Source organism: Lagenorhynchus albirostris, chromosome 17, assembly GCF_949774975.1.
Source record: "Lagenorhynchus albirostris chromosome 17, mLagAlb1.1, whole genome shotgun sequence".
In the NCBI taxonomy this organism is placed as follows: Eukaryota; Metazoa; Chordata; class Mammalia; order Artiodactyla; family Delphinidae; genus Lagenorhynchus; species Lagenorhynchus albirostris.
The window spans coordinates 70,999,455-71,143,633 of record NC_083111.1 but is presented as its reverse complement, the minus strand read 5'-3'; the positions used below and the strand labels follow the sequence as shown (position 1 = coordinate 71,143,633).

The 144,179-nt window shown below is 39.4% G+C and overlaps 2 long non-coding RNA genes across 2 annotated transcripts in view; both read left to right on the top strand.

Annotated features, from left to right (window-relative positions):
- LOC132508351 (uncharacterized) overlaps positions 1 to 29,565 on the top strand; it is a 66,826-nt gene extending 37,261 nt beyond the window's left edge. Inside the window, exon 3 of the long non-coding RNA XR_009536545.1 lies at positions 29,443 to 29,565. This is a non-coding gene — a long non-coding RNA (uncharacterized LOC132508351). The remainder of the gene's footprint in view (positions 1 to 29,442) is intronic.
- A 4,129-nt stretch (positions 29,566 to 33,694) lies between these two features.
- On the top strand, positions 33,695 to 139,981 carry LOC132508352 (uncharacterized). Its single transcript, XR_009536546.1, has 3 exons — positions 33,695 to 33,875; positions 139,187 to 139,351; positions 139,898 to 139,981. It is a non-coding gene; the product is annotated as an uncharacterized LOC132508352 (long non-coding RNA).
- The last annotated feature ends 4,198 nt before the right edge of the window (positions 139,982 to 144,179 follow it).

The window sequence follows — 144,179 nt, the reverse complement described above, 5'->3', positions numbered from 1 at the left end:
ATGAATTGATAAAGAATATATATATATTCTTATATATATATATATACACACACATATATAAGGATATATGTGTATATATATAAGAATATATATATGTATATATAGACACATATACATACAATGGAATATTAGCCATAAAAAAGGATGAAATTCTGCCATTTGTAGCAGTTTGAATGGATCTAGAGAAGATTATGTTTAGTGAAATAAGACAGAGAAAGACAAATACTGTATGATATCACCTATTTGTGGAATCTAAAAAAAAGATCTTGTTTATTTTTTAAGGTGTGAAATATTTCACATGGCACCATGGGCCCATTACTTGATTTTTATCAAGTTTAACATTATGCTATATTTGTTCCTCATATGTTAAAATAAATTTAAAATTTAGGTGTATCTTTCTATAATTTGTTTCACTCAGTGTTTTTGATAGTTATCTATGGTGACAGATATTCCTCCATTTCATTGATTTTATCTGCTGTATAGTGATCCATTTGTATCACAATTTATGTATTCATTCTTCTATTGATGAACATTGAGTTTTTACTTTTTTATCTCATTCCTATTCCTTTTGCAAATATATAAGGTTTTCCCTTGAGTATATATCTAGAAATGGAATTGTTGGGCTATAAGGTATAAATATCCTCAATTTACTTGATGGTACATTTTCCTTCTGTCTGTATCAGTGAGAAAATATGAACTGCAGTAATGACCTCAGAAATGCAGTGATTTAACACATAACGTGCTTCTCCTCCTTTTGCTGATCATCTTCTTCTGTATCTCAGTTCTCAAAGGAGAAGATAGCTGTCCCTCAGCACTTTATGTCAAATGAAAGAAGCCACCCACAAAGGACCACATATTGCATGTTCTCATTTATGTGAAATAGCAAGAACAAGTCTATAAAGACAGAAAGTAGATTAGTTGTTTCCTAGTGATAGGGACCAGGGTTCTTGGCCTTCCCCAATCAATAGAAATAGGCTAGAGGCCAGACAAAAATTCAGGTAAGGCTTTACTGGGGCCCCTGCTACCCCAGGAGGGAATGAAAAGAAGTAACAAGTTCCCCTCCTCGCTCCCTGAAGTGGGGCGAGCTTGTTCCTTGTGTGAGGTGAGGGTAGGGCTATGTCCAGGGGTTGGGCCAGAGCGGGTGGCTTGGGTGTTCTGCCCACCCCTTTGTGGTATTGAATGCAGGGGGCATGCTCAGTACCCTACTTTTGCTTCTGACACCGGTTTTTGCTCCTGGCTCTTCAGAAGTGGCAGTTGGAGTTTTTGGTCTTTGTGTATCTTTTTTGCTCATAATTTGCCCCAATTGTGTTATTTTTGGCCCCATATAGCTTCTTTGTATTTTGTTGCTGGAGGAGACGTGTGTCCAGGTGCCGGCAGTGCAGCAAAGGGTCCCAAGTCCCCGCTTGTCTCACTAGGGCTGAGAGGAGGAATGACTACTGATGATCATAGTGTTTCTTGTTGGGGTGACAGAATGTTATAAAATTAGTTTGTAGTGATGGCTGCACAACTTGGTGAATATACTAAGAACTCATTGCATTTTACACTTTAAATGAATTTAATGTATGGTGTGTAAATTATATCTCAACAAAGCTTCTAAAAATCAACACTGAGGAAGAGATTATTCTTCATATCATTTTACAGATAAGGAAAGCAAGTCCACATAAAGTTCAGTTTCTTGAGCCAGGATTCCAATCAGCCCCTAGCTGATTTCAGATCCCATGTTTGCCACCATACATCCCATCTCAGGTGATGGATCTCATGCATAGCCCATCGCTTAACGTTGACAGGGAAGCACGGCAGAATCCAGAATGGTGAGCGCTGGCCTGCAAACAGCCACAGTGTATGTCTCGGCGCACTGAACCTTCAGCACTTTCATGAGAGACGACGGAATGGAAGAAGGAAGTTCAGAAAGGGAATAATAACGTTTATAGTCTTCTTCTTAAGGAGGTGTGAGGATAATGAGCCTGCATTATATCCCCAGCTGAGAAATAAGGAACCAGAATCTCAGAGAGGTTTTCTTCCAGTCGCAGAGTTAGCAAGCGGATGGACATCATCCATTGAAAACTATAGTTTGGGGGTTTTCTCATTTTCTCTCTGCAACAAATTATATGGAAAAGCATGCTTTTTACCGTGGCAAGGTTTACTCATATTTCTTACGATTAACTGCTTAACTGAAAAAATAACTCTCAGCCTTTTTGCATCTAGTTGTTTCTTGGACTAAGACACGATACATCATGTTTTGTTTTCTTAGAGAAGGTCGGCCTTCAAATGTTGCAAGTGACTATCTAAATACGTGAATATTATAAGGACAGTAAACACAGGTGCAGTGTTTCATGACACAGACCCTGTAACAACTCTCTTCATCAGGAATGTGTTCCACATTCACAGTCTTACTGTCCTTTAGTTTTGAGTATGTGTGTTTCAAAATAGATCCTCGTTAAGTCTGTAAAGACTCGCCCTTCAAGTATTCAGGTCTCAGATGTTCTTGGCACACACTGTCCTGGTGATGTAGGCAAGAGAGTTATGTGTTGCAGGCAGGGCAGCCAGTGGACGGTTCTGGCAGGCTGGTTGCCCCCAGTCAATGACCTGAGAGAAGGGGATTGGTGTCAGGAGCCTGCAGATAGGATTTATGATTTTAGGGCAATTGCTGTGCTTGCTGAAGAGGAGCCAGTGCTTAGAGAGGTCGCTTTCGCTTCTCAGGCTCACTTGAGCCTGGTAAATGTGGAGAGGCATATTGCTATCTTCGCTTTAAAGACAAATAAACTGAAAGCCGGTGAGGTTCCACAGCCTGGGCAATCTCACAGAGATATCAGCGGCAGAACTGGCATTTGAACCCAAGTCTGTCTAAAGCTGAAGACAGTGTCCTTAACGGCTCCAACCCAGGGCCTCCCCACTGCTGTGACCTCAGCTGTGTCCTGGGTACTAACATTCTGAACAGCATCACCAGTTTGAAATGGAAAAAACTGTGTATCAGTATCTAGACATCTTTCATCTTGATGTCTCAGACAACATGTCTTCAAAAGGAAACAGCCTTGAGAAGGAAGGAAACAGATGAGGTCCCGTCACTGCCGCTAACCTTATGTGACCTTGGGAAAGAAAGTCACTCCAGATCTCTGAGCTTTGATCATTCCGTCTTCTGATGTGGGTCTACTAGTCTTCCCATGCTAATGTCACAGGGTTATTGTGAGTACTAAATAGCCTCAGATCTGGAAGGATGGTAAAAACACGGGATATCCTTGATTCATTCAGGACCGTGACTCGGCAGTGACTCAGAAAAATCTAGGGGGTGGTGAAGATCATCTCTCTGATCCCCTCTCTGTGCTTTATTTCCACTCTGTGATCACACTTCTGCCCTATGACCACCACATGGCAAGTGCTTTCAACCGTATCCCCAGTTGCTACATCAGGGTACAGATATCCAACTAGCAGCGTCAGAAGCTGACAGATAAATTCTAGGACATTAGTAATTGACAATCCAAACCTTACCGGTGCTTTTGCATTTAAATGTCTTTTATAAAACAGTAGAACTACCATATGACCCAGCAATCCCACTACTGGGCATATACCCTGAGAAAACCATAATTCAAAAAGAGTCATGTACCAAAATGTTCATTGCAGCACTATTTACCATAGCCCGGAGATGGAAACAACCTAAGTGTCCATCATTGGATGAATGGATAAAGAAGATGTGGCACATATATACAATGGAATATCACTCAGCCATAAAAAGAAATGAGCTGGGCTTCCCTGGTGGCGCAGTGGTTGAGAGTCCGCCTGCCGATGCAGGGGACGTGGGTTCGTGCCCAGGTCTGGGAAGATCCCACATGCCGCGGAGCGGCTGGGCCCGTGAGCCATGGCTGCTGAGCCTGCGTGTCCGGAGCCTGTGCTCCACAACGGGAGAGGCCACAACAGTGAGAGGCCCGCGTAACACACACAAAAAATACATTATGTAGCAGGGCTTTTATTTATTTATTTAATTTTTATTTTATGTTGGAGTGTAGTTGATTTACAATGTTGTGTTAGTTTCAGGTGTACAGCAAAGTGACTCATTTATACATATACATATATCTATTCTTTTACAGGTTCTTTTCCCATATAGGTTATTACAGAGTATGGAGTAGAAAAAAAAAAAAGTAGAAAAAAAAAAGTAGGAAAAAAAAAAGAAATGAGCTATTTGTAATGAGGTGGATGGACCTAGAGTCTGTCATACAGAGTGAAGTAAGTCAGAAAGAGAAAGACAAATACCATATGCTAACACATATATATGGCATTTAAGAAAAAAAAATGTCATGAAGAACCTAGGGGTAAGACAGGAATAAAGACACAGATCTACTAGAGAATGGACTTGAGGATACGGGGAGTGGGAAGGGTAAGCTGTGACAAAGTGAGCGAGAGGCATGGACATATAAACACTACCAAACGTAAGGTAGATAGCCTAGTGGGAAGCAGCCGCATAGCACAGGGAGATCAGCTTAGTGCTTTGTGACCACCTAGAGGGGTGGGATAGGGAGGGTGGGAGGCAGGGAGACACAAGAGGGAAGAGATATGGGAACATATGTATATGTATAACTGATTCACTTTGTTATAAAGCAGAAACTAACACACCATTGTAAAGCAATTATACTCCAATAAAGATGTAAAAAAAAAAACCCAAAAACCAGGGGTTCGTAATCTGGAGTGCCATTCATCTGTAGGCTTCGGGGAGCTCGTAAAGCTTCTGAATTGTAGAAACAATTGTATATGTCCATCTGTGACTTTTTCTGAGTAGAGGCTTAAGTTTCTGACAGATTCTTAAAAGATGCAGTGAATCTCAATAGTTAAGCATTTGTTCTAGGAGATACAGTTTCATGACCACGTGGCAGCCACCTAAATTAGAATCTCCATCACCTTCAGCTGTTGCTGTTCTGTCATAACCAATATCCAATGTATCATTGAGTCCTACCTTCTGATATGTCCTAAAGTCTAATTTTCCTTCAAGCCTGCTTTCATCGTTGAGACTTTCATCGTCTATTGTCAGGAGTATTGAATTCTTTGAAATGGTCTTCTTGTCTCTACTCTTGCTACCTCTGAGCTATCTTCTTCAGTCCTGTCACAGGGACCTTTCCAAAACACCCACATAACCTGTTGCTACCCTGCTTTAGCTGACTTCCTAGCATCTTCAGTGCAAAGCCCAACCTCCTTACGCTTCATCATGGCCTTCAAGACCCTTGACTGCCTCGCTCCATTCCTGCTTTTTAGCCATATCTCTCCCCAGCTCCCTTCTGTGAGCCCTTTGCACTCTGTGCCAGGTGATCACACACTGTTGTGCTTTGATTTTGCTCCTTCCTCTGTCTGGAATACCCTTTACCTTATACAGCTAATAAACTCATTCTCAAGCTTCAGGGCCCAACATCACAATGTCATGTCCATCATGAAGCCTTCTCCTTATCCCCATAACTTCCCCCCTAGAAGAGCGAGTCACTCCTTCCTTTACATTCCAAATCTTACCTCTTACATGATTGTTTCTGCCAAGTTGTGTTTTCTTAATTCTGTGGATATCTCCTTCCCCTACAGTACTCTGACCTTCATATTGTCCGAGGTGACCAGTCATTGGCAATAAAAAGCTCACAGTGTAATAGTTTATAAATGAAAGTTTGTCAACTAAAAAGATCAATAGTTTAATAAATAATGCTGAAGAAGTAGGCAACACTGCAGACAACAGGGTGTGGGGCCTGGGGTCAGTGTGAAGTTTTCACCATGCTTGACAAATCACACCTCACGTTGGTGTCAACTGAAAAATTATTCACAACCTAAAAGTTGAGAGTTATGTTTTACTCGGTGGATATTTTTAGGCCTTCAGGCCCAGGAGGCAGCATCTCAAGTAACCCTGCGAGAACTCAGAGGAGGCTAGGGAGGGAGCCAGCATATACAGGAGTTTTGCAACAAAGGGCAGGTAGTCTGAACATCAAAAGATTACTGTTAATTAGAGAAAATCAGATATCTCAAGTTAAGAAATGTAGTGCTATTCTGTGTATGAGAAGATGCAAGAGTCTGGGCTCACTGAAATCATTCCTTTGATATGCACCTTAGCTATCTGGCGCCAGTATCCTGTGTTTTCACAGCCTGAGTTTCTTCAGGGCTCACCTAGGAAATGGCTGCAGTCTGATGGCTGCTAGGTGGCAGGTATTCTCTTTCCTTCCTGAGTTCCCTCAGGGTTCACCAGCTCACCAGTGGCTGAAGTAGGCAGGTGGCTGCCATCACTGATGACTGTGACATCTTTTGTTTACTGATATGACAGGCAATATTCCATTTCTCATTGCTTGCTGCTTTGATCTATAAAATGGGAGCAGAAGGTCAATAATTGTATATTGGAAATGATTGGGTCAATGGATACAGGCTAGCGTATTGGAAAGAGCATTGAATTAGGAGTTAGGAACCCTAGATCTTAATATTAGCCCTGCTGTCAATTCCTTAGATGGCATTGGCCAAATTGGTTCTTTCTAAGGGTCTGTGTTCTTAGCAAGATAATATTGACCCAGAATATGTCTCAGATCGCTTCTAGCACTAACATTTTATGAGTCTAAGAAAACAAACTATAACCCCACATTCTGGGCTGGTTTCCTGACCCTGTTTGTCAAAGAGAAATGGAGATATGAAAACTACCACAACTCAATAAAAAATCTATCTTTTAATTCTAGGGCCTTTAGTCAGGAGGCAGTGGGGAAGTAACATTTTGGTGGTATTGATCTGGGATTCTGTAAAGATACCTCAATTGTGTAAAACTCTGGCATTACTGTCTAATTTCCCAGAAGAGCCTTTATGAGGCTGTCCTGAGTCAAAGATCTCCTGGAAGACCATCCAGAATTATGACTCAAGCTTGGTAAGTTAATAGGAGGGTCAAGAAGCTCAAAGGCCATGGCAAGAGTCAAGATCTTAAATCTAGACCACACTCCAAATCTGGCTGGGGCCCTTGGAACATATAAGCATGAATCAAATGTCCTCTTAAAAAGAATGGGCAGAGTGAAATATTTACCTATGTGTGCTGGAATATTTCTTTCACGATGATAAAACGTTTTAATACTAATGGTTTAGTAAGAGGATACTAGACCTGTTTCAACTAGCTGTGTCAGTTCTCTTTGGATAGTCATGTCATCTCCCTGGGCCTTAGTTTCCCCATCTGTGTAATGGGAACAGCTTTCCTTCTTTATGTTGTTGGGAGAAACAGTTGAGGCTTTGTACGTGAAAGCACTTTGTAGATTGTGAGATGAGAGTACCTTTGGAAGGGCTGGTGAGAGTAGGATAAACATGAAAGAAAATCCTATCCTTTCCCTAACTCATGGTTTACTATATCCCGAAACGGAACTGGCTTTTTTCCTGGAGGTGACCAATTTAGAACTTACACTTGAGTTGTTTGGTCTCCGAAGAAGGAGGCACAGAGTGCTAGAACCCAGAATTTTTGGACCCGCAGTTATAGTGACTACTAAACATCAACACATAACAGGAGGAAGGAGAAGTGGTAAAGTCGATTAGCCAGTACATTTTACTTTCCATCAGACACTGACTCCAGAAGAATGTAAAAATAAATATTTCTCCACCTTTGGTTTGAGTTGTATGTTTCAATCCATCTCAAGTCACCAGTCAAAGGGACTTGGGACTGGCCCCTCTAGTCACTTCAGCTTCCGTCCCAAATCCTCACCTGGCATTACTACTTTTCTTCTAGTATGTGCCTGTATTAGTTTTCTAGGGCTGCTGTAAAAACGTTACACAGACTAAGGACTTAAACAACAGAACTTTCTTATCTCACAGTTCTGGAGGCCAGAAGTCCAAGATCAGGTGTTGGCAAGGCCAGACTCCCTCTGAAGGTTCTAGGGAATCGTATGCACAGGCCTGTCTCCTGGCTTTTGGTAGTTCCTTGGTTTGTGGCAGCATAACTCGAATCTTCATGTGGTGTTCTTCTCCCAAGATGCGTGTCTACGTTCAGATTTCCTCTTTGGTAAGGACGCTAGTCTTTTTGGGGTAGAGGCCCATCCTACTTCAATATGTCCTCATCTTAACTAATTACATCTATAATAACCCTATTACCAAGTAAGGTTACACTCTGAAGTGCTGGGGATTAGGACTTTAACATATGAAATGTTTTTTGGAGTGGGGGACACAATTCAACCCATAATGCCACCCTTCTCTGTCAAAAGAGAAACATTTTTTCTTTGGACTGTCTCATCTCTACCTCCCACCAACTTGGTTGTGTGGTCCCTTTTACCCATTTGATCTCTCTCCTGCTTTCCCTTCTCCTCTCTGGCTTTGGGCTTGGAGTATTAGTTCATTGGAGTTTATGTTAAATAGCATGGGCAATGTGTCATGGATCCTATAAATGGAGAGATGAAGAGAATGAAGAGTTATTTGAGGTGGACAGGCATCAGGATGGAGGACATGCAGTTGCAGTATTGACTTTCTACCAGGGCATTTCCAGTGATTTAATATGATAAAGTGTCTTTATTCTTTCTCTTTCTTGATTTACATGGCTCCCTTCTATAAATCTCCTTTGGGCAGGGGGAGAGGGGCAGACAACTTTTCTTACAACATTCCCACCGTACCTTGGTACTTCTCCAACTTCATCATGGGGCTGACCTGCCTTTGGATGAAGCTGGACCCACAGAGATGAGAACAGTGCATACGCACATGCATGCACAGACACGTAGATAAACATACAACACAAACAAGTCCTTGGTGATATTGTTAAATCTCTCAATCAAACCCACCCCGAATCTACCTTCTTTCCGGACTTCTAACTATGTAAGTAAAATACGATTTCCTGTATCTTATAAGATTTGGGTTTTCTCTTTTTTGAAACAAAATGAGTCCAGCACAATACAATTAGAAAGTTGGAAGCACAAAACACAGGCCAAGAAACAAGCCTCACTTTAGGTGTTTTATAAATGAACCCCACCTCTACAATATTGTTAATGCTATCATTTCCAGAATACCACATTGAGACAGTATCTAAGTTGGTAACCTGGATATTCAGTAAGATGAAATAATAGTCCTGACCTTGACACAAAGTCCACTTTCAATATCTTGTTTCCATTTTTCTGCCTTCTCTATAATTTGAAATATTTGAGAGATAGACCTAGTTGAGTAAAGGCAGGAGAGAGAATAATTCTTAGGCATCTACGTGTCCATAAAAGGTACTTTAATCCCATCTTATTTTATTCTACAATAATCCTCTATAGTGGTGATTAAAACCTCTGTTTCATAAATATGAAAACAGTGGCTCAAATAAATTATATAATTTGTTCAAAATCCAAGATTGGACTCGAGTTCCTCCTTGTACCATAATCAGCGTTTCCTTGTTTCTCATATTGTTTCAATTAAGAGGGAAACATTTAAAGTATCAGTAGCGTTCCGAGAAAGTAATTATATTCCTTTTGTGTTTGTATATTATCCAGAATATGACTGCAAGAAGGATGCTAGGAATATCAAGTGAATCTACCTGCGTAATTAGCCTGAAGTAATTTCTAATCCCTGTATAATTTGCTCCTCTTTAAATTTTTACTTTTGGTATTTTTAAAGCAGTTTGGTCTTTTAAACAGAATATAAACACTTAAAATGAACTCATGTAGACCTGTATTATAATTCCAGCTCTGCCACTTACTAGCTGATTATTTTAGCCAAGTCACCTACCCTCACTGGGTTTCCAATTTCCCTACATTGTAAAAGTCAGAATAATAATACGAACCTTATTGTGAAAGGTAATAAAAATCATCTGAATGTACCTAGCACAGGGCTTGACATATGGAAAGTTATCAGTGCATATGTAAATGAGCTATAAAAATAGTAGTGGAGAATAAAATAATGAATTTTGATTGTGTAAAAGAGGTGAGCCTCAGTCTCCTCATCGTATATTTTAATCTAACTACTTTACATGATCATTATTGCACGAGGTAATTTGAGATCCTGTAGGAAACAAAGGTTCCACGGAAACTTCCAGTGTCCTAATAACTTCATAATATTGCAACTTAAAATATGAAACCCGTTGGAATGGATGGAAAGTTCCTTGGAAATCTAGTGTCTTTTTTTCATTTTTGAGTTCATTTGCTTTAAACAAAGCAGGAACCGTATGCCTGAAATACTATTTCTGTCTCCCTCTATTTATCTGAAGCATGATATTCTTTAGAAACTTTTTGAATTTTAGTAGCTTTTTGAATGTATAATTTCTTTCTTTGATCTATTGTTTGTGGTGTCTAAAATGCTCATTTAATCATGCCTGCCATGTATTATTATATAAATGTCTCATGCTTTTATCCAATCACTTTGCTATCTAAGAGATATTAATTGAATACTCAATTCTGCAGAGTACTCTGAAGGGAAAAAAAAAAAGGTGAACCACGAATGATACCTGCTTGTATGGATGTTATTTTTGCTTACTCCATTTGAGATATCTGCAGCCACTCTGTAACCACAACAGATATTAGCCTGAAGCCAGCACACGGGGGATTCCAAGCCAAGAGAATTGTTGAGAAGTGCAATCAAAGCCATTGTATTACACCAACTCTGAAACCTACCTTATCTCTGGATTTCTATTCCCGAGAGCTTTATGAACTATTTCCATGTTATGTAGGCTAAGCTCAGTTTGACTTTCTGTTGTTTACAGCCTATGATATTTTAGTTCGTATACCTACTCTTTTATCTCTTGTGTTAGACCCTAAGTTCCTGAAGAGTGGGGAATGGTTTATGAGTTCCTTCGTTGATTGACACAGTTTTGAACCTAGGATGGGTACCCAGAATTTGAATTCAGATATTTATGATTCCATAGACCATGATAACATATTAAAAATAATGATTCTTAGTGTTTTTAGGGTCATGTTCCTTTCAACAGCTGATAAAAAAGTATTGACTATATCCACGAGAAATATAAATATATACACTTCTGTGTGCAACAAACAAAATATTTACATGCAATTTCAGGGTTTTAGAAGCCTCTAAAGCCATTCATGCACTCAAGGACCACTGCTAAGAATTCCATTCTAAGTGATGACTTTTGTCTAGAAATTTACATTTCCCCATCCTCCACACTCTTCTTCGAAACCCACCTAAAATGAAATGTGACCTTCCAAACCTATGTAGAAAGGGCACTTGTTTTTTTATTTACCAGTTAATGTCAACGTTATCTACACACATTCTCTGCTATTAATCTGAGAGACATTAATTTAGTGCCCGATACTAATGGAATAATTTCTGTAGTAAAGGAAGGAAATCTTGAAAATTTGAAATGACCATGATTTTAAAGTACTTTATTTTTTCATAAATCCTGATATTAATAACAGCAGTAATGAGTATTTGTATAGCAGGTTTCAGTCTTCACAGTTTTTGTCTGTAATTTATTCCACTCTCAACAACCTTGTGAGGTGGTAAGAGTGGACATTTGTTGATTTATGACTGTCCAGCATCCATTAACTTGAGGGACCTAGGTGGCCCCCACTTTGTACAATCTCAGTGGGACTATAAATCAATGTCCACTGCCCTCCTAATAGAGGACTAGAGGCCCCTGGAGGCGGTGCGTACCTTTCCCTCCAGACTTTCACTCACTGCTTCAAAGAAGCCGATGGGTTTGTAATCTACACTTAGTTGATTAGACTCTTTTCCCCACTACTTTGTATGTTGTGTCAAGTGACTCACAGCGGGGAAAAAAATGGCCCAAATCCTTCATTCCAGGCGTGGCACTCTGCTGAGATGGTAGGATGCTCTTGTTCCCTTGATCTTATTCTGATTTTTCATTCTGGTTTTTGCCTTATTTCTCAGCCTGGACACTAGCCTATCAATTTACTTTGTGACATCTTTGACAACATTCCAATACATTCCCTTTTCAAGTTAACTAGATTTAGACTGAGCTGCTGCCAGGAAAGAACTTTAACGATGAAGAAAACATAGTAGACGTTTAAATCTCGGTATTACGTATGAGAATGTAGAGTTGCAATTAGACAGTAAGAAGTGAAGCCAGACCTTTAAGACTCAGAGGGTTCTGCTCTTTCTGCTGCTCTTTTAGGTACCTCCTTGTTTGTTTGTTTATATATATATATATATATATATATATATAAAATCATTTGGGTGTGTGTATATAAGGTATATATATAATATATATAGTCATTTCTGTGTTCTTTGTGTGGAAGCGAGGACTGAACAGAATTCCACCTTGAACTTTGTATGAGTTAAAATGAACTTCAGCTGAATTAACAAAAAAAATCCAAAATAAGAATGTTTTAAACAAGACCATTTCCCCCCCACCCCTCTTTCTCAGGTAAACTAAATCTAGAGGAAAGGACTAGTTGAGCAGTTGTGAAAAGTTGTCAGGCAGAGTCAAAGCTTCGTCTAGCTAATCTCTCAAATATCCCTAGGATGTGGCTCTTGTCCTCATGATCAAAGATAGCCTATACATCATCTGTGTTCCCAGGTCTAGGGTTGAAGAGGGGGGGGAACATGTCCATATCCCTTTAAGAGACTTATTGGCAATATCTCTCCACATATGTGTTTATACTTCATTGGCCAGAACTCAGTCATATCACTCCCTAGCTGCACAGGAGTCCTAGAACATATTTTTTAGCTGGACAAAAATAGGCCCAGATAAATGAAGATTTTTAAAGTTTAATTTTTGTTGATGATTTTATATATATAATATGTATTTCATATATATATATATTTATGATAAATATATCATAAACATATACCCTGATAAATTTTCTCAAACTAAACATATTTCTGTAAGCAACATCCAAATAATTAAACAGAACATTATCAGCACCTAAAATGAGAATTCTTTTCATAAAGAAAAGGAGGGAATAGGTACTTCGGGGCAACTGGTAGTCTCTGGCATAAACCCCAAACCACACTGAACCACAGTAATTTGCTGGATATTTGATGTAAGCAACCATTTCTTCTTCTAACTGAATCACCATCCAATCAGTATTTTCATCACAGCATCCCCAGTAGCAAGCCCGGTGACCAGCACAGAAAAGTTGCTCAGTAAGTTAAACGTATGTGGAATCACCAATTGAGCAAATGAACGTCTCAGAGTCTCAGACTCCCCCCAAAGCTGAATTATTGAATTAACTAATTTGTACCTGAATTTACAGAGAATGTTTCCTAAAATGTTTGAACTTGTACAGGAAGGGAAGGTTGAAAGTTACATCAAATTTGCTAATGGCTATTTCCTTGTGATTACTGCTGAGTAGTTAGTTACTAAGTTTCAGGCACTAGGCATCTTACATGAATTGTCTTGTTTAATTTGCACAGCAAGTTAGGTAGCATTATCCATGTTAAAAACTAAGGCTCGGAGGGATTAAGTCGTTGGTGCAAAGTTACCTGATTAGTAACATTTTCCTAAAATTCCTGTTCCTGTGTCACTTTTCTATGTAAAAAAATGAAATCTCTTTCCTTTGCCTTCTTCCTATAAGGACTCTCTCTCCAGGTCCATTTCATTTTTCTCTGATCCCCCAAATACTCTCTATGTTCTGGGTCTTCTAATCAACTCTTTCTAATCTCATTTTACCTTTCCACACAGGCACACAGTATTTCAATTTGCTAACTTACTTGGCCTTCGGGCCTTAGTTTAGATGTTACTTCCTCTAGGAATTCTGGCCTATCCCTCTGTGTCAATTTTCTCCCTTTTGTAGTCCCACCTGATGTCACCTCTCATCAGAGCACGTCTCAGCCTTATTGTGATGCTAGCTTTCTTGTTCCATGACCCCTGGGTGATAAGCTTGAGAAGAGGACCATATCGCGTCCACTGCTTTATACTCAAGCACACAGTAGTCACTTAGAAGTAACTGTTGGATGATTGAACGAATCAATGAATGAATGAAGTAGTGGAGCCATGGTTCAAAGCCATTTCTAGGCAATATCACATCTTGTGTGTCTATCTAACCCTATGATGTGCAGCATCACTTTAGAGTTCCTTGTCAGCAAGAGAAAGACCTGTCATCGCATATAGAATCCAAGATGGGCTTTATCTTCTCCAGAACAGCACTCACCCATAGAACGTGGCTTTCCTCTGTGCTATAAAACACTTTCCTGCACACTGCGTCTCTCATCTTGACACGAACGGCCATAAAACGTTTCTTTGTGTAACTTTTACCGTGATGCTGGCTTTCCATTGCATTCCACTTACAAGTGTTCCTTTTTGAGGCACCAGAACTCTAATTGGCGAGACCCAATCAGCCCTAGTGGGGTATGTCACCGTAGAACACCGATTGCCTCATCACTCCACGTGTTGGAGATCTGGACATTGATGCCTGTGCTGTGGGGGAAGGTCCAGGACTAGCTCCCGGGAGAGGATCACTCGTCCACGGAAGCATCTCCATCTTTAGCTCTTTGGATTCTGTGAGCTGCATTGGTTGGGGTTTGATTTGCCGTTAAGGGTAGGTGAACTCAACAAATAAGGACGATTTTCCACTCTTACTGTCTCATTTCCAGCGCAGCCCCGGTCCAGACATGCCAGAAGCCATTTATTGTGGACGCAGAGCTGTGGCTAGGGCAGCCTGAACCGCCTGATACACATGCTCTGTCTGGGCTTTTATAGGGCAGCTGTTTCTCTGAGGATCAAACTCAGGTATCAGGAGTGTGAATTATGAGTCCTAATCAACTTGGTCATGCTTTGTGGCCTGGGAAAAGCCAGAGTGTTTCCCTTTTATGATTTGAGGGTGCACTTTTTTGCAGCCTGTGGAGCAATTAGCCAATCTTTGAAATGGATACCCTGTAAATGCGGTATGTCCTTGGAGAGCCACCATGACAGGTTACTCTGGGAGGGGAAGCCGTGTGGTGGTCCCACAACTGCTTTAGTGCTCGCTAAATGGCCTGCAAGTCAGGGGAAACACTGACTGTAAGAGAAAGAAGATAAAACTTCCAGACAGACAGGAACGTCAGCACATCCATGGCTATTCCTCCCCCACAGGATCATCAAAGTGTTGAAGAGTTTCCACTGAAGGTTCAGAAGGATCGTGCTATTTCCTTTATTGTGAAAGTTCACCTATTTCTCTGATTGTAACATTGATTTTGTCAGGGCCCAACATCACGTTTGTGTAAAGGAAGAGAGGATCTCCTGAAACGGTTGAGAAAGAGCAGGAATCAAATATCCCCCAAGTTTAAGTGAGAATCTGAACCAAGGTGAAGTGGGACCTCTGTCCTTGGTGTGATTATTTCTCCCCTGTACATTTTATAAAAAGTTATTGAGATGAAACTCATTTAACATAAAATTAACCATTGTAAAGTGAACAATTCATTGCTATTTAGTACATTCACATTGTTGTGCAAGCACCACCTCTACCTAGTTGCAAAATGTTTTCATCACTTCCAAGTAAAACTCTAAAGCCATCAGGCAGTTCCTCCCCGTCTTCCCCTCCCCCCAGCTCCTGGCAACCAACGATCCGCTTTCTGTTTTTTTATGGACTTACCTATTCTGAATATTTCATATATAAATGGAATCACACAATGTGACCTTTTGTGTCTGACTTCCTCCCTTGTACATATTTAAGGAACCAGTATTAAATTAGATGACTTCACGTCAGGCATAAAGATAACTTAGTTCCAGAGCTGTGGTTCTAGTAAGCTGCAAATTATCATTTATTTGATATGGGTACTGAAAATACGAAAAAACAAAAATCATGAAAAATGAATTTTTACTGTCCTCAATAAATAGGACCATTATCTACCCAATTTCCAAGCTTCCAACTTAAATATCAGCCTTGATTCCTCCCTTTCCTTACGCATCAACCTTAAATCAACTAGCGATTCTTCTTTCCAAGTACTCAGAGATTCTTTAATGTACTAATGTTTCTCTAATACACTGCCATTTTTTAAAAAAATTCAAGCCTCTTATCATTTCCTTTCTGGACTACCAAAAGAGCTTTCTAGTTGGTTTCTAACTTCAGTCTTCACTCCCTCTAACCCATTTTCCAAGCAGTAGCTTTTGGGGTACCCTTTATTATTATTTTTACCCTATTAAAAACCTTCAGAGTTTTTGCTGCCTTCAAAATAAATCTGAACCGTGTAACGTAGCCAGCATATAACTAGATTTAGCCTCTCTGTTCTCAATCTTCCGTCTTCCCTGCTATGTTCCATCTATTCTGAACTCCCTTAAGGTCCTGACTGCACCCCTTTTTTTGGTCCTCCATAGGCCTTTGTTTTTACTACTTCCTTTCCTGGAATGCCCCCTTCCTTCACTTCTTCGCCTGCATATCCCCTGCGTTTCATTTCAGGACCTAGCTTAGATGCTTCTTCTAGGAAGTATTCCCTCCACCGCCCACCTCCCCAGCACCTGCAATTTGTCACCGTCCTCAGCTCACATCAGTCCCCTGGAATCAGACTTTTAATTGCTTAGTTTGGTACTTTTCTCTTCCCTAAACTGTACAACGTTTGAAGACAAGGATCATGGCTCATTTATTATTGATTCCCCAGTGCCTAATGTAAGACCTGGTACTAATTTATTGATGGATCATGGAATATTGGGAAAGCTTAACTGACTGGTCCCGAGAGACCAGAGACCAAAGGTTCACTATATAAGGCCATGTCATATTATATTATTTTTGATGAGTTGGATGAAATGATGCCCATCTAGAGTTAAAAGACTAAATGTCCGAAATCCCTTGCTCAGCTGCAAGGGAAGAAGCAGTCTGAGTAGTAAAGTTTCTGTCATTGTCTCCCTGAACCCTGAAATCTGGCCCTATATACAAACAATGATCTTTCCTCCTTGTGAAGAATTTGTAAGTCTTAAGAGTTGACTTAGTCACATTCTGGACTTGCTTCCTGACCTCAGTTTATGAAATGGAGGAAGAAAACTGAATGCAATAGCCCTGAAGGAAACTTACCCAGTGAAACCAAGCTTGAGCCAGAACGGGCCGGCAGTTAAATATGTCTGTGTCTGTGTGGTCACTGAATCAACCACTGGTCATTGAGCCGGGGTTTGGAAGACCATCTTACAGGACTGAGGCTGATTGATTTTACTGACCATCCAAGCAGCCTCAAACGTTTGCTGGGTTTGTTTTCACAATTTTTGCCCCCCATGCAGAACTGGTCACTCCCACATTTGTTCTAACATAGCATATAGTGCAGGCAACCGCTATGGCGTTACCAAGGTCTGTAATTATTTAGGGACATATCTGTCTCTCTTTGAGGATAGGGATTGCTTCTCAAATTCTTCTTTCTATCTCTTTTTTTTTTTTTTTTTTTTTGCGGTACGCGGGCCTCTCACTGTTGTGGCCTCTCCCGTTGCGGAGCACAGGCTCCAGACGCGCAGGCTCAGCGGCCATGGCTCACGGGCCCAGCTGCTCCGCGGCATGTGGGATCTTCCCGGACCGAGGCACGAACCCGTGTCCCCTGCATCGACAGGCAGACTCTCAACCACTGTGCCACAAGGGAAGCCCCTTTCTATCTCTTGTATGTATCACAGAACCCGTACAGATGAAGTACTTAAATTGATAAATTTAATAGCTCTGAATAGTCAGTTATTTCATAAGAGTGAAATTGTGTCTGATTCTTTTCTCTAGTACTACTATAGTTTCATAAAACCCTCTCAATTATTCTTGGTATTATTGATATTATATAAATTAATAAATTCACCTTAATCGAGAAGTATAATAGTATAACTGATTATACACTGTCTTCCAGACTCTGAGAGTTTAATGGTGCTCCTGTATCAGAGATGGTCCTGGGACCAACGGGCACGGTTCTACTTGTTAGTATTCTGTGTTCTCAAAACCACACTAGGGAATATATGTTATTAGGAACAACTCAATATAAAACACAAATTTATTGTGAAATTATATGTGTCTCATATATCAAATTTTAGTTGAGGCTGATAAAAATGGTTTGAAGTGAAATTAAAGGCTGTCTACCCTAGTAATGACCAGAATGCAATGTGTCTGGTCTACTTGACCACAGCCAGACCTGGAATCTGTGGGCCTCCTTTGCAGGGGACATTGTCTTGACTCAGTCGTGCCTGTCGGTAAAGAACGCTTTTTGGTTTTGGTGATTACATTTTCTTGGAAAAGATAAAGATGCCTCCCAGCTCAGAGTTCAATAGTTGAGACACAAGGAGCTTTATTCTCCTTGTGGGAATCTGAGAATGTCAATCAGAGAACCGCCCAGTCAGTTCGGAGGAAGGGGAAGATCTTCCCACATTCTTTTCTCTGACTCAGTTTCCCAGAGGATGTGTCCAGTTATTTTAGTGAGTCATGAAAAATCCCTAGAGGTGTCATACTTTTCTGAGTTTTGTGCTTTTTTGTTCCCCTCCGGAGAAAATTAAGGTGGAGGGTGGAGAAATAGTGATGATGATTTAAAAAGAGGAGAGGGTTCTAAGGCAAAGGTGGCAAAAGACTTAGTCATGCAGTCATGAAACTTTGTGTAACTCTGTGGCCTTGGGCAAATCATCTAACCTCTACCCGCCTTAGTTTCTTCAGTAAACTCAGAAAAATAGTGTGCGATTTTTTTCTCCTGAAGCCTCAATGAGAAATAGGGATGCTGTTTACTAAAAGATGCATTATTAATAATGTATTTTGTATTTATTTTAAATGATACAATTTTGTAAGATCGCTTGCACAGAAACTAGTTCACCTCTGCAGTGTACTTATCTTAATGGGACCATTGAACCTGTGCAGACAGGGAGAACTTTTTAGGGGCTATCAGTTTAGCTGAGCTTCTTCGTTCTGATTTTGATGGGTGGTCTTACTAAAGAAGTGCTTGAGGAGGAGTGTGATGGACTGAATGCTTGGGTCTCCCCCAAATTCATACATTGAGGTCCTAACTCCCAATGTGATGGTATCAGGGGGTAGATTAGGTCATGAGGGTGGGGCCTCTGTGAATGGATTCGTACCCTTATGAAAAAGACCTCAGAGAGCTCCCAATCTCTTCTGCCATGTGAGGACATAGCAAAAAGAAGGCTATCTGTGAACGAGGAAGCAGGGGCCTTCACCAGATATGAGATCTGCCAGAAACTGCTGGTACGTTGATCTTGGATGTTCTCCCCTCCAGAACTATGGGGAAAAATTTCCGTTGTTAATAAGCTACTCAGTCTATGATGTTTTGTTATACCAGCCTGAATGGGCGAAAACAAGGAGCTAGTCCTGCTATCTTCTACCTCCTTCTCGATTCCAGATGGGCAATTACAAAACAATACCCATGCCATTTTAATGGGTTTCATCATATATCTTGTTGTCAATTTTATACAGGCCATGACTTCACTTTTATATTAGTGAGAGAACTCTTTAATTTTGGAAGATAGAGACTCTACGTGTGTCTCTGTGCCTTAGTTTCTTTACTTATCAGATTGGGCCCAAAATTCTCATCCTCCTTACCTTAAAGGGAAGTTGTGATGTCACATAGTAAAGATGCTTTGAGAAATGGGAAGCAGTAATTCAATGTGAACTGTTTCTCTTAACTTCTCTTTTGGCATATAGCACTGTGCTGGGCAACTATGAGACATGCAGTAAGTAATCATTGAATGATTTAAATGATTCAGATTTCAAATGTTAGATTTGAATGGCCATTGTGACTCTCTACAGATAAACAGTGCTGATTGGTTTATTTATTGCAAAGTTTAGAGAAGGAAAGCCACATAAGTGCATATGTCTTACCCTTGGATGAGACCAGTGCTTTCTCTTAAATTAGTAACAGTCTTCTGGATTACACAGGCTAATGGCCACCATTTTAGTTTCAATAGATGTATAGCAGGTTATTCACCCTGGCACTACTGACATTTTGGGCTATATACATCTTTGCTGCGGGGCTGTCTTGTAGGTTGCTTAGCAACGTCTCTGGCCTCCACCCACTAGATGCCAGTAGCAATTTGCCCAAGTTTTAAAAACCAAAAATGTCTCTGGACATTGGCAAATCTCTGCTAGGGACAAAATTGTTCTTGCTAGCCAATCTTACGTAGTTCTTTAATTGGAAGAGTGAGTAAATGAATGAATGGATAAATGAATGAATGAGTGTAAAGAAAGGAAACAGAAAACAGACTTAGAAGGGTTGTTATACTTCATCAAACTAACAGTCCCTTATAGTCTCTGTTTTTCTCATACTCTAACAATAGAAATAGAGAAAATACAGATATGTATGTGTACGTCTATGTGCATTCCTCACCCAGACACAGCATACTTAGTAGAGCTGTAATTTTTAGCATCCCTAATTTCAGGCCTGGGAATATAGGTTGAGATGCTAAAGTAGTAGAGAAATCAACTGTTGGCTATTTGTTGGTTGATTGAGTCACTCATGTAACAACTATCTATGGATCACGTACTAGGTATCAAGGTCCGTATTAGGCATAGTCTAGTGGATTGAAACACATGAACAGCTATCTATAATATCAGGTAATGCAATACACACTGCTATAGTAGAATTAAGAACATATTGCTGTGAGAACACAGACTATCTCTATCTCAGGGTGTGGGTAGTTTCGGAAGGGTTCTCTGAGGAACATGGGAAATATCCTACGATTAATAATTTGCACAAGTTTTCCCAGCTGTGTGTACCCCTAAACAATCAATCAGTTGTTTATGTTATTCTATACATTTTTAAGTGCTGAGCCTTTTCCATTTAGGTAGCTCTCTTTGTGGATAGGAATGAGCTTGGTGTGTTTGAGAAGTGGCAGGAAGGCTGTTGGAAAGGCGTTGTGCTTGGTGTGCCATATGCTACGACAATGAACAAAACACACACTTGTGGCCTTCCACAACCTAGTAAAGCAAAATTCTACGCTTTTGTCCTTCACTCACTTCATGTACATCCTTAGGTAAGTAACCTTATCTCTCTAAACCTCTGTTTCCCAAGGTATAAAATTAGGAGGTAGGATGAGGTGATTTCAGCGTGTCACTGTTTGACCTTCTAGTATTCCACATTATTATATCTCTCACAGCCATTAAGTTCTCAACAAAAGTCAATTGCTGTTTGGTTTAAGGAAATAAAATGGATGGAAAATGCATCTTGTTAAAGATTCAGGGTTTTTTTTTCCCACTTTTTTTTTTCACGTCTTTATTGGAGTATAATTGCTTTACAAAGGTGTGTTAGTTTCTGCTTTATAACAAAGTGAATCAGTTATACATATACATATGTCCCCATATCTCTTCCCTCTTGCGTCTCCCCCCCTCCCACCCTCCCTATCCCACCCCTCTAGGTGGTCGCAAAGCACCGAGCTGATCTCCCTGTGCTATGCGGCTGCTTCCCACTAGCTATCTATTTTACGTTTGGTAGTGTCTATATGTCCATGCCACTGTCTCACTTTGTCACAGCTTACCCTTCCCCCTCCCCATATCCTCAAGTCCATTCTCTCGTAGGTCTGCGTCTTTATTCCCGTCTTGCCCCTAGGTTCTTCCTGACCATTTTTTTTGGTTTGTTTTTTAGATTCCATATATGTGTGTTAGCATATGGTATTTATTTTTCTCTTTCTGACTTACTTCACTCTGTATGACAGACTCTAGGTCCATCCACCTCACTACAAATAACTCAATTTTGTTCCTTTTTATGGCTGAGTAATATTCCATTGTATATATGTGCCACATCTTCTGTATCCATTCATCCGATGATGGACACTTAGGTTGCTTCCATGTCCTGGCTATTGTAAATAGAGCTGCAATGAACACTGTGGTACACGACCCTGAGGCTCAGGTTTTTGAGAAGTGGCACCACCTTCTTGGGGAAGACATCTTTGCCTCACTGGATATATTCACTAGAAAAGCAAGGGAACTGAGAGGAAATGAGAAATAAGGAATGTCAACGTCAAGTTCTGAAAATACCTGTATGAGTGCGGAGGCTCACATCTGGGAACATTATTTCGGTCTTACAAGACTTCCTTTTTTTTGTAGGATGTGTAACTAAAAGTTCTTTATCTCACGGATATGAACTAAAGATATCACGCTCATAGGTGATTTATTCCTAACCTGTTTTTCTACCCAGCATATATTACACTTATATAAGTTATCTATAATAGTTATAAACCATAGTTACAATTCTTCACCTGGATACTGTATGAATTCTCAAGCTTCTGCCTATGTAGTATCTAATTTGTTCCTCCCAACAACAATATGATATAGGTTGGGTGAGGGTCATTCTTCCCATTTTATAGATAGGGAATTCACGTTCAGAGAGCTTATTAACTCGCCTGAATTCTCACAGGTAAGAAACTGCGGAGGCATGATTCCACTTCATTTGTTTCCAGAGCAATATTCAGAAATGAATAAGACTCAAACCAAAGGCAAGCTGCAGAGCAAGAGAAGATATTTGCGCCACATATGCTAACCAAAGGACTCTGCAAAATATATAAAGAACTTCACAAGTCAATAAGTAAAAGATAGACAATTCAACAGTAAACCATGGGCAAAAAACTTGAACAGGAATTTCATTAAAAGAGTATATCCAAGTGACAAATAAACTTATGAAAGGCTGTTCACCTTTATTAGTCATCAGGGAAGTGAAAATTACAATCACTAAGCAATATCACTGTACATTAACCAGAATGGTTCAAATGTAAAAGATGGAACATGTCAAAACATGTTGAACGATAGGTACATTAGTTAATAGGAACCAACCGATAGGGAACAATGATAATAATTAATAGCAAGAATAGCTAGTGAATGTATTGAGTAACAGGAACTCTATACCCTGTTGGTGGGAGTATACATTGTTGCAGCCACTTTGGAAAAGTGGCCATATTGACTTGGATAAAGTTGGATATTTTCATACTCTGTGACCCAGTAATTCTAGTCCTAGGTATCCAAAAGTGTACCTCTGTTGACAAAAAATCATGTGCAAGAATGTTTATAGCAGCACTCTTTGTCAATGTCCAGAACTGAAGTAATCTAAGTATTCATCCACAGAGAGATGAATAAACAATTGTGATATATTCACACAGTGGAATAGTATACAGCAATGACAAGTAACACTGAAGCTAACAACATTAATTTATCCTATAAACATGGAGTTTAATGAAAGAAGCCCTAAGCAAAAGAGTCCCTACAATGCTCTTATTGGTATTAGAAATAAGGATAGTAGTTAGCTTTTGGTTGTGGAAGAGGATGCAGGGGATTTTGGGATGTGGAAGGTGTTCAGTTTCATGATATAAGTATTGGTTACACAGGGCTCTCAGTTCGTGAAGATCCATTAAGCTATCCATTTATGATGTTATTCCTCAATAACATTTTACTAAGTCAAACAAATAAAGAACTGGAGTTATTAGGACACAGTGAGTATCTCTGTATGCCAAGAAGAAAGATGACTCCATGGAAAAATTAACAACAAATCTGGAGGTAGGTTATTTAAGAAAGTATAAGTGAGGAAATGAAGAAGAATGAAAATTAGAATATTAGTGTGTGAATAGACCACTGGCCACCTGCTCAGATGAAGAAAAACAGCTTCATGTGCATTAAGTAAATTGCTGAAGGTCCAACAGGTCGTGCGTGGTTCAGCTGGAATTCTAATCAAAGTCTTTTTACTCCATAGCTCATGCTCCTTCAACTGTACCATCTCAGCAGGCAATATTTTACTTCAACCCTGAAACAATAAAGAATAGGAAAAACAGAAGGAGGTAAAAGCGTAGACGTCATCAAGAAACAATTTAAAATATTGCTTTAAAGTCTGCCTTTCACCATAAGCTCTAGATCCTTATCTACCCTGTTAGCTACTCTTTATCCGAAAAAAGTTCTTTAATTGAAAGAATGAGTGAATGAATGAATGGAGAGGAAAAAGAAAACAGCCTTGGGATGGATGCCACACTCCATCAAACTAATACAGTCTCTAATGGCCTTTGGTTTTCGTATTCTAAGTGAAGAAGCAAATAGAAAAAATACACACAGACACACACACACAGACAACACACTTACTTGGCCTACAGCATCAGGGATCTCAATATCCTTAATTACAGCTTATATTGCAGGCTACACAGAAGCACTGCTGATTCCAGTCCTGGCATGACTCCTGTTCAAACATACTTCCCAGAAATCTTAGGCAGCTTGCCATGGTAAGGAAACAATTTACGTCAGATTTTGAGCAGGGGACTCCGTCGAGGGTGGGGAGGAAGGCGGGGGCGAGTCGTTAAAGGTGGTAAGAGTAAGGCTTTTCATGGAGGCTACAGCTGATCAGTATTTCCCTGGTCCAGGATGAGGACAAAGCCCTCATTATTCCTCTTTGGCTCACCATTGCCCCAGCAGCTCCGTTCTGAAAGTCAATGGCTGCCTGAAGATTCCTTTGGGGATACAGAATGAGTCTGGCTATGATGCTAAAGAATTTTCCTCTCTTTTGCTGGCTCTCTTGATGTTTTGCCATAGTTACAAGATTTCTTTTTATTAATTATAGACAGTCTTTAATGTTCCCTTTAGTTCATGGACTGGTATTGAAATGACCTCAGAAATTATTTTGTCAAACTTCTTCCCATTGTAGGAATTATTTGTGTAGCAAAAAATCATTCTCCATTCGATAACTATTTATTCATTGTGACAGTTATTTTTAATATTCTACCTAGTGTTCAACTACTCTTCCCTGCTTGCTAACAGCACTCTCATGGAGTTTTTTTTTTTTTTTTTTTTGAGTGGAAGCATTATGTCCACACCCAAGCAATAAATTTTTTTGGTGTAAGTCAATCATGATAATCTCATTCTCATTCTTTCAGCATTCTTGGAAGCCTTCGTATACCTTAGTTTTGTCCAAAGAGACCTAGGAAAATGAAGTTTTCCTGCAGAATTCTGAAAGAGGTTTTGATTTTCTGATAAAAAGGGACAGACACACTGCCATGTCCTTTCTCATTCTGGCCTTGACTGTGAATATGACAGTTGCTACCTTGTGACCATGAGGGTAATGGCAAGCAAACCACAGACTTTATTGATCTATTGAACCCACATAAGTTACTCTTCTTATATACCTGTTGGTAGGAATGTAAACTGGTACAGTCACTGTGGAAAACAGCATGGAGGTTCCTCATAAAATTAAAATAGAACTAACATATGATCCAGCAATTCCACATTCCACTCCTTGGTGTTTATCCAAAGAAAATGAAAACAGCAATCTGAAAGGATATATTACCTTCAATGTTCATAGCAGCATTATTTATAACAGCCAAGATATGGAAGCAACCTAAGTGTCTAGGGACAGGTGAATGGATAAAGAAGCTCTCTATCTATCTGTCTATCTATCTGTCTATCTATCTGTCTCACAAACACTGTATGTTTTCATTTGTATATAGAATCTAAAAAAACAAGGCAAACAAACAAATATAACAAAACAGATACAGATTCACAGATACAGAGAACAAACTAGTGGATATCAGAAAGGATGTGGGGTGAGGGATGGGTGGAATACGTGAAAAGGATTAAGAGTTACCAACTACCAGTTATAAATCACAGGGATGTAATGTTCAGCATAGGCAATATAGTCAATAGCAGTAATAACGTTGTGTGGTGTGCATAATCTATAAAAATATCAAATTGCTATATTGGAAACCTGAAACAAATATAATATTATAAGTCAACTATACTTCAATTAAAATTTAAAAAAAAACAATGTCACTAAGGTCAGGTTTTCTGTTGCTTGCAAATACATGTATATATATACTATATTCGAGGCACTGTGTGTGTGACAGCCTTCAGCCATCGGATCCATTAGATTTCAGTGTCGACCTCAGCTACCCAGAACTACCTAACTTGGGGTCTCACCCTTCCTTGGAAGCCTATATCTTGTGCCTAAGTGAGATGGGGGTGTAAAGACTCAGTCATTTGGGGCCAATGTGGGATGCTCTGACAGGCAATACTTAGTCCAGAGCTCCCCACTAGGTTGACTGAGGGTTTGTTGAGCTAGCATTGCATTAATGCCCTTGAAAGGCAGTAGCAAGGAAAAATACTCTTAATGGGTAGAGTTTTGGGCATTGCATCTGGTTATCCATTTTGTGTGAAAAGATAATTGGCCAAGGAAGAGAGAAGGGGTGATATAGGGGTAGAGGACTAAGAAGTACAAACTATGTATAAAATAAGCTACAAGGATATCTTGTACACCATGGGGAATATAGCCAATATTTTATAATAACTATAAATGGAGTATAACCTTTAAAATTTATGAATCACTATATTGTACACCTGTAACTTACATAATATTGTACATCAGCTATACTTCAATAAAAAAATTCACCATGATAAAAAGATAAGGGTCAAAAAGGGAGGGACAATAAAGAGATGAATGTGAGAAAGAATGAAGCAGAAGAAAAATGGGGCAAGACAGAGAGAGAGTGGGGACGAGAGAGAGATACGAGTAAAAGAGAAAATACTTCTCTATGGTAAAAAAAGAAATTACACATTTTAAGGTGCAAATGAAAGATGAAGTAAATACTGGCAGCACACATTAAAAAGTTTCAAAATCCATAACACAGAGAGTTCCAACACATAAATAAAGGAAATAGATTGGGTTGACCTTTTTATTTCTTATGAAAGTAGTAGGTAAGTTGTTTGATTAATGATTTAAAAGAAGACATCAAGGAGAGAGAGGCATTCTGGATGTGCTGTTCATGCTGGCAGAACGGCACATCGAGGGGCCAGGTCTGGGCCTTTGGGTGCCCTGTCTTTCCGGTCAGTCCTTCAAGAAGCAATTCCAATCTTGGTGAGTAACCAGTATCATCAGGTACTGATTATTAGTCCAGACTCCATTTTATGAATGAAATATAGAGAATATAGCTCTAATGAGGACTAAGGAGTTCTTGTTTGTCATCACATTTTTCCCCAGTGGGGAAGTTCCCAAGGAAAGTGAAGTCAGTATCAGTAGCTTATTGAACAAAGGCAGTAGACCCCGCAGCATCTTTTAAAAGCTGTTTTCGGAACCCGTAGAGAACAGTTGAAAGAGCCCAGGTTTGGGGGGATAGAAAGATCAGGATCTGATTCTCAGTTCTAGCAGTAATTAGAGCAATTTTCTTATTCTCTCTGGACCTCAGTGTTTTATCTCATTTCAAAGACGTAATGATTTTAAAGGATTGTTGTGGGAGATTAAGTGGGAATTCCTGGCACTCTAAATGCAGGCGTCCCCATTTCCAGGACATCAAAGCCTGAGACTGGCTAATCAGAGCTGCTGCTTCTTCCTTGTACTGTGCCACTGACCTTGACCCGATTTCCATCACCATGCAAACCACGTGGATCTATTAACTTATCTTCCCTCAGAATGTCCAGTTGTAGTTCAGTAGATGAACTAACAACTGTTCTGGGTCACATCTGAGATCTGAGGATGTACACAGTTACTCTGGTTGAATTTGGGTGATTTCCAAGTTTCCTGCGGACCACATTTACAATGTCATGTCTTAGGAAGGGCTACTCTGGAAAGTACTGTTTATTACTCACAGATTGTTTTTAGTCTCTGCCAGCGGCCTTTTCTCACCTTTTTCCAATTTTTATTTATTCAACACATTCTTTTAGAATATCTATGACGTGCCAAGCACTGTGTGGAGCGTTGGGATACACATCTTAGTAAGATCTGGTTCTGGAGATGAAGTGTGAGGAATATAGACATTTCACTAAAATAAAAATGTGATCAGTGCTAAGACAGAATTATATCTAACATTTTTATGTCATTCTCTGAATCATAGTATCTTCTTGAGATACTGTTAGGGGAAAGTCCAATTTCCTAGTAGCATGTTTCCAGGAAGAAACTTCCACTCCCAGGAGAGCAATGAATTAGGACAGGAACAGTTTTGCCTTTTTGAGCCACTGAACTGACAAGACTAGTGCCAGATCTGGGTGTGAAGTTTGTACACAGGTTTAGCTTTCTTTTCTTCCTCCTTGTTGGAACAGGCCTAAAATTGTCTGGTTTCTACAGGGAGAAAAGTTTAATATGACGAAAGCAGTGGTGGTGGAAGGAGTAGTTGGAAGCCTTATTCTGACAAAGGTTAAAGCACATCCTCTAATTCACCTTCAGCAGTCGTGGAACTTTGTTTTGTATTCATTCTTCTGATCCTCCTGTTGGTCATTCTGTTCTGCAGTTAATGTGTGCATTGTTCTCTATGTGTCAGGTTGTGTTTGTTTTTCATGTTAGTGAAATATCCTATATCCTTGCTCATTTTGTATCTGCTTATTTGATCAGAACTTGAGCGAGGGATGCATGAATTTCTGCCAAACGACTGTGACTTTATTTCTCTTTTTAGTCCTATTAGTACTTGCTTAATGTACTTTAAAGCTATGTTATTAGATGTAAATTTAGATTTGGTACATTTTCTCATAGGTTGATCCTTTTATTATAAAAAAAATTGCACCTTTTAATCTGTAGTAATGTTTCTTGCTTTAAAATAACTGTCAAATATTAGTATATATCAAACTTCTTTTATTAATGTTTGCATTGTATAAATATTTCCAACCTTTTTTTTTTTTTTTTTTTTTTGGCCGAACGCGGGCCTCTCACTGTTGTGGCCTCTCCCATTGTGGAGCACAGGCTCCGGATGCGCAGGCTCAGCGACCATGGCTCACGGGCCCAGCCACTCCGCGGCATGTGGGATCTTCCCGGACCGGGGCACGAACCCGCGTCCCCCACATCGGCAGGCGGACTCTCAACCACTGAGCCACCAGGGAAGCCCTTCACTTTTATTTTTGAAGGATATTTTCACCGAGTATAGAAGTCTAGGGTGGTCATTATTTTCTTCAACACTTTGAATATGTCATTTCAGTTTTTTCTGGCTCCTGTCTTTTCTCTTATGTAGTCAACGATCACTACTGCTGGTGCTGATGTCCATTTGAAATATCTGTCTCCCCACCTATCTATTTATCTGTCTATCCTTCTCCCACTGCACTTGGGCTGAGGGACAAACACATGCCTCCCACCCTAGGGTAGGCGAAGGGTGATGGCTCAACACCCTATGACTGTGCAATTAAACTCTCATTCTGCCATTTTCACCTCAACCCTTTCACATCCTCAAGTGAGACCTCCCGCCCTCTTTAGTTGGTCTCTCCTGACTATATGTAGATTTACAATATGCCAACAAAAGAAATTTTGGAGAAACTACATAATTAATGTTAAGAGACAGCCTATGGGTTTAGACTTACTGAGTAATTGTTATTTAATTTTCTGTAGTTTTCTCTTTTTTCCCAAAAGTTGTACGATGAACATTTGTTACGTTTACAACAGAATTTTGAGTTTTTTTTTAAAGTGGAGTTAAAGTTATTACCTTGAAATGTATCCTGAAAGACTGTTTAATGATGGAGTGCCTGAATTGTAGTTAAATACCAAAATTATTTTGTTTTAAAAAAAATAACTAATCAGTCCTCTTCCTCGTCACTTCTTAGTTTTCTGAAGCATCTCAATTGAAATGTTATGGTTTCTATGTATTTAAATCAGATGTGAAGTCTTTTAAGGACCCACTGAATTAATCACAAAATGTATCACTTTAGGCATCCTTAGGATATACAGAACTTGTTTATTTTAAGTGAGGTCACTGAATAATGCCCATCTGTTTTTGCCTTTCTTCTCCTCCTTCAGGTTGATGGAGCGCCATGGAAATTCACCGAAGGCTGCTAGCCAGGAGGCTCAAGAAGGAATTGTCAAAAAGGAGAACTATCCAGACATTGTCTTTGCAGCCTAAACAGGAAAGAAAACTCATAGGTAAGTAATAATAGGTGCTCTGTGTGCTCGAGCACTCTAAGAAGGGTATTGTCTGGACTGGGGAGCTGAGGCTTTGGCTACACATTCAATGAACCAAGGTCTATGAGGTTCAAGTTCAGAGAAATGGATTTCTGCCACTGCAGACTCATTAGGGCTGATGCTATCACAGTGCTAAAAGGAAAACCTTATGTTCACCTCAGGGCTGCCAACTGTCCAGCTGCCATCTGCATCAGCAATGGCAAGGAATGCTCTGAATTTGGACTAGAGAAAACATAGCCAGAGCCAGGCTAGTCAATGAGCCTAATTATAATAATGCTAATAATAGCAAACCTTTATTGAGCCCTTACTGTGAGCCAGCACTGCTGAGAGCAGTCTGTGTGCGTTACCCCGTGTAATCCTCACTACTCCAGTCATGAAGCTGGAGCTCTTACGAGGACAGTTTCGCATCTAAGAAATGAGGCTCAGACAGGTTAAGTAATTTGTCTGTGATCACTCAGCTGGAGCGGAGTAGAGCTGGGTTTTGCACTCTGGTCTGTCTAATGCTGTTGCCCAGAATCCCACCACTTGGTTTTTCTAACTCTGAAGTCCAGTCTCTCGGCAGGGCACTCTGGTCCTCCAGGATGTGACTCAGAGCATCCTGCCCCTTTCCCCACCCCCAGACCCCAGGGTCTCCCCTGCCTACCACCCAGTGCCTCTTTTCTCTGGCCCAGTCGTAGACTCCACGCCCTGCGCACATCTCGCATTTCTAAGGTCCTTTGCTTTTGCTCATTACTTGTGCCTTAAAGGTACATTCCCTTTTCCCTGCCAGACCAGCTCTATCATCCATTAATTCTCTGTGCAAAGGTCACTTCCTCTGTGAATCCTGTCTCAGCATACGCCTCCCAACTCTTGGCCTCCTTAACTGCTCCTTTGGTACCAAGTTCATATTTAAGCACAGAGGTCAGCAAACTATGGCCTGAGGGCCAAATCTGGCCTGCTGCCTGGTTTTGTATGGCCCACGAGCTAAAGATAGTATTGTGTTTTTATATATTCGGAGGAAGAAATCAAAAGAAAGATATATTGTGGCACATGAAAATTATATGGAGTACAAATTTCAGTGGACACGAAGCAAGTTTTATTGGTACATAGCCATACTCACTTGTGGACATATCGTCTGTAGCTGCTTGTGTCCTACAATGGAAGACTTGAGTAGTTGCAACAAATACATAGGGCCCAGTGTCTAAAATATTGGTTGTTTGGCTCTTTCTACAGAAACAATTTGCTAACTCCTGCATTGGAGTGCTATCAAGTGGTGTTTTGGAATAATGAGCACCCATGTGTTACTGATTATTATATTGCCTGTGCCCAGCACGGGGCCTTTCTCTTAGTAGACAATAATTTAATGAGCATATGATTGAAAGTTAAGTGAGTATGAAGGACAGATTCTACACCAAGAACCAGCAGTCTTGGACTCCAGTATCATTTCTGTCACTTACCGTTATCTGGCAGAACACTCAAAGTAGGATAATTTGATAAACATTTTTCACAAAGGGACAGTGCAGTAATTCAGAGCTGGTAGCAGCAAACACGTTACCATCTGTCAACTGGAAGGGTCCAGAGGTGGGAGCAGTTTCAGGATTCCGGAAAGATAAAGTCACGTAGAGTTAGCCTACGTGAGCACCTATAGCTTCTGTAGAGATACACAGCAGCTGAGAGGGTCCTCTCGGGGAAGAAGCCGAGAAAAGAAATGCCCTGACCCCATTCTCCTCTCCCTTCCCACCTTCTGCTGGGTCTCCCTATTGGGGAACTCATGCAGGCACGGGAACCTAGTCAGTGTCGTGCATGAAGATTGGCTCCCGGAAAGCAGAGGAGGATGGAGAAGATAGCAATCTGGAAGGGCAAGGGAAGACATCCCACACACAAACTTAGTGACAATCACATCTATTCCTCAGGCTTTAATTTCTTTACCTATAAAATGGGCGAGTTGGATTATCAGATATTTACAGTAATAATAACTGAAACAACAACACTGATAGAGGTTATTTGTTGAGACCTTATTCTGAACCATACATTCATTTTGTCAAATAGCCTTCAGAATAAATATTATCCCCATCATACAAGTGAGAAAACTGAGGCTCAGAGAGATAATGCAGGATACTCATTCACATCGTTGTTAAATTGACCCCTCCCCCTTGAAAATATACTTTCCTGAAGTCCCTCCCTCACTTTCACTTACCCTAACCCTAACCCTAACCCTAACCCCAATCCGGTTGCACTGTTTGGGGCAGTAGCTGTTTGGGGTTTCTGCTGTCTTTGTTTTATTTATGATTCTTATTATTTTTTAACATCTTTATTGGAGTATAACTGCTCTACAATGGTGTGTTAGTTTCTGCTTTATAACAAAGTATCCCCGTATCTCCTCCCTCTTGTGTCTCCCTCCCTCCCACCCTCCCTATCCCACCCCTCTAGGTGGTCACAAAGCACCGAGCTGATCTCCCTGTGCTGTGCGGCTGCTTCCCACTAGCTATCTATTTTACATTTGGTAGTGTATATATGTCCATGCCACTCTCTCACTTTGTCCCAGCTTACTCTTCCCCCTCCCTGTGTCCTCAAGTCCATTCTCTACGTCTGCTTCTTTATTCCTGTCCTGCCCCTAGGTTTGTCAGAACCATTTTTTTTTTTTGGATTCCATAATGTGTTAGCATATGGTATTTGTTTTGCTCTTTCTGACTTACTTCACTCTGTATGACAGTCTCTAGGTCCATCCACCCCACTAAAAATAACTCAATTTCGTTTCTTTTTATGGCTGAGTAATATTCCATTGTATATATGTGCCACATCTTCTTTATCCATTCATCTGTCAATGGACACTTAGGTTGCTTCCATGTCCTGGCTACTGTAAATAGTGATGCAATGAACACTGCGGTACATGACTCTTTGAATTATGGTTTTCTGCCATCTTTAAAATTAAGCTCAACACTAACTAGTCAGCCTTGGGGTTACTTGATCAGCCCTTCTGGATTCACTAAGTTCACACAGCCCTCTCTGATCTCACACCTGGTTTCCCATGGACACCAGTTTCAGCCAGGGTCCTCCCTGAAAGATCAGAACTTCCAAAGAAACATGCACCCACCCCCACTCCATCCCCTGACCTCTTTCTTGTTACTATCATAACATAAAACTTGGGCAGGAGTCCTGGTAACAGAGATCTCTTCAATAGAATTAGCCTGATGACAGATGTACCAAGTTTTTCCAAGAAACATGTTTGAAGGCTGAATGTTACAGGTCTGAACCCTGGTATGTTTCTTTATTTATTCTGGGCAATTTGCTCAACATTGGAACCCTTGTACATCATAGCATGGATGTGATCTCTTAATTATTCATGCCATTAATAATTGACACCATTAATAACACCGTAATACCATTAATAATTGAGTACATAAAATGGAATTCTCTGGAATTAATTTATTATTATTAATTTTCTGTGTCAGCTAGCAGGCCTCATTAAAATGGTGGTCAGGGTCTGTGCATCAAATTATTTTAACTAGTACTCTCCAGGTTTAAAAGGCCAAGGAATTGTGGAATTCACTTCAGCCACTTCCTTTCCTTGCCATTAACAGTGCCTCCTTTCTCCCTCTAGGAAAGGGGGAAAGCTTCTTGTGAACAATTCTGTAGAATTCAGCACATCTCACTGCTGGCTTATAAAATGGGGCCTAACAAAAGGGGAAAGAAAGCTACCTTTGGGAGTACAAATTCTTGCATCAAACCTGCCCTCAGGGCTACCAGTCCTCCCAGGCCAGGTCCAGGCATCAGCCCCTTTCCTGCCGTAGACCCCAAGGGCTGTGACCACTCCCTTTCCCTAATTAAAGCTTTGGCCCCTATTCTCTCCTCCAGGATCCCTCTTTCTTAAACTGACCAAAGAAAAATATTCCTGACTCCCCCCATCTCCCCTTGATGCTATCCCTGAGACAAGCCCCTTGTCCCTTCTCGTAGTTTCAGAGCCAACTTTAATAGAGACACTGAAAGGAGAGAACAAGAATGATCTACATGAGTCGTGTACACAGGCTCAATTCTTTGATTTTACAGAGGTCCAATTCTCATGCAAGTCACTGGAATTCACCCAGCCTAATTTCCTTATCTACAGAATGGTGGAGTGCCTACAGCAAAGGTAAGAGTGGTAACCATGGAGAAGCACTGCTCAGATGCTCATTCTAGGAAGGAGCTGATACCCAGGTGAAGAGGGGCTTCAGCAGACAGACTCCAGCTGTCGGTGCCTTCAGGGTCTGCTCAGGTGTGGAGAACTGCCTTGCCCGATATCACAGCCTTCTCAGGTAGGATGACCAGCTCACTTGGTTTCTTGGTACTAAAAAGTCTGGCACCATAGGATGGGTCTCTGGGCTGGAGTCTGGCCCCATGGGCACATCCTTACAAGCAGAGGCATTTGCCCTCAGTGTCGGACGAGGACGATGGTTTGTGAAGTTTCGGGTGCGTTGTCTGGAACAATGGACCACGGTGATTCCGCTCTTCCACCCCTCCCCCATGCCAGCTGAGCTGAGTACAGCTTGCCACTAAGCCCGCTGGGATCTTTGACAGGAAAATTAATGTGATACATTCCTCCCATGAAGTCCCATAACACTCCGTAACTTTCTAATGGTGCTCTCCACAAGCCAGCTTTTATTATAGCTATTGCTGGAACCTGTCTTCCTCTCTCTCCTGGACCTGTGAGCCTCAGACCCCTTGCCAGCGACTGGCATGTTTGTGTGTGAAGAAATGAGCAAATGGGTGGTACCTTGCAACCTATACTTCCCTCTCTTATATGCCTATTAAAGTTTCAGAGGGCTCCCAGCTGGGAGGGGTTCAACATATATGAAAACCTGTGACATCAAAAACCGACATTCTTCTCCCACCTCCACCTGAATTCCTAAGACTCATTTTGCTTAGCTCTTAGGTTTGTCTGTGCATGAATAAATACGTTAAATAATAGATGCAAGGTCATTTTAGGAATTATTTATATGAGAGATTAAGCCTAGAAATACTCTGTGTCTCTGTTTAAACATAGTTTAATCCAGTCTTTGATATAAAGCAAAATGTGTCAAATTGCTATTCTAAATTGTACTGAGGTTTTCTGATAAAAAGAAATAACCTAATGTTGTCTAGTAGCAGGTTCTCATTACTAATCTTCTCTTAGTGGATTGAATGGTTCAGTTAGTTTTTTAGGATCTTTGAAAATCTTATCTGTGCATTCCGGAGTCTTTTTCTCTCGTGTCCCTGGAGGTATGTATAAATAGATTCCATCATGTGCTCTAGAATGCAAATTGTGGCGGTTTTTCCATCTCTCTGACCTTGTTTAACCCTCCTTCTGGATTTAGTCTTCCTGATTAACCAGAGGGGGAAAAATTCATAGTATCACTTGGACACTTTGATGAAGGATACTGAACCCCTGTGATAGAAATCGTCTTCTCCCTGATGAAACTTATCAACTATTAATTAGTTCCCTCAGCTGACCAGGGATCCATCTGCATCAGATGATATTAAACGTTATAGGAAAAGGAAACATCTGGGACTCAGAGGCCCATGAATTTGAAACTCTTTGCCTTCCTGCCACTGGGGTTTGAAATTGAGTACTGCTCTAAGTTAAGTTTAAAACTCAGCTCCAGCGAAAAATGTTAGATCTTATATTAGCAGGTATGGTCATCTGGCATATTAAATGTTGATTCATTTATGTGTTTATTGTCTATCTCCCTCCGATATACATAAGTTCTATGTGGGTAGGGATTTTTGTGATCGGGACCTAGGACAGAAATTTTTTATTTCTTGGGTGAATGAATCGTGAATTTCTGAATGTTCAAACTCATAAGATCTCAAGTGTAAGGGATTCTCAAAGCCATCTAGTCTAACGTGCACTCCATACCCATCTTAACAGTCATCCCCTTGAATATATGCCATTCCAGGAAAAGGGGCTTGTCATCTCCCAGAAAGGCCACCCAATTATTTTGCTTTGCGGCATAGAATAAATTTACTCACAGGGAACCTTGTCTATAAAGTCATAGCTGTTTTTGTACTTGTTACAATGGAACGAGCCTTACAACTCCCCCATAGGGTTAGTACTTTTCATAAAGTCAAATGCGATTTTTTACAAACATTTATTAAATCCCTTCTCTACTCTAGGTGCTTTGCTTACAGTAATTCACATAATAGGGCAACGAGGTAATCTTTAGTGTACCCATTATCCAGATGAGCCAGGTGAGCTTCAGAGAGGGTCTTATGAAGACATTCAGCTAAAAAGTGTCGGAGAGTTCAGTTCTGAATTCAGGTCTTAGTGTTATCATGCCCATTGCTCAAATAATGAGTAATACTTGCAGAACACTTGCACAGCTCACCAAATGCTCCAAGATATCTGTATTACTTGAAATTTATTAGCATCCCATAAGTAAGGAAGGCATTAATCACTCTGAAACTAGAGGTCGAGAGGCCATAAATAGTGGAGTTGAGTTAAAAACAAGTCAACTAAGAGCAAATTTCATAGTTTTTACACTAATACCATATTACTACAAAAAATTATCTGATCCTCACACTGCTTCAAAAAATTGATATTTATTTCAATCACCTAATAAACACATTATTAATAAACACATTTTCTTTTTTTTTTGCGGTACACGAGCCTCTCACTGTTGCGGCCTCTCCCGTTGCGGAGCACAGGCTCTGGACGTGCAGGCTCAGCGGCCATGGCTCACGGGCCCAGCCGCTCTGCGGCATGTGGGATCCTCCCGGACCGGGGCACAAACCCGTGTCCCCTGCATCGGCAGGCGGACTTTCAACCACTGCGCCACCAGGGAAGCCCTAATAAACACATTATTAATAAACACAAATGTATTCCAATTATAAGCCATGGCTGGAACTGAAGGGGAAAAGATGACCCAAGCATAGACCCTGTATGGTATGGGTTCACAATCTTGTTGGAGAGATAGGGACAGTCATAGAAAGGTTTAGGAACATCATGGAAGGAAGTAAGAGTTAGGTGTCAAGCTTGCTTTGGGAAACCAGGGCAGGGCAGGTGTTTCATCCTGCTAGTCTTTGCAGTTAGTTGTGAACACATCATTTTCCCCTAGAAGATTGTTAATATCTGGAGGGCAGATATGGTGTCTGGGACATTTTGACGTCCTCTTAGCATATGGCACAGAACTTTGCCCAAAGTCTGTGCCAGTGATAGTGTATGATACAAGCAGCTTTTAGACCATGGCATAACCACTCAGATGCTCAAATAAATCAATAACCCTACATGTAATAGGTTGGGCTGTTTTGGAAGTGTCTCCCCACGAGAGGACTGTTGGAAGTGGCTAAGTGACTCAGCAGAGAGGTGGACCACCAAATCAGGGGCTGGAACTTGGAGGGAAAAGGTGTGGTGAGAGACAGGCCAGGTAATTGGAGCTCCCATGGAATTTCTGATGAACTTAGGGAAGCTCTTCAAGGAGAGGTTATCCATATTGGGAATCTGCCACCCCAGAGGGCACAATGATCAGATGATGTCCAAGCCTGTCTCAGCTCTGGGGCAGCCTGAGATAGCCTGTGAGGGAGAAAAAGAGAGGAAAAGAAAGGAGAGAAAAGAAGCTGACTGGGTATATGTGCCTTATTGAAGGCCCTGAGGCATGAAGCAGGACCCCAAGTTGGCATAGAAGTGAAATCTTAAATTGTATTAGTGGGTGGTGTTATATACTGATGGATAATTTATTATTGAAATGAGACTGTTTTCACACCTGAAGGTGACTAGAGGGTATTTTGTGTGTGTGTGTGTGTGTGTGTGTGTGTGTGTGTGTATAAAAATCAGAGATGGCCTGGAAAAGTTAAAGGCCTATCTCTATAAGTCTGTTGTACAGATTTAAAGGGACAGCTGAAAGAAAGAAGAAAGCTACTTGCTGTTTGTACACTGTGGAGTCCATCATGATCAACCAAACTTGCTTATGTTGATGGATCGACTGTTCAAGGTGCCCACTGCCTCTATAAAGCCTCGCTGTAAAGCAAGTACTGAACGCTATTTTTGCTTTCCACCTATTTTCGTAAAAGTGAAAATCCTCTTCTAATTTCTTGTGGTTAGTGGAAACAGGTACTAAAGCAGGTCTTTAGTAAAAGTGAAGTGGTGTAAAGCTGATTTCCGAACAGTGGGGATACCTGTAATGCGGGTTCCAGGATTTCGAATCTTGCATTGTTATTTAAAGTTATAACATGAGCACTTCTTCATACTCAAAAAAATTTACATAACTATTTCATGGCTGCATAATGATCCATTCAATGCATGTGCTTCCCCAGTGATTTTGGGGATGTTTGGGTTGTTTCAAGTAATTTACATTTTACACTCAGATTACACTTACATTTTACATTTACATTTTACACTTATTACTCCATGTATAACCATATAAGGCAGCTGGAACAAGTGAAGTTGAGTTCTAATTCTTTTTTCATGAAGCATTGAATTAAGTGAATTACTACTGCTCACCCAGGGGAATGGACTGAAAATTAGATTTTCAGGAAGTTTGGGCTTCTTTCAAACACTGGGCTGATTGTCCCACTTGAATTAACTTCTTGAGAATGATGCTAGACAGCAAACAGGAGGAGGCAGTGTCCTGCTCAGAGCGGGGCTCTCAGCTCTCCAGTTAGCTCTGCTGCAGCTCCCGTAGAAGATATTACAGATTCTGAGGATTTAACAGTGAACAAATCCTCTGATTATTTTGACACTGGGATTGATAGTGCACGCGACCTAAGAAAATCCCTTTTCCCCAGAAGTCATTGGACATATCCTGCATCATTGAGCCCCAGCACCCTCATTATTTCATTAGGGCTAAAAAATAACCTTGACTTGTGAGCAAGACAGACTCATTAACTCATTTAGTATATGAGGAAATTGAGGCTCAGAACTTTTCCAAACTCAATCTACTATTGGGTAGCAACACCTGAGGACCAGAACCTAGGCCTTCTCTCTCCTAGATCCCTCTATATATTCATATATATGATTTCATATATATATAATTCATATGTATTTTATGTATATATAATCTTAACACTATTTGCAATAATCTGATATTTATATATACAGATATAAAACCTTGACACTATTAGTGATAATCTGGGATTGGAATAGTTTGCTTGGATAATGAAGGCCCTGGAATGTGATGTGGTCTGATTTCACTGGTGCAGTGCGTGTTCGACAATTCTTCAAATTCTTGAATTTCAAGCCAGAGCCATGCATTTAGCAATTAGGAAAACTCAGTGAAGTATGGCCTCACAGAGGGAGAAAGCTTTATTCAAAGTGCTTTTCAGAAAATATAGCATTTCCTTCCCTTGATGAATACAGTGATCTAAGCGTTCCATTATTCAAACACGGGGTGAATAATAATAAGGCACTGGTTGAAACTATTAAGGAGGGAAAAATACTTGGAGGGATTTATAAGTCTTTGTATTTAAACTTATTCGACCTCTTCTCTTGGAGAAAACATTCCCATGACTCAGTTTGACTCCTTTGCTGAATGTTATTTTATTTTCTGTTCAGGTCAGAGTTGCTAAGAAATCCTGGCTGTTTCCAGTGTAAGAGGCAATGGGTTATAGAATCATCAGAAGTAGAGTTGGGGAATAGCTGCAAAGCTATTGCCTTCGTCCTGTGGGGACGAATGCTGGATTCCACCCTATAATATGTTCCTCGTGTGGTGTAGCTGAATCTGATTTCAGTGGTGGGTGTAACCAGAGACCTTTGCCCCCAAATTCATTGCAAGCGGCTGTGGACAACAAAGGCCACTAGAGGACTGACAAGGGGTCCTCTTGGAATGAACGTCATCCAAAACCCAGCACAGAGTTTTATTAGAACCAGGGAAGGCGACAGAACTATTGGTCGTGACTCCAAAGAAGCTAAAGAAAACCCACACGATTCAGAGACTAATGCAAAGTTATTTCCAGAGCCAAAGGCTTATATCAAATAGTTTTCCTCTTTGACTGAGGGCAGAAGAAAGTACTCATATTGTTGAATTTGGGTCACTTATTTTGGCTCTTTCTTTTTCAACTTTTCTGGAAAATGTGACCATAAACCTCTCTAAAACAGCATCTTCTGTTGGTTAAAATTGGACACACATCACCCGATATAACCAAGGTGCTTATGAGTGCTCAGTAGAACTTAGCCTTAGCTTAACTTGTTTCTTTCTTGGCAATATCCACTTATTTATTTTATTTTATTTTATTTTTTTGCTGTACGCGGGCCTCTCACTGTTGTGGCCTCTCCCGTTGCGGAGCGCAGGCTCCGGACGCGCAGGCTCAGCAACCGTGGCTCACGGGCCCAGCCGCTCCGCGGCATGTGGGATCTTCCCGGACCGGGGCACGAACCCGTGTCCCCTGCATCGGCAGGCGGACTCTCAACCACTGCGCCACCAGGGAAGCCCTATCCACTTATTTTTATGATTTTTGTAAGGGAGAAGACATTCCTTAATTAATGGAAAGAGTTGTAGACAGAAAACTAGCTTTTATCAGTTATTAGTATGTTACTCCAGGAGAAATTCTAAACTTCCCTGAGCCTTAGAGATAGCTAGCATTTTCATAAACAGTCCGATGACTTGGGGCGCATCATTGCCATTTTACAGACGAGAAAAATGTTACCGAGAGAAATTCCATAGTCACACCAAAAACAGAGTTAGTAGGTACAGAGCTAGACTCTAAAGCTCATTGCTAAAACTCAGTGACTATGCTGAGTCCACTTTACAGTGTAGTTTCTCTAGATGGTACTATTCATCGGGCATCTGTCTGTCAGTCCTTCTCTAATCATGTACTTCATCAAATTTTGGACCAGCATGGACATAAACTTTTTCTTGATAGAAAAACAACCCGGTTTAATTCTGAACTCCAGTTTGCTTTCAGTCTTCTCCCCTGTATTTCTTGATCTGGTCTGGCATTACATAGTCTCTGTGAACCGTGGATGGAGGGATTGTTTGATGTTTAGAATATGAGAGCACTCATAATATTGTTTCCAGAAACATGCTACTTTTTGACCCATCCCAAATAACCCGTCACCCACCCATGGAGGCTTAGAATCATTCTGTTATGCATGCATGACACTCTAATATAGTTTTTACTTTACCAAAGAAGGTTTTTATTTTATAGTCAAATCGACTAGATTTTGAACTCAAAAGAGGTCAGATGCTGGGTTTTCTAAACTTGTTGGTTGAATTCAGTTAGGCACATAGATTGATTGTAGGGCTTTCTTTCCAGACCCAAGTAAATAAAAATTCACCTGGATACATACACACAAAGCCACCTAAACAGACTCATTCTCACACTTAAAAAAATTTAATGAGCCCCTTTTGCATACAAGCCACTATACTAGACAGAGAACCATACATATGCAGTCCCTGCCCTCATGAAGCTTTCTGGCTAGCTGGGAAGACATGTTTGTACAAATAATGGCAAGTGCACTGAGGTTAACGAAGTATAGTATGTGCTATGTGGGCATGTCTTTAATTAGTGTGGGCAGAGATTGCTAAGAAGGCTTTCTGAGGAGTGTAGCATTTGAGCTGAAATATAAAGGATGATCAGAATTAATTAGGTAAACTTGGGGTGGGGAGAAAGATCCGTGTAAACAGAAGTAGCCAGCATGATGAGACAGTCTGTGACACCTTTACGAAGACAACAGAAGCTCAGCATGGCTCAAATCTGGAGATGAAGTCATTGTAGTGGGTTGTGATGAGAGGCTTAAGTGATGGATCAAGAATTTGGATTTACCAAAGGCTGAGGGTATGAAGGGTATTAATACACTTTAAATTTTGGAGTGACCATATCAGATTTGCGCTTAAAAAGAACATTACAATTCTATGTGAAGAATGCATTTGAAGGGCAGAAGAATGGATTTGAAAAGACTAGTAAGAATGCAATTATAATACAGCCACATATGCTGATGGCCTTGACTAGGATGAGGAGGGAAGAGCAAAAGAGGATGGAGACAAGTGGATGGATTTGAAAAATATTTAAGGAGTATAATTTATCAGCTATTGGTGATTTGTTCCATGTGGGGTGATTAAAAAAAAAAGATTCAGGATTAGGCTGCAAGTTTCTGGTTTTAACAGCTGTTGGATGGTGGGGAAACTACCTGTTATCCATATGAAAACCTAGGGTGAGATGGTCATAAATGCTATACTTCCTGGCATTTATTGCACATTGACTATGGACCAGTGACCATTCTGAGTGTTTCACATACATCTACTCATTTAATTTTTTGGCAACTCTGAAGTATATGCAGTTATGAATAGTTTATATAATTCACTCATGGTCCTATAGCTGGTACATGGTAGTACTGATATTTCAACACAAATAGTCTGATCTCAGAAGCCTTGAGTTTACTAATTACCCCATTTGAGGGTCCTTGTAGAAAGGCTGAATAGAAAACCAAATGAACAGTTCTGAAGCTCAGAAGCAACGTCTGAGCAAGAGATAAACTAGGGAGTCACTGTAGTAGTCATGATAGGCTATAAAATCTCAAAAGTTGAACACAATAAATGTTTATTTTTGTTCACACAAAGCCCAGTGTGGATGGTGGTCTGTTGGTTCTCGTAGGCAGTTCCACTCTTAAGTGTTAACTCAGGGATCTAAGGCTTCTTCCAGCGTGTGGCTCCACCACTGCCCGGGGCCACCTTGGAGTCCTTGGCCTGTTGCTGTGCCTTTAACTAGCTGATGAGCTAATGGGAAGAGAGTGGAGGATTTCTCAGGATGATTTTAGAGGCCAGATCTGGAAGTAGTGCTCATCATTTCTGTCCAGATTATAGTGGCCAGAACAATCCATGTGGCCACAACTAGCCACTTACATTTAGCTGTGTGCTCTGAGGAGCATGAAGAGATTTTTCAGAAAATATATAGACGGCGATTGAGCCCAAAGGAGTGAATAGGCTCACCTAGTGAATGACTATAGAATTAGAAAGATGGCCTGTGTCAGGTATCTGACAAGCTCTCTATGATAATGATGATGATTAATAATAGCTGAAACTTTTAAAGCACTTTACTGTGTTCTAAGAACATTTACATATATTAATTCATGCACTCCTTACAAAAGTCCTTTTATGTAATGCCATTATATATATACACACACACACATATAGACACACACACACACAAAGCTGCAAAGATAGTAAATAACTCTCTCAAGGTCACAGAGCTCATAAGTGACAGAACAAGAATTTGAATGCAGGCAGTCTGCTTCCAGAGTCTGAGTTTAACCTGTGTCATATGCTACATAATTACTATCTTCAAATACTTGAAAAATGTCACATTAATATGTAAGTATCTTTGCTGTGGATTCCCGAGGGATAGGACTATAACTAACAAATGGAATTTAAATGATGATAGATTCAGCCCAGAAGAAGCCAGATCTTTCTAACAGAGCTGTCTGGAAGGAAGGAAACTGCACCCTGAGGTAGTGAGACCAGTGGAGGTACTCAAGCACAAGAAGAACAAACCCCTGGCAAGGAAATCAGAGAGGACTCAGGCATCACACGAGTGCTTGGGAAAGGTAACATTTATGTTCTCCTCCCACCAACGAAACTTATAAGAATTTGTAAGTATACATTTGACAGTTTCTCCTTGTGAATGTGTATAACCCTTGCACCGGTGCCTCTAAGTTCTGAGTTAACTACTTAAAGTAAATTTCAGTGCCTGGCTCTCCTAAGTATTGGACTGAACTCTGAAAGTAGGAGAAGAAAGGAAAGAGCACATAAAAGAAGAATCAGCCCTTAAAATTCTTACAATTTACTTAGATAAGACATACACATGGTTATCATTCTTGTGAATTACCAGCGCGCAATCTACTTAGAATCTAGCCTGAAAGGGACCGAGAAGTGACTTACAGATGACAGAGCCTCTCAGGATTGGCTCAGGTGTATGCATCTCTGCTCCAAAGTCCCTTTTGCTTTTCACTTTCAAGGTAGTTGATACTTTAGCATGTATCTGAATCACCTGAAGAGCTTGTTAAACCAACCTCAGCTTTCTGATTCAGTCTGTTGGGTTGGGCCCGCACATTTGCATTTCTAACACATTCCCAGGTGATGCTGATGTTGGTCAGGTGATCACACTTTGGGAATCACTGCTCTAATGTGAGACTTAGTGCTCAAAACCATGATCCTCTATTTATGTGTCTAGTTCTCCTTCAGACTGTGAACTCCTGAAACAGGACTGTCTTGTTTGTCTTTGTATTTCCAGGGTCTAATCCACTGTTTGTCTCTCAATTAACTCGTGTTGACTAAATAATTGGAAAGAAATGTGTGGTTTTCTAGAAATACAAAGAGGGAAAGAAACTATCTATGGGAGTCAGTTGGGGGAGGAATCCAAGGGCCTCTCCTCCCACAGATTCGGAAACATGATTCATGCAACGAGGTGCCTGAACTGAAAAGCAGCTATCCACACGCAAACTACCCCGTTTCACAATTATGCACATTGGGACTCCCGTCCTCAGATGAGCGTCAGAATCTTTTTTTGTCACCTCTCTTCCTTGTCATGTTTCTTCCTCTTCTCTCAAGCTACTTCATGGAAGGAAAATATTCTTGTACATTGAATTTAATTTTCCTCCTCCTCAAGTCCATTCCCTTTGGACTGGCTTTGGCTGAACTTTGCAATCTTCACTGAAGAGGGAACCCTTTCCCACTGTTCTCCGGGAGAGCAGCCCCTTTGAAGTCACAGCTGGCTTGACTAAACTCATTTCCTCTCTGCACAATGTGCGTCTGATGCAATGCTGGCTGACGCTGCCTCTTGCCGGCTCCCGCTATTGAACCGGACCCAAGTGCAATGTTTAATGTGAGTGTTTGGCTTGGCTTAAATTTGGCCAAATCATCTGTACTTTGTTTCATTTGAAAGCCCTACTTCTCTCTCTCTCAGTCTCTCTCCCTCTCCCTCAACTAGTTCATTCCAGATGTTTTTGATTTGTCCTTTTGTGGTCTGCTCCACCCAGTTCCTAAATCAGTAAATCATTTTCATGCTTCTTCCAAAATCTAAGGAAAGAAAGTGCTCAATTAGAGAGAGAAACTGATTATAGGTTTCCTAGAGCTTACACTTAGGGATGGCTGCTCCCCTCAGGAAATACCTTTGAAAGGTAAGAGAAAAAGTCTCATAATTGGGAACACTTGAATTTGGCTTTTTAACTCTGGCATCTCGAATAAGAGTAGACAATGTTGATGTGCTAATATTATAAATATTAATATTTATAATATTAAACTAATCCCTTGTTTTGAGACGTGATGTAATTGCTATTCTTGTTTGAAGTCCTTCTGTTACTTAAGTAAAATAGAGATTCCCATTCTGTGAACCTATATGTGAGCAATAAGACACAGTAATATATTGAATATAATAGTTATGGCCTTTTTCCCTCTCCTGTCATCTCTTATACTTCTCAGCATGTTGATTGTAGTGATGAGGGTCAGGGTAGACAGGATGCAAGAAGGGAGAAATGTTTGCCTTATTATCATTATGAAGAGTAAAGAACTTCCCCCTGGCGGGAACCGTAGATCTAGTAGGCTAGCAAGGGAACTTAGAAAAGTCAGTAAACTCCTTGAGTTTGGAAAGAGAGTTTTGGGTGTTTTTGAGAGTAGAGATAAAATATTGAGGACATCTGACTATATGAGATATTAGAAGAAAAATGAAAGATTTTAAGAAATTTTATGTGTGTTAAGAATGTAATTTCTCTTTGGCGTCTTTTAAAGTAATGTTAGTTTAGTCAGCACTTACAGTTCTTCCCAAGACTTTTTTGGAGGGGATATGGGTTTTCTGTTGGATTTGACACTAATATGAGGCCTACCTTTCAGGTTACACCTATTAAAAATTGTGCAACTTATTTTGTTATTTCATCCTGCCATTCGTCTGTATTATCTGACACCATGATACAGCAGAAGGAGAATGACCTTTGGAGCCACACAGACGCTCTTGTTTTTTTGGGGGGGGGTGGGGGGGAGTAGGAGGGTTCCTTTTTAGTTACTCACGGTATAATGTATGTAGTTAGGTTAGTGACTTCTCCGAACCGTTTCTGAAAAGTGAGTGTATTACTATCCAACTTGTGCGGCCATGATAAGAATTAAATGAGATCCTTTAAACTGCCTGTCACTTAGTAAAATTTGTAACCAGTGTGTTTAACAACCAGGACTCATGGACTGTAATCAAAGCACAGCTTCAATTTTGTATTCAACTCTATTATTTAATTATTGGGGACAGTTATACAGGCCAGTGGTTGAAAATTTTGGCAGATTACATCATTTTTTGGACATTTTTGGATAATAGAAAATCAATCATGTTCTGTATCAAAAACAGATGAGTCAGAAATGTTCAATGAATAATTGACATGATAATCTCCAAATTAATACCTAAGTCTTCATTCAACAATAAGACCTCGACCCCTTAATCCACTAAAGTGGGGCAGCTCCAATAGGCCAGTCTATGTGGAAGGAAGGGAAGTCCCTTTCGGTAAGATTCCTGTATTTAAATGGCTGATCTTTCCAATGAGATTCCATTTCAGGAGATTGCAAGAAAATGGTTTTAATTAAATCGAATTCCTCAGGTTTGCCTAATTAACATATATATAGAGATGTATGGTTGAGGGTTCTATAAATATTCGCTGAATTAAAGAGAATGAGTTACCATGAACTCCGACTTTGCTGCTAATTGGCTGTGTTATCTCAGGTGAAGCATCCCCTCAAAAGTCAATTTCTTATTTATCAAAGGGTTATTTTGCTGATATCACCTCTAAGCCCTTTTAGCGTTCAAAGCCCCACAATTTTGTAATTCTACACAAGGATTTTTCTCATTATAATAGCTTTACATGTGTACCTTCTCTGGTCAAGCAGATGGCAAGGGGAATGTGGGTCTGGACTGTGTTATCTGTGTGTTTATAGGTGTTAGAGTTAATAAAATTGGTTTCACTTCCAACTTCTGTAAAGAACCCAAGTGTTCTGAATAAGAGAGGCTATGATGGATCAACGGCAATGGCAAGGATGCTACTATTGGGTAACCTTTCTAATTGTTGGTGTTTTGGGGGATTAAGAATCAGTCAAAGGACATAATGTCCCTACAGTGTGTTTTTTCAGAGTCTGTTCTTTGGTTTTTCTTCTAGAGATTATAGTCTTTGTGTAATTTTTGTAGGTGTATAGACAGGGTTAGGTAACTGACAAGTCTCATATGGAAGAGCCATCCGTGAAAGCTCAAATGAGGGAGTGACCACTCTACCTGTGGGGTTCAGGGAAGCTTCCACAGAAGAGAGGAACTTAGCAGAGTCTCAGAAAATGACTACAGATTTATGAGGCTGAAAGAGGAGAAAGAACGATTACCTTAGGTAGAGAGAGGAGGAATCATTAATCATCTCCCCTCTCCTATGGGATCTACCATAACTAAGAATCAGAGATCCAAATATCAGCTTTAGCAATATCTAGGAACAGTAAAAATGCACTTACCTTAGGATGCAGTAATTCTCCTCTGAGATACATACCCTAGAGAAGCTCTCGCATATGTTTATAAGGAAACATATCACAGAATATTCATAGTAATGCACCTATAATAATGAAATATGGGAAACTACCTACATATCCATCACCATATATATATATACACGGTATACTAATCCTTGGGAATACTACAATCAGTTAGGATGAATGTGCTAGCAATACATCTATTAACATGAGTAAACCCTGACAACATAATATTGAGTAAAATATTTTACTCAGGTAAAAAAAAAGGAACTTTTTATATGAACATGTTAATATTGATACTATTCATATATAAAGTATACAAATAAGCAGAATGAAATTTGATATTGTTAAGGAACACATAAGTAGTATAAATATAAAAACACTCAGGGAAATGATAAACCCAACGTTCAGTAGTGGTTCTCTCTGCAATAGGAAACATGTGGAAGAAGAAAGGGAACAAGAAAGGATATACAAAGAACTGAAATTGTATGGACAATGTTTAGCTCTTAAGCCGAGTGGTAGGAGTATTTATTCTTTGTTCTCTAGCATTATCTGAACTTGTTGGATATCTGGAATATATGTCCAATATACATACACACACATAATACTTTTTCTCATAAACTTTATGGTTGGCAAATGTACATTGGGATGTATGCCTCGGGCCCAAGACCCAAATGGGCTTCCAGTGTTTCCTCCTGAACTGACTTCGTCCACCTGGCGCAGAGCAAAGAATCCCTGCTCCAGTGACCTTATCACAAGCCAGCAGCCACAGAGAAAAGAGGCTGAGCTACTTGTTCACCTGGCCATTAATCTTCCCTGGACAGAGGCATGTGTGAAATGGGGAGAGAAGGTTACAAGCTTTTCCTCAACATTTCTAAGTGGGCAGGAGTTCCTATTATATGGCCCAGCCCTTCCCATTTTAATAACTAGAACCTTCAGTTTCTACTTATGCTATTTAGTAAAAAGAGTTTTGTTAATATCAAAATGCATCCAAATTATCTACAGCTACCCTACGTCTATAAACTATGGCTTTGGTTAACATAGTCAGACTTATAAAGAGTTCCATGACTCTTATTTGGACAGATAAAGGCAGCAAATACCCTTTGAGCGCCCATGATGTGCAGTCTTTTGCAACCTCAGGAACTTATGATGCTCTGAAGAAGCATCTCCAATTGCAAACAGACCGTGAGACAACAGAACCTGATTAGACTGTCCCAGGTCTGTCTGGGGAACCAGTGCACCGTAGCTTTCTTGAGAAAGACTGATGGAGAGTCAAGAAAAACCTGGCAAGGCTAGCAATTTGCTAGTTCTTTCAGGCATTGTTTCCCTCTAAGACTTTCAACACGCAACATATTTCCCCTAAATTCCGATATCTGTAGAACACATTGGGAGGCTATATGTGAAAAAATGGCAAGTTTGGCTGGAGAGTAGAGTCTGAAGGGGAGTGGGCATTGGGAGGTGGAAGCTGGTTTCCAGAATGTGGTTCTATTAGGTTCTGATGTCAAGAGCACAGAGCCAGTTAACAGGGACAGGCTGTTGGTTGAAATCAGGTGTGAACTGCCTGGTTACCAGGATGTACCTTGAACAGGTACCTGAGGGCAGTAAGTACGGTTGAAGCCAGGGATCATGCCCATTAACTGACCTCCAAAGTTTTCAGGAGGGACAAATTAGGGCAGCAAGATAAATGATAAAATCGTTGTGTGAAATATAATGGATCACTTTTAGTTCCATCTGATTTATGATAGGATAAAGTCACAATTTTTTTCATCAAGATAGACTAAAAGAAAAGAGAAGATTACACATGCTTTATTTGGGAAAAGCCTGCCATGACTAATTTAAGTAATCTATAAGCCCCTTCCCAAGTATTTTAGTCTAGAAGCAACATGAAGAAAGCCAACCAGTCAGATTAGAAGAGGCATGCCACAGAAGCTGGGCATTAGACAGTGAGGACTCCAATTGGCCCCAACCAAAAAGCTGTTTGCCTTTAGGGGGGAAGTTGCTTAGTGTGTGTAAGCCTTATTTTGTAATGCTGCTGATAGTAAAGGTGTTAAGTGAGATAAGACATGTGTATAAGAAAGGATAGAATGGGTCACCCCCAATTGGGCTTCATCTTTTCCCCACAAGTGGTACTCCTAGACTTCAAAGCTGAGTCAGACTTCCGCAGTCACCCAGCACCGTCTGAGAATTCTAGTCATGTGTACCCAGAGAGCATTTTTTCATGGCATTTCTGTATTCCTGTTGCCAGTCTTGACTAGGAGCCAGGGGGAGAAATCATTACAATATTTCAGAAATCCTTATTCAGTTTTACTTTTCTTTTAGTGGTGGGTGGACTTGGGTTATTCCTCTGAACACATCTGCCCTGAATTTGCATGTATGGTGAAAATGATTCTTAGTTAAAATGTTTTTGTTGTGTTTAAATTTTTATTTCAAAATATTTTGTTGTAGTTGTGTTTAAATTTTTATTTCAAAATATTTTGTTGTGGTCAGGATACATGCTTTCCTAAAAGGAACTCCCCTATGAAAATATGTGGATAACCCAAAGTGGGTGGTTGCTAAGGGAAACCAGCAGTAGACTAGAAACACTACTGTATACATAATTCTAGAAATTTCCCGCTGTTGGAAGGAAAGGGCCAATTGTCATTTAAACAGAATGTTTATTGAGGTGTAGATACATACACAAATCTTAAGTGTACAAATCAAGGATTTTTACATGTATATGTAAATATAGATACATGTATATATATACTATATATATAATATTTTCAACACTCCAGAGGGATCCCTCATGCTCTTTTCTAGGTTCATACCTACACTGTTCCTCTCTCACCCCAAGATCAGGTAACCAAAAATCTGACTTTTATCATCACATTTTAGTTTCTCCTGTTAGTGAATTTCATATAATTGAATCATGTGGTGTTTACTCATTTGTGGCTAGCTTCTTTCACTCATGCATTGCTATGTCTGTGAGATTCAACTGTGATATTGCTGGTAGCAGATGTTCTCTCTTATTGTTGCATAGTATTCCATTTTATTAATACTCTGCAGTTTATCCACTCTAGATAGACATTTGTGTTGTGCTAGGTTTCAGCAATTATGAATAAAACTGCTATGAAATTCTTGTCCTTCTCATTTGGTAGACAAATATATTCATTTATCTGTCCCAAGGAATGGAATTGCAGGGTCATAGGGTAGACATGTATTTAGCTTTAAAAGTTGATAGCTTTAAAAGTTGATGGTTTCAGAAGTCTTTCCAAAGTCATCACTTTCTTGTAAGAGAAAAAAGTAGCCTTTTCTTTTCTTTTCTTTTCTTTCTTTTTTTTTTTTTTTTTCTGAGAAGGGCAGAGGGAGATAGAGAGATAGAGATAGATACTGGATCATACCTTTCTAGGATGCATATGAAACTGTTTCTCAGATTTTCTTCTTTGTAAGGTGAAAAAGATGGAGGGAATTTTTGTTCTTAAGGAAAAGCAGCTGGGGGAGAAATACTAAGTCTTTCTCTTCCCTTTGCTGCACAGATCACAGCCTACAGATGGGAGATTAAAATGAAGATGTCAGGTGAAATCACAGAGGCAAGCTGAAAGGAACCCTGAATCAAACGGCAAAAAGAGTCAGTGTTACTTTTTCTTAGATATACTGTGGAAAAGAAGGAAAAGAACAATACTAATAACAGAAATTAGTGAATACACTGCATAATTATGCCTTTGTGTCACTTTCTCTAAAAGCTTAGAATGTATTATGTTAAATACAGCTCTAGCAATAATGAGTAACTACTTTAGAAGAAAAACTGTTTCTTGAGGATTCAACTTCCAAAACTATATCACTAAAGTGATAACAAACTCTACAATTTACTGTCTTGAATTTCTTGTTGCTTTGTAAAAGGAAAAACAGCTTCAGTTAGGCTCTTATTAGGAGCCAGGTTATCTATTACCATGATACTACAAATCACCACCTTGTTAATTATTCACATATGTTCTTGTTCAAGGCTTGATGAGTTTGTATCATGAATATTTATATGTGGCGGTCCATCCCAGTCATTCCAAATTTCTCTTAGGATCAGCAATATGAGTACATTGTCAGCTGCAAGCTTTAGAAGGCATCTAACTATTATGTGGGGGCTTTGGGGTATTTTTAAATTATTTGATTCTATGCCCAAGTTAAGTGGGGATCTGTCAACAACCTGGCTTGTGATCAGTGCAAGCATATCAGACAGATAATTCAGGTCCCTACAGGAAAAGCTACATGAAACATTTTGTAATGTGAACGCAGGCATGTCACTCTTCCTCTCTGATGCTCAGCCTCTTCATCTGCCAGAAGTGCGGGTTAGAGGAGGTAATCTCTGAAGGCATCTGCCAGCTCTAATGTTCGATGACTTTATAATTTTCATTTAGCAGTGTGGTTATTTTATCAGTGGATCTCAGAGACCCAAATCATCAATATTGATCAAAGGAAGCTAATCAGTTCAATTAAACAAATATTGAGGGACTTCTCTGGTGGTCCAGTGGATAAGACTCCAATGCTCCCAATGCAGGAGGCCTGTGTTCGATCCCTCGTCGGGGAACTAGATCCCACATGCATGCTGCAACTAGGAGTGCACACGCCGCAACTAAGAAGTCTGCGTCACCACAGCTAAAGATCCCACATGCCGTAATGAAGACCCGGCACAGCCAAAACAAACAAACAGTTAAAACCAGACAAACAAAAAACAAACAAAACCCAAATATTGAATGATCACTCTTGGGCTGGCACTGTCCAAAGAAGTCAGTGACAAGTTGTTGGATAAATGAATGATTGAATAAATAAATGAATGCCTAGCTGAAGAAGGCACTTCCTGCACACCAAACAGATGCATTTCTTTTAAATAATGACAGTATGCATAGCTGGATGAAATAGTTACAACAAAGACATAAACTAAAACCATGTCTCAGCAAATATCTGAGTAACTTTCCTAAAAGGTCAGATGCCATCTGATTACAATAATCAGGGTAGCAGAGTGGGAGAGAGCACAGGACCAGAAGATCTAAGACACACCCAGACCCTTTCACCGAGCAGCTTTGTGACATTGGGAAAATCACACACACTTTTTGAATCTGACTCTTTAACTATCAAGGTGTTAGTGGAACTTCACAGCTTAAGTATCAAGAACACTATTTCTTTGTGTCAATCTAAGAATTAATGACATTGTGAAGATAAAGGTACTTTACAGACTGAGAAGAACTATTCAAGTGTTTATTGCTGTTATTATTAATAAGCAACAAGTTATAAAGACACAGGGAAATTGGCACTTAATCAGGACAGGAAGACGTCAGAGAAGGCTTGACGAATGTGCCATTTAACACAACGGGCGCTTTCAGTCCATTCCATTTTCTGGGATGCATCAGGCACATATTCAGGAGATCAACACAAATTGAGCATTTATTATATGCCAGAACGTTTTAGGTTTTAAAGGTGCACAAATACTTACAAAGTGGTTCTTGACCTTGAGAAGCTCACACTCCTGTGGGATTCCTAAATATTTACTGAAAGTTTCTGTGCCAGGCATTGTTAGGTGCCAACAATCATAGTGGTGAGCATGGAAGGCACTGATTTTGTCTTGATAGAGCTTACATCTAGGCAAGAAAGGGAGATCTTTAATCATACGGTTTCAACACAGTGCCCTACACGTGTGATGAGGGGCTTGTGAATTGCTGTGGGAATACATATGAGGGATGCTCACTTGAGACTAATGGGGAGGGATGGGGGAGTATTTAGGTGTAGTGTGGACCACTACACACTACAAGCCCTTTTGAGGACTTCTCAAAAGCTGAAATGTTTAAGAATCCCCTGTGGAGGGCTTCGCTGGTGGCGCAGTGGTTGAAAGTCCACCTGCCGATGCAGGGGACACGGGTTTGTGCCCTGGTCCGGGAAGATCCCACGTGCCGCGGAGCGGCTGGGCCCGTGAGCCATGGCCGCTGAGCCCGTGTGTCCGGAGCCTGTGCTCCGCAACAGGAAGAATCCCCTGTGGATCTGGTTAAAACACAAGCTCTGCACCAATAGGAAGGGGTGGGGTCTGAGAGTCTGCATTTCTAACAAGCTCCAGCTGGTGCAGCTCACCAATGGCCCTCACTTTGAGTAGGACAGGGTGTAATAGTATTAGATACAGCATTATGTATAGGAAATACAGTGAGTGGAATGAGTTTAAAAGTAGATCATTCATTTGATTTCTGTGATATGATTTAACCCGGTTGATCTTTCTTCTCAGGGAGACAACAACAGTGACATCAACAATAAAACAAAATGATAAAACAACCTTCTTACTTCCCTTTCAGTGATTCTCAAAGGCTGTCAAGAGGCAGGCTCCTTAGGGAGGCATATGTAAACCACCAAAGACTTTATGAAAATGCCATCCCGTTGGTGATCTCTTTTCCTGAGAATCAGTGCCACAGCAAAGCCCCTTTAAGTAATAGATTTAATAATAATTTAGATAGTAGTTGGCACTTCGTGTCTTTTCTATAGACATGTTGGGATTGAAAGCCACTACTCGCCTCTATAACCTGGCACAGATATGTAGTATTGGACAATCTCCCTGAAATCTGTTGATGGTCTTCTCTCTAATTCCTCTGACTTTCAAATCTCATTACGGAAATAATTTAAAACATGCCTCTTGCCTGCCTTCTCAGGGTGTAGTGTGGGTAAGTGAGTTGGGTGTCAGGTTGAATAATACACATTGATACCAATTACATTGGATCCAGCGAACATCATAGGTGGGCAAGGTTCCAGGCAGACCTGGATACAGATGCTGGGCACCCTACTCTCTCTTTGTCTGACTTTAATAAAATTCTCAATTTCTCTGAGTCCTAATGGCTCCCCTTTCAAATGGAACCAATAGTATGTGGCTCAAGAGTAGTTCAGAATTCAGTGAGGTGATGGGGTACAGCAGCTGGCAGATAATAGGTGTTCCCTCAGTGTTAGTGTTCTTTATCTTCCCTGCTGTATATGGAATAAGAGGAGTGTTGATTTTGTGTTCTCCTCCCACTACTTTCTGAGAAACTCTTCTTTCTCAAATAGTGGGTCTGACCGGAAAACACCTGCATATTTTCCTCCCCCTTGCCACCAAATATGTGTGTGCAAAGGTCAAGGCCAAGGCAATAAGGAAGGTCAGCTAGTGTGCTCACAATTCAAATGTTATCAAGTTAAAACAAAACTAACATAAGTTAGTTTTGTTAGTTAACTAACATAAGTTAACATAACATAGTTAAACAATGTTATCTCTATGTTTCCTGAGTTAGGACTCATGATCGAGTTCCATGCTTTGTAATGATATCTGTCCATAAAATAGACCAGAATATGTCCATGATTGGGAGAGTCAAGAAGACCAATAGGTATTTAATTTTTAGAAGATTTTAGCAATCAGAGTTGTGCTACAATAATATGGGCTATAACAGGAACTTTTTTTTTTTTTAAAGCACTTATTTATTTTTATTTGTCTGCGCCAGGTCTTCGTTGTGGGATGTGAGATCTTTTTTTTTTTTTAGTTTTGGCATGCAAACTCTTAGTTGCGGCACGTGGGATCTAGTTCCCGGACCAGGGATCGAACCTGGGCCCCCTGCAGTGGGAGCGCAGAGTCTTAGCCACTGGACCACCAGGGAAGTCCTGCTAGTGGATATTCTAACACTGAAGGGCGAACAGATACTGAATATTGATTGTTTAATTAACTAATTCATCAAATCTCTCTTGGATACCTTCTAGGTATCAGGCACTGTGCTCAGTGTTAGGGGTGAAGGTTAGGACTGCACACGTGGTCTCACATATGGCTAGACTGAGAAGTGGAAAGGACTCATGTAGGCAATAACTTGAAGCCTCTTCAAAAGACATTTTAAAATTTTTAAAAATGTTTACTTAGGTTGGGGAGAAACTTACTTTCTATAGATAAAACTTTTATAACATTTTGTTAATATAAGAGACTTGTTAAATGTCTGGATGTAAAATATTTTTACTTATGTGCAATGTTTTTGGGATTGTAATTTTCTGGGCCAGGCAACTTCTTGGTTGTCATATTTAAAGTGTTTACATGGTAGACGCTCTGATAAAGACACGGGTCTTAGTCAATAGAATGAAGTTGTGCATTGCTTGGTTTGGGGATTGTAGTTGATTTTGCTGACACCAGATAGTGCTCACTGGCTGGTCATGGGGTTAGTGGTGAGGCCAGAGCTGCACACTGCAATTTACACATGTCTGCAATAAACTGTGCAAGAGACAGAGACTGAGGCTGCTGAGGCGTCAGTCTCAGGCATTTCTGCTCAGGTATGTCATCTCCCTCTAAGGCAGTGGGCCAGTTTCCCTTTTGCTTGTTATATAAGAATTGAGTGAACAAATATAATCCATTGGGTTCCATATTTCTGATTTGTTCCAGCTTTGTTTTAAAATTCCTTATAGTTTACAGATCCCAAGTAGCTGCCTGGTTGGTCAGCCCCTTAATCCAGCATTGCCTCTTGTTCCCGAGTAGTCTAATGATTCATTAAAAATGGACAACTGGACTTCCCTGGTAGTCCAGTGGTTAAGAATCTGCCTGCCAAAGCAGGGGACACGGGTTCGATCCCTGGTCCGGAAAGATCCCACATGCCGCGGAGCAACTAAGCCCATGTGCCACAACTACTGAGCCGACGCACCGCAACTGCTGAGCCCACACTCTAGAGCCCGCAAGCCGCAACTACTGAGCCCGCGTGCCACAACTACTGAGCCCACGCGCTGCCACTACTGAAGCCTGTGTGCTGCAGCTACTGAAGTCCGTGTGCCTAGAGTCCGTGCTCTGCAACAAGAGAAGCCACCGCAATGAGAAGCCCGCGCACCACAACGAAGAATAGCCCTGCTCGCCACAACTAGAGAAAGCCTGCACGCAGCAACGAAGACCCAACGTGGCCAAAAATAAATAAATAAATAAGCAAACAAATAAAAATAAAACAAAAATGGATAACCAGCAAGGGCCTGCTGTATAGCACAGGGAACTCTGCTCAATATTACGTGACCACCTAAATGGGAAAAGGATTTGAAAAAGAATTGACATATGTACATGTATAACTGAATTACTCTGCTGTTCACCTGAAACCGACACAACACTGTTAATCAACTATACTCCAGTATAAAATAAAAAGTTAAAAAAAGGGCATGAAAACAAATAATTACAACCTGTTATGATAAATGTCGTGTTAATTATTTCTGGTTGGCACCTAGCAGTGGATAAAGAGAAACAAGGTGAGGCCCAAGGGAGAGGTCATTTTGGTCACCGAGGCTCTATGGCAGCTGGGTTCGATTTGAAGGGAGTTCTAACAACAGAAGGCAAATGTCTCAAACGTGTCAAGTATGAGAAAAGCTGTTGTTCTGTATTACTGTTGACTTCCTTTTTAGCCATATTATCTTCGGCTATGGTTTTATAGACTGTGCCTGTAGAGCGGGAAAGCTACTGATAAAATTCTGAAAAGGAAGTCATGTACTGCTTTCCTCCAGAGAATCTATTGATTTTTTAAAAAGGGGAGCCATATTCTGCCGCTTGAAATGTAATAGCTGTTCTCCTGGGTGTTGTTAAAGTTCAGAATAAGATTCACTTGGAATCTTTCGTCTATATGTCTGTGTTAGATTATGTGAGAATGCTTCCCCTGTTCTTATTTACCTAGTTGACTTGGCCTGTGATGAGTACATAGACCGAATATTCCCAAATACCTAGAAAGAAGGAGGATGTGGGTGGTTTTTGAAGTAGCAAGTCTTAGTGAGTGTCTGTAACGTACCTCACATTATGACCAGTACCATAGAAGATTCTCATCACTTCAAGCTCACTTCACCTCCTCCAATCCTCTCTCAGTGAATGGTACCTCCTCCTGTATACTCACCTGAACCAGAAATCCAGGACACACAATCTCACTGCTCCCTCTCTCTTGCCTTCTGTGTTAAGGTCAGTATGGCCGATTGGCTGGCCATTCCTGTCCACTTTTCGATTAATGTTGCACTACCCCCATGCCACCTTCCTCTCTCACTGGAGTACTAAAATTACTTTTTTAATTATAAAAGATTTGAATATACAGAAAATTATAGTGTCTATGACAAATATTTGTATACTTCTCATCCCATTATTAACAAATCTTAACATTTTTATACATGCTTCAGACTTTGACGAAGAAGAATATAAATTTAGTTGAAATTCCATTCAAGTTCTCTTTGTTTCCTTTCCTTTTCTTCCTTCCTTCATCAGAGGCAAGAAGCCACGCAGTTGTTCATTCTTCCAATTTATGCTTTTAAAACTATTTATTATACATGCAGGTATTTACACATGGCATTTGAAATTCTATGTATTAAAAATATACACATATGACATCAAACTGTACACACCACTTGTATTCTTTTATCTTTTATTGTTTCTGCTGTTACATACAGATTCATGGTCCCTTTGTAATAGCTATTGTATTCTATCTGAAAAGCCACAGTGTATATGTTCCTTTGTTGATGGACTTTTAGGTTGTCTTTTTTCCTCTCCTTTTTTCTTTTTGTTGGTACAAACGGTGCTACAGTAAACAATTTTCTGTGTATCTCCTTTAGTTGCTGTCTGAGAATTTCTCTAGATTATATCCCTAAATGTGGAATGCCTGAATTATCAACATATACATTTCTAGCCTGACCAAATTGTTTATCTTTATAGAAATATATATGTATACCCTTACATATATAAATATATATTATAATATATGTATATCATAACATTATAAATATATATAATGTAGGAATATACATATATTCTATCGATTGATGGATCAAGATAGATATTTTAAGGAATTGGCTCGTGTGATTGTAGGCACTGACAAATCTGAAATCCATACAGCAAGCTGGCAGGCTGGAGAGTCAGGTACGAAATTCAAAGGTTAGAAACTGAGGGAGAATTTCTATGTAGCAATCTGGAGGCAGAATTCTTTCTTCCTTGATAAAACTCAGTCTTTGCTGTTAAACCTTCAGTTGATTGGATGAGGCCCACCCACACCATGGAGGGTCATCTGCTTTACTCAAGGTTTACTGATTTAAACATTAATCACATCTAAAAAATGCCTTCACAACAGCAGTTAGACTGGCATTTAACTGGGAACTATAATCTAGCCAAGTTAAGACATAAAATTAAACCATTACAACATTCTTTGCTATTTTTCTGTTGATTTGTTTGTTCTTGTCTTTCTTTTTCAAAAAAATTATAATTTTATTTAAAAGAAAAACAGAATTGTAGAATAAATTGTAGAATAAAGTTTGTAACAGAATTATTTTTGTTAAAAATAAAGGTCGAATTTGAATATGACTTTCCTGAGGGGAATAATACTAGGGACTTTATAATCTTTCATTTATTAAACAAACACTTTATCCTAATTTATTGAAAAAGTGAACATTTTTGTTCATTTCTAGTGGGTTTAAGGGGATTCTTTAAATATTTTGAAACCTAATCCTTTATTTGTTTTATAGGTTTCAAATATTATCAGTCAGTGTTTAGCTTGTGTTAACATTTGTTTATGGGGATTTCTCATTCAAAATTTTAAAATTTTGATGTAGTAATTTTATCAGTGTTTTCTTTTATGACTTGTATTTTAAATGTCTTGTTCAGGAAATCCTTTTCTCTCCCAATTTCATATAGGAATTATCCTGTGTTTTCTGACAAAAATTTAAAAGTATACTTTTCACATTTGGGTCTTTAATTACATCTTCCATTAGTATGATACATTTGTTATAATTAAGAAGCCAGTACTGACCCATTATTATTTAACTAAAGTCCATACTTCATACAGTTTTTCCTTACTTTTTACCTAATGTCCTTTGTCTACAAGTCATTTATAATGTAGATGTTGTGCAAATGCTTTTTGTCACTCTATGGCTTGTCTTTTCACATTCCCCCTCTCTTACCTCTGTGTCTTTACACCTGCTTGTGCTTCTGTCTGGAATGGTATCTTAGTAGTTCTGGCTGCTATAACAAAATACCATAAACTGAGTGGCTTTATTAACAGTCATTTATTTCTCATAGTCAGGAGGCTGGAATACTCACGTTCAGGTGACAGCAAGATTGGGTTCTTGGTGAGGGCCCTCTTCCTGGTTTACAGAAGGCACCTTTCTTGCTGTGTCCTCACATGGCAGAGAGAGAGAACTAAGAAGCCAGCTCTCCTATCTCTGGGCACTAATCCCATTCATAAGAGTTCCATCCTCATGACCTTATGACCTCTCAAAGGCCCCGCCTCCTAATTCTGTCACATTGAGGTCTAGGATTTCAAGATAAGAATTGGGGGGTGGGCACAAGTATGAAGTCCATAACAAATGGCTTTGCCTCACTAAATTCTTACCTGCAACCATAGGTTTTGTGCCTAGATGTTGCTTTCTCCATAAAGTCTTTCCGGGCCTCCCTAGACGATAATAGTTTCCCCTCCTTTCTGCCACTGATTCTTCCTCCCAAAGCCTCTATCGGTCTGTATTATTATTGTCTATTTACTGACTCTTCTTCTACTCCGCTTGATCTTCAGATGCTTCGACTGTGCCTCTTCTCCTTGTAGCTCTGGTCTTAGTGTAGTGTCTGGCACATAATACGTGCTCATCAGATGTTGGCTGAAACAATCGTTATATGAGTGGTTCTTGCCCTGAGAAAACAAACGTAATTCATTTGGATCATTCAAAGCACAGTTGAACTTGAGCTTCTGCGATACTGACTATCTAGGCAAAGGGACTTAGAATAGGTTGACGTTAACTCTGAAGTTATATAGTAACAGCATCGATATGAGGGGGTACACCTGAGCGAGAGATTTTGGCATATTTGTATGTGTAAAATAATTGAGAATCTGGTTTAGGACAGCAACTTGAAAATCGAAAGGAAGGGGAGAAATGTAGCAGCATTTTACAATAAGAAACAGCTGGGCCTAATGACAGATTTGTTTCAGTGAAAAAGGAAAGAGAAGATAAAGATAATTTAATAATAATGCTGGTATTATCGAGTGCTTGCCAAGATGCTATCAAACATAAACCTCTCACATTGCTGGTGGGAGCATAAATTGCTACCAACTTTCTATGAAATACTTGGGCATTATTTCTCAAAAGCCTTCACATTCTAACACCATTTTACCCACTACTTCTATTTCTAGGAATGCATCTCAAGGAAATAATCAGAAATGGTAATAAATATTTATGAACAAATATGTGCATTATTTATGAGAGCAAGAAACTGGAAAGCACCTAAAAATCCAGTACTATGAAAATGAGTATGTATATCATGATATATATGTATGTGAAGGAATAGAATGCAATCATTAGTAATTATATTTATAATGCTTGTTGATGAAAATACTTATGATATAGCATTAAGTAAGGAAAGTAGATTATAAAATATAGTATCTCAATTATAAAGAGAAAAATGCTTAGTAAAAGGCTAAAAGAAAACATGTCTAAAATATTAATGACGGTTGCTTCTGTGTAGAGAGAAGAGTTGATTTTCTTCCCAGCTTCACTGAATATGTCTGTAATTTCTGAATTTTTTTACCTTAAGTATTAGTTTGATGACCCAGAGGGGATTTCGGAATCATTTTTAATGGCATATTTTGGAAGTTAAGACAGTTTTACACTCAAATCCAAATGCTCCCTCCTCCAGAAAATCTGATGTCCTCTAAATCAAAAAATAATAACCCCTCTTCTTATACTTTCACTCATTGATTAATTTATCCATCAGCAATCTGTATATTATGCTCAGTGCTTCAAATAGGCAACATAACGCACACTCTCTGCCTTAAAAGAGCCCTGTTTATGAGACAGGTGAGCATATAATTAACAGAGTGATTTAAAAAATGCACAACACCCAGTGGATGTGTCTATACAGTGGCTTGGGACCACAGAGAAAGGAGTGATTAACTTTGCTTTCCTGAGAAGATAATATTTGAGCTGGCTTGTAAAAGTTTCAGTGGCATTCATTTATTAAGGAATAAGTCATGGGAAGGTAGGGATTTGTAATCACAGGTAATAGGAGGTATAAAGATAGAATATGACTGGGGAGAAATTAGTCTAATTAGATTGGGGTAGGTGATTTATGGACTTGTGCTTGGGTTTTACAGTTGTGTACTGTGTTTAGGGGCCATTGAAGGTTTGATTTAGTAGGACTTGACATGACCGCTTTCGTATTGTTTAATGTTATTTTTCCTCTCAGCACAATCCAGGGTCTGACCCATAACTGTTGAGACACTTGCTGCTCAATAAATATTGGTGGTAGAAGAGGATTCTGACTTTGGTCATGGCCAAGTGTCTGAACTGGGCAGAGATCTCTTGTAAATATTTTGGAGCTGGAAACTGGAACATGGATGATAGCTTAGTGGAGAGTTTCTCAATATTTCCTAAATATTTTTATTATTGGCCCCCAAAGGAGCCTTGTTAGACACTTTTTACTTCTAATCATCCCCATAGGATTTTTTTGCTTTTTAATTTTATTTATTTTATTGTTTACATCTTTATTGGAGTATAATTGCTTTACAATAGTGTGTTAGTTTCTGCTTTATAACAAAGTGAATCAGTTATACATATACATATGTTCCCATATCTCTTCCCTCTTGCGTATCCCTCCCTCCCACCCTCCCTATCCCACCCCTCTAGGTGGTCACAAAGCACCGAGCTGATCTCCCTGTGCTGTGTGGCTGCTTCCCACTAGCTATCTATTTTACGTTTGGTAGTGTATATATGTCCATGCCACTCTCTCGCTTTGTCACAGCTTACCCTTCCCCCTCCCCATATCCTCAAGTCCATTCTCTAGTAGGTCAATGTCTTTATTCCTGTCTTACACCTAGGTTCTTCATGACATTTTTTTCCCTTAAATTCCATATATATGTGTTAGCCTACGGTATTTGTCTTTCTCTTTCTGACTTACTTCACTCTGTATGACAGACTCTGGGTCCATCCACCTCATTACAAATAGCTCAATTTCGCTTCTTTTTATGGCTGAGTAATATTCCATCGTATATATGTGCCACATCTTCTTTTATCCATTCATCCGATGATGGACACTTAGGTTGTTTCCATCTCCGGGCTATTGTAAATAGAGCTGCAATGAACATTTTGGTACATGACTCTTTTTGAATTATGGTTTTCTAGGGTATATGCCCAGTAGTGGGATTGCTGGGTCATATGGTAGTTCTATTTGTAGTTTTTTAAGGAACCTCCATACTGTTCTCCATAGTGGCTGTACCAATTCATATTCCCACCAGCAGTGCAAGAGTGTTCCCTTTTCTCCACACTCTCTCCAGCATTTATTGTTTCTAGATTTTTTGATGATGTCCATTCGGACAGGTGTGAGATGATATCTCATTGTAGTTTTGATTTGCATTTCTCTAATGATTAATGATGTTGAGCATTCTTTCATGTGTTTGTTGGCAGTCTGTATATCTTCTTTGGAGAAATGTCTATTTAGGTCTTCTGCCCATTTTTGGATTGGGTTGTTTGTTTTTTTGTTGTTGAGCTGCATGAGCTGCTTATACATTTTGGAGATTAATCCTTTGTCCGTTGCTTCATTTGCAAATATTTTCTCCCATTCTGAGGGTTGTCTTTTGGTCTTGTTTATGGTTTCCTTTGCTGTGCAAAAGCTTTGAAGTTTCATTAGGTCCCATTTGTTTATTTTTGTTTTTATTTCCATTTCTCTAGGAGGTGGGTCAAAAAGGATCTTGCTGTGATTTATGTCATAGGGTGTTCTGCCTGTGTTTTCCTCTAAGAGTTTGATAGTTTCTGGCCTTACATTTAGGTCTTTAATCCATTTGGAGCTTATTTTTGTGTATGGTGTTAGGGAGTGATCTAATCTCATACTTTTACATGTACCTGTCCAGTTTTCCCAGCACCACTTATTGAAGAGGCTGTCCTTTCTCCACTATACGTTCCTGCCTCCTTTATCAAAGATAAGGTGACCATATGTGCGTGGGTTTATCTTTGGACTTTCTATCCTGTTCCATTGGTCTATATTTCTGTATTTGTGCCAGTACCATACTGTCTTGATTACTGTAGCTTTGTAATGTAGTCTGAAGTCAGGGAGCCTGATTCCTCCAGCTCCAGTTTTCATTCTCAAGATTGCTTTGGCTCTTCGGGGTCTTTTGTGTTTCCATACAAATTGTGAAATTTTTTGTTTTAGTTCTGTGAAAAATGCCAGTGGTAGTTTGATAGATATTGCATTGAATCTGTAGATTGCTTTGGGTAGTAGAGTCATTTTCACAGTGTTGATTCTTCCAATCCAAGAACATGGTATATCTCTCCATCTATTTGTATCATCTTTAATTTCTTTCATCAGTGTCTTATAATTTTCTGCACACAGGTCTTTTGCCTCCCTAGGTAGGTTTATTCCTAGATATTTTATTCTTTTTGTTGCAGTGGTAAATGGGAGTGTTTTCTTGATTTCACTTTCAGATTTTTGATCCTTAGTGTATAGGAATGCCAGAGATTTCTGTGCATTAATTTTGTATGCTGCTACTTTACCAAATTCATTGATTAGCTCTAGTAGTTTTCTGGTAGCATCTTTAGGATTCTCTATGTATAGTATCATGTCATCTGCAAAAAGTGACAGCTTTACTTTACTTCTTCATTTCTGATTTGGATTCCTTTTATTTCTTTCTCTGATTGCTGTGGCTAAAACTTCCAAAACTATGTTGAATAAGAGTGGTGAGAGTGGGCAACCTTGTCTTGTTCCTGATCTTAGTGGAAATGCTTTCAGTTTTTCACCATTGAGGATGATATTGGCTGTGGGTTTGTCATATATTGCCTTTATTATGTTGAGGAAAGTTATCTCTGTGTCTACTTTCTGCAGGGATTTTATCATAAATCAGTGTTGAATTTTGTCGAAAGCTTTCTCTGCATCTATTGAGATGACCATATGGTTTTTCCTCTTCAATTTGTTAATATGGTTTATCACATTGATTGATTTGCGTATATTGATGAAATCTTGCACTCCTGGAATAAACTCCACTTGATCACGGTGTATGATCCTCTTAATGTGCTGTTGGATTCTGTTTGCTAGTATTTTGTTGAGGGTTTTTGCATCTATGTTCATCAGTGATATTGGCCTGTAGTTTTCTTTCTTTGTGACATCCTTGTCTGGTTTTGGTATCGGGGTGATGGTGGCCTCGTAGAATGACTTTGGGAGTGTTCCTCCCTCTGTTATATTTTGGAAGAGTTTGAGAAGGATAGGTGTTAGCTCTTCTCTAAATGTTTGATAGAATTCGCCTGTGAAGCCATCTGGTCCCGGGCTTTTGTTTGTTGGAAGATTTTTATCACAGTTTCAATTTCAGTGCTTGTGATTGGTCTGTTCATATTTTCTATTTCTTCCTGATTCAGTCTCGGCAGGTTGTGCCTTTCTAAGAATTTGTCCATTTCTTGCAGGTTGTCAAATTTATTGGCATAGAGTTGCTTGTAGTAATCTCTCATGATCTTTTGTATTTCTGCAGTGTCAGTTGTTACTTCTCCTTTTTCATTTCTAATTCTATTGATTTGAGTCTTCTCCCTTTTTTTCTTGATGAGTTTGGCTAATGGTTTATCAATTTTGATTATCTTCTCAAAGAACCAGCTTTTAGTTTTGTTGATCTTTGCTATCGTTGCCTTCATTTCTTTTTCATTTATTTCTGATCTGATGTTTATGATTTCTTTCCTTTGGCTAACTTTGGGGTTTTTTTGTTCTTCTTTCTCTAATTGCTTTAGGTGCAAGTTTAGGTTGTTTATTCGAGATTTTTCCTGTTTCTTAAGGTAGGATTGTATTGCTATAAACTTCCCTCTTAGAACTGCTTTTGCTGCATCCCATAGATTTTGGGTCATCGTGTCTCCATTGTCATTTGTTTCTAGGTATTTTTTATTTCCTCTTTGATTCCTTCAGTGATCACTTTGTTCTTAAGTAGTGTATTGTTTAGCCTCCATGTGTTTGTATTTTTTACAGTTCTTTTCCTGTAATTGATATCTAGTCTCATAGCGTTGTGGTTGGAAGAGATACTTGATACAATTTCAATTTTCTTAAATTTACCAAGGCTTGATTTGTGACCCAAGATATGATCTATCATGGAGAATGTTCTATGAGCATTTGAGAAAAATGTGTATTCTGTTATTTTTGGATGGAATGTCCTATAAATATCAGTTAAGTCCATCTTGTTTAATGTATCATTTAAAGCTTGTGTTTCCTTATTTATTTTCATTTTGGATGATCTGTCCATTGGTGAAAGTGGGGTGTTAAAGTCCCCTACTATGAATGTATTACTGTCGATTTCCCCTTTTATGGCTGTTAGTATCTGCCTTTTGTATTGAGGTGCTCCTAGGTTGGGTGCATAAATATTTACAATTGTTACATCTTCTTCTTGGATCGATCCCTTGATCATTATGTAGTGTCCTTCTTTGTCTCTTCTAATAGTCTTTATTTTAAAGTCAATTTTGTCTGATATGAGAATTGCTACTCCAGCTTTCTTTTGGTTTCCATTTGCATGGAATATCTTTTTCCATCCCCTCACAGTCAGCCTGTATGTGTCTCTAGGTCTGAAGTGGGTCTCTTGTAGACAGCAAATATATGGGTCTTGATTTTGTATCCATTCAGCCAGTCTGTGTCTTTTGGTGGCAGCATTTAGTCCATTTACATTTAAGGTAATTATCGATATGTATGTTCCTATTCCCATTTTCTTAATTGTTTTGTGTTTGTCATTGTAGGTCTTTTTCCTTCTCTTGTGTTTCTTGCCTAGAGAAGATCCTTTAGTGTTTGTTGTAAAGCTGGTTTGGTGGTGCTGAACTCTCTCAGCTTTTGCTTGTCTGTAAAGGTTTTAATTTCTCAGTCAAATCTGAATGAGATCCTTGCTGGGTAGAGTAATCTTGGTTGTAGGTTTTTCTCCTTCATCACTTTAAATATGTCCTGCCAGTCCCTTCTAGCTTGCAAGATCAGCTGTTAACCTTATGGGGATTCCCTTGTGTGTTATTTTTTCCTTGCTGCTTTTAATATGTTTTCTTTGTATTTAATTTTTGATAGTTTGATTAATATGTGTCTTGGCGTGTTTCTCCTTGGATTTTTCCTGTATGGGACTCTCTGTGCTTCCTGGACTTGATTAACTATTTTCTTTCCCATATTAGGGAAGTTTTCAACTATAATCTTTTCAAATATTTTCTCAGTCCTTTTTTTTTTTTCTCCTCTTCTTCTGGAACCCCTATAATTCGATTGTTGGTGCGTTTAATGTTGTCACAGAGGTCTCTGAGACAGTCCTCAGTTCTTTTCTTTCTTTTTTCTGCTCTGCCGTAGTTATTTCCACTATTTTATCTTCCAGGTCATGTATCCGTTCTTCTGCCTCCGTCGTTCTGCTGTTGATCCCTTCTAGAGTATTTTTAATTTCATTTATTGTGTTGTTCATAGTTGCTTGTTTCATCTTTAGTTCTTCTAGGTCCTTGTTAAATGTTTCTTGCATTTTGTCTATTCTATTTCCAAGATTTTGGATCATCTTTACTATCATTTTTCTGAATTCTTTTTCATGTAGACTGCCTATTTCCTCTTCATTTGTTAGGTCTGTTGGGTTTTTATCTTGCTGCTTCATCTGCTGTGTGTTTTTCTGTCTTCTCATTTTGATTATCTTACTGTGTTTGGGGTCTCCTTTTTGCAGGCAGCAGGTTCGTAGTTCCCATTGTTTTTGGTGTCTGTCCCCAGTGGTAAAGTTGGTTCAGTGTGTGTAGGCTTCCTGGTGGAGGGGACTAGTGCCTGTGTTCTGGTGGATGAGGCTGGATCTTGTCTTTCTCTTCGGCACGTCTACATCTGGTGGTGTGTTTAGGGTGTCTGTGGACTTATTATGATTTTAGGCACCCTCTCTGCTAATGGGTTGGGTTGTGTTCCTGTCTTGCTAGTTGTTTGGCATAGGGTGTCCACTGTAGCTTTCTGGTCGTTAAGTGAAGCTGGGTGTTGGTGTTGAGATGGAGATCTCTGGGAGTATTTCGCCGTTTGATATTATGTGGAGCTGGGAGGTCTCTTGTGGACCAGTGTCCTGAAGTTGGCTCTCCCACATCAGAGGCACAGCACTGACTCCTGACTGCAGCACCAAGAGCCTTTCATTCACACGGCTCAGAATAAAAGGGAGAAAAAGTAGAAAGAAAGAAATAAAGAAAGAAAGAGGATAAAAGAAAATAAAATAAAGTAAGGTAAAATAAAATAAAGAAAAAAATTTTTTAAAAAGTAAAACAACAAACAAAAAAAAACCCGGACGGATAGAACCTTAGGACAAATGGTGAAAGCAAAGCTATACTGACAGAATCTCACACAGAAGCATATACATACACACTCACAAAATGAGGAAAAGGGGAAAAAATAATAAATCTTGCTCTCAAAGTCCACCTCCTCAATTTGGGATGACTCGTTGTCTATTCATGTATTCCACAGATGTAGGGTACATCAAGTTGATTGTGGTGCTTTAATCCGCTGCTTCTGAGGCTGCTGGGAGAGATTTCCCTTTCTCTTCTTTGTTCTCACAGCTCCCGTGGTTCAGCTTTGGATTTGGCCCCGCCTCTGCCTGTAGGTCGCCGAAGGGCGTCTGTTCTTCGCTCAGACAGTACGGGATTAAAGGAGCCACTGATTCGGGGGCTCTGGCTCACTCAGGCCGGGGGGAGGGAGGGGCACAGAGTGCGGGGCGGGACTATGGTGGCAGAGGCCAGCGTGACGTTGCACCAGCCTGAGGCGTGCCGTGCATTCTCCCGGGTAAGTTGCCCCTGGATCCCGGGGCCCTGGCAGTGGCGGGCTTCACAGGCTCCCGGGAGGGGAGGTTTGGATAGTGACCCCTGCTCGCACACAGGCTTTTTGGTGGCGGCAGCAGCAGCCTTAGCGTCTTATGCCGGTGTCTGGGGTCTGCGCTGCCGCGGCTCGTGACCGTCTCTGGAGCTCCTTTAAGCAGCGCTCTTAATCCTCTCTCCTCACGCACCAGGAAACAAGGAGGGAAGAAAAAGTCTCTTGCCTCTTCGGCAGCTCCAGATTTTTCCCCGGACTCCCTCCTGTGCCGTGGCGCACTAACCCCCTGCAGGGTGTGTTCATGCTGCCAACCCCAGTCCTCTCCCTGCCCTCTCTCTGCACTCCGACTGAAGCCCGAGCCTCAGCTCCCAGCCCCGCCCGCCCCGGCGTGTGAGCAGACAGGCCTCTCGGGCTGGTGAGTGCCGGTCAGCACTGAGCCTCTGTGCGGGAATCTCTCCGCTTTGCCTTCCGCACCCCTGTTGCTGTGCTCTCCTCCGCGGCCCCGAAGCTCCCCCACTCCGCCACCCGCAGTCTCTGCCCGCGAAGGGGCTTCTGGTGTGTGGAAACCTTCCCTCCTTCACGTCTCCCTCACACTGGTGCAGGTCCCATCCCTATTCTTTTGTCTGTTTATTCTTTTTTCTTCTGTGCTACTCAGGGACGTGGGGAGTTTCTTGCCTTTTGGGATGTCTGAGGTCTTCTGCCAGCGTTCAGTAGGTGTTCTTTAGGAGTTGTTCCACATGTAGATGTATTTCTGATGTATCTGTGGGGAGGAAGGTGATCTCCGCGTCTTACTCTTCCGCCATCTTCCCCCTCTCCTCCCCATAGGATTTTAAAACCACAGATATACTGTGTATTTGTCTATGAACTTTATGTTTATCTACGCTTTATACATAGAAAGGTGAGAATCTTTTTTCGCTTCCCTTCCTTAAGACCAGTTTTTGTACCCTTGGTGGTGGTATCGCCCCTGTGGAGGGTGCATGAGTTAGAGCCTTTCTAAAACATGCTTAACTGTGGTAAAATACACACAACATAAATGTTATCATCTTAACCATTTTTAAGTATCCAAGCCTGAGAACTCTTTTCAGCTTGCAAAACTGAAACTCTGTATCCATTAAACAGCTCCCCATTCCCCACTCCCCCGGTAACAGCCATTCTCCTTTTTTCTCTCTATGAATTTGAGAACTGTGGGTATCTCATATAAATGGAATCACATAGTATTTTGTGTGTGTGTGTGTGACTGGCTTATTTCACTTAGTATAATGTCCTTAAGTTTCATACATGTTAGAGCATATGTCAAAATTTCCATCTTTTTTAAGGCTAAATTATATTCCATTGTATGTATATACAACATTTTGTTTATTCATCCATTAATGGACCCTTGGTTTGCTTCCACCTTTTTGGCTATTGTGAATAATGCTGCTATGAACATGGGTGTGCAAATATCTCTTTGAGACCCTTCTTTCAATTATTTGGGGATATACCAAAAAGTGGAATTGCTAGATCATATGATAATTCAGTGTTTAAATTTTTGAGGAACCACCATACTGTTTTAAACAGTGATTTTATAATTTTACATTCCCACCAACAGTGCACAGGAGTTCCAATTTCTCCACATTTTGCCAACATTTGTTATTTTCTGTTTTTTGATAGTAGCCATCATATTGAGTGTGAAATTTTATCTCATTGTGGTTTTGATTTGCATTTTCCTAATAATTAGTGATTACTGTTGGCCATTTGTGTATCTCCTTTGGAGAAATGTCTATTCAGGTCCTTTGTGCATTTTTAAATCAGGTTATTTGTCTTTGGTTGTAAAGTTTTAGGATTTCCTTATGTATTCTAGATAATAACTGCTCTGCTTATTGGATATATGATTTGCAAATATTTTCTTCCATTCCATAAATCACCTTTTCATTCTGTTGATTTTGTGCTTCGATGGGATTAGAGCTTTTAAAAATTCACTTGATATTAAGATTTTTGATAGCCTTTTACATTCTTTCACTATTTCTTCTTCCCATGGTAATTAGGAGGTTGGAGTCTAGATGGTATTATCCTAGGCCTGGGCAGACATTGAGATGCAACCTGGTATTTTGGGTTTGGGCCATGATGCCTTAGGAAAATCTGAAATGGAGGAACCTATGGATTTATGCATTATTCAGGGAAAGGTGGGCCATATCTGGTAATTCAACTCAAACAGGGCCTCATGGGAAGGGCGAATCACACTGCTAAACAGGGAGAGTTTAAACAAGAAAGGAAAAGAGGCATGAGAAGATTAGACATTCTAAATATTCCTGTACCCCATTCGTTAATGTAACTGTTAGCATGAGTTTGTTTCTTTCTTGTCTGTATAATTTTGTCAACCTATCTGTCTCATTGGTGTTTTTTTAGGTGGATATCCAGGCAATTTACCTGAGGTTTCCTTTTCACCTGGAGATTTGGTCAGGACCAGTATTTGGAGGTGTGGTCTCTGGTAGACACAACTCCAGAGGAAATCCAGCTAGAAACCTAATACCTCTCAGGAAGTGAGGGAGGCTTGACTTCAGTCTCAATTTATGTATCAACCCATCACCTTGTATAAAGATTAAACTTCTTGCAGTAGGAGGGTAAAAAATCTTCTCTGTTATTCCTGTGGGAGAGAGGTAATGCAGTTAAAACTCTTTCTGATGCCATGACCATAAGATTAATGCTGTAATCCAGTTTGTTATCTGTCTGCTACGTCTCCTTGTGTCTAGCATAAGTCAATAGAGCTTCATTTCTCTAATTGAAATCAGTGTGATGATGGCGTCTGTTTGTGGAAATGAAAGGTGGCTGCCATAACCTGTTGGGAGCTGAGTTAATCCTCTGGGAGCGAGACCAACCTAATTACTCAGAAATACTGGGCTTGCTTTGACTTCTTTGGTATACAGCCGTGAGAAAGAGGCCAGGGTGCCATTTAGCAAATCTTTTCTTGAACTGCTTTAAACTCACCTAACATTGCATTGTGAGACCTTTTCATTGGAAAGTGCTATTTCTTGTGTGTTTCACCTTTTTATTTGCAGGTATTCTTAAATGAAAAGAAAAGGCCAATTTGCCAGTCACATACTAAACTGTTCCTGCCCTATATTGTCACACTCAGTTGTTATTTATAGAAGTTATGCCTTTGTTACTCAAATGTAATGCTTCTCAGAGATACTATTGGGAGAAACACGAGGTTTAACACCTTTCAGAAACCATCTAGTTTCCCCCAATTATTACAACAACAGCATCAATAACAGCAACAATTTGTTGAGTGCATATCATGACTCAGGCACTGCCCTAAACATTTTGTAAATATCTTCTCATTTTGCACTTATAATCTTTTGAAGTAGATGCTGTTAATATTTCCTCCACATATTTGTTTTTAAAAGGAAGCACTGAGATTTTAAGGATCTGTCTAATGTCACACAGCCAATAAGCCTCAGAACATGTTTGAAACAGGCAGTCCAACTGCACAACTAGATTGCCATGAAAGGTACAGGACCCTCATTAGATTTGAATTTCAGATGAGCAATAAAATTTTTTTTTAGTAAACATACATCCCAAATATTGCAGGAGACAGTCACATACTAAAAAAAATTATATGTTGTTTATCTGAAATTCAAATTTAACTGAGTGTGCTATTTAACTGAGTTGTTAGGTTTGTTTTGTCTTTGTTAAAGCTGGCAGCCCTATTTATTTTTATTTTTTGTAAGTTTTCCCCTTTTTATTCTTTTGAATCTTTCCAGTTAAAAGGAGGAGGTCTCACTTGGTGAAAGTATATTTTCAACACCTCTCTATCCCTTACTTGTTACCTGTACTTCCTCCCTTCCTTTCTTTCTTTCTTCCCTCCTTCCTTCCTTTCTTCCTTCCCTCCTCTTTCTCTCTTTAGCCCTATTTAGATCTTATGTTCGTGAGCACTCTGCTATATAGCTACTACGTGTGAGCAGTGAGGAAACATGTATTACTCAAAGTCCTACAGCCGATGAGTGGAAGAGCTAGCTTCTCTCCTCTCCTTCCTACCCCACCCTAGGCAGAGTGAGTTCCTTCCTTCTCTTGTCATTTCAGATCCTAGGTTATGATTCTTAGTTGAATGCTTCTTTTAGTATATCACAAAACACATTACAAAGACTTTGGGGTCTTTGTCTGGGGGTAGGTATACATTTGCACTATCCACGCTAAATCTCGGTAGCTGTAATATTATTGGCACACATTTGGAACATAGTGGTCCTAACATTTAGGGGGAGGAGTGGACATTTTCATCATTCAATAAATATAGTATTTACATATTCATGTATATAGATAAATTTATTATTTTTGTGGTCCTTTGAAGTGTTAAATGTTTTGCTAAAATATTTAAGTAATAATGATAACATCACATCTAGCATACAGAATCCAACACAGAATGTTGCTTCATAAAGACTTTGGCTTCATTTAATTCTTTTCTCTATTCGTAAGCTTTACCTTACAGTGATTAAGACATCTGCATTCTGATCCCAGCTGGGCCATTAGAATTTTTGAGACCTCAGGCAAGCTTCTCTCTGCATTTTAATTCTATCCCCTATAAAGTGAAAAATGGGATTTGGTGTTTCTTTCCTAATGTTCCTTTTGTCCTTGATATTCTATGGTTCCAGGACTTGAGAAAGATTGGCTCAGGTGTTTCATTATTGATTTTCTTTTTTTTTTTACATCTTCATTGGAGTATAATTGCTTTACAATGGTGTGTCAGCGTCTGCTCTATAACAAAGTGAATCAGCTATACATACACATATGTTCCCATATCTCTTCCCTCTTGCATCTCCCTCCTTCCTAACCTCCCTATCCCACCCCTCCAGGTGGTCACAAAGCACCGAGCTGATCTCCCTGTGCTATGCGGCTGCTTCCCACTAGCTATCTATTTTACGTTTGGTAGTGTATATATGTCCATGCCACTCTCTCACTTTGTCACAGTTTACCCTTCCCCCTCCCCATATCCTCAAGTCCATTCTCTAGTAGGTCTGTGTCTTTATTCCTGTCTTAACCCTAGGTTCTTCATGACATTTTTTTTCTTAGATTCCATATATATGTGTTAGCATACGGTATTTGTCTCTCTTTCTGACTTAACTTCACTCTGTATGACAGACTCTAGGTCCATCCACCTCATTACAAATAGCTCAATTTCGTTTCTTTTTGTGGCTGAGTAATATTCCATTGTATATATGTGCCACATCTTCTTTAACCATCCATCCGATGATGGACACTTAGGTTGTTTCCATCTCCGGGCTATAGAGCTGCAATGAACATTTTGGTACATGACTCTTTTTGAATTATGGTTTTCTCAGGGTATATGCCCAGTAGTGGGATTGCTGGGTCATATGGTAGTTCTATTTTGAGTTTTTTAAGGGACCTCCATAGTGTTCTCCATAGTGGCTGTACCAATTCACATTCCCACCAGCAGTGCAAGAGTGTTCCCTTTTCTCTACACCCTCTCCAGCATTTATTGTTTCTAGATTTTTTGATGATGTCCATTCGGACTGGTGTGAGATGATATCTCATTGTAATTTTGATTTGCATTTCTCTAATGATTAATGATGTTGAGCATTCTTTCATGTGTTTGTTGGCAGTCTGTATATCTTCTTTGGAGAAATGTCTATTTAGGTCTTCTGCCCATTTTTGGATTGGGTTGTTTGTTTTTTTGTTGTTGAGCTGCACGAGCTGCTTATACATTTTGGAGTTTAATCCTGTGTCAGTTGCTTCATTTGCAGATATTTTCTCCCATTCTGAGGGTTGTCTTTTGGTCTTGTTTATGGTTTCCTTTGCTGTGCAAAAGCTTTGAAGTTTCATTAGGTCCCATTTGTTTATTTTTGTTTTTATTTCCATTTCTCTAGGAGGTGGGTCAAAAAGGATCTTGCTGTGATTTATATCACAGAGTGTTCTGCCTATGTTTTCCTCTAAGAGTTTTATAGTGTCTGGCCTTACATTTAGGTCTTTAATCCATTTGGAGCTTATTTTTGTGTATGGTGTTAGGGAATGATCTAATCTCATAGTTTTACATGTACCTGTCCAGTTTTCCCAGCACCACTTATTGAAGAGGCTGCCCTTTCTCCACTGTACATTCCTGCCTCCTTTATCAAAGATAAGGTGACCATATGTACGTGGGTTTATCTATGGGCTTTCTATCCTGTTCTATTGGTCTATGTTTCTGTATTTGTGCCAGTACCATACTGTCTTGATTACTGTAGCTTTGTAATATAGTCTGAAGTCAGGGAGCCTGATTCCCCCAGCTCCGTTTTTCGTTCTCAAGATTGCTTTGGCTCTTCGGGGTCTTTTGTGTTTCCATACAAATTGTGAAATTTTTTGTTTTAGTTCTGTGAAAAATGCCAGTGGTAGTTTGATAGGGATTGCATTGAATCTGTAGATTGCTTTGGGTAGTAGAGTCATTTTCACAGTGTTGATTCTTCCAATCCAAGAACATGGTGTATTTCTCTATATATTTGTATCATCTTTAATTTCTTTCATCAGTGTCTTATAATTTTTTGCATACAGGTCTTTTGTCTCCTTTGGTAGGTTTATTCCTAGATATTTTATTATTTTGGTGGAGTGGTAAATGGGAGTGCTTTCTTGATTTCACTTTCAGATTTTTGATCCTTAGTGTATAGGAATGCCAGAGATTTCTGTGCATTAATTTTGTATCCTGCTACTTTACCAAATTCATTGATTAGCTCTAGTAGTTTTCTGGTAGCATCTTTAGGATTCTCTATGTATAGTATCATGTCATCTGCAAACAGTGACACCTTTACTTCTTCTTTTCCGATTTGGATTCCTTTTATTTCTTTCTCTGATTGCTGTGGCTAAAACTTCCAAAACTATGTTGAATAAGAGTGGTGAGAGTGGGCAACCTTGTCTTGTTCCTGATCTTAGTGGAAATGCTTTCAGTTTTTCACCATTGAGGATGATGTTGGCTGTGGGTTTGTCATATATTGCCTTTATTATGTTGAGGAAAGTTCCCTCTATGCCTGCTTTCTGCAGGGATTTTATCATAAATCGGTGTTGAATTTTGTCAAAGCTTTTTCTGCATCTATTGAGATGATCATATGGTTTTTCTCCTTCAATTTGTTTATATGGTGTATCACGTTCATTGATTTGCATATATTGAAGAATCCTTGCATTCCTGGAATAAACCCCACTTGATCATGGTGTATGATCCATTTAACGTGCTGTTGGGTTCTGTTTGCTAGTATTTTGTTGAGGATTTTTGCATCTATGTTCATCAGTGATATTGGCCTGTAGTTTTCTTTCTTTGTGACATCCTTGTCTGGTTTTGGTATCAGGGTGATGGTGGCCTCGTAGAATGAGCTTGGGAGTGTTCCTCCCTCTGCTATATTTTGGAAGAGTTGGAGAATGATAGGTATTAGCTCTTCTCTAAATGTTTGATAGAATTCGCCTGTGAAGCCATCTGGTCCCGGGCTTTTGTTTGTTGGAAGATTTTTATCACAGTTTCAATTTCAGTGCTTGTGATTGGTCTGTTCATATTTTCTATTTCTTCCTGATTCAGTCTTGGCAGGTTGTGCCTTTCTAAGAATTTGTCCATTTCTTCCAGGTTGTCCATTTTATTTGCATAGAGTCCCTTGTAGTAATCTCTTATGATCTTTAGTATTTCTGCAGTGTCAGTTGTTACTTCTCCTTTTTCATTTCTAATTCTATTGATTTGAGTCTTCTCCCTTTTTTTCTTGATGAGTTTGGCTAATGGCTTATCAATTTCGTTTATCTTCTCAAAGAACCAGCTTTTAGTTTTATTGATCTTTGCTATCGTTGCCTTCATTTCTTTTTCATTTATTTCTGATCTGATTTTTATGTTGTCTTTCCTTCTGCTAACTTTTGGTTTTTTTTGTTCTTCTTTCTCTGATTGCTTTAGGTGCAAGGTTAGGTTGTTTATTCAAGATTTTTCCTGTTTCTTAAGGTAGGATTGTATTGCTATAAACTTCCCTCTTAGAACTGCTTTTGCTGCATCCCATAGATTTTGGGTCATCGTGTCTCCATTGTCATTTGTTTCTAGGTATTTTTTTATTTCCTCTTTGATTTCTTCAGTGATCGCTTTGTTATTAAGTAGTGTATTTTTTAGCCTCCATGTGTTTGTATTTTTTACAGACCTTTTCCTGTAATTGATATCTAGTCTCATAGCATTGTGGTCAGAAAAGATACTTGATACAATTTCAATTTTCTTAAATTTACCAAGACTTGATTTGTGACCCAAGATATGATCTATCCTGGAGAATGTTCCGTGAGCACTTGTGAAAAATGTGTATTCTGTTATTTTTGGATAGAATGTCCTATAAATATCAATTAAGTCCATCTTGTTTAATGTATCTTGTTTAATGTATCATTTAAAGATTGTGTTTCCTTATTTATTTTCATTTTGGATGATCTGTCTATTGGTGAAAGTAGGTTGTTAAAGTTCCCTACTATGAATGTGTTACTGTCAATTTCCCCTTTTATGGCTGTTAGTATTTGCCTTATGTATTGAGGTGCTCCTAGGTTGGGTGCATAAATATTTACAATTGTTATAACTTTTCTTGGATCGATCCCTTGATCATTATGTAGTGTCCTTCTTTGTCTCTTCTAATAGTCTTTATCTTATCTTTATCTTAACGTCTATTTTGTCTGATATGAGAATTGCTACTCCAGCTTTCTTTTGGTTTCCATTTTCATGGAATGTCTTTTTCCATCCCCTTACTTTCAGTCTGTATGTGTCTCTAGGTCTGAAGTGGGTCCCTTGTAGACAGCATATATATGGGTCTTGTTCTTGTATCCATTCAGCCAGTGTGTCTTTTGGTGGGAGCATTTAATCCATTTATATTTAAGGTAATTATCGATATGTATGTTCCTATTCCCATTTTCTTAATTGTTTTGTGTTTGTTATTGTAGGTCTTTTCCTTCTCTTGTGTTTCTTGCCTAGAGAAGATCCTGTAGCGTTTGTTGTAAAGCTGGTTTGGTGGTGCTGAACTCTCTCAGCTTTTGCTTGTCTGTAAAGGTTTTAATTTCTCAGTCAAATCTGAATGAGATCCTTGCTGGGTAGAGTAATCTTGGTTGTAGGTTTTTCTCCTTCATCACTTTAAATATGTCCTGCCAGTCCCTTCTAGCTTGCAGAGTTTCTGCTGAAAGATCAGCTGTTAACCTTATGGGGATTCTCTTGTGTGTTATTTGTTGTTTTTCCCTTGCTGCTTTTAATATGTTTTCTTTGTATTTAATTTTTGATAGTTTGATTAATATGTGTCTTGGCGTGTTTCTCCTTGGATTTATCCTGTATGGGACTCTCTGGGATTCCTGGACTTGATTAACTATTTCCTTTCCTATATTAGGGAAGTTTTCAGCTATAATCTTTTCAAATATTTTCTCAGTACCTTTATTTTTCTCTTCTTCTTCTGGAACCGCTATAGTTCGAATGTTGGTGCATTTAATGTTGTCCGAGAGGTCTCTGAGCCTGTCCTCAGTTCTTTACATTCTTTTTTCTTTATTCTGCTCTGCAGTAGTTATTTCCACTATTTTATCTTCCAGGTCACTTATCCGTTTCTTGCCTTTTGGGAGGTCTGAGGTCTTCTGCCAGCGTTCAGTAGGTGTTCTGTAGGCGTTGTTCCACATGTATATGTATTTCTGGTGTATCTGTGGTGAGGAAGGTGATCTTACTTTTACTCTTCTGCCATCTTCCCCTCATCCCCATTATTGATTTTTGTAACTAGTATTGTGATGACATTCTAGGATTTGTTTTTGTTTCGCTTGTGTAAGTCATTTCTTGAATTATACACTCATTCCTAGGTTGGCTGCTTACATCACACAATTTGGCCAACTTGTCCTCTATATTAATATGAGAATTGTGTCTAATAATTCTATCATTTTTCTACAGAATTCTGAACAATTCTGGGCAATTGAAGGTGAACACAATCTCTTTCATTGCTTGCTTGATTATGTAATATCCTGTGGGCACCAACCAGCTGAAGACTCTATGCGGTCTGGCCCAAATCCACTTTTCTTTTTATGCTCTTTTGTCACCTCTCGACATAGGGATCCAGTCACATCAAGTGACTTCTTCTTACCTGAGTATGTCATGCAGTTCCTTGCCTTTGTGTAGTTGTATTTGTAGTGCTCTATCTTCCTTAGCAGTGAAAGCTAACTCGTTTAAGTTTCTTACTACATGCGAGGCACTGTTATACATTAACTCATCCAGTTATCTCAACAGCTCAGTGATGTAGGTGATGTTCTTATCCCCATTTTTCAGAAGTGGAAACGGAGGTATGGAGAGATTAAGCAACTTTTCCAAAGTTGTATGGACAGGGTCCAAGGATCACATTGAGAGCAGCTCAGAACTATAGCACAGAGAACAACAGCTTTGGGGGCAGACAGACCTGGGTCACTTACCAGCTGTATGACATAGGAAAAATGTCCTTATTCCTCTGAGCATCAGATATGGGACTACAATACCTACTTTACATTGTGGTTGTTATAAAAAATTAGATAAGAAAATAAATAAGTATAGAAGCACCTGTTAAGCTAGTCATTTAATAATTACCTTATCTTCCTCTGAGTGAGGAGAAACTTGATTTAGAGCCTTGGTGTGTTGTAACATTGGGCAGTTTCCCTCATTACTATGTCAGCTCATGCCCACAGCACTAGTATGGTATCAGGCACTTTAGAGGTTCTCACTGAAAGCTGAATGCATGCTGGAGAGAGTGACAATCACTGCTCTTAGAAAACACATACTGTGAGTGGCTAGTGCATGGCTTGACTTTTCCTTCACTTTGGTCTCTTTGGCAAGCAAGGACCAGAGTCATAATTTAAAGCCTGATGGTAATGCTGCCTTTGGAAAAATAGAACTAAGACTTGTTAGAGGACTGTGTAAGTAGAAGGATTTGTTTCAGCTTGAGGGACAAGCTAGAAAAAGCTGATGGCATTTCTGTGCCTATGGTTCTTTTGGCCCCAACAGACTTCAGGAATGTCCATGGGTCAAAGGCATGACCTTTGGTCAAAGTCCAGACCTGTGGTTATGGACTATCTCTACTGCCTTTCCTAGTCTCTGCTCCACATCTTACTTGTCTCTTTAGAAATGCAGGAACGTTTCTTAGTGTGTAGACAAGAGCTGCCTGTCATTGCTCTGTGCCCTTTCCCAGGCTACCTGGAGAGAACAGAGATATCAAGAAACAGTGAGGGGCTTCCCTGGTGGTGCAGTGGTTAAGAATCCACCTGCCAATGCAGGGCACACAGGTTTGGGCCCTGGTCCGGGAAGATCCCACATGCCACGGAGCAGCTAAGCCCATGTGCCATAACTACTGAGCCTGCGCTCTAGAGCCCGTGAGCCACAACTACTGAGTCCATGTGCCACAACTACTGAGCCTGTGTGCCACAAGTACGGAGCCTGCATGCCACAACTACTGAAGCCCACACGCCTAGAGCCCGTGCTCCTCAACAAGAGAAGCCACCACGATGAGAAGCCCGCGCACCGCAACGAAGAGTAGCCCCTGCTCACCACAGCTAGAGAAAGCCCGCACGAAGCAACAAAGACCCAGCGCAGCTAAAAATAATTTAAAAAAAGAAAGAAACTAAGAGGACAAAAAATAAGAACAGTGAGGACAAGAGGAAGCAGTAACTTTTTCAGAATAAAAAGGAGAAGGTACAAGTTGGTCAGAAAGGAGAAACAGCAAAGGGGAGGAAGAAGGCAAGAGGCTGGGGTTTCCTTTTGAATGGACCCAGGAGGCTGTGGCTGCTGTAGTCTCTGTTCCTCCCAGGTGTCTACACTTACCTCGCCTTCCTGGTGCCACCACCCAGGCGCCTCAGCAGAGTAACTCCTATTCTTTCCTCAGGAATCAGCTCAGGACGTGGCCTCCCCTGACCACAACAATGGGTTAGGGGTCCCTCCACAGTGTTCCCTTATGACCCTGTGCTACCTCAGCTCACTGCTTCACAGTTTCGTGCACTTTGTAGACAAGCCTATCTTCACTGAACCATGGACAACTTGGGGAGAAGAGTTATTATCACCTTCAATATTCAATAACTCTGTAATTCTAACACACCTAGTAGAATGAATCACTGGGAGATTTCTGTCAACATCACCAGTGTATGTACTCCTATCTTGGAAATACTGCTTAGCATAGATTATGGGATTAATTGCTGGAGAGCTAGTGTACCAGGCTCTGAGTAGAATAAAATATCAATACCAGTCTATGAACATTTATTTCTTGGAATAGGTCATTCATTCACTTATCCATAAACTAACTCATGTTTTCAATAAACATTTATTAAAAACCCCATAGTTTGGGATTCCTTGGTGGTCCAGGAGTTAGGACTCTGTGCTTTCACTGCCGAGGGCATGGGTTCAATCCCTGGTCGGGGAGCTAAGATCCCACAAGCCGCACAGTGCAGCCCAACAAAACAAAACCAAATCCCCAAAACCATAGTTTATCACTCATTCTGTCCATTCATTCATTTACTCAACACACATTTATTGAGTGTCTGTTAAGTGTTCAGAGTGTGGATGTATTGGTGAATGTAACAGGAATGTTTCTCCAATGGGAATCATACAGGATACTGGAGAAAAGAGACAATGCAAATGTAAAGGCATGGATGTAAAATTATGAATTGCATTAAGTGCTTTGGAGGAAACTAAAAAGGTGCAGTTATAGAGAATAAAAATGAAAGGGTGGTCAGAGGAGGTTTCTCAGAGGAAGTGACAATTAACCAAACATTGTGCCAGACACTGAACTCAGGAGGAACTGAAAGACTCTGGTGGGCGACATGCGTAGAAATCTACAGTGGGATACCTCCTGCCAGGACAGTTGCAGAAAATAGCAGTGGATGGAGAACAAAGAATGGATTACCAACTCTAATTGGGCCCACCAGGGAAGCTTTCCCAGAGGAAGTGATGTTTCCACTGACTCCTGGAGAATGAGAAGGCGTATTTGAAACCTTCCAGGCAAGGAAATCAACATTGGGTCTTAACGTCGCTCAACTCCTGCATTTCTGCCCTCCAGTTCATGATGTAAGAAGGATCTTTCTAAACCTCATGTCTGAATATATAAATCCCCAAATTAATAGCTCAAGTAGCTTCCCATCCTCTCTCCAGGAAATACAGACTAAACTCTATGGCATATTTCATAACATGATCTCAGCACTAACAACTGCCCCCTCCTTGCCTGTGACCTTTAGCAGTGGATTCTCAGCTGGGCTCCTCCACACATTGATGGGTATCCCAAGGTATTCCCTCTGCTTTGGGAAACTCCAGCTTCCAGAATTCTACTTTAAGGTCCAGATCAGCTGTCACCTGGGTGACACCTGCCCTCATCACTCCCCTACGCCACCTCACACCTGGAGAGAGCGAGTCCTTGCTTTTTGTCCTTCCACAGCATCTTGAACCTAGCTCTATTTTGGAAGTTATCTTGCTAGACTATGATTATCTTGTGGTCTGTCTTTCTTACTAGACTGTGTACTTCATGAAGACAAGAATATTGTCTTAGTAATCTTTGTACTCCCGGGCCTAGAAAGCACAGTGCTTATACTATAGGTGAACAGGCAATAGTTTCTTATTAAGTGCATGAATGGAGAGAAGGAAATGACTTACTGGGTAAATTCTCATGGTAACAGTTTAGTTTAAAGAATATAGGCTGGCACAAGGAAGAGAAGGAAATTAAGGAAAACAAAAGAGACTATACTTAACCCTATGAGGAATGTACGAGAAAGTAGGAAACATTGGTTCCAAATTTCCAATTTTCTGAATTCATTAAGTCATTGAGGTGAAACAGAATTAAGTATTAGCCATGTATATCCATGGATAAATCTGGGAACTAGCTGTAGCAGCCACATCTAATGGTTATATAGTGAGAGCCAACTGGGTAATTTTGAATTTTCTAGTAGCCACATTAAAAAGGTAAAAACAAACAGATGGAATTCATTTTAATTATATATTTTACTGAACCTAATATATTCAAAATATTATCATTTCCACATATCATCAATATAAAATGTTGAGATATTTTAATTTTTGTTTTTGTTTTTTTGCAGTGAGTCATCAAAATCTGGTGTGTATTTTATATTGGGTTGGCCTAAAAGTTCCTTCGTGTTTTTCCTTAACACTTTGCGGAAAAACCTGAACGAACTTTTGGCCAGGCCAATACAGCACATCTCACTTTGGACCAGCCACATTTCCAGTGAACAGTGTAGCTAGTGACTCCCACATCAGAAAGCTCAGAGCTAGAGCATTTGGGTATTTCTGAAAAGATAAACTGTTTTTTTCTTTTAAGTTATTATTTGCCTCCTTACTTCCGTTGCATAGGCAGGAAAATGAATGTATACTTAAGTAGAGGGTTTAATGATAATTTTACACAGTTTCACCAAGTTGGTTTGTATATGCAATTCAATGTCTTTGGAACTTGTTTTGCCAGGAGGTGGGGTTGGGAAAAGCAGGAAGAAAATGGAAAGAAGGAATTAAAACTCCTTTTCACAGACATTTCTGAAAAAAGTATACATTTATAAACCCTTTCCCAAAAGTTACCAAGAACTTTAAGAATGTTCATACCTACTGTTTGACATAAGAATCTTACTTCCAGGAATCAGTCATCAGGAAACATTTGGAAATGCATTCTGAGATTTAGGCATCAAGATGTTCATTACCATTTTGGTACACAAATTAGTAACTGGAAATATCTTAAAGTCCAGAATTACTGGACAGGCAAACTATGGTGTCTATTTATAATGAAATATTGTGTTGCCACTAAAATGTATGCATGGGAAAACTTTTGATGATGTGGGAAATTGATAGAATGTTAAGCAAAAAGCATAGGAAACAAAATTGTATATTCAATATTAAACAAACTATGAAAGGTGCAATGATAGACTGGAAGGAGATATGATAAAGTGTAGCAGTATCTCAATAGCAGAATCATTTTTTCCTTCCGTTTTGATGAGTTTTACAATTTTTCCCACAAGGAGTGTACACTAGGTCTATAAGCAAGCAAACAGAAACATAGAAAATATTTAACCTTGTTCACTTTCTCACAAGCGCTATAACTCTAGCTAGGAACCCTTCCCTATACCTTCTCTTTCCTCCACACACATATGATCTCCCTCTCTGGCTTTGGGTGAGAATGGCGAGAGAAATGGCTAAAGAGAGGGGCATCTGAAGGCAGCTAAGTGATGGGGTAGCTTACTGGAAGAGAAGCTGGGAGAATAGCCTTCTTGTGTTGGATTTCTAAGCTGACTGGGAAAATCTCATCATCCCCCTGGATTCCGGTTCCTCATCTATAAAAGGTGATGAAAATTGTTGCAATGAATTTCCCTTAGCCACTTCTAATTCTCTATGATGAGCCCTCTGACAAAAAAACCCTTAAGCTTAGCACTTTTTCTCTCCTCCCTACAACACATCTTTTCAGTTCTGGTTTCTCTCATTCTATGTGTTTATTTTACAAATGGTAACCAGCTGTAAGACTGACCCCCCTCCCCCACAAATATCTAAGTCTTTCTACTACGAAATCCCCATAGTGCCCCAAATGTCATACCCTTAAGTTCAGGAAGCTTCTCTTATTTAACATATTTTTGGAACACCACCTGTCTCCGAGGTCAGTAGCAGGAAAGAGAATCTTGGATCCATTTTAGAAACTGTTTCAAGTAACAACATTACTTTGAAAAATGAACAGCCCTGTTTTGGAGATGCTAAGTTCAAAATCAGAAAATTGGGCTTCCCTGGTGGTTGAGAGTCCGCCTGCCAATGCAGGGGATACGGGTTCGTGCCCCGGTCCGGGAGGATCCCACATGCCGCGGAGCGGCTGGGCCCGTGAGCCGTGGCCGCTGAGCCTGCGCGTCCAGAGCCTGTGCTCCGCGGCGGGAGAGACCACAACAGTGAGAGGCCCGCGTACCACACAAAAAAAAAAAAAAATCAGAAAATCTTTCCCAGTATCTCCTCTCCAAGAGTCCCTTTTTGGTACCAGTATGGAAGGTAACAATGTTGATGAATAGTGCCCTGTAGATACCCTAGTGATCTCTACAGTATGACCCATCTGCCTCTCCAGAGGATTATACAAAAGCAATATCTGCAAAAATAGCTCCAGAATGGGACTTTGTCTCATTCTTATTAGGCATCATTCTGTAATGCCTCTCTTAAGAGATAGATTTTACCTTTACATTATAGGCTTAATGTCTACATTTTCTCTATGCAAATTAAATCCAAACACATGATTTGACAAACTAGTCTCTGAAATCCTCAGAGCCTTATGATAGCTCTGTTACCTAAAATGGTACGTGGTATGTGGTAGGCTTTTCATATATGTTTATTGACCAGAACTGTTCTTAGATTGATAAATCTCAACAAATGATTGAACTTCTGGTCTTTCCTAGAAATTGTGGGATGTAAGATTATCAAACCTCTGTGCCACCATAGTATTATCAGCTTCCGGAGCTTTTGCTCAGTGGACTTTCATTAAATTATTTACTCACTTATATTCATTCTTTCACCACATATTTTGGAGGTATTATACCAGTTACTACTTTTTGACACCCATCAGTTAGCTGTAGACTACAGAAAAAATTTTGGGCTTAGAACATTTGGGATTCAAAGTCAAGTTCTGCTTCTTACCAGTTGCATGAACTTGAGCTATTTAATCTCTCTCACACTCAGTTCACTTTTTTCTAAAATGGGGATAACACCTGTGTCACAGGCTTACTATGAGTATCCCATGAAATCATTTGTGTAAATCACTAATTGAGTTTCTGGGATGGACTTGAAATTATTTTTTAAAAGTATCTATATTTAAAGTATGTGGAGACTGTAAAACAATTTTCACAAATGTTACCTCTTGCAATGCTTGCATCTCCCTGGAGAGAAGATGCATTATTTTTAGGTTTTGCATCTGGGGAATTGCATGAATGGTCTGGGGGAAGAAATTTGGGGGCATGGGGACCAACAGAACACTGGTGTCATGAAACACACTCTTGACCCAATGATGATGTGAATGGCTATTAGTGAGGAGTGCCTGGGGTAACAGGTGCCGAGGCCTTTTGCAAAGTGAAATTTCAGAAACAGCAATGCTCTAAATATGGCCTGGTGAAGCAGGGAGTTGACATTTGAACATTTACTTTGCACTATAGCCTTCATTATCACCACCATAGTCCTCCACCACTAGACACATTTACAAATGAGGAAACCTAGGCTCAGAGATGTCTATTTGTACAAGATTTCCCCAGCTCCCAAGTAGCAAAGGTGGGCTTTAAATTCAGGTGTGTGTGTGGCTGAGAAATTCAGCTCAAGCAGCAAATCTGAAATTGCTAGTCACAGATGTTTTAAATAACGCAGATAACATCTACTGAGCACTTAGTATCTGCCAGGAAATTTCTAAGACTTCTACATGTTAACTCATTTAATTCTCATCAAACTCCATGAAATATATAATATTATATTTTTCATGTTATAGATAAGGCAAGTAAAATGAAAGTTACTAACATACTTGCCCAACATCACATGACTAGGAAATAATGGTGATGAGATTCAGTACAGGCAATCTGATTCTGGGATCCTCTGACATAACCATAATAGAGTCTTTTTAGAGGTCAAGCTTCAAACACGGGTTAAGGTTTATGACCTTCATAACTTGTAAGTAAATACTAACTTAAAGAATCTGTAATTTGAAATGTAATGGTTTTCTACAGTTTTTCATATTTGATTAGAAGTAAGAATAGGAAAATTTGCAGTTTCAGACAATAGCTAAAACTAGACAACTATAAAACTATGGCTTTGATTGAGTACCCATGTTCTGATCAGGCTTTGTCATCTGATTTTTATATTTTTTGAGGGAAAAACAGTCATAGTTTCTGGCTGCAGCCTGTTTGGCTGTGCATTTGGAAGGTGTAAAATATATTCATTTATCTCCATCTGATGATGGTCTTGGTCAGCAAGCTGTGGGAAATTCATATTATTGATATTATTCTCTAATTTCACTTGTCTATGTCACTGTCTCACTTCTTAAAATTCCCCTTTTTATTTTTCTTTCCATTTTGATTTGCTATCCTTGGTGAAAAGTGACTTTAGAGAGAAAAAAACATAGGTTTGTGAATTTTTGAATGGGTGAGTGAACAAGGTTGCTATGTTCAGCTGTATAGGTTGAGTACTGCACAACTATAGGAGACACCATTTGCATGGTCTGTGATGTGAGTAACATCCCCTGGGGTTGTGCGATGTGTGTTCATATACCTGAATGAATATTGATGTGTGTGTGGTTAAGATGGCATTCATGTATGAACATGTCTGTGTATGAACATGTGACTAATGTATCTAAGAACTCCTGTTGTATATGTGTGAATTTGTATGTGTATTTGCATCTGTGTCCGAGTATAAGTTTTGATGGTGGAGTGGGAGATATGAGTTAGGAAGGAGTGAATATCTTAGTTTCCATAAGACGTATGAGTTTACAGCAAGAGGAGTCACACGTTTCTTTTTGAAGTAACATTTAAGCATGATATATGGTAGGCTGTATTGACAAAGTGCCAAATAAAAGCACTTGATGATTATTCAAAGTTCCTCCAATTTCTTTTCCAAGGAATGCACCTCTGTTTAGCCTGAATAGTATGATTTAATTTTCTTCAGTGTGGGAGAATACTTAATGGGAGTTTCAGTTCTGAGCTTTACTCCTAGCTTTATAAACTTTTTTCTTAGACATACCTGTTCTTCCTCACCTGTAAGAAAAAAAAAAAAAACCCAAAACAAACCCAAGCATATGTGTGTGTGTGCATGTGTGTGCATGCATATGTGTATGCATATATAATTTTCTTGTATCTCAGAGAACTCTATAAAATCAAATCATAAGATTTGATGCAAAGGTATTATTAATTACAAGTCATACAGATATACCAAATTTCTGCTTTTCTTCTGTATTATTAATTCAGTTCACTCATTCTTCAGTAAACATTTATTGAACAGGTACATTCTTCCAGGTACTGTGGTAGATGTTTAGAATACTTATACTCTCCTCAGAGTACTTATAGACTGTAAGAGGAGACCCATGCATAAACATACATTAAAACACATGGTAAGACAAATTTGTGACTTTAACACACTCACATTCTAATTGGGAGAAGAGGCTAATAAAGAAAGCATAGGAATCCTGATGGGAAAAGTACTGCTTTTGACATGTTTGTGGGGAACAACTAATGCCACTTGGGTTTGTGGGGCCTGAAGTCTTTGTGGAAGATACCTTTTTGATTTATTGTGTTTTGTTTTATTGAGGTATAATTTACAACTAATGAAATTACCCATTGTAAGTGTATAATTCAATGCTGTTTTGCAAATTTCTTGAGTAGTACAGCCATGACCACAATCCAGTTTTAGAATATTTCCATTTCCCTGATGCCTTGGTGGTGGTAGGCGATCTCCACTCCAAACCCAAGTCATCTGCTTTCTGTCTCTACAGAATTACATTTTATGAGCATCTCATATAAATGGAATCACACAATACATAGTCTTTTTGTGTAAGTCTAGGTTCTTTCATTTAGCATAATGTTTTTGATGTACATCTGTGCTGTAGAATACAACAGTAGTTTGTTACTTTTATTGCTGAATAATATTCCACTGTATGATTTTACCACATTTTGTTTATTCATTCACCAGTTGATGGACATTTAGATTCTTTCATTTTGGGGCTATTATGGATAATACTGCTATGCACATTTGGGTACAAGTCTTTGGGAGGACATAGGCTTTTAACTTCTGTTGGGTAGTTACCTAAGAGTAGAAGGAATAGAATTGCTGGATCATTTAGTAATTTTTAAACAGCTAAGTGGAGCTATAATTCATATATCCTAAAATTTACCCTTTTCAAGTATACAATTAAATGCATTTTAAAGTTAGCTTTTTAAAAAACTGCCCATTTGTTTTCCAAAGAGGCTGTCCCATGTTACATTCTTAGCAGGAATGTATGAGAGCTTCAATTTCTCCACTTCCTGTCAACACTTAGTATTGTCAGTGTTTTGATTATAGCCATTCTTTTGTGGATATGCAGAAGTATTTTTATGGTGGTTTTAATTTGTATTTCTTATTGAAGAATGATGTTTAGTATCTTTCCATGTGCTCACGCCCATTTGTATGACATCTTTAGTAAAGTACCTATTTATATATTTTACCTTTTAAAAAATTTGCAATGTTTGTCTGATTATTTTTGAGTGGTAAGGGTTTTCTGTATATTGTGGATAAACATAATTTATCAGATATATTATTTGCAAATATATATGTATAACTTAGTTACACTTTTAAAAATCCTGTTTGGTATTATCTGGTAAATTTGAATATATTCATATATCTCATGTCATCTAGCAGTCCTACCCCTAGTTATATATGCAACAGATATGTGTGCACATATGGACCAAAAGATAGGGAAATATGTTTGTGACTGAACTATTTGTGTTAGATCCAAAATGGGAACAGTGCAAGTGTCCATCAGTAGGGTAGATGAATGCATTTTGCTATGTTCATAAAATTGAACTCCACAGAGATGGAATGTACTCATAATGGCTAAAGCAATAAGTGGATAAATCTCACAAAAGACTGCTGAATACAAAAGGCTAGAAGATATAAACTATATAGTTCAATTTATATAAATTTCAAAAGTGATATATGGTGTTAGAAATCATATGATTTTTACATAGCAGGGAGGAGAGTGAATAGTGATTCAAAGTAGGTGAGAAAGGGGCTTCTGGATTGCTGGCAGTAACCTACTTTTTGACCAAATGGTGGTTATATAAATGTGTCAATTTGTGAAAATTTATTGTATTTTATGCTTGTGATTTGTGAACTTTTTCTCTATAGGTTATTCTTCTAAAAAACATAAAAGATTTTAGGGAAAAAAAGGAACATGTGCTCTCAGACTAGATTGGGTACAAATCTTAGCTCTATTACTCTCTAGTTGTAGGACCTTGGCTTAGTTACATAACTATGTTCCAGTGTCCTCATTTGCAAAAGGAAAATTATAATAGTACCTGTTTCCTAAGTGGTTGTGAGAACTACATTACTGTAGTTGAAGCATTAAGAATGCTTATACCTAGTATGTGCTCAATGAATATTGACTACTGTTGTTATGCTCTGGATGTTTCCCTCTTTTCCCTCTTTTTTTTTTTTAAAGTATTGTCTACATTATATCTCACCTCGAGATCTCAGTTTTTCTCTAGGATTCCATCCCAGTACTCCACTCTTCTCACTCTGCATACCCGCTTGGATCATGTGTTTCCCCATGACCATTTACTGCTGGTTTCTCAGTCCTTAGACGTCTCCAAATACTCTGGCAACCCCAAATCAATCAACTGAATTCAATACTTTGCCTTGAAACCAACTTTTCCGTTTTTGTTCTCCATTCTTCTCCTCATCCATTGCCAATTCCATACAATAGCAATGGAACTGAAATCAAACATCTGGGGCCAAATCCTAGCTTAATTTATGCTAGCTGCGAGATATTGGGGAACTCAGTTAATCCTTACGCACTTCTGTTTCTTCTTATTTAATATAAGGAAGATAATACAACCTACCTAAGTTTGGCTGAAAGCACAAAATTTTTTCAGGCTTGATATTGAGTTGTGGTTTGGTACACAGTAGGCATGCAGTTAATGTTCACTATTGTTATTTTTGTTATTATGCTACTGTATATATTCATCTCTATTCCTATAATTAAATCACATTTATTTCTTTGACTATGTCCCTCTCCTAAAGAGGATATACCATATTGCCTCGAGGCAGGGGTTTGGACCATATGACCTCATTAGTTCTGTTTTAGACTTGGGAGTCTTGGTGTAGAGAAACATTTCCTTCTTTGCAAAGGAGGTCAGGGAAAGGGCAATACAGTGTTTTGCACTAATGAAATAACAGTTACAGTGGGAGATCAAGTCACTCAAGGAGATTGACTCTTATTTTTAGCTCAGCTCAAAGAACTGTAGCCTATTTTAGGCAGTCCTGGGACTTTCCACAGCAATCTCAGAGATGGATGGGTGTTCTGGCTGCAAATACGTGCAGATATTCCAAGTGAAAGAAAGCCATGGGTTCTAGAGAGATGATACTTATCACCAGACAATGAGAGGTATATTTTGACTAAAAATAATTTGGCTTTTTTGGGGAGCCTTTGGACACAAGAAGTTCTATGATACAATAAATAGAAAAATATATTTGATGATCAGACCTGAGTCCCATTTTCCCCCCACCAGTTATTAGCTGATTAGCATTAAGTACAACAGTTAATCTCTGGGAGCCTTGTTTTCCTAGTTTGTGAAATGGGAATAATGAGTCGCATCACAAAGTGTTACTGTGAAAATTATATGATAAGGAAGGTAAGATGCCTGTCAGGTAACAGGTGCTCAGGACATGTGAGGTCCTTTCCTCCCAATGATTAGTGGATTCTGATGTGGCTACAGGGATTTTCATTGGCTGCATTACTGCAGCATTACCTTGGGCACACTGTTTATCAGGAAGAAACTTGAAAGTAAACCTAGTCCATTCTCTAGACAGGGCAATTAAAAGTGTCCTAGGCTAGCAGCTCAGGGCCATGAATCTCTTTCTTCTTGCATCTATTCCTGCTCTGATTAAGCCTTCACCATTTGTTCCAGTCCTTGTAAAAGGGTCCCTACCCCTCTACATCTGAATCCTGTTCATTTGAAAGACCATGGGCAGCATATTGCAAAGGGCAGAGTGCTAAGTGGCCTCAGATTCAGAATTTTGAATACTGAGTCCTGTTTGTCACTAAGTCTAAATTTATACTTTGGGACAGATTCTCTGCTTCTGGGCATCATTTGGGTTGAATTTTGCTCATTAACCCAAATTTGTTTACTTGTATTTCATTCAATAAATTCTTCTGCCCTAAGCTACCCTACAGTAATCTGTGATAGTTGTTTAACTATAACATTTTTCTAAAGATGAAATGAATAGAAAATTTAAAAAAACACATAAAATTTGAAACCAGATATCTGGTTTTGAATATCTATAGTTTTAAGCACTATGTTTATAATGAACATACATGAGTCAAATGATTAACTGGAAACACTGTGACATATTTGGTAGACAGCATCATAAATGAAGGTGTCTTTACATTCCCACCAACCGTGTAGGAGGGTTCCCTTTTCTCCACACCCTCTCCAGCATTTATTGTTTGTAGATTTTTTGATGATGGCCATTCTGACCGGTGTGAGGTGATACCTCACTGTGGTTTTGATTTGCATTTCTCTAAAGATTAGTGATGTTGAGCATCTTTTCATGTGTTTGTTGGCAATCTGTATATCTTCTTTGGAGAAATGTCTATTGTAGCCACTATGGAGAATGGTATGTAGGTTCATTAAAAAACTAAAACTAGAACTACCATATGACCCAGCAATCCCACTACTGGGCATATACCCTGAGAAAACCACAATTCAAAAAGATACATGAGGGCTTCCCTGGTGGCGCAGTGGTTGAGAGTCCGCCTGCCGATGCAGGGGACATGGGTTCGTGCCCCGGTCTGGGAAGATCCCACATGCCGCGGAGCAGCTGGGCCCGTGAGCCATGGCCGCTGAGCCTGCGCGTCCGGAGCCTGTGCTCCACAATGGGAGAGGCCACAACAGTGAGAGGCCCACGTACCGCAAAAAAAAAAAAAAAAAAAAAAAAGATACATGTACTGCAATGTTCATTGCAGCTCTATTTACAATAACCAGGACATGGAAGCAACCTAAATGTCCATTGACAGATGAATGGATAAAGAAGATGTGGCACATATATACAATGGAATATTACTCAGCCATAAAAAGAAACGAAATTGAGTTATTTGTAGTGAGGTGGATGGACCTAGAATCTGTCATAGAGAGTGAAGTAAGTCAGAAAGAGAAAAACAAATGCCGTATGCTAACGAACATATATGGAATCTAAAAAAATGGTACTGAGAACCTAGTGGCAGGGCAGGAATAAAGATGCAGACATAGAGAACGGACTTGAGGACATGGGGCGGGGGTGTGGGAAGGGGAAGCTGGGACGAAGTGAGAGAGTAGCACTGACATATATACTCTACCAAATGTAAAATGGATGGCTAGTGGGAAGCTGCTGCATAGCACAGGGAGATCAGCTCGGTGCTTTGTGACCACCTAGAGGGGTGTGATGGAGAGGGTGGGAGGGAGGCTCAAGAGGGAGGGGATTTGCAGATATATGTATATGTATATCTGATTCACTTCGTTGTACAGCAGAAACTAACACAACATTGTAAAGCAATTATACTCCAATAAAGATATTAAAAAAATCAAGGTCTCTTACAAATTAATGAAAGGAAGGTTTTCAATGAACAGTATAATAATAGATGAGACATGAACTGGTAATTACAAAAAGAAAATAAAACTAGCAAATGAACCAAGAAAACTTGGGAAGACTCACTAGTAGTCAAAGAAATTTAAGTGAACAGGGCCATAACACACATCAATGATTTTTGATCTGGGGACCACATAGACATAGAGTTATGAGATGGTAGCTTGACAGTCTTTGGGGCAGTAGAGGTAGAGTTTGAGGTAGAGGAAGAATGGTAGCTTGACACAGGTTCTCTCATATCATCTAAGCTCTCTTTCTTACTATAATGTACTACCTTGTGTTTGGCCTCAGACAAATGATAGGAGCAATTTCTTACCAGAAATATGTATAGGTCAAGATAGATATGAAGAATTTAATTGTACCTTCTTTTCTCTTGTGTTACCTGGTACATGGCAGATGTCTGGGTAAAGAGCCAATTAGTAAAATGTCATGTAAATCTCAGGTTAGTAAGATATTAACTCCTCCCATGAAATGGACCAGCATAAAATAAAATGAGCTCAGTGACAGAAAGAGAAATGGTTGGATAAATAGAGAAGAAACATTTACTGAACCTATGCTGTAAGTGCGGGGACTCTGGTAAGAATCTTACACGTTACCTTGTCCTTAGGCATAGTTATCCTTATTTAAAAATGAGGCCCTGAGAGATGAAATCACTTGCTCAAGGTCTCAGAGTAAGGAAGAGAAGAGCTGGGATGTCTAATACCTGCATATGGTAAGCCCACCAACCCACTACCAGAAAGAAGAGCAGAGTAGAAACCCACGTTTTACACTCAGCTTTAAATTATTTTTCAAGCCCTCTGTTCTTCAGGGTTTAAAAAAGTAATCCTGAGATTGTTTAAGGAAAAAAAGTATGTTTAAATATGTACTTTTGGAATATAACTAATGGCTTTTAAAAATCACCTGGCAAAGAGTCAGCTTTGAGCAGCAGAAAGAGTCATCTCTTGCTCTCAGTAATATTTCTGCAAAGCAGAGAATGTTTGCTGAGTATAAAAAATGTTCTGATTTGAAGCTAGAATCTGCAGATTTTTTTTCTTTCTAAGAGTGGCAAAGATTCCGTGTGATAAGTAAATGTGCACTTGAAAAATTTGAATTTTAAAATAGAACATTTTAAACTTTCATCCTGACATCTTGGAAAACATAGTTCACAGTTTTAAGAATGTTCTCCATTTATTACAGCGTATGTTAGGTTACACTGCCCATATTGAGCTGTGTTCTGATAGAGAATTTTATGTTGAAGAGGATTCTTCATTACTATGATAAAAAAAAAACTATTTGCAAGAATCTCAGTGAATAGCATAGTCATTGGGACCTTAATGGCAAAGAGGAGGACAGAGCTGAGGAATGTCACTAATTCCTTAGTGAAGGAAGATTTGAGTCAGGCAGACCCTTATATAGTATATTTTTTCCTGGGTCTCTGCCCAGCCAATAAACCATACATTATTTTCTAACAAATGCCATCTTCCAACAGGTGTGGAAGATTCTTTGACCTAAGATTCTTTGACCACCAGAATTTTACTACGTGACCCTATTTTCCCAGCACTGCCCTTCCATATGGGTACAGAACCAAGAGTGGGCACATGATCCCTCCAAAGGTCAAACATATTCTCCCAATTCAGGATTTAAAATTGGAATTCAGAGATGTTAGTCAGATTCTGCTAGTCACATATGAAGAAGCATGTGAACTTTGGAGGTAGAGGATGACCATCTTTTGTCAGACACCCAGAAAAGGAGAGAAAACCAGTTTGTAGAAAAAAAATAAAGGAAATGTAAACAAAACATGGGCTGGAGCCTGATGTCATAGAGGGAGGGACTGAGGGATGTTGGGACTTGATTTTTCTGACAGATCTCAGTTTCTAGGTTTTAATCTTTTCTGACTGTGTTTCCTTTCTTTGGGTTCCATGGAATATCCCTATCTCCTTTTCATAGATTCCACCTTTCCTAGTTTTTCTGCTTAAGCTCATTTATGCAGTTATTTGCTTGTTGTTTTTTGTTTCACTTGCTACCAAAAGAGCCTTAAAACCCAGGCTGTCAACCACATGGAAGCCAGCAGAGGCTGTTGTTCCAGGGATGGCCACGTGTTGTACAGTTCTAGAAAGCCAATCAACCAGGAAGTTCAGTCTCTAGCTTCAAGGCAGCACAACTGAATGCTGTAAACCCTGGGCAGAGCTGAGACAAAGATTCAGGGAGAGCAAATCAAGCTAGAGCCCAAAGGGAAGAATGCCAGGGAATTTCTAAAGTGGCTTATTTCCCAGGGTTACGTGAAGTCAGTGAGTTTAAATCTCAGCTCTGCAGCTTTCTGGGTGGGTGACCTTGGGTAAGTTAAACTTTGCCTCAGTTCCTTTGATGTGTACATTGGAAATGGTAAAGATAGTTCCTACTTCATAGGGTTCTTTTGTTGATTAAATGAGTTAGTATAGGTAAAGCACTTAGAATAGCTCCTGGAAATTGGTAAGTGCTGTTAAGTCTTTGCTAGTGTCTGTTGTTATTAGTGTTTGTGTAACTGTATCGTTGACCTTCACTGTCACACAGACATTGTGATGCTTGTTTTATAAATAACCATAGCGTTCTATACTGTAATCTACAGAGCACACTGTATGTGGCATAAATTTCCCTTGAGCTAAGGATTTACGGCATTAAGAAATAAACCAAAAAGCATTTATTAAGCTCTTATTTTATGCCAGGCACTGTGCATACACCGTTTAGTTTAGCAACACTCACAAGCCTATGCTGCATTTCTTCTCATCCATACTCCAGGTGAGGAGGGGAAAGGTTGAATAGCTTAGTCAGGATCTCAAGGGTGAGATACGGCAGAGTCCACTCAGGTCTAAACCCAAGGCGAACTGACTTCAACTTGGCACGTCTAATGCCTAGATCTCAATGAACAGTCCTACGTAAAGTCATATAACACAACTTGCTACGGATACTTTACTTCCTCAAAGTCAAAGGCAATTTTTCCTGCAGGGATTCCTCTAAGTAAGCCGCATTCTGCAGCTGGCTTCTCTTTTCTCTCTACCTGGGGATGAGCCAAAAAATACGGAACAAAATGATTGTAAAGTACTGAGGAAATGTGGCTAAGCATGAAAGGGGGTTGTAGCAACATGAGAGGATCCAGGAGGGCTGGGTGATGCTCAACATGGAAGGCAGACTTGGGAGCATCGAAGAGTTTCACAAACTCTTGCTATAACTGAAGAGCTTTTTATAATTGCTAGAAAGGCTTATCTGATTAAGAGAGGAGCTGTGGGAGTTGGGAAGACATGTAACACCATCTTTCATCTTCTCCAGGACTGAACACTGTGCAGGACCACAATTCATAATGCAGAACATAAATTCATTCATAATGGAAAGCAAATTTTGGTTGCTACAGCACCATTTTTATAATTTTACAGACTTGGATCAATTGATCCTAGAACATTTTCATCAGTAATATAATACCCTGTGTGTTACAACTTAACCATATATACTTAAAGAAGATTTGAGGAGTCTACCCTTTGGATCCCCTTTGCATCTCCTTTTGTGGGAAAAATGGTATTCAATCCCCAGTGGAGTTCCAGTGGCTCAGCTGGTCAACCAAGTGAAGTCGTGAGATCAAGGGATAGCTTTGGGAATTCTTCATGTTCCTCACTACTACTCTTCACATGTTGCCCAGAAAAGCATATACTCAAAGGGAGAACAGTAGGTTTTCTATGAAAGTGCAGCTTCTAATCAATTTTCCACTCAGGTGGTATGAACCGGCTCTCAGAAAACAAAAGAGTAACCCTGCTTTGTAGTGTTTGTTGATCTTTGTCATGTGAATACTCCCATTATGGTGATTTCAAGGATAGCTGTATTTAACAGTTGGCTAGCAAAGTCTCTGACTAACAAAATTCCCAATACAAGCTGGCTCCAGTGCACCCCGGCCCTCCTAAGCCACACCTAGGTAGAAGATCTGGAGCTAATATCATGAAAGAGGAATGTGGAACTTTCTCTCCTCTACGATATTTGGACAATTATGGGATGTAGCCACAGAATGGGTATTCCCCAGGCCAGCAAGATTTGTTTCTACTCTCTCCTCCAGCTTTATTGAAATATAATTGACAGATAAAATTGTAATTTATTTAGAGTACACAGCATTGATATATGTATACCTTGTGAAAGGATTCCTCCATCGAGTTAATTAACATATCCCTAACAGCCCATATTTACCTTTTGTGTATGTGTGTGAGAACACTTAAGTTCTACTTTCTTAGCAAATTTCAGTTATACAGTAAAGTGTAATTAACTATAGTCGCCATGTTATACATTAGGTCTTCAGACCTTATTCATCTTATAAGTAAAAGTTTGAATCCTTTTACAAACCCCTCTCCGTTTCTCCCACCCCTGTAGTATGGCTTATTTCATTCAGCATAATGCCCTCCAGGTTCATCCATGTTATTGCAAATGGCAAGACTTCCTTTTCTGTTAAGGCTGAATAATGTTCCATTGTATATATATATACACAACACATTTTCTTCACTGATTCATCCATTGATGTGCACTTAGGTTGTTTCCACACCTTGGCTGTTGTGAATAATACTGCAATAAACAAGGGAATGTATATATCTCTTGGAGATAGTGCTTTTATTTCCTTTGGATATGTACCCAGCAGTGAGATTGCTGGATCATGTAGTAGTTCTATTTTTAATTTCTTGAGGATCTTCCATACTGTTTTTCATAGTGGCTGTACCGGTTAACAATCCTGCCAACTGTGTACAAGTGTTCCCTTTTCTCTATATCCTCATCAGCATTTTTATCTATTTTCTTTTTGATAATAGACCAGCTTATAGATGTGACGTGATATGTCATTGTGGTTTTGATTTGCATTTCTCTCATGATTAGCCATTTTGATCAGCTTTTCATGTACCTGTTAGCCATTTGTATGTCTTTTTTGGAAAAATGTCTATTAAGATCCTTTGCCAATTTTTAAAATTGAGTTATTTGGGATTTTTTGCTTTTGAGTTATATGAGTACCTTGTATATTTTAGATATTAACCTCTATTGGATATGTGGCTTGGAAGTACATCCTCTCGTTCCATAGGCTGCCTTTTCATTTTATTGATGGTTTTCTTTGCTCTGCAGAAGCTTTTTAGTTTGATGTACTCCCACTTGTTTATTTTTGCTTTTGTTGCCTTTGCTTTTGGTGTCAAATGCAAAAAGAAATTACCAATACCAATGTGGAGGAACTTTTTCCTCATGTTTTCTTTAGGAGTTCGTATGGCTTCAGGAGTTTTATGGTTTACAGCTTTAATCCATTTTGAGTTAATTTTTGTGAATGGTGTAAGACAGGGCTTCAGTTTCATTCTTTTGAGCGTGGAGGTACAGTTTCTCCAGCACCATTTATTGAAGAGACTTATCTTTTCCCCATTGTATACTCGTCACACCTTTGTTGAAAATTAATCGACCATATACGCATGGGTTTATTTCTTTTTGAACTTTCTCTAGAAGAAGAAAGGAAAATTAAAATTGTGGCGTAAACAAATTCGTCAATTTGTGGCTTCTTTCCCTTTTTCCCTTTCTCTGAGTGGGTCAGAAGTACTGATCACACTTTGAGAGGAAAAATTTTATTTTTACATTCAACAAATATTTGTTGAGTTCTTATGTGTGTCAGACATGGGGCTTGGTACTGGATATGGAGTTGTTTGCCAGGAGGTAGGGAAATGGATGCACTCAGTGTCCTCCTGTATCTTAGTCTCTAAATGCTAATGACTCCTGAACCATGACCACCAGACCCTATCCTGGAAATCTATCCCCCTTTCTGATCTCTAGTTTCAGTATTGCGTCTTCACCGTTAGCCTCCTTCTTGCCAATCTTTCTTGCTCCTTATTTAACAGTATTTATTGAGCAACTACTGTGAGTTAGGCACTCTTCAAGGTTCTTGAAATGCATCAATGGAAAAAAAAATAGAATAAGATTACATATATTCTACTGGCAATAGATTCCACCAGCTCATCATTAAATACTTAGTTTTCTCAAAATCCCATGCTATATATAGTTCCTTGCTTTTCCTCTATAAACCCTTCCAGTCCCTTCTCTGTCTGATAAACACCTAATAATCCTTCGAGACTCAATTAAGTATCTTTTCCTCTGTGAAGTCACTGGTAACTCCTTTCCTTCCAACAAGCTAAAGCCTCTTTTCTTTCTACTCTCATAGTATCATCACCTGTTTTCCACTTAAACTGTGAACTCCACGTGGAAAGACATGGTTGTTGTTATACATATTGACATACTTTAGACAGTAATTTAGTTGTTAACTAGCATAAGGGACAGAGTGTCTAATACTCCAAGTACCCAGTTAAGGCAATTTGTACTACAAATGATTTAAGAATATACTGCTTGAAAACATTCTTCCTTATGTCTAGCTACATTTTAGGAGTGCTTCAAAAGAATATTAATCACACTTAGATTCAGAGAGTATCTGATAAATGTGGGAATGTTGGCTGAATCCAACATCCTTCATTGTACATCTATAAGAAACCCTAACAGATTTGCATTTGTTGAACTTGAAACAAAAGAACAAGCTCCCGAAGATATAGAGGTAGGTGGTAATCTTCAAATCTCTGTGGAATGCATTCATTTAGTAACCATTTGTCCCCATCCCTCCTGTACTAGATTACACAGCGTCTTTTTCGTATTCAGAATGTTCAGGACACTGTGTTATTCATCTCTGCAGTACCAGCACCTACTGTGATGCTGGCACTCAATCAGTGTTTGATGAATAAATGATACATTAGTTCAATAACAGTTTCAATAGGCATTTATTAAACCCACCAGCTATTCTAACAAAATGACCAAATTACCAAATGTCTTATTATCGAGGCACTACCACAGGCATTACAAACTGCTGTTGCAGACTCTAGTCAATTATTGAAGCAAATTGCAGATGCCAGAGAAAATGAGCTGCCATGTAAGAAATATGCTTACTATGTGAAATATGAAGTGAGAGGATATGTTTCATTTTATGTTTAAGGAAACCTTGACTATGATGAGGAGACATAATTTTTGTTGGACAAAAATCTTTCAATATAAAAACAAAAAGTTGATAGTCCAATAAAATATTTTTAAAAAAACAGCTTGGTTTTGTATCAAATGGCAAACCTAACACTGTAAAATACAGTTTCCACTACCAAGTCAATGCATTCCAGCAAATATTTACTGAGCACTCACATATCAGCTCATGTGATATAAAGATTAATGAAACAGTCCCTTCCCTCCAAAGAGAGTTTTAGAATAATGCAGTTACCCCTGGGGTTAGGTGTGTTTAATTAAGAGACATCGGAATAAGCAATAGATCTAGTTTTTAATTTTTAAAGCATGTGTAACCTTAGCCATGTTGTTTATGCTACGCACCCAGAATACCTCTCCTGACTGCTTATCTTGCGCCAGACACCAGATTGGGCTTAACCTGAGAATCTAGGCAATGCCTGGAGCATAGTAGGTACTCAATAAATATTTGCTGAAGGTGTGAATGAGTGAAGGAAGGTAGAACATCAAACAGTTCACTGTTCCTCCTTATTCACAGTCAGGATTTGGTGGAAGCAGCATGATGAGAGAGCAATGCAGAAAGCATTATCCTGCTTGAATGAAAGTCAAGTAGACAAGGAATTTTGGCCTCAGCTGTGTTTCAAAAATACTAAGTTTTCCAGGAAGGTTGGCCATCTCAGGCAGAGGAAGCAAAGGCCTAAAACTGAGAGATGGTGGTGGTCTCTGAGATATGCAGATCCTTCAGTTTGGCTGGGCACTAGGGTGGGATACATGTGAAAGAGGGTGGGGCTGAACCAAGAGATGGGTGGGGCCAGTTGCAGAAAATGTGTGTCAACTTCAAGTGCCATTCATTCCTATACCTATGAGTAGCACAGCCACTCTGGAAAACACTTTAACAGTTTATTATAAAGTTAAGCCTATGCATACAGTATGGCCTCTTCCTAAGTACTGTATTTAACCCTGGATAATTAGAGACATTTGTTCACACAAAACTCTGTACATGAGTGTTTTTAGCAGCTGTATTTGTAATTGGCCAAAACTATAAACAACTCAAATGTTCTTCATGGGAGAATAGATAAACTGTGGTACCTCCATGGGATGAAATACTATTTGCCAAGAAAAGGTAATGAAATTTTGATTAACACAACCACTTGAATGGATCCCATAGGTGAGTGAAAGAAGTTTCCAAAAGTTACACAATGTATGATGCCATGTATATTGAGAAACACATCAGTTGGTTGCTAGGGGTCAGGTGTGGGGGAAGAAGATGACTATAAAAGGATAGCTTGGGGGAGTTATTGAGGGTGATGAAATAGTTCTCTATTGTGACTGTGGTGGTGATTGCACGAATCTATACATTGTGTTAAAATGTATAGACCTGGGGTGCCCATGAGCAGCTGGAGCAGATCTGGGCTGCTGCTGGGGCTTTTTGATCCACTTCCTGGGTGCCAGGGGGCTGCTGGGCTGGGGCAAAGGTGGGCAGCAGCCCTCAGAGATGGCGGCGCAGAGGTGCTTCTGCTAGTTAGCCCCATTGGAGACAAAACTGAGAATTGGGAAGAAGTACAGAAATTTCACATGAGAAAATCTTTGGATTTTCAAGAGATACCACACATTACATCATCATCATCATCATCATCATCATCATGATGGTTATTATTGTTTACTGTGGATGAGTCCAGTGAAGTATAAAAGAAAAGATACCCAGGATCCTCAGTGGAGAGTCTTTCAGTCAAGAGCAGGAAAGGAAGTCTGCCAGTTTTGGAGTAGCATGATTTCATATCAGTTTCATGCCGTGTGGCTGACAGGGTCTTGGTGCTCTAGCTGGATAGCAGGCCTGAGCCTCTAAGGTGGGAGAGCCGAGTTCAGGACATTGGTCCACCAGAGACCTACCGGCCCTACGTAATATGAATCGGTGAGAGATATCCCAGAGATCTCCATCTCAATGCTAAGTCCCAGCTCCACTCAATGACCAGCAAGCTACAGTGCCAGGCAACCCATGCCAAACAACTAGCAAGACAGGAACACAACCCCACCCATTAGCAGAGGGGCTGCCTAAAATCATAATAAGTTCACAGACATCCGAAAACACACCGCTAGATGCAGCCCTGCCCACCAGAAAGACAAGATCCAGCCTCATCCACCAGAACACAGGTGCCAGTCTCCACCACCAGGAAGCCTACACAACCCACTGAACCAACCTTACCCACTAGGGGCAGACACCAAAAATAACGGGAACTATGAACCAGCAGCCTGTGAAAAGGAGACCCCAAACACAGTAAGATAAGCAAAATGAGAAGATGGAGAAATACGCAGCAGACGAAGGAGCAAGGTAAAAACCCACCAGGCCAAACAAATGAAGAGGAAATAGGCAGTCTACCCAAAAAAGAATTCAGAGTAATGATAGTACAGATGATCCAAAATCTTGGAAATAGAATGGAGAAAATACAAGAAAATTTTAACAAGGACCTAGAAGAACTAAAGAGCAAACAAACAATGATGAGCAACACAATAAATGAAATTAAAAATTCTCTAGAAGAAATCAATAGCAGGATAACTGAGGCAGAAGAACAGATATGTGACCTGGAAGATAAAATAGTAGAAATAACTACTGCAGAGAAGAATAAAGGAAAAAAATGAAAAGAATTGAGGACAGTCTCAGAGACCTCTGGGACAACCTTAAATGCACCAACATTCGAATTATAGGGGTCCCAGAAGAACAAGAGAAAAACAAAGGGACTGAGAAGAGATTATAGTTGAAAACTTCCCTAACATGGGAAAGGAAACAGTCAATCAGGTCCAGGAAGCACAGAGAGTCCCATACAGGATAAATCCAAGGAGAAACATGCTAAGACACATATTAATCAAACTATCAAAAATTAAATACAAAGAAAAAATATTAAGAGCAGCAAGGGAAAAGCAACAAATAACATACAAGGGAATACCCATAAGGTTAACAGCAGATCTTTCAGCAGAAACTCTGCAAGCCAGAAGGGTGTGGCTGGACATATTTAAAGTGATGAAAGGGAAAAACCTACAACCAAGATTACTCTACCCAGCAAGGATCTCATTCAGATTCAACGGAAAAATTAAAACCTTTAAAGACAAGCAAAAGCTAAGAGAATTCAGCACCACCAAACCAGCTTTACAACAAATGCTATAGGAACTTCTCTAGGCAGGAAATGCAAGAGAAGGAAAAGACCAACAATAACAAATGCAAAACAATTAAGAAAATGGTAATAGGAACATACATATCTATAATTACCTTAAATGTAAATGGATTAAATGCTCCAACCAAAAGACATAGACTGGATGAATGGCTAGAAAAACAAGACCTGTATGTATTCTGTCTACAAGAGACCCACTTCAGACCTAGGGACACATACAGACTGAAAGTGAGGGGATGGAAAAAGGTATTCCATGCAATTGGAAATCAAAAGAAAGCTGGAGTAGCAATTCTCATATCAGATAAAATAGACTTTAAAATAAAGACTATTACAAGAGACAAAGACAGACACTACACAATGATCAAAGGATCACTCCAAGAAGAAGATATCACAGTTGTAAATATTTATGCACCCAAGATAGCAGCACCTCGATACATACGGCAAATGCTAACATCATAAAAGGGGAAATTTACAGTAACACAATCATAGTAGGGAACTTTAACACCCCACTTTCACCAATGGACAGATCAACAAAAATGAAAATAAATAAGGAAACAAAGCTTTAAATGATGGATTAAACAAGACGGACTTAATTGATATTTATAGGACATTCCATCCAAAAACAACAAAATACAGTTTCTTCTCAAGTGCTCATGGAACATTCTCCAGGATAGATCATACCTTGGGTCACAAAACAAGCCTTGGTAAATTTAGGGAAATTGAAATCATATCAAGTACCTTTTCTGATCACAATGCTCTAAGACTAAATATCACTTACAGGAAAAAAAAAACTGTAAAAAATACAAACACATGGAGGCTAAACAATACACTACTAAGTAACCAAGAGATCACTGAAGAAGTCAAAGAGGAAATCAAAGAATACCTAGAAAAAATGACAATGAAAACACAACTATCCAAAACCTATGGGATTATATACACCATCAAATGTAACATATATAGCTAGTGAGAAGCAGCCACATAGCACAGGGAGATCAGCTTGGTGCTTTGTCACCACCTAGAGGGGTGGGATAGAGAGGGTAGGAGGGAGACGCAAGAGGGAGGAGATATATGTTTATGTATAGCTGATTCACTTTGTTATACAGCAGAAACTAACACACCACTGTAAAGCAATTATACTCCAATAAAGATGTTTAAAAAACCCCCACAAAACCTGTGGGATGCAGCAAAAGCAGTTCTAAGAGGGAAGTTTATAGCAATATTATCCTACCTCAAGACACAAGAAACATCTCAAACAACCTAACCTTATACCTAAAGCAATTAGAGAAAGAAGCACAACCGCCCCCCCCCAAAGTTAAGAAGGAAAGAAATCATAAAGATCATATCAGAAATAAATGACAAAGAAATGAAGGAAATGATAGCAACGATCAATAAAACTAAAAGCTGGTTCTTTGAGAAGATAAACAAAATTGTTAAAACATTCCCCAGACTCATCAAGAAATAAAGGGAGAAGACTCAAATCAATAGAGTTAGAAATGAAAAAGGAGAAGTTACAACTGACACCGCAGAAATACAAAGGACCATGAGAGATGACTACAAGCAACTCTATGCCAATAAAATGGACAACCTGGAAGAAATGGACAAATTCTTAGAAAAGCACAACCTTCCGAGACTGAACCAAGAAGATATAGGAAATATAAACTGACCAATCACAAGCACTGAAATTGAAAGTGTGATTAAAAATCTTCCAACAAACAAAAGCCCAGGACCAGATGACTTCACAGGCAAATATTATCAAACATTTAGAGTAGAGCTAACACCTATCCTTCTCAAACTCTTCCAAAATACAGCGGAGGGAGGAACACTCCCAAGCTCATTCTACAAGGCCACCATCACCCTGGTACCAAAACCAGACAAAGATGTCACAAAGAAAGAAAACTTCAGGCCAATATCACTGATGAACATAGATGCAAATATCTTCAACAAAACACTAGCAAACAGAATCCAACAGCCCATTAAAATGATCATACACCATGATCAAGTGGGGTTTATTCCAGGAATGCAAGGATTCTTCAATATATGCAAATCAATCAATGTGATACACCATATTAAATTGAAGGATAAAAACCACATGATCTCCTCAACAGATGCAGAAAAAGCTTTTGACAAAATTCAACACCCATTTATGATAAAAATCCTCCAGACAGTAGGCAGAGAGAGAACTTACCTCAACATAATAAAGGCCATATATGACAAACCCACAGCCAACATCGTTCTCAATGGTGAAAAACTGAAACCATTTCCACTAAGATCAGGAACAAGACAAGGGTGCCCACTCTCACCACTATTATTCAACTTAGTTTTGGAATTATTAGCCACAGAAATCAGAGAAGAAAAAGAAATAAAAGAAATCCAAATCAGAAAAGAAGAAGTAAAACTGTCACTGTTTCCAGATGACATGATACATAAAGAATGATACATTCTGCATGATACATAAAGAATCCTAAAGATGCTACCAGAAAACTACTAGAGCTAATCAATGAATTTGGTATAGTAGCAGGATACAAAACTAATGCACAGAAATCTCTTGCATTCCTGTACACTAATGATGAAAAATCTGAAAGAGAAATTAAGGAAACACTCCCATTTGTCATTGCAACAAAAAGAATAAAATATCTAGGAATAAACTTACCTAAGGAGACAAAAGACCTGTATGCAGAAAACTATAAGACACGGATGAAAGAAATTAAAGATAATACAAACAGATGGAGAGATATACCACATTCTTGGATTGGAAGAATCAACACTGTGAAAATGACTATAATACCCAAAGCAATCTATAGATTCAATGCAATCCCTATCAAACTACCAATGGCATTTTTCACAGAACTAGAATAAAAAATTTAACAATTTATATGGAAACACAAATGACCCCGAATAGCCAAAGTAAGTTTAAGAAAGAAAAACGGAGCTGGAGGAATCAGGGTCCCCGACCTCAGACTATACTACAAAGATACAGTAATCAAGACAGTATGGTACTGGCACAAATACAGAAATATAGATCAACGGAACAGGATAGAAAGCCCAGAGATAAACCCACGCACATATGGTCACCTTATCTTTGATAAAGGACGCAAGAATAGACAATGGAGAAAAGACAGCCTCTTCAATAAGTGGTGCTGGGAAAACTGGACAGCTACATGTAAAAGAATGAAATTAGAACACTCCCTAACACCATACACAAAAATAAACTCAAAATGGATTAAAGATCTAAATGTAAGGCCAGACACTATAAAACTCTTACAGGAAAACATAGGCAGAACACTCTGTGACATAAATCACAGCAAGATCCTTTTTGACCCACCTCCTAGAGAAATGGAATTAAAAACAAAAGTAAAAAAATGGGACCTAATGAAACTTAAAAGCTTTTGCACAGAAAAGGAAACCATATACAAGATGAAAAGACAGCCCTCAGAATGGGAGAAAATATTTGCAAATGAAGCCACTGACAAAGGATTAATCTCCAAAATATACAAGCAGCTCATGCAGCTGAATATTAAAAAAACAAACAACCCAATCCAAAAATGAGCAGAGGACCTAAATAGATATTTCTCCAAAGAAGATATACAGATTGCCAACAAACACATGAAAGGTTGCTCAACATCATTAATCATTAGAGAAGTGCACATCAAAACTACATGGTATCACCTCACATTGGTCAGAATGGCTCTCATCAGAAAGTCTACAAAAAATAAATGCTGGAGAGGGTGTGGAGAAAAGGGAATCCTCTTACACTTTTGGTGGGAAAGTAAATTGGTAACAGCCACTATGGAGAACAGTATGGAGGTTCCTTAAAAAACTAAAAATAGAACTACCATATGACCCAGCAATCCCACTACTGGGCATATACCCTGAGAAAACCATAATTCAAAAAGAGTCAGGTACTGCAATGTTCATTGCAGCACTGTTTACAATAGCCAGAACATTGAAGCAACCCGAGTGGCCATCGACAGATGAATGGATACAGAAGATGTGGCACATATATGCAATGGAATATTACTCAGCCATAAAAAGAAATGAAATTGAGTTATTTGTAGTGAGGTGGATGGATCTAGAGTCTGTCATACAGAGTGAAGTCAGAAAGAGAAAAACAAATACTGTATGCTAACACATATATATGGAATCTAAAAAAAAAAAAATGGACATGAAGAACCTAGGGGCAAGATGGGAGTAAAGATGCAGACCTACTAGAGAATGGACTTGAGGACACGGGGAGGGGGAAGGGTAAGCTGGGATGAAGTGAGTGAGTGGCGTGGACATATATACACTACCAAATATAAAATAGCTAGCTAGTGGGAAGCAGCTGCATAGCACAGGGAGATCAGCTTGGTGCTTTGTGACCACCTAGAAGGGTGGGATAGGGAGGATGGGAGGGAGACGCAAGAGGGAGGAGATATGGGGATATATGTATATGTATAGCTGATTCGCTTTGTTATACAACAGAAACTAACACACCATTGTAAAGCAGTTATACTCAAAGATGTTAAAAAAATGTAGAGACCTGTATTCACATAAAAAGTTAATTTTATGCTATGTTATTTTTTTTTTTTTTTTTTTTTTTTTTTTTTTTTTTGCGATACGCGGGCCTCTCACTGTTGTGGCCTCTCCCATTGCGGAGCACAGGCTCCAGACGTACAGGCTCAGCGGCCATGGCTCACGGGCCCAGCCGTTCCATGACACGTGGGATCTTCCCGGACCGGGGCACGAACCCGTGTCCCCTGCATCGGCAGGCGGACTGTCAACCACTGCGCCACCAGGGAAGCCCATATGCTATGTTAATTTAAAAATTAAAAGTGCTTACAAATGAGATGAAGCCTATGAAAAGACTTTTTAAAATTCAAAATTCCATAGACATATAGTCATTTTTTTTTTTTTTTGAACACACACCATCTTGAACTTAATTTTCACCGAGTACTAGGAACATTTTTCTTGTTGCCAGGTTATATATTCTGTTTCTGACATGATGTTTCATTTAGACTACTCACAACCACCACCACCCCTTTTTTCTCTTTAAAAATGATACAAATTGTACTTTGTACTTTTTAATTCATAAATGTGTGGATTTTAAACATCCTCTTGTGAAGAGCTGATGGAGGTACAAATGTGTTCTATTTTGGTGGGAAGTGTTAAACTTGGGATGTGCACATATTAACATATGAAAAAGCCCTTTTTATGTGCTTAAATTGGATGAGGATTCATAGGAAAACAGCCTGGAAATGAGAATGGAATTTCCCCTCAATGATCCTTTGACTCTTGACTGGGTTATGAGGACCCTTGTGGACTTGTTGACGATAATCTCTTGCTATGAACCCTGACTTTCCAGTCCAGAGATGACGTGTGCGCCTGTGCCTTGGAATAACCTCATTTATTTTACACATATTCTTAATTAAAAACTTGTGGAAAGGTAGAGCAACAAAGACATTAGAGCTCATCTTTTTCGGAGGAAGAAACCAAAGCCTAGAGGGGCGATGTTTCTTTCCCAAGGCTACACGTAGAGCAGGATTAAAATCCAGTTTATTCAGATGGCTGCTTGAGCACTCTCTGTTTTATACACTGCTTGTTGACACTTTAACTGTTTGCTTGTATTTTTGAGAAACTATCTTAATACTCTGGGGGTAATCCTTTTGCCTTTTTAAAATAACCTTTAAAAAAAATGGATAGGAAGTGTACAATTCGTCTAGCCCATGCTTCATAGAAATAAGGTACATCTAGCTTTATTTTCTTTTTGTGGGCGACGATGAGAGTTGCTTGATGTGAAAGCTCACATGTGAGGGAGAAAAGCAGCTTGATCCTGATTTAATTATCACAGTTTCTTGCACACGGAAAAAATGCTGTTTCCCCTTTTATAGGAAAAGCGCCTAGGCTCTGACTTGCTGTTCAGAAAGTGGAGATGATTTGCAGTGAGTCACGCATACTCCTTTGCTGAACTTTGTTACACTGTGAGACCATTTTCCAGATGTCTTTCATGAGTTGTGATCAGTGGGGGATTTAACCCAATTTCAAGCTTTGAAGGGGCACCTGGCCCAAGGGTCAATCTGATCTCTGACACAGGGTAGCTTAATGCATTGAAAAGGCGGTAGAGCCCAGGAGTCCAACAACTTGGTGTGGATTGTGGCTTTGACCCTAGCTTATACTATGTGACCTTGAGCAAGTTATTCCCTTTGCATGGCCTCACTTTTCCACTTTTCCTATATGGAAAACAAAAGATTTGGATTAGCTCAAAATGGCCTATGGGCTACTCTTTCCCAATCTTGGGTCCATGTGGCAGCACTAGATGACCACAGACTAGATATTCCTCTCTGGATCCCAGAATCTTTGTTCAAAGTAATATAATAGGGCTGTAAAGGTTAATTGTTGTACTTATTGATATAGCATTATTAACATATGTTTGATTTCAAAATAGGTTTTGTTGGATGAAAGATTAAACACATAAATTGAAATCTGTGCTGGAACTAAGAATACTCTTTGACATCTTGCAGACTTTTACACCTGGAGGTGGCTGAATCCTCCCTCCTATGTCCTCACCTGGAACCATGACACCAGCCCCCATGCACTGATGATCTCCCTGCCATGTCCTCCTCTCACTTAGCTTCCCTGAGAGTTTTACCAACCAGAACCAATTCAGAGTTTTGTATGGCTCTTTAGACAAAGCCATTTGGATATTTATGTGAATAAAACAGACTGTTACCAGCATTAAATGACATTATGCACAGGATGTGCCTCAAACAGGAACTGGCCCATGGCTAATAGCCTATCATCATTATGCTTATTACTACAATTATTATTATTATTAATAATTTAGAAAATGGCTCTGCTTATCTACTAGGGATTATTATTAAATATATCTTCTTCAGCGTCTCTATCTTCTTGACAACAACCAAATCTATTGTAGCTTCCAGATCTGAATATTCATTCCCTACTCTCTGAGGGTGGATGAGCCCAGCCCAATTTCACTGGGACTATTATTTTATTATTTTGGACTCTGCTGTTGGGAAGTAGTAGGTAAAGCCTTGTTGTCTAGGATTTTTTTGAAATGGGCCATTTTCATGTTTTCTCTTTTATAACCAAAAAGAAAAGAAAAAAAAAAAAAACAGAAGAGAGGAAGGGAGGAAAGGAGAAATGAAGCAGAGAGCCCATGTTGCCCTAATAGAAAGTCAGTTCTTTGTTTCTAAGAAATAGTCATTCTCAGAGGCTTTTTCTGTGCTGCCACTCTAATATAAAATAGATCTTCCTGTTATTTTTTCATAGTTCCATGTACACATCTTTCATGGTTAACAGTACATTAACTGACAATACCTTAATTGGTGTGAATTTGTTTCCCTACATTAAAGTGTAATCTATCTGAGAGCAGGGACTTACTTCTATCTCATCTTCTTTCCTTCTTTGCTTACTATTACCTGACAGAGGGGTAGGTACTTAATAGATATTTGTTAAATCAACGATTCCTAACCGGAGGTGAAAAGTGGCAATCATTTGAAGAAGCCCTGTTTCATATCTCCTAGAGTGAGAAGAAATCATGTTGACGTCATTTTGAGAATTAGGAGTAGGGGTACCTACGGGAGTCCATTACTCTTCACAGATTCCTGGTCTAAGCCTTTGGAGACTGTGGTGGTTAATTCTGTGCATCAACCTGACTGGGCCAACAGATACCCAGATAGTTGGTTGGACATTATTTCTGGGTGTGTCTGTGAGGGTGCTTCCTACGGAGATTAGCATTTGCATTGGTGGACTGAGCAAATCAGATGGCCCTGCCCAACGTGACAGGCCGCATTAACCCAGCCATGTATCACTTATGTATCCAATCTGTTGAGAGCCTGAACAGAACAAAAAGATGGAGGAGAGCTGAATTCACTGTCTGCCTAACTGCCGTGCTGGGACAATCGTCTTCTCCTGTGTTCATACTCCTGGTTCTTAAGCCTTCAGACCCGGACTAGAATCGACACCATCAGCTCTCTGACTCTCAGGCCTTTGAATTACATCCCTGGCCCTGCTGCTCTTGCAGATGGCATATCCTGGGACTTAGCTTCCGTAATCTCATGAATCAGTACCTTATAGTAAGTCTATACGCACACACATATATTTATAAATATATTTTTCTGGAGACTCCGAATGAATACAGAGACAGACCTTTAAAATAATTACTATTAAAAATAGTTATTAGTCATTTGATCTTTTGGTTTATAAATGTTATATCCTCTTCCTTTTCCACTCAGAGTATAATTAGGCTTTGAGATCGACAGAGCTGAATAGGACCCTCTGTTGACAGTGAACGATGCTAAGGCAAGTAACCATATCCTCTGTCTCCCCATGAAACCATCAGCAAATTCCATATTTTCAAGTATTGCTTTTGGAATCTATCTATCGTTTGTCTGCCTACCTATCTATCTGTCTATCTGTCTTATCTATCATCTATCACCTCTTTAAACTATGCAGCAATATGCCGCTATTAGTTTCAAGGTGCAGGGCTGGTTCTGCAGACCTAATCACATTGTAGTTACTTCCGCCACATTCTGTGTTGCTGTTACGTACATGTTCTGGTCCCACATGATAGGTTTTGCTCCTGTTCTGCACATAACAAAACTGAGGATTAGAAAGGACAAACAATGTGCCCTAGGTTCTAGGTTTAGTCTCTGCTGCCTCCTAAAGATGCTTGATGTTATAGAAGCGGGAGAGGGAATAGATTTTCTTTTTTAAGTTGAAGGATGTCCAAGAAGCAAGGCATTAAGGTGTGAAAGGGCATGGTGTGTCCAGGGAACCTGGAATTTTAGAGTTTACATTCAGGAGTGTATCAGGAAATGAAGGAGAGTGGTACCCTGTGGGTCCAAGCACTGATTTCTAAGTCTGAGCAATAAAATAGTAATGGAAAACTGGTAGCTATTAATACCATACTGTTCTTTTTGGGAACAACAGGGTAAATCTGCTTATTCCTAAGAAAATACAGCCTTTCCTTTCAACCTTCAGCTGTGTAATTGATGATAGAAATAATTATCAAAGGGTTTAGAACCGGCTAAGGTTCATAGAAGTCTCTCTTAAAAAAAAAAAAAGAATTCCAGGGTAATCCATGTTACATCCAATCGCTGAGTGGATGTGATGCCAGTTACTGCCACCTGCCCTGTCTTGTCTCAGTTACAACACCCCAGGGAGAGCTGCACTTAAGGCCCTGTCAAAAATGTCAGCTCTGCTTCTGGGGCCAGATGCAATAACTTCCCTTGAAGATGGCTGGGGCTGGGTCCCACATGAAAAGCAGCATTAAATCTTCCCTTAGGCCAACCAGGGACTGCCAATCTAGTCCTCTGTTGTCAGCATACACAGGGAGGCTGAACATTCCCTCCAAAAGGAATGTGCCAGGTGCTGAACCAGATGCTCTAGATAGGTTATTTCATTTAATCCCCAACACCTGAAAGCCTATTTATCATCATTCCCCATTTACACATGAGAATATTGAGGCTCCAAGGTCACTAGCATTATAAGGGTAAACAAGGATTTTTGCATAATCCTTCTCACGCCAACATCCATTTTCCACCTCTTCCATTATAAATGGTAAGAATTTACTTAGATTTCTTTGGCATTCTTTAATTTGCATTCTTTAATTGGGGAAAGCCCCAATAACTTTCTTTTCTCTTTCTTCAAAATTCTTTGTTTTCCTCCCCTGCTCCCAACAAAAATCTAACTTCAAGTCTGACTGACTTTAAAAAGGCACCACCATCTTGGTTTTTCACAACGCTACCCATGGAAACAGTATGAACACTATGGAACCTCTCTGTTGCGAGAGCCCCAACTGACAAATATAAAAACAAAAATTTATAGGCCATATTTGCAAGTTTTAGCCAAAAGTAGTGTTAAAAAAAGGATGTAAATGACTGTTAACAGTTTCTGAAAATGATGGAATTCTTCATATCCATGAGCCCATATAGTTGACAAGCACTTAACAATTTCAAGTTACTTTTGCAGTGTGTCGTTAGATGTTCACAGTAGCCCTACTGGGCAAATCTATTAGGAGATATATCTGTCCATCTGTAAAATTCCTTGTTCAAAGACTCAAAGCTGTAGGTAGCAGACACAAAATTCAGTTCTAAATATTCTGAATATAGGCAGGGCTGTTTTCACAGCTATATAGTTGCCTCCCAAAGCTTGGTTAATACTTAATCATTTAATATTCATTCACACATTTATTCATCCACGTATTCTTTCAACAATATTAATTTTTTTCATTGGCCAGACATTATGCTAAGTGTGTGAGAGAAAAAAAAGAAAAAAGAAAATGGCTGACTTTTCTGTTACCAAATAGCTCGCAGTCTTAACTGAAAAACTGCCCTGTAACTAATAATCATACTTTAGTAAAACAAGTAAAACCACCAAAGATTGAGATCACCGTGGGGAGCTACAAAGGAGAGATGGAGTTTTGTTTCAGTGCTTCACAGAAGCCGTTGATGTGGCTCTTGACAGATGATAAGATTTTGCCAGGTGGCTAAACATGTGAAAACATGTCACATTAATTTTGCCTAAAGGTCTATTATATTTAATTAAAATAAAAATGGCTTAAAAATACGATACCCCTTTCTTAATTTAACCAGTCATACTTTTGCTTTTCTATATCTCAGGAAAAGCTTTAATTACATCAGATCTTCCTTGAATCTAGATGCTCTTCCAGTGGCTGGGTATAATTTTTATACATTTTGCTTGTAGACACCACGTTTTATTTAAAGGATTATCTTCTTTGTTAATCATTTAACCCAAGGGTTTCTTTTCTGATTATTAACATTAGGAAACATGAGTATTCTTTGCACATTGCAGGAGTAGTTGAACTTCACCCCAGGGAACTAGGTAGTTCACATATAATTTCTTGCCTTAATCACATCGATCGATAAAGAAATCCTTCCGACGGGCTTTGATTTACGTTGGAAATAAAATACTATACACAATCATAAATAGAAACATAAACACATGTGATGTTTGTTCAACACTTGCTGCATGAATTAGCCATACAAACATGCTGGAGAGTATGTAAAGATCAGGTGTCATTCTTCCCAGTGCTCTAAGTCAGTGTTCAAAACCAAATCCAAACTGGGGCCAGACAGATACCTTGAGTGAAACACATGCATAGGGAAAGGAATGTCCTATCTGAATGGTGTAGATTCTAGTCAGCTACAGTGAATCACTGCCACGTGCCACGCAGAAAAGTGGGCTGTTGTTGCCAGGTCTTCTGCTTTTCACAAGAAATTGAGAAAACAGATTTTTTATGGAAATCTCTGAATATTTTAGTATAATATTCCTTCATCATTCATTCATTTAAAATAATGAGTTAAACAAAACACATTATAGGGCTATGGTCCACTGGCCATTGCTTCAGAATTCAGCTCTAACTGGTGATGCCAAATCATAAAGATGTTAAATAAGTACCCCACATGGGAGAGTCAGCCTTAGGCCATCTTGAAAGGAGGCGCACCACTGACCATCCTGATATGACTTCTGATTGTTCACCCTAATGCTCCTTTCATCTAGATGGGGTCAAACTGAATATTTTCTAGACAAGGATTGGAGCAGTACTGATGCCACAGGCAGCCATTGCACCTGATTGAATTGTTAGCACTGTGGGGGGAAAATATGGCTGGAGGGGGAGCCGGGAGGGCTGGATCTAGGCTATACCTGCTGAGCATCCTCTGCTTCTCCAACTAGGTAATGTGAAGATGCTTTAAACGATCTCTGAGGTTTCAACTAAAAGGTGCATTTTTACTTAAGTAATAATTACAGAAGCCTTGCTAAGTACCAAATCATTTTAACCTGCATCTTAGTAGGAATAAACCAAAAATCCCACTCTTACTCATTTTGGAGTACGTGGAAGAGAAAAAGCAACCCATCAATGGGATTGTATATTGTTTAACTGACTATGCACATATAGCCCATTTGACCAATAAAAAAAATGATGTAATGACCTTGTGACTCCTTAGTGTGAACGCCTGAATTGTGTTTACCTTAAAAGCTATAAAATTTAACAGTCTACTCTTCTATGACCATTTTCACTCTTCTGCGTTCCCATCCAGGTTAATCTGTATGTTCTAGGAGATTAACTGTCAGTGTTGAATTACTCTAGGCCAGAGCTGTGGTTTCTTTTCCTAATTCCAGCAAACTCAAGGCAGGATGGGATTTAATATTCAATAGCACAGCTCTGGAGTCTGGATGTCTACGTTTGAATCCCAGGTTCACAATTTTGTGTCCAGAAGTTTTGGACAATCTCCTTGATGGCTCTGGGCTTCAGTTTCCAAAGCTGTAAAAGAAGAAGATGCTGTGAGGGTTGCCGTGTGGATGAAATAAGTAAAAATGGTTAGGACAGTGTGTGGCACGTAATAAGTGTTCGATGAATGTCACCTGTCATAATTATGTTCCTTATAACATAGATGCCCAGGTGATATCCAACGGATGGTTTTTCTCACATCCAATCAGTGGTTTCAAGCATGTATAGGTAAAGAAGGAGGGATATAAGTAGACTGAATGCCTTCAGTGAAAAGCCACCCTCAGAGGGAAATGGGCTATAAAGTAGGGGCTTCCCTGATGATCTTCCTCAACACACAACATGGGCTCCAATCCCATGAGACCACCTACTACCCACGGCTTCCCAAACTGCTAGGTTGCTACTCAACCTTCAGAGATCAACTCAATGCCATTGACTTTGTCTGGCTTTTGTGGAGAACCCCAGGTAGCATTAGTGGCTCCTTCGTGCTCTCACAACCTAAGTAATACTCCTGAATGATAGCACTCAGCCTGTTCGAATGTGTTATGTTTTTGTCTCTCCTCTATTCTATGAGTATCTCCCAGACCAGGGATCAGGTTGGTTCCTTATATCCCTAGTACTTTGCAAAGTGCTTGGCATGTCATGGAGATGCAGAAAATACTTGTTCAGTGAAAGAGTAAAAAAATAACTAGTGGCTAAAATTCTGATGGAATGGCAATGAATGGATGGGCAAGGGAAACAGGAATGAATTATACAGATTGTTGGTACCAAGTCCAAATTGTATTTTCTTCTTGGTTTTCCCTAGTTTAGAACAGTGGTTGGCTTAATATAATCTAGTCTTCTAAAGAGTCGTCAAATTCTGTTGCAAAATGATTGTAAATGTAAAAGGAAGCCAGATTAACTGCTCGCCGTCAGCTACAACACATCCCGTAGTTAATTTCATCTCCTTTTCAACTCAGTGACGCACAGCTTGGTCTTGTTGTTGCTGCTATTATGTTCTGATGTTGCCCAGTAATTCCTCTTATCCTTCATGCCTTTTCTTCTCCATTCCATCTTGCCAAATTCTATTTATTCTCTGAAGCTCAACTTAATACTCTTCTCCAAAGCTGCCCTGTCCATATGACCTTCATTCATATTTCACAATTACCATAGTACACTATTTTATATTTTTATTATCTCCCTGACAATGTATACATTTCCTGTGAGGAAGACCCACATATTCTATTTCCCCTTATATATCTTTTTTTTTTTTTGCGGTCCGCGGGCCTCTCACTGTTGTGGCCTCTCCCGTTGCGGAGCACAGGCTCCAGACACGCAGGCTCAGCGGCCATGGCTCACGGGCCCAGCCGCTCCGCGGCATGTGGGATCCTCCCGGACCAGGGCACGAACCCGCGTCCCCTGCATCGGCAGGCGGACTCTCAACCACTGCACCACCAGGGAAGCCCCCCCTTATGTATCTTATATTCACAATGACTACAAATTTCTAAGCAACCGGGGCAAATTTTGGAGCAAAGGAGTTTTTTCTTTATAAGAGAAATCATAACAAGCATAAACATTAAATATTACTTGTCTTTTATTTTACTAAAGATCTAAAAAATGTTTTCTAACTCCCATCAAACACCAAAATAAACTTTAGATATATCAAATGTTTAAGCAAAAATAACAAAATTATAAAAATGTAACAAGTGCTAAAGGTAAACATATTTAAGATACTGGTATTGGGCAGAAAAAGTAGAGAAAAAGATTGATCATGTAAATATTGAGAATAGTATTTTTGCACATCAGACTACTTAGCGGCAAATGTTATATAGTAACACGTCAGAAAAAAATAATATCCTGGATATGTGAACCACACTTACAAATCAGTAAGAAAAAGTGAGCCTATCAATCAAAAGAAAATTGAGTAAATACATGATAAAGAATATACACAATAATCAGATAAAGTTCTTCTTAGTTTCTAGTGATCCAATTGAAATTTAAGTGAACACTGAGATAAAACTCAAGACTGGAGAAAAATGACTGCAATGTTTCCAGAGGGTGATTTCTTGATATGTATCAAAAAGCCTCAGAATATCTACATCCTCTCATCCAGAAATTCCACTTACAGGGTAAAAATGGGTGTGATCCAAGGGGAAGGATATTGCCAGCACTGTAATTGTAATGGCTGCTTCCTTTTATCTTGTTTTTTCTTTTTAAATAACGTGTATTCTCTATCCTTTCTAAGAAGAATGTATTAGGTATTTAGAATATAAAAATATTCTTAAAATGACTAAAAATCCAAAATGCTGCTTAAAAAAAGATATACCAGCTAATACTGCTAAAGGTATTCTTCATTTATGGTCCAGGGTGAACATAGAAGCTTTTTTCTTTTTTTTAGTTTATATCATGTAAAGTTATGAATTTTAATACATGGTGAAAGAAAGAACAAGTTTTGTACCAAAAAAAATCAGGGATTTTTTAAAATTATTATGGACTTGAATTGAATATAGCTTCACTTGTCAGCTCTCTGGCTTGGGGCAGTTTCCATAGTCCTCCAGGACCTTAATTTTTCTCATCAGTAACAAAGGTTTCTAATACGTACCTTTCAGGTCTGTTGTAAAGTTAAATTAAATAAACTAAGTAGAGAATCTGGCCAAATTCCTGGTGCTCAGTAAATGGCCATGATTCCATAAAATGAAACTCTTAGAGAAAAGAGCCAGTTAGTTTCAAACTGAGAAATCATTCAGTCAATATAAAGGTAGACACATGTGTTAGTATAACTTGAACAGGAGACTCTTTATGGAGGTGTGATCTATGTGCTTTGCACGTGATGGGTGCTTGAAGTTGGCTTCTTTGGCTGGAGAAGGTGGGTCTAGATTTTCCAGAGGCTGGGCTAGCTCTCTGATCTTGTTACACTCCCAGCACTGCACCAGCATCTTTGGCTAACATTCTGCTTGGTGTGTTCCTTCACTATTTCCTCATCAAGATCTCTAACTTGGGGCTAGGCATCGCATGGAACGGCAGTAGGACTGATGTCAGTTCTTAGATTTCCACCAACAGCTCTGCTGACAGAGAGCAGAGGGAAGAAAACAGATGTAGGAAAAAGAAGCTTCAATGCCTGCTTGCCAAATCCTTGCTCATAAACTTTCCCGATGCAGAAAACCTCGCTAAAGCCACTTGTACATTTTCTCTCTCTTTAAAAATTGTCTGACATTTATTCTTTATCACATTACCCTCTCTGGCTGATCTTCAGATACTTAGAGCCTCTTGCCCTATCTCCAGCATACATGCCCTAATCCCCTCTTTATCTGGCAGGGGTTTTCTCAGATGTGCATGATGGATGCTGAGAGATTTGCTAACAGGTGGGGTGAGAATCATTCCCCAGGCTCTGCAGGAGCCTCACGTGGCAAACAAAGGCGGCGGGTCTGGGAGGCATCGCCCGAACTGCTTGTGCATTGAGGACAGGGGAAGGGGGCCAGTGGCAGCTGTTCAACACAGTATTTCCAGCCTGCGACACACAGGTGTTTAGGACGTGTTTGCCGATCTAAAGGTGAGCCTTGCCTGTGACACCTGCCAGGTGGTGTGCTGATGGTCAGCGATCTGGTAAGAGATGGAGCTTTTACTAAAACAGGTTGTAAATCCCATCCCTCCTCCCCAGACAAGTAGTATCCCTGCCAGGGGTCTTGTATCCCTCCTCAAGTACCTCGAGGGCAGCCCCACAGAGACAAATATTTATTGACGTTGAAAGAAGACTAATTTTGGACACGAGCTGAGGTGGGTTCAAGCTATCTAGGTTAAATTAGCTTATTCATATAAAATACTGACATATGGGAGGCCAAAAAGGGGTGCTAATTCTCAGTGGGGATCTCCCAGCAGCTCTACTTCTGCCTCCTCTGTGAAGTCACCCCTGATTTGCACAGGCAGCTTTTCCCCATGTCTCAGATACAGGCCTCCCTTATACAGACATCTGTCCCTTCACCCCCATCATTAACTTAGGTTCCCCTGTAACTTACTTACTCGGGGTCTGGCCCAGAGCAAGTGCTGAAGGAACAAAAGTTTCTCTTTTGTATTATAAAGATGAGCTCAGGGTTCAGACTTGAGATAGGAGGAGTGCTTCCTGCCTTCCCCTTCTCTCCAGCCCCCCACCCAGAAGGACAGTAGGGGTTGTGTGGGCCCCTCAGTCTGAATGGTGGCTCAGTGCCTGGGTCACTGGCTCCCACAGGGGAAGGGGTGCAGAGCAGCGGGCGTGGTGGCTCAGGGGCCTGGGCACGAAGCATTGGCTGTGGGTGGAGTGATCATTCCTGGGACACATTTAGTACTTGCTTGTCTTTACCATCCACGTTTCTTTTCTTCCAAGAGCTTCAAGGATGATCTTGCCTTCTTCTCACCACTGCTATTCCCTCCTCATCACTTTGGCTTTTCTCTTTCCAAAGTAGGACAAAACCGTTTTGATTGAACCATCACATGCTTTGGGGTAGTTCAGAGCTGTACCAAAGAGACAGTTCCAGAGGTCCCCTGGGAGATCCCGTGAGAGATAAAGCAGATTCCAGGGGTCCTGCTGATAAGACCCATCTCTGGAGACAGGAGGAGGGAAAGAGAGAGGGTGGAAGTGAGACTCAGCTGGCCCCCGTCCCTCCTCTGTCTGTGCAGTTTCACCCCCCAAGCAAAACAATCCCCAGTGACTTGTAGGTGTGTAGTGGGGACAGGAGCTAGTTCTAGAAGTTGGAATAGGGAGAGAAATGTGAGCAGCAGGGGACAGCCATCTCTCCAATGTCAACAGAAAGGGAGAGAGGCCCTTTGTCTTGGCCACCCCTCCATGGTGGTTCAGATTAAGTCCAGTGACTGCTAAGAGAGTAATAATAGCCGTGAAAACAATAATAACTGTTAACATAAACTGAGCTACTGTAAACTTAATTGAATATGCACATGCACACCCGTAAGATAAGCACTATTTCCTGTTTACTAATAAGGAATCTGGAACTTGGAGAGGTTAATTAGATTGTCTGAGATTCTGTGGTTTGAAAGTGGTGGCATTGTAATCTGAACCCAAGTGGTCTAGCTCCAGAGCTCCCCCCAACCATTATACTGTGTATTCAAAGACTTTTGCTTCAGGTTTTTAAAACACACACACACACACGGACACATACACAATACATGCACAGTTAACATACAAACCCTTTTTATTACTAAACTGTTCACACACATCCATCATTTAATACGATGGAAGCAATGGTGGGGACTGCGAAATTCTATGTCCCCACCAGTTTTTGTTTTAAATAACCACTTATTGAGATATATTTCACCTTCCATAAAATGTACCAATTTATTTAAAGTGTACATTTTAATAGGGAGGGTGGGAGGGAGATGCAAGAGAGAGGAGCTATGGGGATATATGTATATGTATAGCTGATTCACTTTGTTATACAGCAGAAACTAACACACCATTGTAAAGCAATTATACTCCAATAAAGATGTTAAAAAAAAGTGTACATTTTAGTGCTTTTTGGTATATTCAGAGAGCTGTGCAACCATCAACTCTGCTTAATTACGGAACATTTCATCACCCCCAAAAGAAGGCCCACACCCATTAGTAATCATTCCCTATTTCCTTTTTCCCTCAGCCTGTGGTTACCACCAATCTACTTTCTGTTTCTCATATAAATGGAATCATATACACGTGGTCTTTTGTGACATATTTCTTTCACTTAGCATGTTTTCAAGCTTCACCCACATTGTAGCATGTATCAGTAATTTATTCTTTTTATGGTTGAATAATATTCCATTGTAGGATTGTACCATAATTTGTTCATAGATTCATCTGTTGATGGCTATGCTGGTTACCTCTTTTTTTTTAACTTTTTATTTTATATTGGAGTATAGTTGATTAACAATGTTGTGTTAGCTTCAGGTGTACAGCAAAGTGATTCAGTTATACATATACATGTATCTATTCTTTTTCAAATTCTTTTCCCATTTAGTTTGTTTATATAATATTGAGCAGAGTTCCCTGTGCTATACAGTAGGTCCTTGTTATCCATTTTAAGTATAGTAGTGTCTACATGTCAATCTCAAACTCTTAACTAATATGAATAAGGCTGTTATGAATATTCATTTACAAGTTTTTGTGTAGACATATGTTTTCATTTTGGGGTATATGTCTAGAAGTGGAACTGCCAAAGTGTTTTCCACAGTGGCTGCATCATTTTACATTTCTAGCAGCAATGTACAAAGTTCCAATTTCTTTACCCTTAGACAACACTTTTTGTTTTCTGTTCTTTTTATTTTTTAAGATTTTAAAGCCATCCTGGTGGGTATGAAGTGGTATTTCATTATGGTTATGATTTGCATATTCCTAATGAATAATATTATTGACCATCTTTTCACGTGCTTATTGGTCATATGTATATCTTCTTTGGACAAATGTCTATTCAAACCCTTTGCCCATTCTTTTTTTTTTTAACATCTTTATTGGAGTATAATTTCTTCACAATGGTGTGTTAGTTTCTGCTTTATAACAAGTGAATCACCTATACATATACATGTATCCCCATATCACTTCCCTCTTGCATCTCCCACCCTTCCTATCCCACCCTTCTAGGTGGTCACAAAGCACCGAGCTGATCTCCCTGTGCTGTGCAGCTGCTTTCCCACTAGCTATCGATTTTACATTTGGTAGTGTGTATATGTCCATGCTACTCTCTCACTTCGTCCCAGCTTACCCTTCCCCGTGTCCTCAAGTCCATTCTCTAGTAAGTCTGTGTCTTTATTCCTGTCCTATGTTCTTCGTGACCAGTTTTTTTTTTCTTTTTTTAGATTCTATATATATATGTGTTAGCGAACGTTATTTGTTTTTCTCTTTCTGACTTACTTCACTCTGTATGACAGACTCTAGGTCCATCCACCTCACTACAAATAACTCAATTTCATTTCTTTTTATGGCTGAGTAATATTCCATTGTATATATGTGCCGCATCTTCTTTATCCATTCATCTGTCAGTGGACACTTAGGTTGCTTCCATGTCCTGGCTATCGTAAACAGAGCTGCAATGAACACTGTGGTACATGACTCTTTTTGAATTACGGTTTTCTCAGGGTATATGCCCTGTAGTGAGATTGCTGGGTCATATGGTAGTTCTAGTTTTAGTTTTTTAAGGAACCTCCATACTGTTCTCCATAGTGACTGTATCAATTTACATTCCCACCAACAGTGCAAGAGAGTTCCCTTTTCTCCACACCCTCTCCAGCATTTATTGTTTGTAGATTTTTTTTTTTTCCCCTATACGTGAGCCTCTCACTGTTGTGGCCTCTCCCGTTGCGGAGCACAGGCTCCGGACGCGCAGGCTCAGCGGCCATGGCTCACGGGCCTAGCCCCTCCGCAGCATGTGGGATCTTCCTGGACCGGGGCACAAACCCGTGTTCCCTGCATCGGCAGGCAGACTCTCAACCACTGCGCCACCAGGGAAGCCCTGTTTAGATTTTTTTGATGATGGCCATTCTGACTGGTGTGAGGTGATATCTCATTGTAGTTTTGATTTGCATTTCTCTAATGATTAATGATGTTGAGCATTCTTTCATGTGTTGTTGGCAATCTGTATATCTTCTTTGGAGAAATGTCTATTTAGGTCTTCTGCCCATTGTTTTTATTTCCATTTCTCTAGGAGGTGGGTCAAAAAGGATCTTGCTGTGATTTATGTCATATAGTGTTCTGCCTATGTTTTCCTCTAAGAGTTTTATAGTGTCTGGCCTTACATTTAGGTCCTTAATATACTTTGAGTTTATTTTTGTGTATGGTGTTAGGGAGTGTTCTAATTTCATTCTTTTACATGTAGCTGTCCAGTTTTCCCAGCGCCACTTATTGAAGAGCCTGTCTTTTCTCCATTGTATATTCTTGCCTCCTTTATCAAAGATAAGGTGACCATATGTGTGTGGGTTTATCTCTGGGCTTTCTGTCCTGTTCCATTGATGTATATTTCTGTTTTTGTGCCAGCACCATACTGTCTTGATTACTGTAGCTTTGTAGTATAGTCTGAGGTCCAGGAGCCTGATTTTTCTCCAGCTCCGTTTTTCTTTTCCAAGATTGCATTGGCTATTCAGGGTCTTTTCTGTTTCCACACAAATTGTGAACTTTTTTGTTTTAGTTCTGTGAAAAATGCCAGTGGTAGCTTGATAGGGATTACACTGAATCTATAGATTGCTTTGGGTATTATAGTCATTTTCACAATGTTGATTCTTCCAGTTCAAGAACATGGTATATCTCTCTGTCTGTTTGGATCATCTTTAATTTCTTTCATCAGTGTCTTATAGTTTTCTGCATACAGGTTTTTTGTCTTCTTAGGTAGGTTTATTCCTAGGTATTCTTTTTGTTGCAATGGTAAATGGGAGTGTTTCCTTAATTTCTCTTTCAGATTTTTCATCTTTAGTTTATAGGAATGCAAGAGATTTCTGTGCATTAGTTTTGTATCCTGCTACTTTACCAAATTCATTGATTAGCTCTAGTAGTTTTCTGGTAGCATCTTTAGGATTCAATATGTATAGTATCATGTCATCTGCAAACAGTGATAGCTTTACTTCTTCTTTTCCGATTTGGATTCGTTTTATTTCTTTTTCTTCTCTGATTGCTGTGGCTAAAACATCCAAAACTATGTTGAATAATAGTGGTGAGGAGAGTGGACAACCTTGTCTTGTCCCTGATCTTTGTGGAAATGGTTTCAGTTTTTCACCATTGAGGATGATGTGGGCTGTGAGTTTGTCATATATGGCCTTTATTATGTTCAGGTAAGTTCCCTCTGTGCCTATATTCTGGGGGGTTTTATCATAAATCGGTGTTGAATTTTGTCAAAAGCTTTTTCTGCATCTATTGAGATGATCATACGGTTTTTATCTTTCAGTTTATTAATATGGTGTATCACATTAATTGATTTGCTTATATTGAAGAATCCTTGCATTCCTGGGATAAACCCCACTTGATCATGGTGTATGATCCTCTTAATGTGCCATTGGATTCTGTTTGTTAGTATTTTGTTGAGGATATTTGCATCTATGTTCATCAGTGCTATTGGCTTGTAGCTTTATTTTTTTGTGACATCTTTGTCTGGTTTTGGTATCAGGGTGATGGTGGCCTTGTAGAATGACTTTGGGAGTATTCCTCCCTTTGGCATATTTTTGAAGAGTTTGAGGAGGATAGGTGTTAGCTCTTCTCTAAATGTTTGATAGAATTCGCCTGTGAAGCCATCTGGTCCTGGGCTTTTGTTTGTTGGAAGATTTTTATCACAGTTTCAATTTCAGTGCTTGTGATTGGTCAGTTTATATTTTCTATGCCTTCTTGGTTCAGTCTCAGAAGGTTGTGCTTTTCTAAGAATTTGTCCATTTCTTCCAGGTTGTCCATTTTATTGGCATATAGTTGCTTGTAGTCATCTCTCATGGTCCTTTGTATTTCTGCAGTGTCGGTTGTAACTTCTACTTTTTCATTTCTAACTCTACTGATTTGAGTCTTCTCCCTTTTTTTTGTTGATGAGTCTGGCTAATGGTTTATCAATTTTGTTTATCTTCTCAAAGAACCAGCTTTTAGTTTTATTGATCTTTGCTATTGTTTCCTTCATTTCTTTTTCATTTATTTCTCATCTGATCTTTATGATTTCTTTCCTCCTGCTAACTCTGGGCTTTTTTTGTTCTTATTTCTCTAATTGCTTTAGGTATAAGGTTAGGTTGTTTATTTGAGATGTTTCTTGTTTCTAAAGGTAGGATTGTATTGCTATAAACTTCCCTCTTAGAACTGCTTTTGCTGCATCCCATAGGTTTTGGGTCGTTGTGTTTTCATTATCATTTGTTTCTAGGTACTTTTTGATTTCCTCTTTGATTTCTTTGGTGACCTCTTGGTTATTAAGTAGTGTATTGTTTAGCCTCCTAGTGTTTGTAGTTTTTACAGATTTTTTCTGTAATTGATATCTAGTCTCATAGCATTGTGGTCAGAAAAGATACTTGATATGATTTCAATTTTCTTAAATTTACCAACACTTGATTTGTGACTCAAGATATGATCTGTCCTGGAGAATGTTCCATGAGCACTTGAGAAGAAAGTGTAATCTGTTGTTTTTGGATGGAATGTCCTATAAATATCAAGTAAGTCCATCTTATTTAATGTATTATTTAAAGCTTGTGTTTCCTTATTTATTTTCATTTTGGATGATCTGTCCATTGGTGAAAGTGGGGTTTTAAAGTCCCCTACTATGATTGGGTTACTGTTGATTTCCTCTTTTATAGCTGTTAGCATTTGCCGTATGTATTGAGGTGCTCCTATGTTGGGTGCATAAATATCTACAATTGTAATACCTTCTTCTTGGATTGATCCCTTGATCATTTTGTAGTGTCCTTCTTTGTGTCTTGTAATAGTCTTTGTTTTAAAGTCTATTTTGTCTGATATGAGAATTGTTACTCCAGCTTTCTTTTGATTTCCATTTGCATGGAATATCTTTTTCCATTCCCTCACTTTCAGTCAGTATGTGTCCCTAGGTCTGAAGTGGGTCTCTTGTAGACAGCGTATATACAGGTCTTGTTTTTGTATCCCTGCAGCCAGTGTATGTCTTTTGGTTGGAGCATTTAGTCCATTTACATTTAAGGTAATTATCGATATGTTTGTATGTTCCTATTACCATTTTCTTAATTGTTTTGCTATTGTAGGTCTTTTCCTTCTCTTGCGTTTCCTGCCTGGAGAAGTTCCTTTAGCATTTGTTGTAAAGCTGGTTTGGTGGTGCTGAATTCTCTTAGCTTTTGCTTGTCTTTAAAGGTTTTAATTTCTCCATCGAATCTGAATGAGATCCTTGCTGGGTAGAGTAATCTTGGTTGTAGGTTTTTCCCTTTCATCACTTTACATATGTCCTGCCACACCCTTCTGGCTTGCAGAGTTTCTGCTGAAAGATCAGTTGTTAACCTTATAGGGATTCCCTTGTATGTTATTTGTTGTTTTTCCCTTGCTGCTTTTAATGTTTTTTCTTTGTATTTAATTTTTGATAGTTTGATTAATATGTGTCTTGGTGTGTTTCTCCTTGGATTTATTCTGTATGGCACTCTCTGTGCCTCCTGGGCTTGATTGCCTATTTCCATTCCCATATTAGGGAAGTTTTCAACTATAATCTCTTCAAATGTTTTCTCAGTCCCTTTGTTTTTCTCTTTTTCTTCTGGGACCCCTATAATTCGAATGTTGGTGCGTTTAATGTTGTCCCAGAGGTCTCTGAGACTGTCCTCCATTCTTTTTATTTTTTTTCTTTATTCTGCTCTGAAGTAGTTATTTCCAGTATTTTATCTTCCAGGTCACTTATCCATTCTTCTGCCTCAGTTATTCTGGTATTGATTCCTTCTAGAGAATGTTTAATTTCATTTATTGTGTTGTTCATCATTGTTTGTTTGCTCTTTAGTTCTTCTAGGTCCTTGTTAAACGTTTCTTGTATTTTCTCCTTTCTATTTCCAAGATTTTGGATCATCTTTACTATCATTCTTTTTCAGTTAGACTGCCTATTTTCTCTTCATTTGTTTGGTCTGGTGGGTTTTTACCTTGCTACTTCATCTGCTGTGTGTTTCTCTGTCTTCTCATTTTGCTTAACTTACTGTGTTTGGGGTCTCATTTTCTCAGGCTCCAGGTTTGTCGTTCCCGTTGTTTTTGGTGTCTGTCCCCAGTGGCTAAGGTTGGTTCAGTGGGTTGTGTAGGCTTCCTGGTGAAGGGGACTAGTGCCTGTGTTCTGGTGGATGAGGCTGGATCTTGTCTTTCTGGTGGGCAGGTCCACATCTGGTGGTGTATTTTGGGGTGTCTGTGACCTTATTATTTTAGGCAGCCTTTCTGCTAGTGGGTGGTGTTGTGTTCCTGTCTTGCTAATTGTTTGGCATAGGGTGTCCAGCACTGTAGCTTGCTGGTCGTTGAGTTGAGCTGGGTCTTGGTGTTGAGATGGAGATCTCTGGGAGGCTTTCGCTGTTTGATATTACGTGGAGCTGAGAGGTCTCTGGTGGACCAATGTCCTGAACTCGGCTCTCCCACCTCAGAGACACAGGCCTGACACCCGGCTGGAGCACCAAGACCCTTTTGGGAGGTTTGAGGTCTTCTGCCAGCGTTCAGTAGGTGTTCTGTAGGAGTTGTTCCACATGTATATGTATTCCTGATGTATTTGTGGGGAGGAAGGTGATCTCCATGTCATACTCTCCTGCTATCTTGAAGGTCTCCCCCTTTGCCCATTTTAAAAATGGCTCTCAAAGAAAGAAGAAAATGCAAATTTAAGCAAGTTAAAAAATGACCTAAAATGTAAGAGTTCTTTGTGTTTTCTGAATACACGTCTTTTATCAGATATATACGATTTGCAAGTATTTTCTCCCATTTGATGGGTTGTCTTCACTTTCTTGATGATCTTTTTTGAATCACAAAAGATTTTATTTATTTATTTCTTTTTGGCGGTATGCAGGCCTCTCACTGTTGTGGCCTCTCCCATTGTGGAGCACAGGCTCAGCGGCCATGGCTCACGGGCCTAGCTGCTCTGCAGCATGTGGGATCATCCCTGACCGGGTCACGAACCCGTGTCCCCTGCATCGGCACGCAGATTCTCAACCACTGCGCCACCAGGGAAGCCCAAGATTTTACTTTTGATGAAGTCTAATTCATCAATATTTTTTCATTGCTAGTGCTTTTGGTTCCGAATGTAAGAAACTATCACCTAAAGTCATGAAGACTACCTCCTATGTTTTCTTCTAAAAGTTTTATGTTTTCAGTTTATAAGATTTAGGTCTATTATCCATTTTAAGTTAATTACTATGTAGGGTGTGAGGTAGAGGTTCTGCTTTAGTCTTTGCATGAGGACATCCCGGTTATCCCAGCACCATTTGTTGAAAATCCCATCAGTTAATTTTTAAAATCAGAGTATCAATAAGTTACTATTTTATAGATATCGTATATAGCATATTTGAGTATACTTTTTATTAATTTTCTCACTTACTTAAATTTCTCTTTTCTTTCCTGTGTAAGAGCCAGGACTTATCAGTTTTGTTTACCACTGTATTCATAATGACAAGGACAGTGTCAGGCATATATTATGTACTCAAATATTTGTTTAGTAACTGAGTTTTTACCTTGTAAGGCTGCTAATATATGAATTCAAATTTCAACCAAATTAGAGCATTCTGAAGTAGTTCCCAGGTACCAATTGCTTCTCCAGCACAGTGACTTCTCACCCCTGGCATCTCAGAATGCAGCTGAGTAGAAAGTGGAAGACACTATCTTCAGGTACCAGATTGTCCTTATATAGGACCCCACAACCAACCTTCTGCTAGATATACCCATCTATCACTTCTTAAAAACAGCAACAAAGATGTCTTCCACTGCTCTTAGGAAGAAATAAAAAAATGAAGTAGGGCTTCAAGAAGAAAAAAGGAATAGAAATATACATTAATAGACTTGCATGATTTTGAGGTTCCCAACCAGGGCAGTATTTTTGTGGTTGCCTCAAGGATGTCTGCGAAATAACAACCTTGTTGAAAAACGTTAGTGCTGTTAAAAAGAGCACATGGACCAAACTCTAAGTTTTTGCTTTGCCTTTTACTATTATATAACCTTGGGCAATGGTGCTTTTTTTTCCTCATCTGAAAAGAGGGACAAAAATGACCTCTGCACAGGATAATTGTAAGAATTGAAAGAGACTTGGCCTTAGTCTGTTCAGCTGGTATAATAAACTACTATAAACTGGATAGCTTATAAACAACAGAAATTTATTTTTCGAAGTTCTGGAGGCTGGAAAGTCCAAGATCAATGTGCTGGCAGATTCGGCATCTGGTGAGGGCCTGCTTTCTTGTTCATAGATGGTGCCTTCTTGTTTGTGTACTTACGTGGTGGAAGCGGCAAGGGAGTTCTCTGGGTCCTTCTTTGTAAGACCCTTATCCTATTTATCAGAGCGGAGCCAAAGGCCCCACCTCCTAATTCCATCATCTTGGGTGTTAGATTTTCAATACACGAATTTTAGGGGACACAAACATTCAATCTATAGCAGATACCATATACTACCAAATCCATTGTCAGTAAGGTATAGATATCTGCTTCCTTACCCAGTTACTCTCAGAAGAGAGCAAGCAGTGAAAACTGTAAGAAGAAAGAATTATAAATGAGGAAGAAATGTCCTTTGAAAATGACCATGGTTTCATATGTTGATAATTTGTTTCTGTTCAGGAGGCCATACACTGTGCCAAATAGAATTCTATTGGTCATAGAAATTTTCTAAATTGCTCTTTATTTTGTTTGCTTCCCTATGCTTGGGCACTAGGCAGACATTTTCCATGAGCTTACTCAGCTTTTAATAGCAAGACTGGGTCTCTCAAGTCTCTTTGTATGTATAGGTCATGAACTCGTAAATCCTGCCTTCCTGTAAGCAATATGGTATATTGGAAACAAACCTGAATTTGAATCCCGTGTTTTCTACTTACTAGCTGTGTGACTTTGGACAAGTTGCTACAATGCTCTGAGCTTCAATTTCCTTAGTTTTAGCTTCCTTTTCAGTTGAATGTGGGTGAATTATAAAATTTAAGGAAATACTGAAGAACCAGGACTTAAAAAATAGAATAGAACCAGTGTAGTCTTGGAATCTAAGGATCCACTGGACTTTTTTTTGGGGGGGGGGTGGTGGTTGGGAGAATGCTCCAACACAGGCATCAATCAGTTCCGACTCTCTCCATCTATCATCTGCCTTAAGATTTGAATTCCCAAGGGAAAAAATCTGATTGGCCTAGCATAGATCATGTGCCTACCCCATGGCCCTCTAACAGTCTTACTAAGACTTCAACAGATGGTAGAGAAGATGCACTGTGGTCTTTTCTTCTTTTTTTTGCTCTATGAAGAGTATTGCTTGATAGGAGCTTGAGTACTGGAAAAGGGACTCAACCAACCCATAGTGATCTAGCAAAAAGAGGGCTGCAGTCATAAGTAGCTTGACCTTACTTCTTTCTAGCCCTTCCTGTCTCTTACCAGTGTCTCCAGCTGGCCAAAGCCAACTGGCAGCTTGATGGCAAGAGAGCCCATTGATACAGCTTATATGAAGTCAGCCTCCTAGGGAACACAGTAGAGAAGAGTGGAAAGTGAATCTGTAGGGGCTAATGAAAAATATTTGTAGCTTGTGCATATAATGTCCCTAAAATATTCATGGTAGTGAATTCTTTCTTCCCTCTTATTTAGAGAAAGGGCTCATGATTTCTCTTATCCCAGAAAAAATAACTATGCATGCAATCCCTGGTTCAGGAAATTCCTAATAATTTGGAAGTGGCCAAAGGCAGGAGTCAGCAGGTTTCTCTCCACTTCTTCCCTGGTGCAGCCTGATCTCAGCAAGGCCCAGCTCCAGCTGTGCCCCCTCCTTGAAGAGCCTCATGGAGGCTGTGGGTGGCAGTTCCTCCTACGCTGGTGGCTCTCTGAGCTGCTGCCAAGACTGGAGGAAGCCACTTCAAAAGACACCACCACACCACTGATAAATGGAATCAGAAGGGCCCTGCTTCAGCCCAGACTGTCTCTAAGCACTTTTCACCAGGCCCCATTCTTGAGGATGCATTCCTCTTCTAAGTGGATTTGGGTAATGATGGGGGGGGCCTCTCTACCAGGCAGCCATTTGTCAAATACAAACTCATCCCTCAGTGTTAGGAATACGGGGAGATGAGGGGTTCAGCTTGAAGAGAAGAAAATGGGGTTTCTGCCATGGCCTGTCTATAGGTTCCCTGTAGTTCCTATTTGCTAAATAAGGTTGGAATACTTTTCAGTTTACTCTCAGAAAACAGATCATTTGTAATCTCTGAATGCATTAAAAATAGACCGACTCAAGTTAAATTTACGTTTTTCTGCCATAGTTTTCACGTGAATTCAATCACTATGATTCCATGGTTTAGGAAAATAACAAAATTAGATACTTGTAGTAAATGAGCCTTTGTTTTTTTTAAAGGACAGCATGACGTGGTGAGGGGAACACAGAAGTGAGGCTCCCAAACCTGGATATTCGTATCTGTTGAACTTGGGAAAGTCATTTCTTCTCTTTGGGCCTCAGCTTCAACATTTACAGTGACAGTTGGATAGGAAATAAAGTGATGATTCAAATACACACTGTGGCCAAATATACCCTAGAGGAATGTTCTACAGCAGATGTGATGAGAAGGAATTAGCTCTAGAAGGGAGGAAGTATGCTGTGATCAGGGACGGCTGCAATCATTTCTGATTTGCCTTTTAAACTTCCTGAGTTGTGGATTCCAAGTTTTACACTCCATTTTTCTTTATGCCTTTTTCTGTTTTAGTATTTTCATAGTAGGGAAACAAGGATAGGATTGTTTGTGTGACATGATTTTGCTTTTATTTTTTTTTTCTGCACGCGGGCCTCTCACTGTTGCGGCCTCTCGCGTTGCAGAGCACAGGCTCCGGACGCGCAGGCTCAGCAGCCATGGCTCACGGGCCCAGCCGCTCCGCGGCATGTGGGGTCTTCCCGGACCGGGGCACGAACCCGTGTCCCCTGCATCGGCAAGTGGACTCTCAGCCACTGCACCACCAGGGAAGCCCCAATGGATTTTTAGATTCCACAAATAAGTGATAACACACAGTATTTGTCTTTTTCTGACTTATTTTACTAAGCATGATACCATCTAGGTCAGTCCATGTTGTTGTAAATGGCAGAATTTTATTTTTTATGGCTGAGAAATATTTCATTGTATATGTGTGTGTGTGTGCACATGTGTGCGAGTATGTATGTGTCTATATGTATGTGTGTGTCTATACGTATGTATGTGTCTATATGTATGTAGGTATATATGTGTATGTAGGTGTATATATATCACATCTTTTTTATCCATTCATCTGTTAATGGACACTTAAGTTGTGTCCATATCTTGGCTATTGTAAATAATGCTGCTATGAACATTGGGTTGCATGTATCTTTTCGAATTAGTGTTTTCATTTTCTTCAGGTGGAATTGCTGGATCATATGGTAGTCCTATTTTTAGTCTTTGGAGGAACCTCCATACTGTTTTCCATGTGGCTGCACCAATTTACATTCTCACCAACAGTGAACTAGGGTTCCCTTTTCTCCATATTCTCACCAACATTTGTTATTGGTACACTTTTTGATGATAACTATTCTGACAGGTGTGAGGTTTTATCTCATTGTGGTTTTGATTTACATTTATCTGATGATTTGTGATGTTGAGCATCATTTCGTGTACCTGTTGGCCATCTGTATATCGTCTTTGGGAAAATGTCTTTCTATTTTATAATCAGGTTTTTGATACTGAGTTTTATGAGCTGTTTATATATTTTGGATATTAACTCCTTATCAGTCATATAAATTGCATATATTTTCTCCCATTCAGCAGGTTATCTTTTCATTTTGTTGATGGTTTCCTTTGCTGTGTAAAGTCTTTCAAGTTTATATAGGTTCCATTTTTTACTTTTGCTTTTGTTTCTCTTGAGAAGACAGGTCCAAAAAAATATTGCTAAAATTTATGTCAAAGAGTATTCTGCCTATGTTTTCTCCTAGGAGTTTTATGGATTCGGGTCTTACATTTAGGTCTTTAACCCATTTTGAGTTTATTTTCATTTTGGTATGGGAAAATGTTCTAATTTCATTCTTTTAAGTGTAGCTGTCCAGTTTTCCCAGCACCACTTATTGAAGATACTGTCTTTTTAAAATTGTATCCTTGCCTCCTTTTTCATAGATTAACTGACCTTATAAGTGTGTGGGTTTATGACTTGATTCTCTATTCTGTTCCATTGATCTATGTGTCTGTTTCTGTGCCACTACTATGCTGTTTTGATACTGTACCTATGTAGTATACCCTGAAGTCCGTAAGCATGATACTCCAGCTTTGTTCTTTTTTTCTCAAGATTCTTTTGGCAATTCGGGGTCTTTTGTGGTTCCATTATTATAAATTTTAGGATTATTTGTTCTAGTTCTTTAAAAAATGTGATAGCTATTTTGATAGGGATTGCATTGAATCTGTAGATTGCTTTGGGTAGTATGGACATTTTAATAATATTAACTCTTGCAATCCATAAACATAGGATATCTTTCCTTTTTTTCGTATCATCTTCAATTTCCATCTTCAGTGTCATATAGTTTTCTGAGTATAGGTCTTTTCACCTCCCTAGTTAAATTTATTCCTAAACAGTTTATTCTTTTTGATGTGATTTTAAATGTGATTGTTTACTTGCTTTCTCTGAGAGTTCACTATTAGTGTGTATAGAACAGCTACAGATTTCTGCATATTAATCTTGTATATTGCAACTTTACTGACTTCATTTACAAGTTCTAGTAGTTTTTCTGTGGATACTTTAGGGTTTTCTACATATAGTATCATGCCAACTGCAAATGGTGACTATTGCTTCTTCCCTTCCAATTTGGATTCCTTTTGTTTCTTTATCTTGTTGATTGCTGCGGCTAGGACTTCCAATACTATGTTAAATGGAGGTGGCAAGAGTGGGTATCCTTGTCTTGTTTCTGATTTTAGAGGAAAAGTTTTCAGCTTTTCACTGTTGAGAATGATGTTAGCTATGGGTTTATAATAGATGGCCTTAATTATATTGAGATATGTTCCCTCCTTACCAACGCTAATGAGAGCTTTTATCATGAATGGATGTTAAATTTTGCCAAATGCTTTTTCTTCATCTGTTGAGATGATCATGTGATTGTTATCCTTCCTTTTGTTAATGTAGTGTATCACATTGATGGACTTGCAGATACTGACCCATCCTTGCATCTCTGGCATAAATCCCACTTAATCATGGTGTATGATCCTTTTTATATACTGTTGAATTCAATTTGCTAACACTTTTTGAGGATTTTTACATCCATATTCATTAGAGATACTGGCCTATAATTTTCTTTTCTTGTAGTGTCGTTTGTCTGGTTTAAGTATCAGGGTGATGTTTACTTCATGGAATGAGTTTGAGAGTGTTTCCTCCTCTTCAAATTTTGGGAATAGTTTAGTTTGAGAAGGATAGGTGTTAGCTCTTGTTTATTTGTTTGGTGGAATTCCCTTGTGAAACTGTCTGGACCTGGACTTTTGTTTTCTAGGGGTTTTTAAATTATAAATTCAATTTTACCTCTAGTGATCAGTCCATTTAGAATGTCTATTTCTTCCTAATTCAGTCCTGTAAGGTTGTGTATTTCTAGAAATTTGTCCATTTCTTCTAGGTTGTCCAATTTGTTGGCATATTACTGTGGCAATTTATTAGGGTTTTTTGTATCTCTGTAGTGTGGGTTATGTCTCTGCTTTTATTTCTTATTTTGTTTATTTGGGTCCTCTATTTTTGCTTAATGAACCTGGCTTAAGACATCAATTTTGTTTAAATTTTCAAAAAAACAGCCCTTGGTTTCATTGAGTTTTTTCTATTTCTTTTGGTCTATTTTATTTATTTCCTCACTTCTTCTGACTTTGGGGTTTGTTTTTTTCTTTCTCATTACTTTAGATGGTAGGTTAGGTTGTTTGAGATTTTTCTTGTTTCTTAAGATAGACCTATATTGCTATAAATTTCCCTCTTAAAGCCACTTTTGTTGCATCCCTTAGATTCTGGAAAGTTGTGTTTTTATTTTCATTTGTCTCCAGGTATTTTTTGATTTCCTCTTTGATTCATTAACCCATTGGTTTTTTAGTAGCATGTTTAGTCTCCACATGTTTGTGTTTTTCCCCTTTTTCTTCCTATAATTAATTTCTAGTTTCGTATTGTAGTCCAAAAAGAAAAAATGCTTGGTATTATTTCTACCTTCTTAAATTTGTTGAGATTTATTTTGTGTATCGTCTATTATAGCTTTTTGATTTATGGTTACCATGGGGTTATTTGTTGATCTATATCTATTGTTTTAAACTGGTGGCCATTTAAGCTCAAACACATTCTAAAAGATCTACATATTTTTACTTCCCTCTCCCACATTTTGTTTCTGATGTCAAATTTTACATTTTCATGTTTATCTCCCTCAATTCTAAATGATAATCTTGCTGGATAGAGTCTCCCTCAATTCTAAATGATAATCTTGCTGGGTAGAGTATCCTAAGTTGCAGGCTTTTTCTTTACAGCACTTTGAATATATCATATCGCTCTTTTCTGGCCTGCAAAATTTCTGCAGAAAAATCAGCTGATAGCCTCATGGGGGTTCCCTTTATACAACTTTTTCTGTTTCTGCCTTTAGAATTCTCTGACTTTTGCCATTTTAATTATAATATGTCTTGGTGTGGTTCTGTTTGGGTTCATCTTGTTTGGGACCCTCTGTGCCCCCTAAACCTAGATATCTGTTTCCTTCTTCAGGTTTGGGAATTTTTCAGCCACGATTTCATCAAACATATTTTTAACCCTCTTTTTTCTCCTTCTTCTGGGACCCCCTTTAATATGAATGTTGATATGCTTTTTGTTGTAGTAGAGGTCCCATAAACTGTTCTCATTTAAAAAAATTTTCTGTTTGTTGTGATTGATTTCCATTATTCTATCTTCCAGATCATGTATGTATTCTTCTCTCTTACCTAGTCTGCTTCTATTCCTGTAGTCCTTCTATTGTGTTTTTCATTTCAGGTATTGTATTTTTCAGTTCTGTTTTTTTTTTTTTTTTTTGGTATTTCAGGTATTGTACTTGTTGAAATTTTTGCTGTGTTCATCATCTATTCTTTTCCCTAATTCCATTAGCATTCTTAATACAAAAGCTTTGAACTCTTTATCTGGTAAATTATTTATGGTTTCATTAGTTGTTTTTTTCAGGGGTTTTCTCTTATTCTTTCAATTGAAACAAATTCCTGTCTTCTCATTTTGCTCAAGTTTCTGTCACTAAGAAATTAGGTGAAACACTTACCTGTTGCAGTCCTAAGGGGTTGTCCTTGTGTGGGAGCTTCCCTATATAGTCTGTGTGCCCAGTGGCTTTGGTAGGAGAACTGGATCAGATGTGAACATGAGTCATGTCTTCCCCCAGGGTGTGCTGGCAGCTATCACCACTAGAAGGTGGACCTGGAGATGGACAGCCTGGAGCCAGTGCCAGGTGTTAGCTGGGGCTTCTCCTCTATTCAGTGGCCAACACTACCCAATTGGGGGTGGGGCAGGTCCCAAGTTGCTGGAGCAGAAGTCTCAGGGTTGAGTCTCAGCTGGCTCCATTCCCTCTAAGTGTGGGCTGTCCCAGCACCCAGCACCGCACCCCGCCCCAGAGCGGCGCCGTCCTGGAGCAAGAACAGCTGGAGCAGCCACAGGCTGTGGCAGTCCTGGCCCCGGTGACAGTTCTGGGCTGCCGTCGATGTACTGCCTCAGTAAGGACCAGTGATTTCTTTCCCCGATCCTGTTCAGATGCTGTTCTGGGTCTAGGCCGTCTTTGTCCCTCACAAGTGCACACTCCCCTTCGCTGCTACAGCCCTAGCCCTACGGCGGAGTTGACCATAGAGCAAGAGGTGCTGGTGCAGGCTCTTGACGTGGGCTATGGTGTGGACTGGGATGGTCATGGGAAACTGGCCAGAGCCCCATGCAGTTTCAATCTGCTTCCAGTGCCTTGTTTTGGGAGTGTGTGTACACTCTTCAAGAGTGGAGTCTAGGTTTCTTACAGTTTTCCTGTTACTTCCACTTGTTTTCAAACCACCTAAGGGAACCTGACTTTCCAGCACTGGTCCCCAGGGTTGGGGTACTCAATATGTGGTTTGAACCCTCATGCCCCAGGGAGGATCCTGGCCTGTATAATCCCCCTCCCTCCTCTTCCATGTTCCCTTCCAGGGGCCCAGGTTCTAACATGATTGCCTCTCTTCCCTTCCTACCCAATTTCGTGTGGATCTTTTTTGCAGCCTTGGTTGGACAAGGGTCTTCCTGCCCGTCTCCAGTTAGTTTTCAGTGAGAATTGTTCCACGTGTAGATGTATTTTTGATGTGTTCATGGGAGGAGGTGAGCTCCACATCCTCCTACTCTGCCCTCTTGATCTCCCCTCTTCTATGCATCAATATTGTTAGAGTGCTTAGAATAGTACCTGGTGCATAATAAATGGTACATAAATGTTTGTTTATAAAAGAAGTGGCCATATGGTAAAATCTCTGGTTCGGGAAATTCCTAATAATTTGATGTGGCCAAAGGCGTGAGTCAGCGGGTTTCTCTCCTCTATATTTTTAATGTAGACACTTAAGAAACTTGATTAGCATTCATGGGCTTAGGAGCCCAATTCCCCACTGTTAATTATTAATGAACTCAGGTATCACTTGGGGCCTCTCTGCCCATTAGAGATTTTGGTAACTTTGTCTTAATGCTCTAGGACTCAACCATTAGGAAAAGTGTTGAGTCCTCTCCCTAACTTTTGAACATGTCTGATATTGTAATAGGGATTGGAAACTGGATAAAGTACCTTTCTCTGTCATGTAAAAGAGGGTCCTACATTTCAGTGTAGGATGCTGACTGTCCGGTAAGCAGCAACTCCTTCCATTCCTAGTGTCACTTCCTGTTCCCAGAATGCTGCTGCTGGAACTCCAGGCATCAAATCCTAGTTGTAGACCAGAAGAAAGATTTCCTAAAAAGTGAAAGGAAAAAAAAACCCAAAACCTTATTGATTCTTTTTAAAGGAGTCTTAGAAGAAATTCTAGAAAATAATTCTGCCTTTATCTCTTTAGCCAGATACTAGAGAGGATCAAAAATAATCTTTTAGATGAACACACATTGTCAAGGGAGAGATATTAGGAGGTAACTTTTCAGTTTTTACATGCAGTTCCCTTGTCACCATTCCCAAATATCTCAGACCCATGTATGGACATGGGTGTATACTCCGTCTCTCACCAGCCTTCAGAAGAAATCTATCTCATAATGTTATATTTTGAGACTTACTGAAGTTCGTTATAGGTTTAGAGATGTAGGAATCACAGGTAAGCCATTCGGCCACTTAAGCCTGTCATGTTACCCAACAACACTTTTCTGTGCACCTCCCCTATTCCTTCCAAAAACTTTTTTTTTTTTAATTGTGATTAGCTTTTTTTTTAACTCAGCATAGTTCTCTGGCGATTCATCCAAATTGTTATGTGTATTAAGACTTCACTCCTTTTTTAAAAAAAATTAATTAACTTATTTATTTTTGGCTATGTTGGATCTTCGTTTCTGTGCGAGGGCTTTCTCTAGTTGCGGCGAGCGGGGGCCACTCTTCATTGCGGTGCGCGGGCCTCTCACTGTCGCGGCCTCTCTTGTTGCGGGGCACAAGCTCCAGACGCGCGGGCTCAGTAGTTGTGGCTCACAGGCCTAGTTGCTCCGCGGCATGTGGGATCCTCCCAGACCAGGGCTCGAACCTGTGTCCCCTGCATTGGCAGGCAGATTCTCAACCACTGCGCCACCAGGGAAGCCCCCAAAAACTTTTTATAATGTCAGAGCTTCCAATATGTGACTTTCTCTGCTGCCCACAGAACCCTGGAACATACTGCCTAGCTCTCTCCCTGTTTCCCCTCAGTTCTTTGAGGGAAGTGATGATCAGCTAGTTAGAAGGCTGGAGAACAAGAATAAGGATAGCGACCAACCATTTATCAAGTGTCCGGCATGTGGCAAATGCTCTGTTATATAACTAATTTTTATAACAGCCTATCGAGGAGGCTGCTGTCATCCCATTGTCACCAATGAGGAAATTCAGGCTCAAGAGACTATAGTAAGCGGCCCAATTGCATTGAAGCAGTGCTTACATTATTTGCGGCTCATACATTTATTCACTTGTGCGTTCTTTCATTCAATATTTCATTTTCACAAAACTCAATGAGGACATAAATGACAAACTGGGGTTACAACCAGGGGCAGTCAAATAAGCTCTCTGTTTTATGTGATTTTCCATCTAATTCTTTTCAACTCTTCTCTCCTCCAGGAGAGGCCCCCTTCCTTCAACTCTCTCTGAAATTACAAGGGTTTCTAGATCCCTTATCATAAAAGCCTCCTCTTGACACGTTCTGGTTTGTCAGTGCCATTCTTGAAATGCTGCTCAGACTTGAAACTAATTCTAGATGTGGACAAAAAGCAAAACCAAACAAACTTTAATTCGAGACACTTCTTTTAATGGTAGACGGTCAGATCAAAGAGGGCAACTACTCTAATTAGAAGTTGTGTTACTAGCACCAAGTGCTAAGCCTAGCACAAGTTGAATAATGAGATTTTGAAAGGGCTTGGGGCTGTACAGTTTAGTGATGATTTTATTTAGTGGAATGTGAGAACTGTCTACAGATATCTGAAGGGTTGTCATGTGGAACTGGGATTCGAGTTGCCTTTGTTGCTCATAATAACCTTCTATTAATAATAATAACCATTATTTATGCAGCACTTTCTAAATATCCACTAAGTGTATGACTTGGAATATACTTTATTCCCTATAACAACTTTATTATTTGGGAATTATTATCATTTTGGAAATACTATTTCTATAAAATACAGAAAGCAGCTGAGGTTTGGAGAGTCAAACTATTAATACTTAGGAACACTCAGAATAAGTAGTAATGAGAATCAAATCCATAGCTCTGCTGACTTAACCCGAAGCAGTGAAATTACTGAATTTTTGGACCATTCTCATTTACGCCCAAGGCCTCAATTTCTCATCTGTAAAACAAGCAGTTTGAGTCCTAGGCTTTATAGAAGCAGTAGTGTGCTGGAGCCCACGTGGAATCTGAGAGCGGATGGGTTTATTTTTAGAAATGATGTGAGCTGGTTTTAAACACAGCATCACTGGCAATTAAACTATGTAGACTGCACATTTAACATATTACGTTAAAATATAAAGTGCTCAAATTCATTATTTTCTAATATTTGACTTCATCTATTTTATCTGTTCTCTTTAGGATATGAATAGCTATTGCATCTCTATGGTGGAAATAAATATTATAAAATAGCTGTGCAACTGCCATCTTTTCCCAGCTTTCCATTCAGTGGGGTCATTTTATAGCTTGTTATCTGCCAGATGGGAGTATTTACACCGTGAAAATCGGCAAATACTACAAATCAAGGTGTGGTTTATTGTTTTGTTGATTGTATTGACTTATGAAAGTGATGGAAAATATAATACAGATTCAAGTTAAAATGTCATATCTATAGGCATTACAGCTGAGTTGCACAAAAAATAGGGAAATATTCTCCCAGTATTTGAAAACCATGATCCAATTCATAAAAGAAAGCACTCAATGTCTTTGATGAATGAAAGAAGTTCCATCCAAGTTTGTTGTTTCACTTTGTCTTATTCATTAACATAAATGGATGTTGGTTGACATTTTTAATTTGTCAGTTGGAAAATAGGTTAGCTATAATGAAGGATTCAGTACAGTCATTGAAAATATTCAGCGAGAATCATTTGGCTATAGGGAATTTATAATAATGTTATTTCTATTTATTAACTTGAGCTACATATCCTTTATAGACATAAAGTATGTATGTTTATATATAAATGTAAATATACACACACACACATAAAACACTGTGGAGCTGGTTGTTAAATGCTCACTAGCACATACTTAAACTGCATATAAGGAAGGCCTTTCTTATCTTTGATATTTTAGGAGTCTAACCAGGACCAGAAGGTAGACACCACAAAAAACCAAGCACTATGAAGAATCAGAGAGGTAGTGAGGTCCCCATCACTACCTATCAGAAAGTTTCTGATCAGAAACTATCAGAAAGTTCCATAGCAGCTAAGGAAGAGGACGCCGGTGTGAAAGGTGGGTACAGTGTATTCACAAGGCAGTAGCCAATGGCTTGTGAGACTTTCCAGAGTCTTATCTATTTGTTGATATCCCTTCATGAGCTGAAACTTTCTGGAGGGTCAGAATACATGACTCCTTGAGCCTATTTCCTCCACTTCTGTGTAAGCTTCCTCAATGGCTGTGTATCTTAGGTGTTTAGGTATTAGCCTCTCACGTGAGAGTTTATGTTTCTTGGGTCTGAAGACTGTCTACCTATAAATAAGAGTTGTTCAAGAAATCTTTTTTTTCTCTTTGAGTGCATTTTGAGGGAAATCATTATAAATTCAGTTCTCCCTTTTAGTTCCTCAAACTCTAGAACTGTGCAGAGGTTATAAGAAAACCTTCTCTCAATAAATTCTCTCTACTGCCCCATCCTTAAAAACAGAGCGGTTTTCTCTTCATCAATAGACAACATCCTGGCATGTTAGCTGTAGATTACAATGTTTAACTGTGATGATTTCCTTAGAACTTCAGGACCAAATTCAACTGAAGCAAACCAGTGAATACGTTTTCTTTATTAACTTGGCATTGATACTTGTTTAACATCAGTGAAAAGCCAAGTAGAGGGAATTTGAATGTTAGGAAGTTAATATTGATTGAGTGTGCACTGTGTTCCAGAATTGTTCTAAACACATTATGTATGTTTTAATCTTCATCATTCTACAAGGGAATAGACAGGCTGAGAGGTAAAGATGGCTTACCCAACACCAAACCAAATACCTTGTAGGTGGCAGAACTAGGATTTGAACCGCCCATTCCAAATACTGTTGTTTTTCATATCAGTCCCTTTGCCTCTTTGTAGAATGCTTCTATTTGGAAATAGATGTTTCAACAGTTTCTACAGGATAACCATTCAATTGATATTTCATAATTATTTATAGGAATAGAGTATCATAGTGACAGAGTGAAAAGGAGTATTTGAAAAAACTGTGGAGATTGCCTTAGCTGTTTTTGACTGACTCAAAGACATGAAAAAAAAACCCGCCCAGAATGGGTCTGAGCCCTTAAACCCGTGAGACCCATATATTCTGCTGTCAAAGGCCCCGGTTCCCCACCCGCAGGTTTCTCTAACCACTGACCCACAGCCTCCTTGCACATGATTGAGTTCCGTCTCCTTCATTCCCTGTCCGGCTTCTCTAGGCTTCTCCTTCTCTTCTGCTGCTTCTCACTCTTCATCTCTCCAGAAAACACTTGCAACCATTTCTAGCACTTAAAACCCTAATGTTAGCCCACTGGCCCCAGGAATGTACACTAAGGCACTAGCTGCAACATGGTTTTCCTCATTTATTCTGACTCGTTATCTTTAGAGTTGTCAGTACCACTGAGGGTATGACCTGGATACTCTGCCACGGTTCACATGAACCCAGACCTCACAAGAACCCGATGAAGTGTTTGTTAGGCTTAAAACCATGCACCAGCATGCGGCAAATCTCTGTATCCCTCATAACTTCCTTACTTATAGACACCTGCTGCATTTCTTCCAAGTAGCCTTAGCTCTTAACATCTTGTACAGGGATATATGTGAACCCATTACTAACTGAAGTCTCCAGAAAAACAAACGTAAAAAAGGTGTTACCTGAGGCCAAGAAACAAGACCCAGAACTGCTGAAATGACTTTGCACACACACATACTCTTGGGAATTCAGTAATGGAGTAAACATAACTTGATCTAATTAATAGTCTCAAAGATAACTCCATATACATTAGTCTGGTATAACCTACAAAACAAACATCCTAAGTCTGTATTTTGGCAATACTCCACATGTGCAGGTTTCAGGACACTTCCCTAAGTGGCCTAAGGATTAAGAAACCAGTATCTTTTAGAAGGAGAGTGATAACATTGATTTATGCTTTAAGGGCTTATAAATGGTGGAGACAGAATAATTCTGAATAATATGCAGAAAGTATATGCCTACTGAGCTTCAAAAAAATGATGGTTTCTAAGTCAACTGCTGAGTTTTCCTAAAGACACTTCTAAAAACTTTTGAGCGACACAAAAGAAAAAAAAGAAAGAAATAGAAAGTCTTCTCAAAGCAGTTACACTCTGTTCTCTCCCTTGTGCATTTCAAAGAAGCTATTCAAAGCTAGTACATTTTAACATATAAACCAGGACTGTGCAACTAGCCCAACTATCAATTTATGTTCTTTTTTTGAAACAACTTGTATTTTGCAATCCACTCTCCCTTTTAATTATTACAACAATGACTTAGAATAATGTTTCTCTTAACTAACTGAGAGGTTGTATTCTCATTACCCACTGCATTGCTAGTCATTTTTTTTTTCCCACCCGTATTTGGCATTCTACAGCAGGTATGGGGTTTGTATCTTCACAGGCCAGCCTGTCTGGAAAGGGCTTTATGGCAGCACTACTGAGTATTTTCTCCCCTCAGCCTCCATAAAGTGGCCACTTCCTTGATTTCCACCTCTGCCAAGCTGGAATAATGTCACCTTCTTTGGGTGGATGCTAGGAGCAAATAAAATAGCTCTCGGTACATGCTTCTTTCTCTGTAATCCTGTCCTCTTCTCCATAGCCCTTTCCTATCCCCCTTCACTGCCCTTTCAGCGGTGGTGATTTCTGGGAGGAAGACATTGGACTTCGATTAAGAAGGGCTTATTGCCATCCCAGTGCAGCTAATCATCATGTTGGCCTGTTTTCTCAATTGTGAACAGACTGAGTTACGACTCAGTCTGATTATCCTAGCATTGCTTGTGGTTTTTATGTAGTCTACCTTTGACTATTTTCTATGTACTGGACACTGATCTAAACAATTTACAAATGCTTATTTCAATTTATATATCTTTAAGGGGATATTTTAAATTTTAAAAATCAAGGTAAATATATTAGTATCCCAGCTGGCAGATGAAGAGGTGGAAGCACTCAGTGGATACCCAATTTTCCCAAAGTTTTAAAAGGGAAACAAAGCAATTTGAATTCAGACTACAAAGCTTCTCCACCACCAATCCAACCCACGGCAGTGGCCTCTTTTGAAATTTCCAGCATCAATTTCCCTGACTTATTGGTTTCGACCATTCAGCACAGGCCCTGTAGCCAATTAAAACCATTTCCATGGTCACTACTAATTCAATCTGACTCACTTCTACAGACACTGCTTTCCTGAATTGCTTCTCTTTTTTATCCCTTCCTCTGCTTCCTTTTCCCTCCAACAAAAATTGCATTCCAGGAGATATACTCAGGACTGAGGATTCAGAAAAGAATACTAAGATTGTTGGCAGTCTGAAACACAGCACAGTGTAACTGTGTAGGAGGGCAAAGATAGATTTGACACAGGAAAACTGTCATGTCACATGTTATTTATTTCCCCCTGAGAGGCAGAGAGAGAGAGAGTTAGAGACACAGAACACATACCAGGAGAGTCACACAACCAAGCAGGGGCATAGAGACAGCAAATAGAGTGGACAGAACCATAAACTCTCCCTAGGGGGCCTTGGGGAAGGTTTCCCAGAGGTGTTCATATTTGAGCTGAATCTTGAAGAAAAGGAGGAGGCATTTCATGTAAAAATATGGAACATTCTAGGCAAAGAGAAGACTAAGGAAAAGGCCCTATTTTGTGTCAGGAATGGAGCATTTAAAGGGACTGGCCTTGGGGAAGGAGAGAAGGAACTAAGTTTGAAAGGGGTGACTTGCAGGCAACATCTAAAGGGTGTGTGCGTCCATACTTAAGATATTTTTATCACTTCTGGTGAGCACTATAAAGCCACTGAAAGATGATCAGATTTATCCTTTACAAGCTTATCTTGCAGATACTCTGGAGAAGAAACTGGAGGAAACCTCTTGTAGTAGTTTTGTTAAGAAATGATGAGGTGATAAACCTTTAGCCAGACTCATCAAGACAAAAAGGGAGAGGGCTCAAATCATTAAAATTAAAAATGGAAAAGGAGAAGTTACAACTGACACCACAGAAATACAAAGGATCATAAGAGACTACTACAAACAACTATATGCCAATAAAATAGACAACCTAGAAGAAATGGACAAATTCTTAGAAAGAGACAACCTTCCAAGACTGAACCAGGATGAAACAAAATATGAACAGACCAGTCACAAGTACTGAAATTGAAACAGTGATTAAAAAACTTC